Genomic DNA, 136,609 nt, shown 5'->3' with positions numbered 1-136,609 from the left:
TAATAATAATAATAATAATAATAATAATAATAATAATAATAATAATAATTTTTTAGTTGCATTAGTTATAAGAGGCTTGCTTCTATTTCAACTTTTCGTAGAATATGATACAAACCTCCTGAGGATCTGAGCTGTCTTGCCCTCCCTCCTCCCCAGCATCTCTAAATTATTCTTACCGACTTTTGATGCTTTGATTGTTTCCATAGACAATTTTCTAAAAGTTGCTTTCCTTTCTGACCCAGCCAATTTGTCCCTATGCCAGTTTTCCAAGCAAGCCCCTATCTGATTTGGCCTTCTAAAAAATTTCTGCAAAGTCTTCTTTTCTTTCTAACTGTTCCAAGTTTGTTCTTGAGTCTTCTTATTCAAAAGAGGCTTCTATACCTTTTATTATAATAAATTTATAACAAAAAGCAGTTTCTCTTGTTTGAATTTTCTTTTGCTCTATGTTAAAAGGACAATGCATGCTAAGGCAGATAACTAAATTCCTTTTACATACTGGAGATTCATTTAAGCTGGGGTAGAAGACAAAAGTAATAAATATTTTTCAAAACGATTAAAAGTTTTAAAAGTCAATCATGATTAAATTGCTCACAAAGAGAAGGAATTTGTTTTGTTTATTTACAAGCCTCTTTTTCTAAATTTTGGCTCTGAAATATATATGAATACATCACACATATACGCAAATGAATGTAATAAAAGTAAGTTCTTATAGAACGTCATTTAGCACCTTAATCAAACTAAGCCACTTTGAGGCCTCAACAATCCAGAGGAATAAGGCGTGCGTGTGGGTTTTAAAATTTTTATTGCAGTATAACATTGACATAGAAGAACACAGATGTAATAACTATGTGATCTGATGAATTTTCACAAACTTAAAACACTCATATAACCAGCAAAAGGGTTAAGTTTTTATCTTATTTTAAAAGTCTCACTGATGGGCTCTTGAGAAACACCTATGTAGTTGTCCTGCTTTGTTACTGACTTTACGTAAGCATAAGGCTGTCCCTCTAACTCAGTAATATATTCTACATGACTGGATAGTAGGACTGTGGTTTATACCACATATTTTTTCTAACATAGAGGTAGCTAAGTGCCCTGAAATGAGGATACCCTCAGTGGATGAATATGAACTATATCAGACTCAGTCTATTAAACATTAATACACACAAATCTCTGCTCTACATGCTTTTACTTCCTGTTTTATCTTCTACATCACTAACCTTTCCTTCTAAGTCTTTTTGCTGTCACCAACCTCATTGACAAATTATTTAATCAATTATTGACAAAATGCTTAAGTTTCCTAGAACTCAACTCTTCTTCATCTAAACCTCTCTCTGGCTGAGTTCAATTGGTCCCATGGCTTTAAATAACACCTATAAGCTAAAGATGCTTGAGTTATAACCTGTACTACAGCCAATTAATTGCATTTATGGCCCCAATTAATGGCCTTTTTATATCCCTTTCATATCTTGATGTGAGCTGTTGCAAAGTCACATTGCAACAACTCATATCAAGAGGTGGAATCTATTTCCTTACCCAGTGAGTCTGGACTGGCTCTATAACTTTCTTTGGCCAATAGAAGGTTGGGGAATACCAATTGCATTACCAACTTTAAGCCTGTGCTTACTCTTGGAGCCCTCCCTCTATCATATGATCAAACCCAAGGCAGCCCACTAAAGAATGAAAAACCACACAGAACATTACACTAACTGACCATCAAACAACACCCAGAAGCAAAGCCATCTAACCAACTTGCAGCTGACTACTGATGCATGACGTAACTCAGGCAAGACCAAATGAGTCCCTCCAGCTTAATCCAGCTAAATAAACAACCTGCAACAACACAGGATAACAAAATAGCTATTGTTTTAAACTGCTGACTTTTGGTGTGGTTTGTTACACAGCAATAGCTAACTGATATAACAGCTTAGACACATGTATAGACATGTATTCAATACCAATCTACACCTCCATATAGGTATCTCATAGCCATTTAAAAAAACGATACCAAATTTGATGTTTACCCCATCTAAAAACCTCTTCAATGTTTTCCTTTCAAAAAGTGGCCCCCTTATCTGTCCAGTTCTTCAAGCCAAAACTCTAGACAATGCCATTTAATTCTTCCTTTCCTTCACCTTCCACATTCAATCCATCAGAAAATCCTCTTGATTCTAATTTCTAAATTTTTCTTGAATCCATTTAGTTCTGTTCACTCCACTCACATCACTTCTGCCAGTCTAAGCTGCTCATGTCTTATGCCAACAGCACTATAGTGGCCTACTGTCTGATCCCTTCTGAACCTCTCCAAACCTTTTTTTTCACAAAAGCTAGTTTTGGTTTAAAAATCCTAGAAGATCATGTCCGTTACCTGCTTAAACCATTCAAGAACTTCTCATCATGCTTAGAATCAAATCCAAATTGGGTATCATGGCCCATGACCTATTTCCTTTCCTTCTCTGCATCTTTCTTCCTACCACTCTCACTCTTTGACTCACTACATTCCAGCCACATTTGCCCTTTTTTTTTTTTTTTTTTTTTTTTTGAGACAGTCTCACCCTGTCACCCAGGCTGGAGTGCAGTGGTGCAGTCTTGGCTCACTGCAACCTCTGCCTCACGGGTTCCAGCGATTCTCCTGCCTCAGCCACCCTCCTGAGTAGCTGGGACACCAGGAGCACGCCACCATGCCCAGTTAATATTTGTAATTTTGTGTTGAGAGGGGGTTTCACCATTTTGACCAGGCTGGTCTCAAATTCTTGACCTCAGGTGATCCACTCTCCTCAGCCTCCTAAAGTGCTAAGAGTTCAGATGTGAGCCACTGCACCCAGCCCGTGTTTGCTCTCTTGCTTCTCCTGAAATAGCCAAGCTCTTCCTTATCTGAAGGTTTCTGCTCTTGCTCTTTAATCTGCTACAAAAATCTTTTTCCTTGCTTCTTGCTCTTTGCCTGGTGGCTTCCTTTACCTCTTTCCTATCCCAGATTAAGTCTCACCACCTTTCGAAGGTCTTTTCTGGCCACCCTGTCTAAAGTGGTCTTCCTGCCCCACCATTTTTCTCCATTGTCCCATCCTGTTCAGTTCATTGAAAATGTTATGATTGCTGATTCTTGGTGTACTTATTTAACAATATGTGTTTTCTTGCCTGTCTTTTCCACTAGATTCGAGATCCCATAGGGGCAGGATACCATGTCTACTTTGTTCACGTAGCATCATAAGTGCTTTCCACAATTTTGGCCCATGGTAGGCACTCAGTAAACATTAGTTTAATAAACTAATCTAAGTCTTCCAGTAACACTATCAAGTAGATTTTTATCATCCTGGATTTACAAATAAAAAATTTGAAGGCAGGCATTATTTGTATTACTCATACTCAGAGTAGAGAGATAGTATGGTAACCAGGCCAATTTGTCAGAGAAGTAGAGTGGGGACATGAACCCTATAGTTCCTATACAGAGCCCAGTCCTTAATCGCTCAATTCCCATGACTTGAAAAACAAGCAACTGTGCTCTTGTGGGAGGGAGTGTTGCAAAGGGATGTGAAAAACGGAATGCTCCAACCCAGACAGGTGTTTCCCCCTCCTTGAACTCCTGCTGCCACTCCAAGAGTCACATCCTCACCTAATTAAATCCAGATGCAGGAAGGATGGGATAGACAATAATGACTGTTCCTCATACTTTCCACTTAGAAAAGAGGAAAATAGTTTACTGAAGCCTTCAGTGGATATCTAGTTACATTTCATTGACCAGAATTTGCTTCCATTCCAACTACTATCATTTGGAAGGGAGACCAAGATTGTCACTTCTGATTTATGTTCATCACCATTCATCATCACCTGGGCTAGGCTGGTTCCACTCGAATGTATCAAGATTCTGATATCTATGATGGAAGGGAAGAATGGCTATTGATCATACTGGCAATAGCATCTGCCATAGCAATTGAATTACTTTAGATTCTTTTTGTCCCACTTTATTATAGAAAATATGGATGTTATGGATTAAGTCCATGGCCTAAGAAACTTAGAGCTCAATCTGATGACACTGAGTCTTGAAAAAGCTAGTCTACTCTTCTCAGTAATTGATGAACCCACATGTTGTATCCAAATAGTTTCAACCTCCCAGCAATGGATAAATTTATATACCTGGCATAGAATAACAAAACCACACAATATAACAAGGCATTGCCTAATGATAAACCTAAAATTGTCCTGATAGATAAATCCAGCCATGTTTCAAATTCAGCACTTTATAAGCAACCTAAATATGCTAATATCAAAATAAATCACTTTTGGTAAACTTCAGTGTTATCTTGTTGTCTTCCCCATAAAGACAACTTTTATTTTCCATAAAATTCAATATATATATTTCTGTTTTACCAGAAGTCATACAAGAGTTGTTGAAAACTATTTATAGATGAAGAGAGACAAGTTTGACCTTGTAGAGCTGAGCTTTGACTGGAAATTGGGAGACTGGGTTCTAGTCCTAGAACTTCCAAAAATTAGCTGTATGAATTTAGGCAAGTTACTTCATTTCTTCTTTGGTAAAATGTGGAGATTATAAAGATTATATCTGATAACCCAGTTGAAACCATTTGAACCCTATATTAGCAAGGGTGATTGATTCTAGCAGTTACAACAAACAGCCCCCAGATTATAGTGGTTTAACACAATGAAAGTTTATTTCTCACATAACAGTCCAGTTGGATTGATGAGGCATTTTTGCTGTCTTTCCTCCAAGCAGTGCTTCGAGAACCCAGCTCCATTCATCCTATGATGCCACCATCCTCAGCATTTGGCTTCCATGGCTCCTGTAAGAGAAGAGAACATGAAGAACAGAACAGGAGGTTTTTATGGGAGGCACATCAATTTGACCAGATACCTTGCCCAGAACCTTGTCACATGGCCCCTGCCTAAATGTAAATGAGGCTAGTGACTGGGTGTGGTGGCTCATGACTGTAATCTCAGCACTTTGGGAGACTGAGCCAGGAGGATCACTTGAGCCTGTGAGTTCAAGATCAGCCTGGGCAACATAGGGGGACCGTGTCCCTACAAAAAAAAAAAAAAAAAAATTAAAAATAAGCTGGACATAGTGGCACATGCCTGTAGTCTCAGCTACTTGGGAGGCTGAAGTGGGAAGATGGCTTGAGCCAGGATGTTGATGCTGCAGTGAGCCAAGATCATGCTACTGCACTCCAGCCTGAGTGATAAAGTGAGACCCTATCTCAAAGAAAAAACAAAAAATGAGACTGAGTAACGTAGCCTGTGAGACCAGAAAGAAGCATCAGGATTGGTGAATATTAATACCATCTCTACCATAAACATTTTTGGAAATATTTCTTTCTCTAAATTCAAAGTAACTAGGGGGAATATTAATCTCATTCTAAATATTTTATTATGTCACTCCCTATCCTTTGTTTTCAAGCACCCCACACTACTATTGTGTGTAATCACAAGTCAACTGTTTATATTTTTATCTCCAGCTGTTGGCTGGGAGCTCACCAAAAGAGGAAACCTTTGTAATTCATCTTTGTACCCTGAGGGCTTAGCACAGAGGCACCTATTAGACCTAAGAAGGATTGGCGACTCTGGACAAATCAGAAAAGAAGTGTTGTCAACTGTTTTCTCCTGGTGATGATGATGGTGATGGTCAGTGTCCACTTCCAAATATTTATCTTTGGGAGAGCTGGTTTGTAGGGTGAGCACTTGTCTTTTGAGTGTATACTTGGGGGAGGGATGAAATTATGTTTGTTTTATACTCTAGAAAAATTGGATAAAACAGCAAATGTAATTTTACAGAATGATGGAGAGGGCATACTGAGGTGGGAGACAAATAATAGAAGGAGATGTAAAACTGTCAACATCGATCCCCACAGTGATGGGGGATGATGGCAGTAGGAGTAAGTTATGGGAAGATTGTATGTTTGTGAACCTCAGTTCTTCTGCAGCATGAACTGGCAGGACCTTCTCCTTGACCACTTCAGGTGACCTTCTGGAGCCCGTAGGTCTCACCGGGAGAGGGTATCAGGCCACCAAACCAACTGACGTAATAGTTCTTCTTGAGGACAACCTCTAGCTTGCCCTCTATCCCATCCCACAGGCCAAAAATGCCACCCAGCATGCCCTAACCCAGAGTCTACTCCCAAATAAGTGATTCTCCAGGTTGCTAGAACTGAAAGATGCTCACACCCCAGAATTAGAAAACATCCCTGTGGCAATCTCAGGTTCTCAGCAAGCAGACAAGGAATGCACATGTGAGCTTCCTTTATTTCAAGTTAAGGATGCATTTTCGTTTTTAAAAATTCAACAACAATAAACATTGGTTGAAAGCCCAACTTCTAGAGCAGTGCTATTCAACATAGTAGCACTGGCCTGTGTGGCTATACAAATTTAAACTAATCAAAATTCAACAAAATTTAAAATACAGTTCCTCAGTGTCAGTAGCCACATGTTAAGCACTAAATGGCCACATGTGGCTAGTAGTCACCTTATTGGACAAGGCAGCTGTAGTATATTTCTGTCATCACAGAAAGTTATGTTGGATAGCACTGCTCTAGAAACTGTTTCCATGAAGCTGTGTGCCAGCTTTCTAAGTCAAGTTCTGTCGATCTTGTTTGGTAGAAAATATGATAAATGTTTTACAAAATCACAAGAAGACCTTCATTTGGCTGGAATTTAAACATATGCATGCCATTTCTTAAAATATATTCTACATATTTGAAGGGTCAGTGCACCTTGGGCAGCCAAATTTCACATCGACAATATGAACAAAATTTTAGCTTCCTGGAGCTCAGTGATAATTATGGATTATAGGTTAAAAATAAAGTCAGTAACTCCTAACAAGAGCATGAGCAATGTAAGATTTTTTTCCAGGTAACATTAGAAGCAAGAAATAACTGAAAAAGGATATTGCTTATTTTTAAGGGTATTATCTCCAGGTACATATCATTTTAAAGAATAAAATTTTGCGTTACCTTTTTCAAAGCACAGACATTTCTTGTACATGTTAACCTTCTAAGCTGTATAATAAGATATGACATCATTTCTTTCCAAGAAGTTAGTTCACCTAAGAGAAAAGTGAATCAGCTAGGATCCTACTTTATTATTGGTCCAGGAGAAGCAAGGACCCTACCAGACTTCAGGGAAACCATCTGGGCTAGTTATTAGAGCTGTTTATAAAACCCTGGCTCTCCTTCTCTAGGGGTGTGGGAGGACTCACTTCCCCACTCCCTAAAGTAGAAAAAGGCCACATGACTTGACTTGCACAATTAAGCATGAGTAAGAGTAATGAATGTCTCTTCCAGAAGAAGCATTTAAGTACCTGTGCTTGACTCATTCCCCCTTTCATTCTACATTGACAATCATGGAATTCCAAGTTGGAACCTCCATCAGCAGACATCCAGTAGTGAGTATGATGAAGAATGGCTCTGTTAATCTACATTGGGCACATAGAAAGTGGAAGAATAAACTTTTCTTATATTAAGCCATTATGAGCATGAGGATGTTTGTTACTGCAGTATAACATGGCCTTTGCTGACCAACACATCATCCAAATCTAGGTCATATGATACCAAATGACAACATGGTTCTGAGTCTTTTGTTTCTATGAATACAAAGTAAAAAAGCTATATGTGTACAGATCAAGAATCAGATAAAGGTATAGAATCACACTTGACAAAAGCAATCCTAGGGGCCAGGCATGGTGGCTCACACTGGTAATCCCAGCACTTTGGGAGGCCAAGGTAGGTGGATTGCATGAGGTCAGGAGTTCAACACCAGCCTGGACAACATAGTGAAACCCTGTCTCTACTAAAAATATAAAAATTAGTCAGGTGTGGTGGTGGGTGCCTGTAATCCCAGTTATTCGGGAGGCTGAGGCAGGAGAATCACTTGAACCTGGGAAGCGGAGGTTGCATTGAGCTGAGATTGTGCCACTGCACTCCAACCTGGGTGACAGAGCGAGATTCCCTCTCAAAGAAAAAAAAAAAAGCAATCCTAGGTCTGATTTCCTACAGACAATAAACATAGAAAGAAGAAATGGCTTATTCATGTGAGCACAAACAGTAAAGAGGTTTATTTAAACTCTGCTGTGAGCTTGGGCCTCCTTTCCTGCCTGGTTGAATTTTAAAATACCATATAGACTGTGTATACCTATGACGCTTTTCCTACAAGAGCCTTATAATTTTCATTTCTTTCTTTCTTTCTAGATATGCTGCTAAGAGAATTTTTTTTCTTTAAGAGCAAATAAACCAAATAAATCAACATCCAGCTTGCTGAGTCACTTGTTTTCCACTTGAATTTTAACTGCAGGGATCTGAAGACAGCCTGTGTTAGGCAGAGAAAGAAAGAGAGAGAACGAGTCAGGGAGAAGAGAGGGAGAGAGACATAACTGGAGAGTCAGGGAGAAATTCAAAGAGATGGAGAGAAAGACTGATTCTGGAAAGAAAAGATAAATTAAGTTAAATAGAAAAAGCAAAAGTAATCTTTGAAAGGTTTGGTTAAGATATCTATTTTCTTACTCTGTAGTGGGAGCTCTGAATAAATATATTTTAATAAAAACTGCAATGTGATTAAGGTTTGAGTTGGGTGTTAATAGTGGAAAGAGCAAGGTATTTAGAGTGAAAGATCTAACTTTTGTATTTATTTTTCATTTTTTAGTGTTTTTGCTTTTTTAATCCCAGGCCCTCTACCATTGACTATCTGACTTTAACAAAATCAGCTCGCTTTTGTGTCTTGGTTTCCTCATCTATGAAAAGCAAATAGTAAAACTTACTACATAAGTTGGTAGGGAAGATAGAATTCTATAAAATATATTGGATATCTGTGAAACCACCTGACACCAAAAGGGAATAACAAATCCCACTTTTCTCTTCTTTTTTACACCATCTCTTTTTAATTCTACCAGAAAGTTTCTTTCTCTATGAGGCTTCTTGAAGACTAGCTGTATACAGGAAAACTGTAGTTCTAATTCTGCCATTTATTGGAATACTGGGTCAAGGTTTTCCCCTTTCTTATTCTATTTAATCTTCACAATAACCCTATGTGAGTTTATCTTCATTTTACAGAGAAAACAGAGGCTTATAAAGGTTAAAAAAATTTCCCAAATCCACACAGATAGTCTTTTAGTAATCTATTGCCATAATAATATAGTATTGAAATTTCCCCCAAATTCAGCGGCTCACAACAACCATTCTGTGTGACTCATCAACCTGTGGGTCAACTTGGCAGTTCTGCTGGTTGAAGCTGGCCTCAGTAGGGCCCACTCCTGCAACTGTAGTCATCTGGGCTTTGGCAAATTTCTTTAGTCTATAGCCAAAGAGTAATAAGTGAGCAGCAAGAAACTGAGTAATCTCCGACTCCTTTATGAAATAAAATGCTGATCTTGGACCAGCTAACTAACCTTCCAGAACCCCATGCTAAGGCTTTCCTTTGGTCCAGTGCCTTAAACCCATGCAGTCCTGGGGTAGAGAAATGAGGAAGCCCATAATTCTGGCACAAAGGCTGCCTCTCATTCCCAAATCCCCTATCAGACAGTTGAATGATAGGAGGATGGAGCCTGCCAAGGGCACACAGACAGGGCATACAGAATCGTCCAACCTCTCACCAATTCAAGGGCAGGGCAATTAAGATGCAGAACTCACCACAGCTAGAGATGATTTACATTAATGCTTTAGCACAGCAGCATGCCACAATGTGGTCCACTAACCAACAACGTCAGCATCACATGGGAGTTTGTTAGCAATGTTGACTTTTGAACTTCATTCCAGACCCACCAAATCAGAATCTGAGAAGCACAGCTTCAGCAAGAATTGCAACACAATTATACCACTGGAAAAGCATCTGTAGCCAGATTTACTGTATTAGATGAATTGACCCTTCGAGGCCGAGCACCTTGCTGAGTTTCTGACCTCCCACTCAAGCACTCAATACCTTCCATTGTCAGTTGGCCCTGCTCTCTGGGATGAGTGGCTGGTATTTTTGCTTGCTCAGCATGCATTTCCTTCTTTTTTGCCTCATTCTGATTTTTCCTTGGAAGGAGTTTCCTTCCCCACTCCTAGTCAATGTGTGTCAGGTTGGACTTATCATGGCTTCTGGTAATGAATATATGACCCAGGTCTGACCAATAAAAAAAAAAATAGGGATTTTACTGGAACGTTTGGAAAAGTAGCATGTTCTTTTCTGCTGCTAATGGTAATTGGCTGAGTCTATCTGAGAATGAAGTCAACACAGAGACGATGAGAGATAAGTTCCTGATGACATTGTTTGAGCACCTAAATCTAGCCTTGCTTGAAACCATAGATCTGATCCCAGACTGTTGAACTGCATAAGCCAATACATTTCCTTTTATGCCTAAGTTATGGTGGTCTGGTTTCTATAATTTGCAAACAAAATGGTCCTGGTCTGCAAAGCCACCCTATATTGTAAGCTTAATGACCCCACACAATTTTTTGCCCCAACTTCCTGTCTCTCTTCTGTTTCCAGTCACCTGTGACAGTCATTTTCCAGTTTCCAAATTACAAAATTTTTATATCTTATATTTGCTGTCATAATCACAAGTGGGCATTGACCCCAGAGACTTGGGATAGACACTTCACTTCACTTCACTTCACTTCAATAGCATACAATGGGCCTGAAGTGCTGGGTTTTGTCTAGAAGCTCACTACTCACACATATAATATGGGGGAAAGTAACTGCCTGAGGGTTAGAAGTATGGAAATGCAGAAGTGTGAGTTTTGCAACTTTGTTCTTCTTTTTCAAGATTTTTTGGCTATTCTGGGTTTCTTGCATTTCTATATAAATTTTAGAACCATACTGTTTATTTTCCCAAAAACATTTGTGGGTTTTTCAGTAAAGTCTTTGTTTTGTTTGTTCGTTTGGAGATGATGTCTCACTATGTTGCTCAGGCTGGACTTGAACTCCAGAACTCAAGGGATCCTCCCACCTCAGCCTCTTGAGTAGCTGAGATTAAAAGGTGAGCCACTGTGCATAGCTGGGAATTACAATTAATATGATAAGTTTTAAAAATCTAGTTCAAATTAATACCAACTTGATTTTGATAGTACACCAAAACTTTGCTTTGACATAGCTCTATTCTCTCCTCCCTCCTTGGTGCTTTTATTTTCATACAAATTACACGTTTATACATTATAAACTCACCAACGTAGTTTTACAATTATTGCTTTATGTAATTTCAATCAGGTAGGAGAAGAAAAAAATACAAACCAAAATAACACAATAAAGCTGGCTTTTATATTTTTCTTGGTACCTACCTTTACTGATACTCTTTTTTTTTTTTTTTTTAAATGTGGATTTGAGTCACCGTCTAATTCCTCCATTTCAGCTGAGGCACTTCCTTTAGTACTTACAGGGAAGGTCTGCTGGCAACAAATTATTTTAGTTATTGCTGTTTTCCTTCCTTTTGAAGGATAATTTGTTGAATATAGACTTCTTGGTTGAACGTCTTTTTCTTTCAGTATTTTAAATATGAGCAAGTCATCCCACTGCCTCCGTGGTTTCTCATGAGAATCTTAATCTTTTTAAGGATCCCTTGTACATAATGAGCCATTTTTCTCTTTCTGTCTTCGGTATTCTCCCTCCATGCCTTTTAGTTTTGATTGTAATGCACACAGATGTTGCTCTCCTTAAGTTTATCCTACTGGAGTTTGTCGAGCTTCTTGGGTGTCTAGATTAATGTTATTCCTCAAAATTGTGTTAGTTTTGGCCATTACATCTTCACATGTTCTATTTACCCATTTCTCTCATCTCCTTTTGGTTTTCCTTTATGCTTACTTGGTATGCTTGATGATGTCTCACTGGTCTCTGAGGCTGCATTAGTTTTTGTTCATTCTTTTTCCATGTTTCTGAGACTGAATCATCTCAATTGATTTATCTTTGAAATTGCTTGTTCTTTATTCTGCCACCTCCAATATGTTATGGTGCTTCTCTAATGAATTTTTAATTTCAGTTATGATATTTTTCAACTTCAAAATTTTTATTTGATTATTTATAATACCTATTTATCTATTGATATGCTCTATTTTGTGAGACATCTTTCCCATATTTCCCTTTAGTTCACTGGACATGGGCTAGTTCGTTAGTTCTTTAGCACATTTATAAGGGCTGATTTTAAGTCCTTGTCCAGAAATTCCAATGTCTAGGTATCCTCAGGGACAGGTTCTCTTGACTGTTTTTCTCCTGTATATGGGCCACATTTGTTTGTATGTCTTAATATTTAGTTAAGAACTAGACATTTTAAATAATATAATGTGGCAATTCCAGAAATCAGATTTCTACTTTCATCCCACAGCATTTGTTATTGTTGCTATTTGTTACTACTGTTGTTACTATCCCTAGTAACAATTTTTGTCTTAAATTCTATTTTGCCTGATATCCACTTTATTTAATTCTCTTTTGATTATTTGCATGGTATGTATTTGTCATTTTTTTTTCCAATCTATTTGGGGGAGTTTTGTTTGATTGTTTAGTGATTTTGCTGAACTACTTTGGTAAGTCTTCTTTATTGTGTGTGGCCCTGAAATCTCTACTCAGCTAATTTAATGTTCAGCGTATGTTTGGACAGAGATTTCCTTAAATACCTTGCACAAAAAAAGCTCACAGCCTTTGCTGAGAAGTTCTGTGTATGTGTTTTTTGGAATAATCTTTCAATGCTCCACCAGACAGGTTATAAATTTGCCTTAGTCTTTGCTTCCTGATGATGCAGTCTCAGGTTATGGAGAGGTGAGAGAATAGGGCCTTCTCAGATTTGGGGCATGCACCCAGCTTTGTGCATGTGCATGGCTTTCTAGTTTCCCAGGAATATGTCAGAACTTTTCAAAACACCCTATGAACATCCCATTTTCCAGCATTTCCTGTTACGATTTTTGGTCAACTTCTTGTTTGTCCCAGCTGTTATCACTGCCTCAGGCAGCTGCTATGTGAAACATTCGATGCTGATTGTTTTTGACAAATGCTTTGGGGAGATACTGTTTACACTATGTGAGCTCTAAATTACTTCAAATAAAGATAAGCCTCAAGAGTGGTAGTTTTTAGGAAACTTTTTATTTTTTATTTTTACTTTTTTTCTTTCCAACTTTTATTTTAGGTTCGGGGGTACCTGTGTAGGTTTGTTGCATGAGTAAATTGAATGTCATGGGGGTTTGAGGTATGGATTATTTTGTCACCAGGGTAATGAGCATTGTCCCTAATAGGTAATTTTTTGATCCACACCTTCAGGAAACTTTCAGACAAGTTAAATAGTGACAATTCTCTCTGGATGGGACTCTGGGGAGCTCCAAATAGATTCTGCTCCCCTCCCAATGGCATGTAGGTTCCTGGTTTTCAATGTTGCTAGAAAGCTGCAGAAAGGGGAATGACAATAGGGCAAGTGAAATGCCACAAAGTTTCTTATTCTTACCAAAATGCAGACATTTTTCTTGAATAATTGCTCCTCAGATTGTTGCAAGCCTTTGGTTAATTTCTAGATTTCTAAAAAAAAATATTTTAACAATTTTTGCTAGTGTTCTTGTTGCTTTTATGAGGGAACAGATTTTCAGAAATCCTTATTCAACCATCCCCACAGTGGCTCTTTCATAATCATAATTTTATTATTAAAATGTTGGCTCCGACAGACCTCCTGACCAGATGTCAGCTCTCATATCTCATATTTCAATTTTAACCTCAGTATCTTTCCTTAGCATTGCCTAGGAAAACAAATGGGTTAAAATACATTTCAAGGAATCTTTTTTTCTCCACCTTAAAAATCAATGCTGTTTTGGTATACTGAATAAGAAAGGTTGTGGAGTTGCCAAAGCATTATAGGATAGGACATTGAAGAGAGAACTTTGCAGCCCACCCAAACCAGGAGAGCTTGCATAAAAGCTTTTTGAAATAAGTTTGTTAATGCCATTATTTTAAAGAGGAGTAACACATTCACAGGAAAACAATAATGAAGATTGTTTAAATAAAATAAAATCTTTTCGCATTTTGTTCATTATCCTTCCCAGAAGTAACCATCTTTAAATACTTCTGCTTCAAGTTATCTTTGGTGTTTCAAACCTTAATTTTAAATAATATCTTTTTATTTCTTGATATACCAATTTTAAATAATATATAAATGTCCTTCATGAAAAAACTGAGAACATTATCTTATTGGCTCTTTCTCCTTTATTACAACCACTGAACTTTGGTACTTCTATTACTTTTTGGGTTTCTGTTGACTAAAATTATACATCTAACTTTATATATAATTATACCATGAGTAAATTTTATTTTCCTTCTATGAGCTTTATACTGATTCTTTTAATCCTTTACCATATAAAATGAGTAAATTGGGGTGTCTGCATTATAAAATCTCTTTACATTGCCCCTCCTAAGCCCTCTCCTTTACTTCCCACATCTGACAGCTCTCTCACGACTTTTATATGTTAGGCCTGTTTGGTAAATATTAAGTCATTCATTCTGTTTGGTAAATATTAAGATTCTGTTTGGTAAATATGAAGTCATTCATTCTTGGTCTACAGTTTAATTTAAACTTCAAAGATCAAAAAAAGAGCATTTACAGCTTATTATTATATAAATAGTATTTATTGCAGAACCAGGTAGGGTGGTAAACCTTTAAAGAAAAAATATTTCTGTGGCACTAAGTTTTCACACCAAAAAAGAAAAAAAAGTTGAAGATAAAGGACAAATTATAAATCTTTCTTTAAACTCCATCAAAAAATGCTCAAAATTGTGTCCTATAATTGACTTCATATTTGAACCAAAAATATATGATAAAGTGTTTGTTTTTCCTGTCATTATAGGGGCATTTTCTTGTCATTATTGATAGGAGATATCTATGCCATTGTCTGGTTAATACTATAATTAGCTTTTAAACTACACCGTTTGTCAAATAAACTAATTTTACATTGATTTATTACCATACCTGTTTCCTAGCTTTGGTTCTAGGAAAAAAAAATGCTGTCTTAGTTCTAATATTTCCTAAGTTTCTGGTCTTCCTCCTTTGCATAGATTCCTTTGTGAGTTGTATTGTTAAGGTACAATCCTTAGAAAATATTTTTATTTGCAAAAAATGTTCACGGGAGGTAATCGACCTGAGTCCGTCCACATCTAGAAATGTTTTCATTTTGCCCTTCATTCTTTATTAATATTCTGGCTTAATATAGATTTATAGATGGAGATTTATTTTTCTTGCAGTATTTGAAGACCTGTTCCATTGACTCCTACCATCTGGATTTGCTTTGAGAAGTCCAATTTTGTTGTAATTCTTTCTCTTTTGTATGTAACCACCTTTTTCTTCTCTATGAAGCTTCTAAGACCTTCTCTAGGGAAAGTGGGAAAATATGCAAAAAAAGAAGCATACTCATTATGTGGTACTACTTACAGCGAACAATATTTACCTAGACATATTCATGGCTGAGTGACTATTTAACAGTTTTGTTATTGACAGGATGGGGAGAAGAGACAAGGGTGAGATGTAAGAGAGTCTTATTATTAGGAAGTCAACTGATGTCTATTTTATAAATCAAGAATTAACAATGTCTGCATATTATTTGGAAACAAAAAAGAATTTAACCAAAGAAAACACAAATGCCATTGAAAACCATTGCCTCTGGGAAATATAATACAGATGTAGCTATAAGCATACATATAATGTCAACAGGAGAAAATTGCTATGAAGAAAAATAGTGCAGGGTAAAATAATTTTTAAAAATAGAGGTTAGCAACTTTAGCTAGATTGTCAGAGAAGGCTCCTTTGTAAACGTGGCATTTGAGGAGATGAGATATGAGATGATCTGGGGGAGGCTATTTCAGGTAGAAATAATAACTAGTGCAAAAGTCTTGAGGCAGGAGTGCACTTGGTTGTTCAATGGACAGCAAGGAGGTCAATGTGATTGGAATGGAGAGGTGTTGGGAAATGAGTCTGGAGAGGTGGCCAGGAGCATGATCTTGTAGGGTAAAGGAAGGACTTCTAAGTGTGATGGGAGCCACTGAAAGTTTTTGAGAAAGGAAATATGATCAGATTTGTCTTTTATAAGTATCATTGCAGCAGCTATGTAGAGGAGATACAGGCGCTAGGAGACAAATTAAGAGGCTACAGTAATATCCAGAGAGAGATGATGGCGACTTAAACTAAGGTGGTATCTGCGGAGGTGCTGAGAAGTAGTTGGATTTGAAAAGTATTTTGACAGTAGAACAACAAGTGTTATTTATTACGTGTGAATGTAAAAAGTATCCATGAAATAATATAAGATTTTTATCCTCAGGGACTAGGAATGTCAATGCCATTCACTAATATGGAGAACTAAGATGAAGGGAGCCTCTTGAAGTAAAAAAATCTGAAATCTGCTTTGGATATGCTAAGTTAGATGTCCATATTTGCCTTATGTTTCAGCACAGATATTGAGTAGAAAGTTGTACATACATGATGCAGTTCAGGAGAAAAATTAGGGCTGAATATGCAATATAAAAACATCAACACACAGATACTACCCAAGGCCCTGGAAACGGATACAATTACCAGGGAATGATTACGTAGAGAGGAGAAAAGTTCCAAGTCTTCAATACTTGGAGTTGAGAAAACAAAAGCAAAGCCAGCAAAGGAGAGTGAAAATAACAGGCTTGTGAGTATGCTAGTTTGGAAGATGGGACATCATGAGAAAATGTTAATTAAGAATGTAAGAGGAGAAGTAGATTCTTGCAAAGTATGGAATCAACTTATTCATATATATGTTCAGTTTGAGGTGCCTTTCACTCAGCCAGATAAGAATGTTCATTAAGAAGCTAGGAATATGACTTTGAAGCTCACAAGAGTGCGTGAGACTGGCAATAGGAAATTAAAAGTCAAATATAGAAAATGATGGTTAAACTCAAGGGTATGAAATCAGATATTTTGGAGACAACATGTGAAGCAAGAAATAGAACACTGAGTCTCTTGATGTACCATGGTCAGTAGAGAAGCCTGAAAGACCAATCAGAATCCTGCATTTCCTGATGTAGAATTTAGAGTAGGAAGTTTTCAGTACCTATTCTAACTCCATTACCAACTGGCTGCATGGTGTAAGATAATCATGTATTAATAAGGAATTAAAATCATAATTACCATTATGCATACCTCAGAGAGTTGTTGCAAGAATAAAATGAGATCATGTGTGTGACAGTTCTTCACAACATTTTCTATTTCTTTAGCACAGCTATACAAATGAGAGTTATTTAATTTTTTTATCTTTGGCTTAGAGCACAGAAGCTTTCAGGGTGGAGAGTCAGGACAGGTTCCATGGACATATGGAGCTCCCAGGGGGCTTGTGCAGGACTCAAGGAAATGTCCAGCTTAACCTGCTGGGCACAACGATTTTGCTGCTTCAACCCATCTGCTATGGAAAATGAGGAGCCAACAAAAAAGGGAGAAACAGAGGTGAAGGCACCTGATAATGAGAGCGTTAAGAAAGGGAAGGGTAAGTACATGCCATCAGGTGAACCCAAAAGTCAATAAAGATGAAAAGTCCACTGGACATGACCAAGAGATTATTGATGCAATCTGCTGATGTATTAGAATGTGCCTTACCTAGGCTGGTGCCTGTTAGCTGGCAGAAGTGTGATGCCCTTCTCTGCTAGTATCAATAAAATGGCACGAGATATTCTTGCTCCATTCCCAGGTATATCCTGAGTCATTCATTTCAACCCAGCTTAACCCAATCCTCACCTTCAGAGGTCTTTACCCTTGGAATCAATTCTTGTTGAGGACCTCATATGATCTGCCTCAAAACCACTGATCCACATTGACATTCTGTTTTGATCTCTGACTGGTATATTTTGAGAGCATTTTCTGCCCCAATTCTTATTTAAGCTGTTTATTGGATATTGAGGGAGTCTGATGGAGCTGGAGGAGGCTGTACTAAAATATCATGATTATGAGCTTGGCCTCTGGGGTTCAAACCCTAGCTATCCCATTTCTTAGCTGTGTCCTTGGCCAGGTTATTTAACCCCTCTAATCCTCAACTCTCTACTCAATTTTTCCTAGACCCAGTGCCATGCATATGGCAGGTGTTCGATATTGAGTAAAGGAATAAGTTCATACAGATGAAAAAACAAGACCCAGTATGATTGATACATATCTAATTAACAGCTAATGAAAAAATGGCAATCCTCCATATTAAAGCCAAGCTACATGCCATTTCTTAGAGAAATAAAGTTAAAGTCTCATCAAAATGATAGATTTTATTTAGCCAATACTTCATAGTGCTAGATATGACACTCAGTGCTTCATAATTTCCTTGTGAATTTGGTATAATTATTGTCTCCATTTTACCTATGAGATAATTGAGATACAAAGAGATTACAGAACTAATATGATTCCTAAAAGATTTACTCAAGGAATACTGTGACCCCTATCAAATAGCCTTTTTGAAATGTACTAATTTGGACTACCATTTTCTCGGCCTCTCTGTTTCTAATTGTCACAGGGTCTTCCTCCCTACTTGACCACGGGCATGTCTCAGCATTGGGAAGGGTCCTAGGATGCAGTGTAAAAGAAAGTCTGTAATTTTGGTGCATCAAGGAACAAAAGTATGGAAACATCCAGCCTCTGGCTGCTGAACACTCCCCTTCTTCCTTCCCATGATACTGTCTGTAGTAAAGAATAAAGTGTTATTTAATATTCTGAGTGTACAGTCCTATTTTTTCTTAACATGGCAAACCAGAAACAGCAACTAATATTCCTGGTTCTCTTTTTACCTTCCACAAGATATATATCTACCTTAGAGGCTTCAGTGAACAAGAATAGCCTGGATAGTTTAAACCTAGAGCTAAACTACTTGAGGCATTTTAAGGTACTACTACTTCACTATACATAAACGGGGTGGGGGGCTGTGTTAAGGGCTAGAAGAATATATGAAGAGAAGGTGGCAAGCAAACCACGTGGAAAGCAAACCAAGGAATCAAAACAGTTGCTCTATCAAACTGAATATTCTTGTGCAGAACTGCATATTCTTTGCCCTCACCGTGTTTTGAAACAGTGCCATAGAGTGCCAGGCATGTTCCAAAGGAGGACCCTGCAGAGAGGGCTTCTTAGCTGGGCTATCTTTAAACTACTTCCAAGTTGACTTTGGAAAGCTCACACGGGATTTTAGAAAGGTTATTATTATGATTCCTTATAAAATTATAATTATTGAATCAACTATGAATCTTGCACCTACCTTGGAGATACAAGCTAAATACTTTGGACTTAGAGCTACTGCAAACCAGAATACTTTGGGGCATAACGTACCAAAAAAGCTTCCAGAGGCTTGAATTATCATAGTGTAAATATCCATCTAGCAGAGCAGGTAATTTTCTCATCACTTATCCTAAGCATTAGAAATAACCCACAGCAGCTGAACTATTTTGGAGCAAATTTTCCATCACCTTCCTTCCCTGGGTGGTTCAGGCCTTTGCAAACCGTGAGTAACGTGAATCTGCTGGTTCCCTGCTGGCAAAGATGATGAAGTTTTCCTGTTTGCTTTTGTTTTGTTTTAATCATGCCATGAGAAAATCCTAAGGCAAAAAAAAAAAAATATATATATATATATATATATGATATCATTATCATATTCAAAACATATTTAGGGTTATCTGGTCATCCTTAGCAGATTTTTATGTACCCAATATTTATGTTTCTTAAATTAGACTCTTTTACCTTTCCCAGAGCAAGATGAAGAACCTCTCTCAAACAGCATCATTTTCAAAGCAAGCACTAGCAATGGAAAACACCGTCACCACTACCAGCTAATCCTGTAGGGTCACGGTATTTTCTGTAATACCTTGAAATTGTCTGCCTCCCTCTTCTTATCTGTCATTTTTAAAGATGTCAGTGTGGGGTATCAGTAGTTGAAAACTCATAATACCAAGCCAGTCCTTCCCTGTGACTGCTACATAGCTTTTGCCTGCAGGATAAGCCTCCATCACTGACGTAGTTGCTTTTTAACTTTTTTTGTTGTTGTTTAAGTTGGAAAATCCCCCGCCTCCTCCATTCCTTCACAATACTTTCTGCCTGAATGATTTCTAGTCTGAGGGCTATGCACATATTTTGTTTCTCCCTCTGCAGGTTTTTTTTTTTTTTTTTTTTTCTCTTCAAACTTCCGCATGCTGCTTTTTTTTTTTTTTTAAAGTGTCACACTTTGGACAAAATGACTATAAAGGATTTTGCAGTACATTGCATTCAAACCCCTTTCCCTCTATTCCAACTTGCTTTATAATGAAAGTAAGAGCCATAATCAAGATACTTTTGTCGGCAATTAAGTCTCTAAGGACTTTGCAGATTTTCTTCTTTATTGTATGGAAATCTGAAATGTTTAATGAATAAGTAAACAAATTTCAGCAACATGCCTTTTTTAGGAATTTGGCTTTAATAAACATCCAAACACTGTTAATTCTTATGGCATAAACATTAATACGTCAAAAAAGCCTTCAGGTCAGGGAATCTTTAAGAAACAATTATGTCTACTGATTGCGATTAAAGGTATCATTTATTAAATTCTTAACAGCCCGTCTCTTTCTAAACGCAACGCCTTCACAACTCTTCTTCCCTTACACCCACCCCGCTTCCCTCCCTCCGCAATGGAGTGCAATCAAAGGCCGTATTATTGCCTAAGCTTGGCTCTCAGGCCAGCGATGTAGGGGTATGTGTGTGTGTGTGTGTGTGTGTGTGTGTGTGTGTGCGCGCGCGCGCGCGTGTGGTGGGGCAGGGGAGGAGGAGGGTGCAGGGGGAGAGGTTGTACGCCGCTTTTCCGAACCCAGCTCTAAATGGTTTCTCCTAAGCGAGACAAGGATTTTCCATCGCCTAAAAGAGGCCATCAAGTTTTAACATTGCGAGGCACGACTTCTAATCGCATCCTTCCCGGAAAAGTACAAACAGTTCCTCAGACGAGGTCCCCCACCTCCCACGCGCTCCCCAGCCCGCCCTCCCCGCGGAGAGCCCCGCGACAGCCTCCCCAACACCTGTGAATCATCCGGGACGCTGCCACCGCCGAGCGATCCGCGCACCACCCCCTCTCCAGACCCGTGCACGGCCAGGGAGGACAGTTAGGATTGTTGCTTTATAATTATCACTTTTAATCTCTAATATGACCAGCACAAGTAGCCTTTGTCTCCCCGCCCTGATTTGAGCATCCTAGGGGCCCCCGAGGCAGCCTGTACGGGTACCCGGGGTTTGCGCATTGAGTGAACCACCAGATTCGGCAGCGTCCCAGCCGTCCTTGCTCTGAAGCCCCTACCTCCTCCTGGCCGTTTGGACGGTTCCCTTGGGCCGTCCGTGCCTCTGTGGGGTACCCCTAAGACACCCAGCACGAAACCCCAGCGCCGAGTGCAAATTCCACCCAAAGCAGCGTCATCCGTTTTTGCCCTCGGCAAACAACTCAACTTCAAGCCTCGAGTCCTCGCAAACCCACGCTGGCTGGGCTAACTCCGCTTCCCTTCTCCTTCCCCCGACTCCTGCAACAGCTCAGAGAGCCTGGCTCTGACGTACTTCAAAATAACGTGCGCCAGCCTCGCTCCCCGGCTGACCACAGCAACAAGAGCTGCAAGACCTCGACGCTGCTTCGATAACATGAAGCAATCACTCATAAAAATAGCAACCCACGTAGCCTGGCCATATATGGAACTGGCGAGGGTGGACGGGGATGCCCCTCCGGACCCTCTTTGGAGAAAACAAATCGCCGCAGAAATTTCCCCCACCCCTCCCATCACTACCTTTTATCCCCCTCTGCCTTCTCCTCTCCTTAGATGACTCAATCACCGATTCCACTGAACGGGGGTGAGGATGGGGGTGGGGGGAAAATATACACACACACACACACACAAATTATACATATATTATACATGTATTATAAAATATATACACACATACATATATACATTCGCACATATGTACACACACACACCAAAGAACATCAGGAATGCAGTTGCGGGATGAACGCTTTTGCCCGAGACCGAGTGTTAAAATGGAGTCATAAGAGTCGCCCCTTTTGGGTGTTTATAGGAGGTGAAAACAGCGAGGTTTGCAGGGCAGCTCCGGGGAGCCGAGTCAAGCGCGCCGCAGCCCGGGCCCCGCCTCCGCCCCCGCCGGAGCCCCGCCCCCACTTCCTCCCGCCCCTCGCCGGGCGGCTATTAAAAGCTGCTGACGTCAAAACGGACGGCCATCTTTGATGAGGGCAGAGCTCACGTTGCATTGAAGACGAAACCTCGGGGAGGTCAGGCGCTGTCTTTCCTTCCCTCCCTGCTCGGCGGCTCCTCCACACTTGCAACCTGCAGAGGCCCGGAGAACACAACCCTCCCGAGAAGTCCAGGTAAGGAGTCCCCTCCCCAGGTCGTGGTTCTGGCTCGGGATGGCTGCATACCCAGAAGGGACAGCAGCTGGGCATTCCGAGTGGGCTTGGGTAAATACAAGTATTGGTGCACTTAGGGTGCGGTATTCCGTGTGTGCACGTCTGGTGGGGGCTTTATAAAGTGTTTTCGAGGTGAGCTGCTGGGGGAAGGGGAAACGGGAGCCCTGCAAATGGAGCGACGGGGAAGAAGAGCGAGGGTACGTACCGAATAATAACTTACTCTTTTGAAACAGTAGTGGGACCCTCTCTTTCTTCCATTTTGCGATGCAGTTTTCAGAGATATTTAGGCTGTTAGGTTTCCCCCCGTCGTTCTAACCCTATTATTTTGACTGTTGTCGTTAGGGTACTATTATCCAGGGAAGAATTAAGGGGAAGGCAGGGTGTGAGTGCTGGGGAAGCGAAAGGAGAAAGGGGGAGTTCCCGCCCCGGGCAAGCTGAGCTGCTGCAGCGACAGCAGCCTCCATGCCCCGCGGACTTGATTTATGCCGCCTGCTCCACGTCAGCTGCAGGCTGGCGGGAGGCGGGCGGGTTGTGCCGGGTGGGAGGGCTCTGCGGAGGGCTGGCGCGGGTGGGCTGGCTTCGGGGACTGCGGCGGCCCGCGCTCAGCACCCTGGATAGCAATACCGAGGGCTCGCGCGGGCGCCTTCGACCTTTCAGCACCGGGGACAGCAGTCCGGCCGCAGCGCCGCATCTGCCTGCGGCAGAAATGCCTGGCCAGGGCTGGATGTGCGAGGGCTGCAGACCAAATTTGTCTCTCTGAGACCCCGGTCTTACGGAGACCCTTAATAGAGGAGTCATAGTAGGTTAAAAGAAAACAAGAAAGAAATAAATCTTGCTCACAGAGACTCCTTTGCAGACAATTTCCTGTTCCCCTCCTTACCTCCTGCATAGCTTCAACAAAATAATAGTCTACTTGTGGAAATCTGTGTTGCCCTCTGACCCTTATTTTAGGTAGAAAATAAATACATTTTTTAAAAAAATATGCATTTATCCTTCAGCAGGGTACCAAGGTTTTTGTTTGGTTTTGTTTTTTAACACAGAGTAGATCTGTCTACAGATCTTGGGTGAGTGTGAGTACTGTATATACGAAGAAGCCAATGCTATCTGTTTATAGGGATGATACATCTCTATGCTTCCATTTGATAAAAATGTGAGGTTAGCTGAACTAAGCAGAATCAACTTTAAGAATGAATCACTGTTCCTTTTCCTTCTTCCCCCATCCTTGCAATCAGGCATGAACACAAGTATTCATCCACAAAAACACATATCTGAGAAATTTTGCTGGTCCTGTACTGAATAGACTTAATCTCTTTGGCCATGGTTTCTGAATTACTGGAAGTATTTCCTATCAGCACTGGTTATCACGGGCTGATAGCTTTAGATTTTGACAACATTAAGACTGGTCTTCCTCAGGAAAATCGAAGTATGTCCTTCAGGGAAACGCAGGTAAAGAACCACGGTATTAAACTAGAACTGAACTCTGACCTAAAGATCTACTGCAATTTCTCTTATGGCACTGCGGGATTTTACTTTAACCATTTTCTACTCTGAGGTTTGGAGCATCTGAGAAGGCAAAAGTCATCAGGGATATTTCTCTCTGTTTGATATAGATAAAACTGGCATAAAAATGACCAGTGTCAAAATTATGCCATTTCAGTAGTTAGCAAAAAAGAGTAACAGCGTCATTGTAATAATCTATACAACACATTAAAGAAACGCTATCATGATCCCCTTAAAAGACCCCAAATGAGACCTTGGATTGTGTTTAAATAGTCATACCTCCTATCATCTGTATGCTACAGATACTAAAATTTCCTGTCCATATACAGAAGGTGATTTCATTCCCAGCTATTTAATTATTTCCTAGTGTTTTTCTTTTTATAGATGACTATGTGTTTCCATGTATGTATATATTGATCTGTTATTGTGCATGGATGTAAAATTATTTGTGTGGACATTTATATAAGAGTATGTAAATGTATAAGAGAAGTTAATAACTTTGCAATCTGCAGACAAAAATAAACAACTGTGTTTTAGTGGTAGAGGAGAGAAAATATGGGCAGGAATTTTTTAAAAATGCTTTAACTTCATGCTGCATGTCCAGACAGCTGTCTGCGTAGTTGCGTCAAATGAAAAGCCTAATGCTGCCGGAATTGCGTGCTTGGACATTAGTAATTACTGCTGGGTTTGTTTGCTAGTGGAAGACTGGGGAGGAGCAGGGGAAGTAGAGGACTGCAGTGAAGATGTCAAAGGGCGCAGAGCTGAGAGAAAGAAGCAATGTGCACAATTAGAAAGCTAATTTTAGAATAACTTACTGAGAAATTTTTAAAAAATATATCATTGAACCATGAATTTAATATTTATATCATTGACAAGATTCTAGGGGAAAAATTGAGAAATTTCCTATTTTAAGTTTGAATTTTTAAAATCCAGGGCAATGCGGTGAGAAGAGGCAGGAGCAGATGGACATAGGATGAGCCAGGAGTCATTCACACAGACCCTCTGATGCCTGTTTGTTCATCGATATTTACCGCATTACCACCTCAGTGTTCAAATTACAGAATAATTTACAATCCTCTTAACCTCTTCATGGCAAAATCTCCCAAGAATTCACAATTTTATTTTTATTTTGTTAAACACACACAACCACACATGCACAAACACAATGCAAATTACTCCTTAATTAGCTTGCCTAAAGATATTCCTAAGCTCTAAATGTTAACCCTTGAGTGAGGGTTATCAGCTGAGAGACATGTTTCTGCTAGTGACACTTAGAAGCTGCGTAAGCAGTCGGCCTTCAGCATAACACGGAGGTTTGACGATGAGTAGAAATGAGAAAAATAATCTGAGAAAGAGGTTGAGAGAGGAGACATGAAGGAGAAAAATAGAAAATATGCTTTTTAGATAATTCACTATGAATAAACAATGTTTCTCACATTATAGGACTCCTTTACAATTCTATAAAGGAAGGAAAATCCATGTTTTAAGCCTCAGCACTGGATACTTTCTGCAATGTCATCCCTTGTCAGCAAGGACCAACCTGATAGGAAGATATTGATCAATCGGTATTCACCAGATACAGAAATGAATCCCATGGGAGATATAAAATCTCATGGTTTTTGTCTTGACCTCAATAAGTTTAGCATCTAGCAATCTTATTAAAAGCAATAAACAATAAGTTAATAAATAAAACCAGAACCAAATGCAATAAAACATTAGAAGATAAATTATGAGGACATATGTGATTAATTTCCAAGTGAATGTGACCAACAGTAAGTAATGTAAATTCAGGAGGGTAACATCACAGTGGACTGGAACAATCTGAGAGAAGAGGCAGGCCTTGAGATAGCTTTTGGAGGTTTCAGAGAGATGGGAGAGTTCTGCTAAGTTGAAGTCACAACATATGCAGAATATCACGTTAGGCAAGCCCACTCTACAGTTAGCAAACCCTGAAAATGCCCATTCATTTGGGTGGAGTGGGAAGCTTGGAGAGAATAGGCTAGGATGCAGAGTTGGAGCCTTCTGTGAAAGGCTTTGAATGTCAAGCTGAGAATTTGGTACTTTATCCTCTAAAGTTGATTTCTGAGCAGAAGCTGATATAACAAAGTAACCAGGTCCTTTTACTATCCAGAAATCACTATTGACAGAGTGGATTTAATTTGCATTCTTCCAGAAGTAGAGGGGAGCAAATTGGTATCATAAGAGATGGTCAATGAAAAAAAATCAGTCCTTACTGAAGCATCTTTTAAGATCGCTTTTCAGGATACATATACCTACATAGACATGTAATTCCTGCTTGGAAGTTAATCACAAGTTTCAATTTTCCATTATTGACTAAAAGAAATTATGCAAGTTGAGCACTTCCAGGCAGATTGAAAAGAAGGTCAAGAATCTGGTGATGAGATGCCCCAGAAGGTCCCAGAAGGTGCACTTGAATAATAAACATGGTGCTGAACACTCTTCTGCCCTCTGTGAATATTCAGCATTGTCAAGTGCACTGACTGGAGGAATGAAAAAAGTTGTCAGTTCTTCTGGCGTGTTTTGAGCAGCATGACAAATAGAACCAGCCCCAAGTGGCTAAAAATGGGAGGAAAAAGATGGAATGGTAGAATTTTGAAAAACTGTGGTGGGCAGTATATCAAATTTCTTTCCCTGCCTATTTTGCTGACTCTTGCTAGTTACCCTCGCTTCAGGGCTCCCTCGAGGTCTGGATTACACCCATTTCCTTTCTAACCTTGTGGTTACTACTCTCACAGCAGAGCTTCAAAATTCCAAATGCTGACAGAATTGCTAAGCCAAAATAGTCAGTGGGTTCATGTAGAGGAAGAAATGGCAATGGTAGATATAGATTTTACTGCCATTTCATTTCTGGCTATAAAGTATCAAGAGACTATCCTCATCTATTCTTCACTAAAACGCTAGCAGCAGAGACACCACAGGATAACATTTTTATATCCAAGCAGACTACCTAGGGGAAAGTTAGAGGTAGTGACATTTGGTGCTTTAGGAGGTCAGGTTGGTGGTTATTAAACTGAGCCCAGGGAACACACAAACATCAAGTAAGGCAAAGGGAGGAGACATGATGTAGTACTGAGGAAGTAGGACATGATGAGTGGACAAAAACTTAAAAAGAAAAAAAAGTTTTACAAGAGGAAAAAAACTTCATAGAAATTTCTAGAGAATCCCAGCTGCACTCTGAACTCCTGAGAATTGCTATTATTGCCTTAACAATAATACCTACTCTTTCTATGTAATTTTCTTCACAAGGATCTCAAGCACTTCACCCAATATAGAAGTCCAAGAAATTTCTGATTTCTAAATAAATAGTGCAACCCACAGACACATATGTTCAGATATAGTATTAGATCACATTTAGTAAGACATAAATTGATTTAGAATGACAGAGATACCCAAAGCAGTGATTAATCAGAATGGGCTTATGGGGAAGAAGAATGTGACCCTCATTCTAAAAGAGTTTACCTGTACTGGCTCACTGTTTCCTCCTAACAACCTTGTGGTCAGATTACTATTATTATTTCCATTTCACAGATGAGATAACTGAGGCACAGCAAGGGTAAGTAACTTGTCACAGAGCAGAACCAGGGCTTACATGTATTCAGTCTGACTCCAGAGATTTAGCTATGAAGTATATTTTATGCTATCTCTACCTCTTGCATCATCCACATTTTTCATATTGACCAAATAAGGCATAGAGAATGTACATGTCTTTTTCTGCAGTCGTTTCTTCCTCACTTGGGTAGCAAGGCCTGAAGGTAAGGATGCTGGTCAGAGTCAGGAGACCCAGCTCTAGCCCTGAAACAACTGCTTGTAATTTCCTGTTTGGAATCACACAGTCTTTACATTAGTCAGCAAACCACTGTTGAACTTGGTTTCTTTATTGGCAGAATGATAGAAGTAGACTAATGATGTCCAATATCCCTACTATTCAAAAATCAATGAAATCAGTGCTGAAAACCCCAGGCGATGGGTCCTGACCTAGTGACTGATGACCTCAGCTGGCGTCATCTTAATAATGCTTCAGTAACTGATCTGGACCCAATTGGAAGATTAATTACATTCATCGCCTCCCTTAGCCCAATCCTTAGTTTTTTTCCCCCTCAAAATTGCTTGCCTTCATCTTTCTGAAGCCTTCCCAGAGTTAAGAAATCCTGTCTTCTTCCTCAAAGCCCTATTCTGAGTCATCACTGCTTTGGGTTTCTCCTGTCCTTCTCAGATTTGTAGCTATCTGGCACATACTGTCTCCTACAATCTGCCTAAACTTTGTATAATTCTGTTTTCAACCGAATTAACTTTTTAAAAATTTCTTTCTAGACCTCTTTTTGATCATCTCCTGTCTGACTTAGCAATATATTAGCTGCAGTTCCTTCACTCATCCTCTTACTTCCTCTGCCGCTTAGCAAAGAGGAAACAGAAGCTTTTATAGAATCCGTGAGCTGTAAAGTACTTTAAAAGTTACATTCCTATGTGACCTGAATCTCATGATACTGATAGCCAGCTCAAAAACTAATCACATTGGGAGGATGTGGGGTAAAATGACATTACAGGAAAGCTTTAAAAACATGGGACAAGGAGAGAAGGAAGCTTTAAAGCCTGTGAGGTCAGAGGTCAGCAGCTGGTGGTAAAACGTTGATTAATTAAATTCCTAGTCACACATCAAATAAATTCACATGTCCCAGAGGGGGAAAAAAACCCCACGTTCGCCTTGTCACAACGTACTGCAGATTTCAGTATCTTTCCACCAAGGTAAAACACGGTATCACAAGAGGAAATCCTAACTGATTTCCTTATTGTTGACTACAGAGGTTAACTTCAGCAGTGACTGACTTACTGGTAAGAACAAATCTGTATCCCCAAAAGGAGACCGGGGGGGGGGGGGGGGGGAATCCTATTTAAGGATTAGCATTTCCTTTTAAATGCTTAACAATGATTCTAGAGAAATTCAGTCAAATGATGCCTGCCCCCGAATGACGCTGAATAACACCTGTACTGGGTTTATGGCTTGCTTTCTTTGGTTGTGGAAAAATATATTTCATCCTCTTCTTTGCTGTTGTTGATATGGTTCATATTACTCAAAGATGTCTAATTCTCATGTCTTAAATTGGGACTGTTGACACTTTCTGCTGACTTGCCGTGTCTTAATCTTCCAAGGTGGTCCATTTTTACTTAAAGAAAAAGGTTATTTTCCTCCAAAGTGGCAGGTTCTACGAAATGACCATCTGGTCCCAGCTTCCCCATCACTTCCTTTATTCAGATGACATTAGTCACAGATCTGGAATTTGAGAGATGACTTTCCATGCCTGGAACCTTAAATCAGTGGTTTCTGTCCTTTACTGATAACAGCAAGTGAAAAAATGAGAGTCTCTTAGGTGCCCCCCTGAGGCCAGAGTTCAGCCCTACACTCCTGCCTCATTCCTTTTTCAGAGAATTCTCTCAATTGAGCTCTGAAAATCCTGCAAGTTGGATAGAGTTTCCTTTCCATGAAGAGTCTCAGACCACGTTGTTGATCTCCTTTATTTATGTTCATCTTTGGTACAGTTTCAAAGAATAATGACTGGCAAATTCCAAAACAGTGAATGTCTTAAATTTCCCTGCAGTTATTCCGAAGTTGGTCTGGGAGCTAGGTATAGGTAAATCACACTGTGACTTCTCTATCAATAAACAGAAAGTGCACAGAAATAAATGCCAGAAAGCCTGTTGGGAAGAACACTGGCAAACTATTTCAATATGCATTAGCCTTGTTGAGTGAATTTTTTATTTTAATGGGAAAGTCCATTCCTAATTTATGCCAGAGAAATTGCTGAATATATCTACTTTTTCCAATTCCACGATGACTACCCATGTATTCCTTCATCATAAATCAGCTGCTATTATGGCATTCTTCATTAATTAATCCACTGAACAAATATCTGTTGAACACCTGCCATGTACCAGGAAAACATATGCTGGTTCCTGAAGTCAGTGCTGTAAATAAAATCGTCACGTTTCTGCCCTCCATGTGTTATGCTAGATGTCCCCTCTTGAGGTGTCATTATTTTAGAGGGCATGTTTCAATGGGATGCCTTTTAGAATCTAAGACATTAACTCAGTGTAGAAAAGAGCTATGACTCTCTAATCAAAATATATAACCTATTGAAGGTTTCTACTGAGCTGTCAGTGTCTACAGAGAGATTGCTGTCTCATAAACAAATACATATTAAGAACCAGCTTCAACCATCACAGAACTCAGTAAATATCTAAGGTATGTCTTTGTGTGAACTTGTCTCTATTTATATGGCAATCAACTAGGATGTCACTAAAATGTCCCTTAAATACATGACTATCTTCCAGTATCCCAGTCTGTTGGGATCTCTCCCTGTACAGACCACTTTCTGCCACTCATGGGAAGAAGGGGTCAAGCTTTAAGAAACGTGGTACCTCCTGGGCCAGAAATCCTATTCCCAACTCTAAAACTCATGGAGCAATACAAGAATAGGTTGACTAAGAATGGGTCCTTTGGATGAGAGTACTTCCCAATCCAATCCACTTTCCTCCTCTGAAAACTTTCTATCATTAAACAAGGTTTAATGGTAGGATCAAGTGGAATTATATCTTAATTCCCCAAACTCCTACTTCCAGAAATTCACCTCTTACCAATGAGCAATGCTCTTATTTCCCTTGTAAGATTGATCACACTGCTTTGTAATTACCTACTTATGTATTTCTCTTCCTTAATAGACTTTGGAAGTCTTTGAGAGCAAGGGTAGTATTTTAGCTTTCTTTGAATCTTCAGTACCTATAACAGTGCCTGTCACACCCATGTATGCAGGAAATAAGTGAGCGAATGGGGATACCAGCTACCCCTTTGCAGAGAAAAGATTTCTACCACTGTAAGTAATTCTGCTTTTTATTGATCAAATGTTATGATCAGAATAACTCAAGAATTGTTGTGTACCCTTGCACATAGATTCATTCTAAATATTGGAATAAACTTATGTCCCAAGGAATTACTTTGGTTTACCTTAACTAGCTGCCAAACTATGGCAAATGGTGTAATATTTTAATCTGTTATTTTATCACTTATGAGTCAGGAGTTAAAATGCTAACGAAGGACCCGAGGATTCTTAATAAAGGCATTGCTAAAATCAGGTTTATATTCAGAGATTAAAAGCCATTCACTAAGAACAATTTAAGTCAGTTTCATATTTAAAGCCAAGCAATTTAGCGTATATGAAATAGATAGTTAAAATGTTTTACTGTTCACTAGAATGAAAAGGATATTTCACACATCTATTTGAGACATATATTACACTCACCAGTGGGGTAGATTTATGGCTTTGGCCAACTCTTGTCTTCAGGGTCATATATTTGCTGCTGCGCTGTTAGAATTGGCATGGTGGACACAAGTTTTTCAATGTCCATTCCGCTTCCTTAAAAGGGTCCTTCAGAGATACCAATCTCTGGCCTTTCCTCTCAAATAGTCAGTGTCCTCTTGCCTGGGAGAGAATCATAAGCCTGGGCATGATTTGGTAAATCAGTCCCATTTGTCCTTAGGAAAAAACCTTCACCAACTGAGCATTGAATTTTGCGTTTCTTTTTTCCCCATTCCTTCTCTTGAAAACATGGGTTAATTACTCTGCATCCAACTTTCTCCAGAGAAGACTGAAGATATTACCACTTAATGAACACAAGGAAAAAAGTAGCTAACTTCCTAAATGCCTACTGTGTGCTGCACTAGGCACTTGATGTATGTTATTTCATTTAATTTCTATGGCAGCCTTAAAAGAGTTTGGAACACTCGTCTCTGACTGCAAAGTCCGTGGTTGTCCCCACCACCCCATAAATTATCCCCACCATCCCATAAATTATTTAGTTGCACAAAATCCATTGAGAGCCTCTAACAGAAAACACACTGCTGATGCATAGAACATGAGCCAGCCAAATCTAAAAAGCTGAGTCCTCTGAGCTAAATAGCCAGGTGAGATATGGTGGTATAAGTGACCAGAGAAACTATGCGTTCAAACAAGTTCACTGAACAATGGGTGGAGAGTCAGCTGGCTACATGCCAGCTCTGCCACTTCAATTGTATAACCCTGAACAATTTAGCTAATCTGAACTGAGCCTTACTTTCATTTACATTTGTAAAAGGAGAGCAATTGCTGCCATGCATATATATCAAGTGGTTGTCATGAGACCTAAAGGAGCTAATGCTTGTGAAGCAGTTAACCACCACCACTCTGAGAAAGAGGAAGGGACTGTTGTTATGTTCAGTTACCTGCTATTTGCCATACCAGATTTCCAGGGTTCTTTATCATGGGTTACATGAAGGCCATATGCTTCTTTTCCTCTTTATTATGTTGTTTGCTTAAATAAACAAGTCTTGGTATCACATTATTTTTTTAGCTTGATTAGCATGCATAATAAAATGGGGAAATATGTCAACAGCCTTTGATTTTTCTATTTGGGGAAGATTTTAAAATGCCTTTGATTAGCATCTCTGCTTTAGGAATGACCTCATGTTTCTCAGAGTAATGCTTAGATACCCAAAGAGGCCCAGTTGTTATTTAAACACTGGTCCCCTCTTCCTTAACATCTTGGATTTTAAAGATGCTTGAGGAGTTAAAAGAGATGATATGCAATATGTCCCGCTATTCTTTAGCTTTTGAAAAAGAAATTTTCTATAAGCTATTTAGTGAACCATTACTGAAGCTACATCTGTTGGCTTCATTTTATATTCAGCTTTGTGTTAAGGATTTTTGTTAGGGGTGGGGATAGGTTTCTTATTAAATATTGTGTGTGCACATGTGTTTTTGTACGTGCACACAATTCACAAGCAGAGAGATGCAAACCCAGACTCTTTCTTGGAGCCAGCCTTGAATACAAAATTCCTATATGCGTCGTCTCATTGTCAAAACCTTTAGTTTTATTCATAAACCAATAAATATAAAACCTGCACAAGCAAGTTACAAGAATAGCAGATTCTATGCTCCTAGGCTACATTCACAGAATGATTTTTCTTTGAAGTTGGAAAAGGCTTCCAAAACAACCCTATATAAAGCAATGACTTAAAATTCTGCTTTGGGGAGAAACTCTACAGGACAAGAGAGCTTGCTAGGGGAAGATTTTGAAACTCACACTATTTTTTTGAGCTTCTACTATGTGGTAGATATTATGTTAGGCTATTGTTGCTTGTTTTGTATTTAATTTCTACAGCAACCTTTTGAGTGGCAGGTGTTATACTTCACACTTGACTCAGAGAGAATATTGTTTAATCAAGGTCCTTCAATGGATTATAAGGTGCTGATCACAACTCTTCCCCCAACAAACCAGTTCATGCATAAACAGGAGTTAGTGATTAAAATTCTAGGCATTTTGTTAAGCAGAATTGGAGTGGCGGGGGGGGGGGGGGGAAGAAGAAGAAAAGAAAAGATTACAACCAGCACCCAGAGTCAGATTGTCGGACTTCCTTACTCCTTTCTAGTTCTACTTCAAGGTTAGACATTGGGACCTGCTAAAGGAGAAGGGGCTATAGAAATGTGTGCAGTCAGACAGGATAGCTAGAGAACCATATGCCCTTCTCTCTTTTTCCCACCCGTTCCCCCAAGTGACAGAACCTGCTTCCGGAAGCTTGCAAACTAGGGGAGCAAAAAATGCAAGCTTGCTATAGGTAGGCAGATCCCAGAGAAAAAGCCAAGGAGGAGAACTGAGTTATACTTGCTCACTGCTTATTTCCCATCTCACAGAATACTTTAGGGGGGGAAAGTAAAGGAAGGGGTGGAGGGAATATCATCCCAATACTCATCTTCCCAAAGAATGGAGAGTCCCATTTTATGGGACAAAGTAGGAATTGATGAGTCTTTGAGAGGGAGAAAATGGTTCCTTTTCTACACAGTTAATAAGAGAGAGAACTTGAGTTTGAATTTAAGATCTCAAGTGCAATGACCTTCTACAATCAATGAATCTCTAGGACACTTGTTCTCCAACTATGGTGTTTAGCAGCATCAGCATCACCCAGGAGTTTGTTTGAAATGCAATTCCCAGGCCCCACCTAGACCTACTGAATCTGAAACTCTAGGGTGAGACCCAGTAATCTCTGTTTTAATCATCTCCAGGTGATTCTGATGCATGCTCAAGTTTGAGAACCACTGCCCTAGAGATCTTAGTTGTTCCTTCAAACTTTCACATCTATCTCAAACTGAGCCTGTTGCGGATGAGGTGTTTTCACTGTTTTCAACTTTTCAAAAGCTGTGACTGGGTACTTAGCAAGAGAAGAGCTGTCCTGGACCATTGGATAGAAGTCTCCACTTACCCTCTGATTTAGTAATGAAGATGCTAGTGTTCATCCAAGTGAGTTTGAAGGATGAGGAAGGTGAGCATTCACAGAGTGAGGACAAGTATGTGGAGTGGGGGCCAACAGGCTCCTTTATTGTGCTTTGTTTTCTTCAACAATGGCTCAATCCCAGCCCCTAGAATCTTCTCTCCAAAGCTTAAAATCTCATCAAATAATAGGACAGCTCCTTCCCTCCTTCTGCGGTCCTAGCCCGTAGCCTCTGAAGGATACCAAAGAGAAAAAGGTGTCCCCAGTGCAAAGGATAAAGGAGTTTCTATCACTCCTCCTCTGTGCCACCTCCCACACTTCCTGCCCCTATCCATCAGCAATGAGCTACCACAGATGCAGAGAGTCATCCTGGTCTTTTCTGATCATGCCCTGCAATGTCTTGTTTCTGCCCTGGATCATAATACCAATTGCCCTTGGGGAAAGGATCCTGATGTCTTACATTGCCCTTTTTTTCCTGTCCTCCTCTTGCTTAGAATCATGGGTTTGGAGCACCTGCAGAGATTTTTAAATTGTATTTTCAAAAAAATTGCAGATGACCAGGCCCAGAGATAAATTTCACACCAAGGTCACAGGGTGAGCACTGCAGCCAAGGCTCCTGACTCAAGCTTCAGCTCTCCTTCCACTGCCCTTTACTGCCTTACCACATCTGCCTCCATCTCTTCCAAATTTTCTCTCTGGTGCAGGTCCAATTCCCTGGACTTTCCAGATCCCCAATCAGGAAATCTCTCATCTGTTGTCACACTCAGAGGTCTTGGTCTCAAATGGTGGCCCAAACTCTACAAAACAGGATAGGAACATTCTCATAACCCTGAGCTATCAGACAGAACGTCCTCAAAAATTTGGATGTACAGATTGTACCCAAGTCCAAAATGTTTCAAAATCTGAAACTTTTTGAGCACCAATATGACCCTCAAAGGAAATGCCTATTAGAGCATTTCAGATTTCAGATTTTCAGATTTGAGATGCTCAACTGGAAAACATAATGCAAATATTATAAAATCTAAAAATTATCTGAAATGGAAAACACTTCTGCTCCCCAGCATTTTGGATAAGGGATACTCAACCTATACTGCTTACATCTATTCGGGTTTTTCATATTATAGAAACCCAGCTATAAGTGATTTTGGCAACAATTGAGATTTGTTGGCTTAAACAATCTAAGTAAATGTTGAACAGTCAAGCCATGGGAAAAGCAGAGAGGTAGCTGGAATTCAGGAACAACTCAAGCCCAGTGTGCAAGCGTTACCAAAGCTCTCTCTCTCACACAACCTCCTGTCCCTGATTCTTTTTGTACATTGATTCCACTTTCTCTTGTTGAAAAACACTTCCTCCCTCCCCATACCAGAAACATGCACATGCGATTTGTACTCTCTGGGCTTCCACTATGGAAAAGGAACTGCCAATTGTTGTCTGTATCCTCGGTTCAAAACTACCAAGGAAGATCTCTGATTGGCACAGCTTGGACCAAGTGCCCAATCAATTGTAGGTGTGGAGTGGCATGGAGGAATATGATTTCCATGCTGGAACCACACAATTCAGTTGGGAAGAACCAGTTTCAAAGCAGACACAGTAGGCCATCTTTCCTTCTTTTCTCCAAAAGGTTGGGTTGGATAGCACACCGCAGGTAAAATCTCTGCTGCTTTGGAAGAATAAACTACTCACCTCTGAGAACATTAAGGAGACTTCAGAGAAGTGAGGAAGGATGTTTCTTTCACCTTTCTGTGCTCACACTAACCTGGTTCTGCAGGATGTTCCCTCCATGTTACACTTCATTTGCCAAATATAGATTGTGTCCCCACCACAGACGAGGCACAGTTCTAAGCAATGGTAATAAGCAGAGAACAAAGTAGATGAAGTCCTGTTCTCATAGAGCTTACCTTCTAGTAGAGAAAGACAATGCTATGAGTTAAATAATGTAGGACAGAGACATAGAGTGTTACCCCAAGGAGGTAAAAAGATGATTTAGAAAGAGCTATGAGAGAATGCATCTCTGAGAATCAGCATTTAATCAGAGACCAAATCACCTGTGGGCTCAATGATTTTTATGTCCCCTTCCCACTATAACATCAGCAGAACTCTAGCACTTGATCCTTTTATTTACTAACAACAAAAAGAAACTTAACCTTGATGTGAATCATATAGATCTGCTTTCCCATCATTTTCTCATTTATCTCCCAGATTTCATGACCAGGCACACTTACAGCTCAAGGATACAGTGAGAGAAAAGAACTTCATAAAATCCAGACAGTCCACAGTGGCGGAAAATGAGGGATAACTGGTCCTCTGATTCATGTCTTTCCTCCTCTGGCTCATTTTGCCTCCTATCATGACCATATTATGTGCACAGATATAGGGATGAGCTGGGGCACCTATGGCCTGTGTAGGCTAAAGGGCTCAAAGATTAGAGCCAAACCAAGATTCTGTCACAGGATATTAAACTGGGTGGTGAATTCCCATGAAGCCTAAGATTCCTTCCAGACCTACTTAGGTCACATGCCATGTAAGCTTTATGAAAATATATGCAAACCAGGGGAAAAAGATATGAATGTGATTCCTTGACCCAGCCAACCATAATATTTAACTCTGTCACGAATTTTCTTGGACACAGTGAAGGAAGGGAAAGGAAGAATCTCCTTCCTCTGCGTTTACTAACCAAAACCCATCTTTCCATCAGTCACCAAAAAGGCCCAGTGTAAAAGCTGAGTTATCTCTGGTCCATTGAGAAGATAAGCATTAAGGCATGGCATCTAACTGGATAATGGGATGCAGGAACGCATACAGACCCTAGAACTAGACCCTCTTCTAGTTCTTTCTCGAGGTGGAAAAACTGGGCCCAAAGATGCTGTTAGGCTGCAAGATTGTGCCTCTGGACCGGCAAATTTAGTTTCAAGGACATGTTCTCCCTCAACTTGTTCTATTCCCTTTTCCTAGTATCCCAGGAGTCTGCTTTTCCTTCCTTTTTATTTACTTGAGCTTGTTTTCAACTTTGTTTGCCTGCGTGTAGCTTTTTGTGTATTATTGAATTGGAAATTAGTCCTCCACCTCAGGGCTTGAGACTCATATGGGTGGCTCTTTTATGTGCTTTTTCCTCCCAACTCTATTAACAACTTTGGCCCAATGGGTCACACTTGGCTTCTCAGTGAAGCAGGCGAGAGGTCTCCTTAATCATTTTTGAAGTTCCTCTTTTGGATCTGACAGGCTGGTAACTTAAAAGAACCATGTCCTATATAGATAGACTTAAGTTTTATCAGGTCACTTACCAAACAATTGCATTGATTTATTCCACATCTGTTTAATGATCCTCATTTCTTTTTTCCAAATTGTTTACTCACTATGATATAATTTTTTTTTTTTTTTTGAACTTCATGACAGTTCTGGAAAGGAAGACGATACAGAAACCACAGCCATTTTGCAGATATGAAAACTGGGACATAGAAATTTGAATGCCCTGGAAAAGATCACCTACTTATTTGATGACAGAGCCAGTTCAGGGATGAAGGTTGGCCAGATGTCCACTTCCCCAATCTTGCTCTTAATCCATAAATGGAACACTAGTGCTCTATAGGCTTAATACTACCAACAAATTTATTTTATTTGGCCAGTACTGGATTTACAAAGTCATTAATCTGAAGTGCCTTAAGGCGGGGTACTTCCTCTCCAATTTGCCACAAAGCCTACCATTACTTATCTTTATGTGACTGGCCCAAGGGATAAATTTTATTATCCTCCCAGCCCTATAGGCATTTGAGTTTGCTTCCATTGCTTACAAAAGTTATGGAATTTGTCATGGTTTTTATGATCCACCAGAATCAGAAATGACTAGAAGTTTCTTGGGTTCTTTTTACAGCTCTTTCTTATGAATGTCTTCATGAGTTATGTCAGTATTTGGGGAAACACAATTAAACATATAAATTGCACTAAATAGACTATGGCTTTTGATCTGAGTTGAATTCAAGCAGTCTTAGCTTTTTGTTTTTCCCATGGATCCCACTGGCAGTATGGTGAAGATATACGGAAGCCACTTCCAGAGTGATACTTTTTAATGTATCACTAACAATGTTAATTATTTAAAAGTTAATCCCTATTTTTAAATAGGGATTAGCTGGGCATGGTGATGTGCAGCTGTATCCCAACTATTTGAGAGGCCAAGGCAGAAGGATCACTTGAGCCCAAGAGTTCAAGAGTTCAGTGGCCTTGAACTGGACCATGCCACTGCATTCCAGCCTGGGCAACATAGTGAGACCCTGTCTCTCCAGAAATAAAGTAAATTCATTGGCCATGGTGGCATGCACCAGCAGTCCCAGCCACGCAGGTAGGAGAGTTGAGCCCACGAGTTTGAGGTTGCGGTGAGCTATGATCATGTCACTGCACTCCAGCCTGGGCAACAGAGCAAGACCTCATCTCTAAAACATAAACATTAAAAAATAAAAATAAATATGTGGGGACTATATAGGAAACCAATTTTATTAAAATACAGCTATTAAAATATTTTTAGAAAAACCACATTTGTTGTATAACGTGTTTTTTAATTAAAGCATTAAATAACAATATTTAGTGGTAAGTCTAATAACTATCAAAGTGGTAATGAGAATATATGCTATTTTGAGATATCTGCAACAACTGTAAAATGATATGAGGACATCAGTGTCGAGCTCTCCTGCACCTCTGTGGGTGGTGGGATGGAAGAAAGCCAGTCAAGCAGAGGGAGGAGTGGACCCACATGTCATCCAGGTCCAGTGAAACTGACTGAGCCTGAAGAAGTTATTTTTGTTGTATAACAAACCACCCCAAAACTCAGTTGTTTAAAGCAGCAACCATTTCTTATTGTGTATGGGTCTGTGGGCTAATGAGTTAGTTCTTCAGTCAACTGGTAGATTGGCTGGCACCTGCTTGGTGTGTTCACTCCTATGTCTAGTAGTTATTGCCGGCTCTTGGCTAGGGTATCAGGAGCTGGACCACATGTCTCTCATCCAACAGGCTAGCCCTAGTGTTGGCATACAGACATGGTGGGAGTTACAGAGTTTCTCAAAACTGCAAGAGAGAACAAGCCCCAATGTGCAAGCCCTTTCCAAGTCTTTGTTGAGGCTACATTCGCTATTATCTCATTAACCAAAGTAAGTTACATGGCCAAGCACAGAATCATTGTGGAAGAGGGATTATGGATCTTGGGAGGGGAATTATGCCAACTGTATTTACAAAAAATCAACCATAGTTCCCACCAATCTTGGGAGCATAAGTCAGAGAAAGCCCCACCTCTGCCATAGATAGATGGGCTCTGCCCATCCATCCTGGGGCTATACATCTTCCACTAAGTTCCACAAACCAGGAAACTTAGACCTGACTTATTAGTACCCTGTCCCCATAGGCCTTGGAGCCCTCAAGTTTAACTTGGATATCCTTGGTTCAACGGGGCACCTGAACATCTAGTTGCATCTCTCCAAGGTAGCTAAGGAACCATAGCCCCCGGTGTCTGATCAATTCAGAAGGGAAGTCAAAGGGGAAGTTTTCTACTTTGAACATTAAGGATAAGTAAACTTTTCTGGATTCAAACTGGCAGGTTAGGGTGGGAGGGGATCAGCATCTTACTGTTTTATGGTAATGTTGCTTTATCTGTAATTTCACTTGAGCCTGTCTTGGTAAAGACAATTGCATTTAAAGTTTTTTCCCTGTCTCTCCAGAAGTCCCCGCTGTTTAAGCAAATTCTACTTTCTCCTCTAATTACAAGAGCTACCCATAATGTTAGAAACAATTCTCAGCCAGCCCTCTGCCCAATGAGCACTTTGGTAATGGGAACCCAAGGGAGGAAGCAATGGAAAAAAACTCTGAAGGCCTTTCAGCTGTGTTGCTGTGTCATGGAAAACAAGCCAAGCAACTGCATAGAAGCCTCGCAGCAGGTCCCACCAGAGCCTTCTTCTTAGCTATTCCAGGGATTAGCAGGGCACGGCTGACTCACCCAGCTGCCTAGCCAGGCACTTCCAAAGGGCATTCTGATACCTGGCTATACATTTGCTCAATTCACTTCAGATATCAAATAGAAGACCCCTAAAGATGAGGCCCTGGGCAGAACTGTCTGTGTCAGTTCCTGCACCAGTTTCAGTTTACTGAGCCTCCAAAGGAAAATAAATAAATAAATAAACAAACAAACAAACAAACAAATAAAGACTTCTAAATTCTTTAATTGGAATGCTGTCCTAGGTTGAGCCCTCCTAAAAGCAGATCCTTAGTGAAGGACGAGGGTGCACATATTTTATTTGGGTGGTGATCCCAGGAAGCACTGATGGGGGTGTGGAGAATCCAGACAGGGATTCAAAGAAAGCCAATACAGAGGGCACTCATGAGCAGTTTGCCAGTTGCTGGGGCTCAGCCCAGCCAGGGACCTCTCTCAGAGAGAGTGTACAACATGCATGGATTGCCTGACCTGAAAGGCAAGGAAGCCAGAGTATTATGCACCAACTCCCATCCTTCAGTGACTAAGGGCTGTTCCCAGACTGTAAACTTGCACTCAGCCCAGCAGGAGAGCAACTCTACACCTCAGATTGGAGAAAGTCCTAAGGCAATGAGTGTTGCCTCACTCACAGTAGAGGCCCTAGCAGAAGAGGCCCTCAGAATATACAGAAAAGGCGAGTGCCAAGGGTATATGGTGGGCACTAACTGACTGCTACAATTTTGCAAACTGTTATCACCAGACACCCCAAGTATCACAACTGTCTCCAGCTTTGGCACATTGATAACTCGGCCCTTCATTTATTCACTGGGTCTCTAGTGGGTGCCATTCATTTAATATCCATGTGACAGGTACTGAGATAAAGTTTTTTCATACATCATCACATCCGATTCTCAGGACAACATGCAGGATATTATTAGCTTCATTTTATAGCTGAGAAAACCGAGGTACAATGAGGTTAAGTAAATTACCTTAAGTCCCTCAGCTTAAAAATAACAAAGCTGAGATTCCCATCCAGATCCACTTTTAAGCCCAAGCTCCATGCCACAGCAAGCTTCACCCCAATTAGGTGAGAATCTTTTCTCCTGCTGAGAAAAGGCCCAGCCATGTCCAGCCCCCATACCACCATTTCTCTCCTGAATCCTTCTCCTCTTCCTTTCTGGTCTCTCCTGTTCCTTTATCTCTTGTTTTCAGGTTGGCTCCATGGAATTAACTGATGTCCCTTCAGTGTTCCAGATCCCTTCTTGGGGAAGTGGGGTATCCCTCTCATTCTCCAGGCCTCCTTACCCTGGGGAGTGGGATCATGTCTGCACGCTCAAGACATTTTTGAATCTCCGAGTCCTTAAACTCCCTCCACCTCATACCCACCCAGCCACCCATGATCTGGTCTTGTTTCACCCACATATGACAGGTGCTTTGGTGGATCCTACTGCTTCAGCATCCTAGTGGGGAAGGAATCAGGGAACCATTTCTTTGTAGCATCTTGCAGGTTTAGGACTTGTCTCACCTGTGGGTCCCAAGCAAATTAAACTGCTTGATTTGTGCATAAGCATCAGGCCACAATGTAGTCCCTGATTTACTGTGGTTAATATTTTAAAACTAAGATAGCATACAGCAAGGACTAAGAGAAGGAGTAATTAATTCTAGCTTGGCAGCGAGGGAGTAGGAGGGAGGTAGCAGCTCCTGCAGTCTCAGGGGGTCTCCACAGTAATAAACAAAACTGTAGCTTCCAAGTGGCAAAAAATATAAGGGGAATGGGTGGCTGCAGAAGGATACTGTGCAACTCTGTTTTAGAGTCAACATATCCAACTTCATGAGGATCATACTTTTATTTCAAAAATATTATCAATAGGTTGGGTGTGGTGGCTCATGCCTATAATCCCAGCATTTTGAGAGGCCGAGGCAGGCGGATCACATGAGGTCAGGAGTTCAAGACCAGCCTGGCCAACATGGTGAAACCCTGTCTCTACTAAAAATAAAAAATTAGGCATGGTGGTGGGCACCTGTAATCTCAGCTACTCAGGAGGCTGAGGCAGGAGAATTGCTTGAACCCAGGAGGTGAAGGTTGCAGTGAGCCGAGATCGCACCCCCGCACTCCAGCCTGGGCAACAGGGCAAGACTCTGCTTCAAATAATAATAATAATAATATCAATAAAGCGTCAATGCTGACACCATCTCTAGTAGGGGCTCTGAAGCCACTTTCAGTGAGTAGCAGATTCTCTCCACCCATCACAGGCCAAAAACAAAAAATAAAGTTAGACCTAAAAAAATAAAGAATGTGACAGAGGTTATTGATGGAAAATGCCCTGGTATAGATTAGGGAGCATAAATTTTATATGATTGTTCCAAATGGACCATTTAAATGACAAAATCTAAAGTGTTTTATAGAGGGGGCCTCAAGTCATTCAAACCTCATTTTAAATCCCATCTTAGATTCCAACTCCAGATTCTTTTGAACCACTGAACATGCCGTGCCACCTCTGTGGCTTTAGACAATAGTCGAATTTCATGCACACATACATGAAATTCACATAGGTGATATTTCAGGTAATGTAAGTGCTCTGAAGACAAAGTAGGAGGAACAGAGAGAACAAAAGAGATATATTTGGACAGAGTGGGCATTCATCTAAGAATTTTGGCTTTGGAACACAATTGAATTCTTTCTAGGCCCAAGCCTGCAGGTCTTTTTAAAGTACAAAGTAGACTTAATTTGGTGGCTGCAGGCAGGTGTACAAGCAGGGGAGAATTATTTCAAAAAGTCATTAAAAATTTCACATGTTCCCACGCACTAACTGAGCGCTCTATGCATATGAAGTCATTTGCTATTCACTCTGCCAAATGCTGCAGGTAATCTCAACATTTCCACTTACAGATGGGGAAACTGAGGTTCTAAGAAGTTACAAGGAATATGCCCAGAATATGGAATATGACCATGCTAGTCAGTGGGGTGGCCATCCCTGGAACCTGCATGACCTTGGGCCAAAGCTTCTGTGCTACTCCACAATGTCCCATGAGCCCTCCCTAAGTAGAGGAGCAGAGGAGGACAAGACAGGGTAGAAGCCCCCTGATTTCAGGGAGGCAGCAGCAAAAACCCACAGGGGCCTTTTTGGAACCCGTTGTATTCATTAGTTATTGCTGTGTAACACTATTACCATAACCCTAGTGACGTAAAGCAACACACATTTCTTATCTCGCAGTTTCTGGGGATCACAAGCCTGGGCCCAGCACAGCAGGGCTCGCTTCTTAGGGTCTCACGAGGCTGCTGGGCACATTTTCATCTGCAGCTTTCTCCACTTCCAAGCTCATTCAGGTTGTTGCCAGAATTCAGGTCCTTGCATCACCCTGAGGGCCCTGTTTCCTGGCTGGCTGTCATCCAGGAATCATGCTCAGTCCCTTACCACGTGACCCTCTTGGGGCCACTCACAACATGACAGCTGACTTCAAGTCCAGCAGGAGAATCTCTCTCTTCAGTAAGGGCCAGTCCTTCTTTTAAGGGCCTTCATCTGATTAAGTCAGGCCTAACCCAGGTAATCTTCTTTTTTACTTATCTCAAAATCAAGTGATTGGGAGCTGTAATTATGCATGCAGGATCCATTTACGTTTTCCAGATATCATAGCTAATCATAGAATGGCATTCTGTCATGCTCGCAGGTGTCCCCCATGCTCAAGAGAAGGAGATTATAAAGAACTTGGGCACCAGGACACAGAAATGCTGGGGGTCATTTCAGCACGGCACCCTGCGTGCCAGGAAAGCGTGATCCTGCTTCCTTCTGCCATTCTCCATGCCTCTCTCCGAGGCTGCAAGTGTTTCTGCCCTACAGAGAGCCTTGGTCCACATCACACAGCCAGAGGCCTCCCAAACATTTCTTCGTGGCCAGGCCTCTTTCTGAACTGGGTAATTGTGATGTTTACAGATTCATCCACCTGCCTGAGTTGGGGCCTACATGCATTGTTCTGATCTTGATTGCCTCAATCTACAATCATCCCTCCAGAGGAGGCTAGGCTTGCAGAGCCCTGGAAGAGCAGGCAGGGGGCTCTAGAGCATTCAGTCTTTCAGTGTTTGCCATTAGCGACCTGGGGAGTGATGCGAATGGCTTCAATTGCTCCGTGGAGCCAGCAATCACAGCAGGCTTTGGGGGTCCCTGACATGAGCTGGAGAAAAGCCTCTGTGAAGCAGCTGCCAGGCACAGCTGCCAGGGTAATGGAAATGTCCTGCAGCCTCGCTGAGCTTTCACAGAGCCAGCAGGAGTGTAGGGCTGCGTGCCCTGCTCAAGTGAGTCCCAGTGTGAACTGCAGGGCCGACATGGGCTTTCCTGACAAAGCTGTTCTTATGCCGAAGAGAATAGCAGAGGCCTTAGCTGGGAAGGCAGGGATCAGTATGGGAGGGCAGGCTGGGTGTGCTGGGGGGAGTGGGGACAGCATCTGTGATCTGTGATTCACAGGCAACCTAGCAGTGTCCCCTGAGCCTCAGAGTGCATGGGGTGGGCTCCGCACTGCAGCTCCTCATCACCCTCATCATCCTCATCATCTTCGTCATGCACAGTTGCAGCCCACGGGTCCATCAGTACCCCCTCCTCCTTCTTTCTGCCACTCCCCATGTATTTACTGAGCGTCTATTTTATACCTAGTACTGCTCCGGGCACTGAGAAAACAGGGGTAAACATATCAGACAATATTTCCTCTTGGGGTGATTACGTTTTAATGGGAAGGGGCAGACATCAATCAGACAGATGGACAAGAAAAATATCAGATGGGGATGGTGGCTAAGTAAGAGATTGAAATCGGGTGAGGTGGTCATGAGAGACGGGTCAGGGAAGGTGTCTCTAAGGAGGAGATGTTTAAGCTGAAGCCTGATGACAAGAACGGCCGGTCATGAGATGATGTGAACGGGTATTGCAGACAGTTCGTGCCAAGCCTGAGGCAGGGGCAAGGTGGGAGCTTTCAAGACACAGCAATAGGCTGATGCTGTAGGAGGGAAGCGCAGAGGAAAGTGAAGTGTTAGGAGGGAGCCAGATCAGCCAGGGCCTGCTAGCAGGTGGAGGAGACTGGCTTTTGTTCAAAGAGCACTGGCTAGCCCTTGGAATTGTAACAAGGAGATTGATACTATCTGATTTATCTTCCTACAAGATACTCTGGATTGGATTGGAGCGAGGAGACAGCTGTAGCTCCAGAGTATGACTATGGGTGAAGCAACTTAAGCCAGGGAGGCAGCATTCCTTACTAGGGGATCCCTACTGGACAGGAATGGCCAGTGGGTGAGCACCATGGGAGGCTGCTGGAGAACCCTAACTGCTGTCTGCACAGTCTGCGCCTGGAGCAGAAGAGAAGCTGATTCTAAGTCTGTTCCCTAAATGCAGTAGAATGTGTATGCAAGTGACTCAGTGAGGGAGGATTCTCAAGTGAAACCCGTATAAGAAAGTGAGGGGAAAAGAATGGGGCAGGAGAAAGAACCAAGCAAGGATATGGTTGCAGCTGAGACTAGCGTCAACTGATCCCAGAGGAGCCCTGGAGTGTGGATTGCATCATAGTTACTCCTGCCTTGAGACTTGGAGTGCCAGGCTTTGGTAGCCGTGAACTGTCAGTCATTGGCTAGCACAGAGGGGAGGGGTTAAAAACTCCTAGTAGTGGAGGGGGCTCCTGTCTGTCAAGGGCAGGGCTTAGGAGAAGTCACAGGTGTAAACTCTGAGCCATGTCAAGCCTGGCATTTGGGGAACAGGCGCACCTGCCAGTGGAAAGTAACAGGAATCTGGGCAGAGCACCTCCAGCGTCTGTTGTAGTAGCCATGATTTTACTGCGAGAGGAGAGGGAGGATGCCTAGACTAAGAAAGTATCCTGTCCAAGAAAGCACAGGACCCACATTTCTAAAAGTAAATGAGCTAACACAGGAGGCCTGTTACAGGAGGAACCTCTCATTGCCTACAGATGCTCTCCAAATAATCAGCTCCCAGTATGCACTTAAAATAGGAATCAATTTATGGGCGTTCCATTCATCCAGCTTCCCGGGAACAAATTCATTGCATTCTGGAAGGTTATATCTAAATATCCATTTAGCCAGCATAAAAGGAGATTAGGATTAGGTGCACTTAATGAGTACATTAGAATCTTCTACCAAAGGTATCTGATCCTGTTTCTCAGAATAAATGGAGAATAAACACGGCCTATTAGCAAGGAGTGGCTCTTCCTGTCCCCTGCTCTGTCATGCTGGAGAAGAAACCAGTAGCTAAAAAGTAGGGCCGCCTAACAGCTGGTTCTGTGATGGCCACAGCTTTGCTTAGAGGCACTGGCTTTACCATTCAACTTTGTAGCTCTTTGGAATGTAAATCAGTGGTTTCCAGACCTTGCCTGCACATCACAACTCCCTGGGATCTTCTAAAAATCCAGAAGTCCAGGCTGTATCTTGAACCAATTGAATTACAATGTCTGGGAGTACTTTTTAAATAAACTTTTTATTTTGGAATATTTTTAGAGTTACAGAAAAGTTGCAAGGGTGGTATACCTCTCACCCAATTTCCCCCGTTGTTGAAACCTAACATTATCAATGATACATTAGTTACAACCAAGAAACCGACATGAGTACATTACTATTAATCAACCTCCAGACTTTACTTGGATTCCATCAGCTTTTCAATTAATGTTTCTTTTTTGTTCCAGGACCAATCCGGGGCACCACATTGCATTTAATCATCATGTCTCCCCTGTCTTCTTTAGTGTGTGACAGTTTCTCAGTCTTTCTTTGTTGTTCATGGCCTTGACAGTGTTGAGGAGCATTGGCAGGGATCCTGTGGAATGTCATCCAGTCTGGGTTTGTCTATTGTTGTTTTTGTAATGGAACAAGACTAGGGTTGTTAGACTCGGGTTATGGGTTTTTGGAAAGAGTTCAGCTAAGGTAAAGTGGCCTACTCATCATTTCTTGTCAGGGGATACAGTAGATCCATATGACATTACTGGTAATACTACACTTTGTTATTTGGTGAACGTCATATTTGCCAGGTCTTTCCACTGTAAAGTTAGTATTTTTCCCTTTCCCTATTCTAATCTTTGACTGAGTCTAGCTCACCCTAGAAGTATGGCATGTGTAGAGGTGGGTGGAAATCAGTCAGAAATCTCTGAGACACATTTTTATGGCCACCACCCTATCCTCATCTCTTTGCCTTTGTTCCCAATCACTGTTTGCAAACTTTCTCAAATGATCTAGGACTCTACATACCCTCAGTTCCTCTGAGATTGAGACAGCACTTCCTGACTGTTATCTTGGGTAAGTTATTTAGTTTTGTCTGAGCCTCAATTTCCTCTTCTGCAAAATAGGTATTGGTCAAATATCTATTTCTAGGAGTCATTGCCATGATTAAATTAGATCATGCCTATAAGATTTTGACTATGGTGCAAACATTCAACAAATGTTCACTATCAATCGTGTTAATAGTCGTAGTAATAATTGCCTTCATTACTCGGACCTTGTGTATCTGGTATCTAGAGTCACAATAATACACCTCAGTGACATAGAACAGTAAGTTAGAACTTACATTTGGGAAAGAGAGACGTATTATAAAACTAAATCCACCAGGTTTATTTATTATAAAGAAACACTTGGCACTTACTCTATGCCCAGCATTGTTCAAATCATTTTTATAAATATTAACCCATTCCATCTTCATAAAAAGAATTCAAGGTAGGAACTATTATAACTATTTTACCCATTAGGCAACTGAGGCACAGTGAGGTGAAGCAGCTTACCTAAAGGCACACAACCAGTGAGTGCTAAAGCCAAGATTTGAATGTAGACAGTTCGACTTCGGAGCCACACTTGTAACCACTACACGATACTATGTGGTATAAACAAGAAGTTTAAACTGCGTGAGACTATGTGAAAGGTGGCTGGGTCTCATCAGGAGAGGGAACCCAGTGAGAAATAACATCTGCTAAATCTTTTTTTTTTTTTTCTTTTTTTGAAATGGAGTCTTGCTCTGTCACCCAGGCTGGAGTACAATGGTGTGGTCTCAGCTCACAGCAACCTCCACCTCCCAGGTTCAAGCGATTCTCCTGCCTCAGCCTCATGAGTAGCTAGGATTACAGGCATGCACCACCAAGCCCAGTTAATTTTTGTATTTTTAATAGAGGCGGGGTTTCACCGTCTTGGTCAGGCTGATCTCGAACTCCTGACCTCAGGTGATCCACCCACCTCGGTCTCCCTAAGTGCTGAGATTAAGGTGTGAGCCACCATGCCTGGCCATCATCTGTTAAATCTTAAGCAAGCATATGCCAGATGGGAGAGAGGGGCCGGGGTCAGGAAAAGAGAGCTGAGGTGTTTGGAAAGATTGCTAAGGAAACTCCCAGTCTAGTGTGGCATCCTCTACAAAAGCCAGCTGATATTAAGCATTCTCCCCCAAAGCCAACTAATATTAAATTTTCTTTCTGAGAAATATCTCCTTCTCTCTCTCACTGTCTATATCTTGCTCTCTCAATTTCTGAATGTGCCCTTGGGAATTCAGTCCGTCTTGGGTTTTAGGGAGGTTGCAGCTGGCAGGGCGTCTCTTTCAATAACTGGAACTGATCGCTAGCATGAAAGAACCTGGACTACTCAAAGCACATCCTCATGCTGTGTTTTCCACAGTTAAAATCAATCCACCCTCCTTTGCTTTTAGGTCAGGAGTTTCGTAAGGCAAAGGAAGTTTCTGATTGGGAGAATTTAGATTCGCTATTAAATTATATTTGGGGAAAGTGAATGTTCATTTAAAACTTGGGGGTCTAAAAAAAGTTTTGTTTCTGGGGCAGTGTGGGTTTCAAAGTATTGCATTTACAGTTTCACCCTGGGCCTGTGCCCAGATCCAAAGTCTTGCATCAGAATTCAATTACAAACTTCTGGGTGACAGAAATGCTATCTTCATCTCACACACACACGCACACACACACACACACACACACAGAGACAATTCCCACACAATAGGTGCTCAATATGTGTCTTAAATGAATCAACAATTAAATAGACTCATGATGAGGTGCTATGACTTGCTTATTTGTCACTGCATCTATATTTGAAATCCCAAGAGCACATGTAAATCATAAGCTTTGTCCTTTCCCTTGTCTTATCTTGTCCCCATATAAAATTACCTTTCTACTTCCAAAGTTGGCAGGGAAGAAAAGCATCTTAATTCACTTCATGACTGAAATTTTAAACATACCTTTACCGAAGTCTGAGACTTCAAAGCTGTGTGCCCTTCAGCCCAGGTAACTAACGAGTGTCCTCAAGCATTGACGTTATTTAATGGAGCTCATTGGAATTCATTTTATGCCTGAATATGTTGACTCCACTTCTGTCTAAAGCCTGCTGGGAAAACTTGGAATTCCAGTGGCTTCACTGAGAGCGTATTGATTCTAAGCTGAGTCTGAGCTATTTTTCAGCCATTATGTTTCAAAGACAGGGTCTCACATTGAATTTTCCTGGTTTAGAGTAAAAGAGAAAATGGTGTGTGTGTGTGTGTGTGTGTGTGTGCGCGCGCGCATTCGTGTGTGAGCTCATCCTGTGCACATCTGTGCATATACGTGGGGTGGGGAGAGAAGGTGGAGAGAGAGATCAAAGGGGGTTGTCCTGTTCATTGAGAGGGAGGGGAATTTACTTGCAAGGTTCTCTTTATCAATGAAGACAGAATGATTGGCTGAGCCAGGAAGTTTTGACGTTTATCTAAAACATCTTATGCAGAAGAAAGAAAAGAGGCAAGCCACCCTGACAGTGGCAGGGGAATGGGTCCTATTGCTACCTAGCATCCCCGGGGGCTCCATCAGTACCCCAGTCCTCAGCCACAATGCACACACAGCCTCCGTGAAAACTACATGCTTGCTTAAAAAAACTCACTTTCCAGACAAGTCTCCTAAACTTCGCACCAAATTTCTACCTTTTAATTTCACGGTCCCCTTGAAATCCAGAAAGAATAGATGTGCTAAGCGTGGCCCTTTAAGTGGAAAGATACAGACAGAAGAGGAGAATAAATAAATGCCCTGTCACTAATATTCATCCTAAAGACGTATTCACCAACCGCTGGGTACAAAATTCCTGTTAGAGCTCACATCGTCGGGCACAATATTTATTGAGCATTTATTATGTCCAGGCACTGTCCTGCGTGTAGTGGCAATTTGGCATAAAGGTTAACAGCCTGAGACCTAGGGGAAGGTTGTTTGACTTTCCTGTTCCTCCATTCTTCATGTGTAGGAAAAGGGTGCTGGTAATAACATTGTTATGAGCACTAACACCCATAAAGAAAAGTTAGACACTGCTTGGCCTGATATGAATGATTCACAGATGTCAACTATGGTGTTTCTAAGCGCTTAAGATGGCCTCATGCATCCAGTTAAGATCCATAAGACCCAAAAGTTAGAAAAGAACCGACAATTTCTCAATGGAAAATGCAAACATCTTTTTTACTTCTTAAAGGATTTGGGAAGCTGCAGAGAACACCCTAGTTCTTCCCAGAAGGGTCCCCCTGAGCTCTCATAAATCGATGACCAACAACAGAGCGGTCAAGAGGTGCCACCAACAACCACTTGTTCTGATCGGTGATGACATTTAGGGCCAGCCCTATAGCAAACTTTGTTTTTCTTTTTTTGGCTCCTGAAATGAAATGAGATGACAAGATTTTATTTCACCAGTGACATTCTTCCTGTCCTAGCCCACAACTTCATTATTCCCTTTTAGACCAACACAGGCATTAAACTGAAAATCCATTTCAGCTTTGATAGAGGAAAAGGCTAAGAATAGAATCATTGGTTGTTCCTGAGATGCCATATGAAAAATTTAGATTAAGTCAGGCTTCCGTTTTTCCCCTTGGCCTATTTTCTTTTAGTAAAGGATGTGAAGAGATCACCTTCCATGACTGATGTGCCTTCCAAGCATGCTGCATTTCTGCTCTACTTGCTGCCTGCTGCTTACTCATCCTGATAGTCCAACTGTCTCTAAAACTCCTAACATGAAAGAGTGAAAAGAAATCTGACTGCAGGGTATGGAGGGCAGAACTGGGAGAGAGGATGATGACACAAAAGCAAACTTTTGAGACATACTCAGTAGGTCAGTTAGCTTTTGCTTTGTAACAGATGACCCTCAACTTAAAACTTAGAGGCTTCAAACAACATTCATTTATTTAGCTCATGATTCCATAAGTCAGCAGTTTGGGCTGAGTTCAGCTGGACTCCCTTTGTAGTCTGTTGCTGGATCAGCTGGGGTGCTCATTGGTTTAGAGTACCTTAGCTAAGATGATTTCTCTCTATTCCACAGGGTGTATCTCATGATCCATTAGACTAGCCTGGGTTTGTTCACCTAGTGGTTGCATGGATACAAAGAGGGATGGAGAACACTCCAATCTAATCATGTTGAGCCCATGCTCATGAGATAATGAGACCTAAAAAGTTGTTCTCCCTAATTGAATTGCATGGGAATTATCAAATACACATGTGTGCACAGAAGCCAACAAAAAGTATACTTGGCTTTAAGGATAAGGGTACAGGGTGCAGGGAGACCCAGGAGAACCCATAAAATAGTTTGTAGCCAACCCCAACACCTCATGTAATTTAGCTGTTAACATTTCCCCCTTCAGTGCAAATTATTTTATAGCATATTTTTCTGATTATAAAAGTAATTCATGTTAATTGCAGAAAAATAGGCAAAGAGGAATATAACAAGGAAAATGTAATTAACCGTAATCTCATGTGCAGAGGCAATAATTATGAATAATTATTTTATTATACATATGGCATAGCATGACCTTGTTTCTATCTATATTTAAATATCCAATAATACCATTTGCTATGTGCTATGTGTCAGAACGTCTGCTAACTGCTTTATATGTATTAATTCATTTAATCCACAACAACAATCATTTTTGAGATGAGGAAAAATGGGGCACAGAGAGGCTAGACATCTTGCCTGGGATCACACAGCAAGTAAGCAGTAGAGCCAGCAACAAAGTAGTGCAGCCCCACTCCTCAGAGCATTTTTGACCCTTAAAATCTGTACTATTGATCCTCACATCCAATGCTACTGAAACGTCAGTGTGCACTAGAATCCCCTGAAGGGCTTGTTAAAGCAATTTGCTAAGCATCATTTCCAGATATTATGATTCATCTGGTCTGGGGCTTAAGAATGTGCATTTCTAACAGACTCCCAGGTGATGCTGATATTGCAGGTTCATCAGCCACTCTGCAAATAACTCTGGTCACAGCAGTGTCAAGGTATGTACTGTTAATTCTGCTTCACAGATGAAAAAACAGAAGTTCAGAAAGGTTCAATAAATAGGCCGTGGACACACAGCTTGTCAAGTCTAGGTTATATCTGTTTTCCAGTTTACTCTCATGGAAAACAATAAGAGCCAACGTTTACTTCATTTGATAGCTCGTGCCTTTCTTCTGGTGAGGCTATAGTGCTAAGGAGATAGTTCAGAAGTTAAATGCAGCCTCTCTGAGAGCCAGGTTTTGCTGGGAGGTATGTGGATTGCAGCCACTCATATGTTCATTCATTCATTCAATTCCTTGGCAAGGAGCCCCAGCTGGGAAGCCCCATCCATGATGGTTGGTGGTAGAATTCCTGCCCCCAGCAGCTTCCACACACTGATACTGAAGTGACTGTTCCTGACTGAAGGAATGACAGTCTCATCAAGTGATGTATGAACAGAAAAAAAAAATGGCACAGAGATGTTACTTTTTGAAGCTATTGACTGGAACCTGATCCAAAGACCTCTGTGCTATTTTCTAACAGCAAAGAGACTGGTATTATTTTGGCGGGTTCCTTACAAGAAAAAAATAACCCTTCTGTAATGACAGAGCCTCTGTGATGTCTGCCTAGATGGAGTGTAGCTTTTGTAGCCATGTAGAACTAGCTTGGAGCTCTCTGGGTATCCATCCTTCCTGCTCAGTGTGGGCCACAGACAACAGCATCACTGTGCAACCTGATAGAAATGCTGACTCATAAACCCCACCACAGGCTGACTGGACTAGAATCTCTAGATTTGGAGCCCACGAATCTGTGTTTTAATAAGCTCTCTAGGTGATTTTTAGAAGCCCTAGTCTAACAAGAACCCTGCAAAGCTAATTATTTTGCTTCCCAAGGAGAACAGCTAACCCTCTGGAAAGTTAAAACCCTTTAAGTCTAGGGTTATTTTCTTATTTAGGGAACTCAGTTTCTTCAGAAAATTACTTACTTTTTAAACCTATTTTTCAATCAAAGTCCACAAACTATTTTAAAATAGGACTGGTTCTGGTTGTCCAGGACATTTCTGAAAGAACTTGTTGAGTGTAAGTAAGTGGAAGAGGTATGGCATGACTTCATGATTTCCTGTTCAAGAAACTTTAATCACCTTCCATCTGCTTAAACAGAGCCCTCATGATACACATTGTGGGGGACTAAATTTTCTGAGCACATTAGTCAAGCCCTGCAAAAATGATACCCAAATGACCACGAGTAGTCTCCAGGTCCCCTGAAGAAGAAACCTTAAAGTGTTGCCCCAACATTTACCTCTAGTCTTAAACCCTCAGTATCTTAACCCACAGTCTCTAGGATACTAACCCTTAATGGGCAAAGTATTTATAGAATTTTTTTAAATTACTCATTGGACTCTCCAATAAGTATTAACATGCTCAAATTAATTTGAAATGTATTGCCTTAAATAGTCCAAGGAAGATTGGTGCCAAAAAGCTTCGTGAAACAATTAAAAAACATACACAGTTATGCACTATGCATTTTGGTCAATGATGGACAGATGGATGGTCCTATCAGATAAGAATACCAGATTATTACTATACCTTTTCCAAGTTGAGGTATCTTTAGATATACAAATACTTACCATTGTGTTATGGTTACCCACAGTATTCAGTACAGTAACATGCTAAACAGATTTATAGCCTGGGAGCAATAGGCTATACCACATAGCCTAGGTGTAGAGCAGTCTATCCCATTAAGGTTTGCCTAAGGACACACTATGATGTTTACACAATGATGAAATCGCCCAGTGACGCATTTCCTAGAAGGTATCCCCATCGTTAAGTGACACATGACTGTATACTCCAATTTAAGATCCCAGCACCATGTCAAACAAAAATTGTTATAAAAAAGTGTGAGACATGATCCTTGCCCTCACAATTATTTACTTGCTGCTTTCTGCATGGTAGGCACTCAGACTAAAAGGATGCTGGTGGAGTGACTTGTCAAACATGAATGTACACAGTATTTTTGTCTCCAGGAGAATTTGTGCTTCAAGGAGAATTTGAGGACCTATCACAGTTTCCTGGGGGATAGAGATGACATAAAGAGGGCAATGTAGCATGAAGCAAGAAATACTGGGAAGGATACCTGAGAACCACACAGGAGTCCAAAGGGAGCCTTGGCCCAGGCTGCCAGCCTACTCCAGGAGATGCCATTTGTTCAGAATTTTGAAAGCTGGATGGAAGGCTGGAAAAGGGTTGAGGGATGATATTATGGCAAAAGAAAGAGCAGACATTGGACGGATTACAGTAAAAGTAAGTAGGGAAGCGTTTTCATCAGGCATGCTCCTGAGGGAGCAATGATTAATAAGCATGAGATCTGATCCCTTGGAAAATGTTAAACAAACCTGTCCTACCTCCAAAAAGGAACACATAAATCTATTTGAAGGGAGCCATGTTTGCACTTGTGATTAAAGCAGGCTAACCTTTCCTGGGTGGCTTTTGTCTTTCCTTTTTGTTTTTCATGAGATCTTCTGTTTTCATCGTATATCCCCTCAAGGTTCTAGGTAAATGAACTACAGGCCCAGAAAAGCCTGTTTGCCTATCATATGTTCCTCCTAGAAAGTGAATTTATGGAAATTTTGGATATTTGTGCAGCTACAGAAAAGGAAATCTCAAATCGGGGGAGATGGAAAGAACAGGAACCTACAGAGACTTGAGGCACACATTCTCTGTACATTTGTGTTTGACAGGTCACCCCAGCAGCCATGCCAAATCAGGATGAGCAAAGTTCATAAGCTTGCTTTCTTATATGGCCGCCACTACCTTCTAGAACCATCTAGAACTCTACCACCCTCCAGTCAACAGGCCCTATGTGCCCTGGTTTGCTCTTGGGAACATTTTATACATCTGCACATACGGAGACACACACGTGCATACTCGGCAGAGGCAATGCATAATTTCCAGAGTTAGTACTTGACTATCATATGAATGTATCGTGACTATATGTCAGAGATTTATTTACTTCATCCGTTAGAAAACCAGTAGGCAGATCAACTCAGTTCACAGAATATTTGAGGAACAAAGATTTATATGGTCAGTCAGGAAAGGGAGGTTAAGAAAAATTGTTTAATTGGGTTCAAAACTGATTAATGCCCCCCAGGCAATACAACTACAATGCTTGGGATTATCTTTTCTACCAGGCAGATATCATTTGCTTCTTCACCGGATGAAAGTCATGTACTCAGTCTTCTATAAGGTAGTATCTAACTTGTCAGTCTGGTCTCTAATCAAGAGTAAATAACAAAAACTTTTGACGGTGATTGACATGTTTATCACCTTTATTGTAGTGATGATTTCATGGCAGTATACATATGTTAAAATTTAACAGATTGTGAAATAAACCTGTGCATTAGTTGTATGTTCTTTATACTTCAATAAAGCTGTTAGAAAAAAACAGCCCCAACAAGTTACATCCCCCTAAAAAAGTAGATAATCCCCAGGCAATCCTATTAGAAAATGTTCCAATATGATGTAAAAGAATTTTCTCATCTTTTTTTTTTTTAGCTTTCAAGCTTTAGATAATTTTTCTTGACTTTAACTAAAGTAATTGTTCTTTACTCAAAGAGATTTAAGTTTTGGCCACTTACTAAATGTGTAACCTTAGGCAAAACATTTAAACCTTCCTGAGGCTCAGATTCTCCATCTGAAAAAAAAGAAAAGGAGATAATAATAGATCTCTGTTTCATAGGTGTATTACTAGGGTTAAATAAAAACATGCATTTGGGTGCTTAGCACAGCACCTGGTACATATTGAGGACCTAGTAAAGGTTAACTGTTGTTAATTATCATTTCCAAGGAGCAGTGTAGCTGAGGAGCTATGTGAATGAGAGACAATGAGATAAAAAATATCATAGATCAGGGATGAGACCCTAAGGACACTCAGAACTGTGTTCTTGGCCAGGTCACTTGTCTCTACCTTATTTCTGATTCCTCAGCTACAAACTGCGAGGAGTAGATGAGAGCTAAAGCAGGTCCTAATTTTTAGAGTAGGATTCGCCAGGCCTTGGGCTGAATCCTGGTGGAATCCTGGCTTCTTCACATCCAGAATCTCATAAGCTCTTAGGGGCTGTCTGTCCACGATATTGTATCTCAGTGATGAGGACGCTGGATTCGAATCCTGGCTCTGCCACTTACTGGCTGTGGGACTCTAGGCTACTTACTGAACCCCTCTGTGTTGTGGTTTCCTATCTATAAAATGGGGATGATGAAGGCACCCACCTCACATAGAGCTGGTGGGACTTTGATACTGAGTTATCACATACCAGGATCTATACAGTGCTGGGTGGACTCTACATGCTCAGGGATCATCCCTGTTACTATGAGCCCTGTGACTGAGCAGTCGAGCAGCCAATGATCCCATTCAGCATGACTGAGGAGTGCTGGTGGACTTCTCAGAACGATGAGACTTGGAAATGTAATTTTTATATGCAGGACAATTCCCCTTTGCGGTGTCACTCAGCAATAACTCAAAAGGTATATTTAGGGGTACTAATACAAGTTGTCTGGCAGTTATAGATGTAGTTTAATGACATTTAAACATTTTGTGATCTACATGTCACACACACCCTGGGGCTGGAAAAAAGGTGTTAACACCCACAAAGGGGCTGACCAGGAAGTTCTCAGGGTGACCTAGCCAAACCCTTCCACCCTGCTGACTGGCAGAGTTCCCTACGCAGGATGTGCCCTTCTCCTCCCACAGAGCCCACAGATGGCTTACCACCTGCTTTGGGGAAGATGGCTCCTCCCTAGTTCTGGGGCATTGCTCAGCCTGAGCTACAAGATTTATCCCCGGAGGGTTCCTTTAGCAGGCGCTGTGGGTCTCCTATGAGATCCCTTTGTTCCCTTTTACCAGCCCATTGCATAGCTTCTGCATGTTTTGCTGCTAAAGGCAATCTATAATTTTACTCCTACAGAGAGTTGCTTCATCCATACAGAGACCAGAAATGGCCGGGAGTTTTTGTACCTCACAAGTGGCTTTAGCCAATGACTGACTGCTATAGAAGTGTGCAAAGCCCAGCTCTCTGTCCTGGAGGTGAAGCATGCTCTGAGGTGCATTTAAGACTCCAGAGCTCCATGGAGGATGATGCTGATGCTGGCACACCCCCCTTGCTTGACTTCTTCCCCTTTCTTGACCTATCTCCTCCACTCCCTTCCTGATCTTCCCCACCCCGGAGCATTCTCTCAAGAAATTCCCTACACATAGACTCTTAGCTCAGGGTTGGATCTTAGAAGTAGCAAACCCAGGAGGAGCTCCTTTTCCCTGCACTCCCACCTCCCGTAGAGAAGTGCCTCTCTGCAGGTAGCTTATGGAATCCCAAAGGAGGACGGTCCTGCTCTGAAGTTCTTAGAAACACAGTACTTTGGGCAGTTTGCCCCATCCTGAGCTACCTGCTTTGTAAACACTTTGGGAGCAGGAGGAGAAACCAGATGGGAAGACACAGGCCTTGCAGTAAATGGAGAAAAAAGCAATTCAAATCCTCCAAGGAAAAAACAGTTCCCCCAAGGCAAAGTGCTGGAGACACAGACCTACCTCAGTCTGGAAAATTATTTTTTAATGCACTGGGCAGTCTTGAAGCCTCATGGACTTCTTTCAAAACAGATATAGCCTATCTGTGTCTCATTGACCTCAGGGAAAATCTCCCTAGCTTCCCTCTTCAGCTCAGCGGCCATAGAAAAGGGTCTGTGCCTTCAGACTGTTTCTTCATCTGAAGTAAAAAGATTGATGGGACACAATGGGACTCCTGAGCCCAGCCATTTGTGGCTAAGGTACTTGAAATGATATACAGGAATCCCTTCTCCCCAAGCCATCAGGGCAGCCCATAGCCTAGACTTTGGGTAAGAAAAATATCTGAAAATTTGCCTTTTGGAGTTTGCCAAATCCCAGGGTCCAAGTGGGCCCACGGATGCGAACAATGCTTGTGACCGTTAATCTACCAAGTTTCCAAAAGTCTGGATGGTACTACATAGATCCACCGGTGTGGCAAAGCACTTCAAACTTTGCTTAAACGGCCATCAAACGATGCCTGCTCCCCTGGCCACAAGTGACACCCTTGAGTCTTGTCCACCTTCTTGCATGTGTCCTTCCAATGGGCAAATAACTCTTTGAGCTATATAGAGACTAGGTGGGAGGGGGGAATGGGTCGGGGTAAGTTCCTCCAAGTTTCTGGAATAGTCACACACACACACACACACACATTATTTCTTCTGCCAACTAAGGGTTCTGGGGTGGGAATTCACTGTGGTCTGTACACTACCTGGCAATAGGAGATGCAAAATGTAGGGTTTGGGGCCCAAGAAAGCTAATAAAGAGTACAACGTGAATACTGCAGTTACTAATGAAGTATCACTCATTAAAACGATTAGTAGGCAAATCTACCTTTCCTGTGACTTAACACAGGAATCATGTGGGTTAGAAGATTTGTGTCCTCCATTTATTGAATATTTTTCTGTTTTCTTGGACACAATTAAAAATTCTAGCCTCCTTTCCCTTTGTTAATGTGGCTGTGATAACTTTGGGCTTCATTTACTGATTTTACATGGAGCTGTTAAGCACAGAACAGTGAGACTATGATGATTACAAGAATAGAAATAGCCGGGCGCAGTGGCTCACGCCTGTAATCCCAGTACTTGGGGAGGCCAAGGCGGGCGGATCACGAGGTCAGGAGATCGAGACCATCCTGGCTAACACGGTGAAACCCCGTCTCTACTAAAAATACAAAAATTAGCTGGGCCTGTTGGCGGAGACCTGTAATCCCAACTACTTGGGAGGCTGAGGCAGGAGAATGGTGTGAACCTGGGAGGCTGAGCTTGCAGTAAGCCGAGATCGCGCCACTGCACTCCAGCCTGGAGCGAGACGCCATCTCAAAAAAACAAAAACAAAAACAAAACAAAACAAAACAAAAATAGAAATAAATGCATAATACAAAACTTACAAAAATCGATTCTATCACATTCAGAATTGGTAATAAATCAACCTTATGTAAAAAAAAAAAAGAAAACCTTTATTCATAGATAATGCAAGAGTATAAACAATGTTTCAGAGGAAGAACATGTGAAGTAGAACAGATGGATTTAGGCAGACCTGTTACTGGCAAAGCTACAAGCTGCTTGCAGACAGATTAAAGCCATCTTAGAGAGGATGAGCTTTGGGTTGTTTTTCAACACCTAAGTGTTCTATAAATGAGTAAGAGTTAAAATCAGAGTTAGGTGTCTCTAAGAAATAATAATAACTAAGATTTAGGCAAGAATGTACTGGAGCTAGTTTGTTAGTAGTTGAAACCTTCTTCATGTGCATCTTTCCAGTCCATCCACTATGATGAAGTACCGTTAATTAACCTACATATTTTATTTTAAACTTCTTTGAGTCATAAACTAATGGAGAAAGAATGAATTATTCAATAAATGATGTTAAAAAATGAGCTGTTTGGAAAAATACAGAATTAGGGCTTTAATTCTCTCCGTATGTACACTAAAACAGATTTTAGCTGGATTAAAACATTGAATGAAGTATGACCACAGAGAAAACTAGAAAAAAAATGACTTTTTACCTGATTTTGGAATATGCAAATACTTTACTGATAAAATATTGAGGAAATCATGAGTTAAAGGTATACACTGATGAGTCTTTGTAGAAAGCATTTTGGTAATATACCTCAGCTGTCATTAAAACATTTATTTTCTTTGACCTGTAAATCCACTCCTGGGAATCTATTATAAGGAAATAATCCAAGATGTAAATGCAATGTTTGTGTAAATATGTTCATGATTTGTAATATGTGTATTTGTAACATGTGTAAATATGTTCATAGCCTAACTTCTAATGGCAAAAAGAAAGGGAATGGAAAGGAAGGGAAAGGATGGGGAAGGAAGAGGAGAAAGGAAACAAAACAACCCTAAACATCTAGTAATAGGAAATTAGCCAAATAAATCTTAATGTGTTACATGAGGGAACATCATGCAGTCATTAAAAATGTCATTTGAGCAATGTCTCATATATGAAAATTTTCATAATGTAATTAACTATTAAAAACAGGATAATATGTGTATATCTGATTCTTTAAAAATAAATGTATGTATATGCCTGCATACACATGTATATTGATTCTAAATAGTACATTGGCTCCCAATCTTGGCTGCACATTAAAGTCACTAGGGAGCTTTAAATATATTGCATCCTGGGATTCATTCTCAGATTCTGATTGAATTGGTCTGGAGTGTCACCGGGACATCAAGATTTTTTTAAAGCTCCCCAGGAGATTTAAATGGGCCCCTCCAGATTTGAGAACAATGGGCATATGATTTAAAAAAGGAAAAAAAAAAATTCTTCACCGAGAAGACTTGGAGAAAGAATAAATATTCATTTAGCCTTCTGAAGCAAAAAGATGTTCACCTGGCCAGGTGCGGTGGCTCACGCCTGTAATCCCAACACTTTGGGAAGTTGAGGCAGGTAGATCCCTTGAGGTCAGGAGTTTGAGACAATTCAGGCCAACATGGTGAAACCCTGTCTCTACTAAAAGTACAAAGATTAGCCAACATGGACCAGACACGTGGCTCATGCCTGTAATCCCAGCACTTTGGGAGGCTGAGGCGGGCGGATCACCTGAGGTCGGGAGTTCGAGACCAGCCCAACCAACATGGAGAAACCCCGTCTCTACTAAAAATACGAAATTAGCCTGGCATGGTGGTGCATATCTCTAATTCCAGCTACTCAGGAGGCTGAGGCAGGAGAATCGCGTGAACCCAGGAGGCAGAGGTTGTGGTGAGCCGAGATTGCGCCATTGCACTCCATCCAGCCTGGGCAACAAGAGCAAAACTCTATCTCGAAAACAAAACAAAACAAAACAAATTAGCCAGCATGGTGGCATGCACTTGTAGTCCCAGCTACTCAGGAGGCTGAGGCAGGAGAATTGCATAAACCCAGGAGGCAGAGGTTGCAGTGAGCCAAGATCATGCCACTGTACTCCAACCTGGGCAACAGAATGAGACTCTGTCTCAAAAAAAAAAAAAAAAAAAAAGTTCACCTGCTAGCTGCCACCAAATTTCGTAGCATAATGCCCAAGGAAAACCTTACCTGTTTGTATTATTAAGAAAAATTATCCATAACTTGGAAATAAAACAAAATGATGGATGCACATCTTTCATTTGACATACTGGTCATCTAATGGACCCACTCAAGGATTATCCCATTCTCTTTCTTTGACTTACTATTAACTTTTGATCAGGGTCCAGACTCTGTGAAGTTACATATTTGGTAACTTAGAGATTCTTGTGTCATGGAAATTTAAATGATTCCTGTGTGGTAGAAAAAACAACTGCAAAGGTGACACTTTTATTGCTCTGTAAGATATTAACCAGCTTTGTATTTCAGTTAGTAATCTTATTCCAGTATTATGTATGAATTCTCTTTGAACCAGCGTTACCATCTTTTTGAATCTCTCATTAATGAGTTAATAAATCTTCATCACATACTCCTTCTGTATTGTTATGAGACTCATGTTTTTAACTTTTTGAAAGGGTACCTTGAAAACTATCCATGATCAAACACGGATTTAGTGATAGAAGTGAACCTAGAAAACTCATCCTGAGTGGAGACTGATCCAGCAACAACATCTTAGCATTTGACCACAAAATGCTTCCTTCCCTCAATGTTCTCAGAACATGCGCTCTGTGTGGCTTACAAAAATCTCCAGGCCCTTTGCCCACAAGGTCTAATCCAAGTGCCTTTTAAATCCACTCCATGATAAAGACAGGGAATGCCAAACTGAGTAACTGGAGAAGTCAAATTTACACACTAGGGTAGTTACAGTCACAGTAGTTACTTATCTTAAGTAATTAGATATTTGGGTAAATCCAATGTTACCAATCAGTCTTCTGCCATCATTGACTTCCACAATCACTTCAAGGACACTTTATCATCACGTGGAACTCTTCTGCCATCAGCTGGGACTCCTGACACCTCGGCCAGGGTCCTTTTTCTATTTTTTGTTACCCCTCTCTGTGTCAAGTACTTAATGATCTATAAAATTCTAGAATATAAGCTAGTAGCTTTGCTATTTAAAGAAACCCTGCAGTGAATTCACTTCTAGAGCAAATACTTTTCCAGGGAGTTTAACTGATTAGTAGATTGGTATATAGTAGAAAATGTCTTTTCAGAGTGGGATTGTGTTCATACGTCCTGGTTTCTTCAAGGAGGGACATACCAGAACTGCTATGTATACAGAAAGATACAGATATACAGATATAAATGGCAGAGCATGGCAGAATATATATATATATATATGCAGAGGTGATAATAATGATGAAGTCCAGGGTGAATGCCCATATTTCTTGATATGAGATTATCAGATTAATCTGAGGAATAACAATTAGGTTGGCATTTTTGTTTCTGTCACCTCCATAGAAGCAGAATTTACAAGTGAGTCAGCTCCTTCCTGGGAGTTTGCTGGCTTAGGAAATGTCTTTCTTGTTTCCACAGTGGATCCTGTGATACAGAGGAGCAGATGGTGTTTCTTCCAGCATGGTAAATCTTTTCCACAAAGGATGGGAGGATAGAAAGAATTAGGTCCATCAGCGTTCTAATCTCTATGACAGTCTTGTGGGTGAAATTAGATTCTGAGGAACCATTTTAAAGTACCAGCTAATCAGGACTTTTTTTTTTTTTTTTTTTTTTTTTGAGACAGAGTCTCATTCTCTTGCCCAGGCTGGTGTGCTATGATATGATCATAGCTCAGTGCCGCCTCTAACTCCTGGGCTCAAGCCATCCTCCCACTTCAGCCCCCCAAGTGTCTGGGACTGCAGGTGCACACCGCCATGCTGGCTAACTTCTAAGTTTTTTTGTAGAGATGGGTCTTGCCATGTTGCCCAGGTCTCAAGCAGTCCTTCTGCCTTGACCTCCCAAAATGCTAGGATTATAGGCATGAGCCACTGTGCCCAGCCAGAACCCATTCTTATGACGGGACCTGGGTTTGTGTCATCAACACTATACATACACCTTGGCTTTCTTCATAGAGCCAGAGACCTCAGGTTTGGAAGATAATTTGCACATCACCTGATCCAGTGTCCCATCTTATAAATGAATCATGTCCATCAAAGGCTATCAGCTGGTTGGTCAGCCTAACCCAGACTTTGAACAAATCTCTTAGAAAGTTATTCTGTCACTTCCTCCCAGTGCTGACGGTTTTATTCCTTAGAGTCTGTTGCAAATTTTCCTCTGCCAATTTGGCAATTCTCTGTAATTATTTTAGTAGACGTACTTAAAGTAGGTGAAGTTCGTAGGTCTCCTTCCTCATGACATTGAAACTAGATATTATATTTGAGGAAAAAAGCCTCAGAATGGATTCTTCCCTCACTGAAATATTTCTTAGCAAGCAGACACAATAGTTGGAAAACTTGTTCTATCAACACGATGAAGTACCCATTTTCTGTTCACTTGGGCATTCCAGTCAGCATCTTGCATAATATTCTAGTGGCAGGATTCAGGTGACCTTGCAGTCAGATCAGATTAAAACAAACAAACAAACAAAGTAGTTCTTAAAGTGCATTCCATGAACCACCACCAGCAGCAGCATCAGAAAATGAGAATCTTAGAAATGCAAATTGCTAGGCCTTACCCCAGAATCACTACATCATCGGCAATCGGAGTTTTAACAAGCCCTACCGGTGAGAACCGGTCAAGAAACTCCCCTAACCATGACAGAATCAAGAAGCAAATGTAAGCCTTAGGTTAATGGCATACTCATACTCACTACACACGCACACGCGCGCGCGAGCACACACACACACACACACACACACACACACACACACCTGGCTTATATTATGTGGGATGTTAGTACATTTACAGTATTTTTAGCCAATTTTTATATTTTGAACACTCATTCCACCAATAACAAATTATTCCTAACAGTCATGATGTTAATTAGTAAACCTTTCTGTAGATCACAGGCAAAGAGAGTTGAAGCACTAATAGTAGCTATCTCAGGAATGTGAGCTCCTGATATAACTCTTTCAAATGCTAACTGCCTATCCTAGAAGTCTGTATCCCTGCTTAGGGTACCGTCAGTGTTAACTAACCACCTCTTGGGTACAGATTACAACTAATACACATTCATGTCAATGAATTTTAAGTTAAATCACAGTTTAATGGCTAACATTGAACAAGTCTAGTATCTATTCCTTGCAGTAGCTACTGAGTCATGCTCTGTCTTCTTTTTTCCAAGATAAATACCCTCATACCCTCAATCATTTTTAGTATAATGGGATTTCAAAGCCCTTGACCATACTATTCTCCTCTCAGCTTTAAGGTAACTACAAATGAATGAGTATGAACATGTGATTCAGGAAATCACTTGTTCTGTGGACTTCCAGACCCCAGGATAGAGGTACTTACACACACCCTAAATGTTCCACTTCTATTCCCTGAGTCACCACACCCGAGACCTTGCTCAAATTCAGAGTCTCTCTTTGCCAAGCTTCCCTTGCCTATGTTTGCACCCTCTGCATGGGTCAGACATATAGAAACATAGGCAAGAATGTGGGTGTGTGATCCATCCCCTTATCGATAGCAATGAATTCCCCAGTATAGCACATATACCTTCAGTGGCTGGTGAAATTAGCTTAGGAGGATGATAGATGAAGTTTGCATTATACATTTTAGTAATTGTGTATCTACTTTAATGTACATTAAACAAGCATAATTAGCCATAACATTTCTGATTTTATAGGTATTATTACTTAGAATGAGGCTAAGTTTGAAAGGTGCATTAAAATCAATTATTTTAAAAAGACTTAGTGAATTAACCATGTAGTATGCATTTATGCCTAAATTGTGAAAAAAACATAAGAAGCCCAGGGTTTTGGAAAAACTATTCACAAAGATAAAGAGTTCAGGATATGGGGGCCCTGGCCAGAGTTGTCTTCACCATAAGTACTTTTTCTAGGAAAACAGAAATTCTGTCGATCAGCATTATTTAGCTGCCAAACTGTTCATATTTTCTCCAGAAGGCAGTAAAAAAGAACACAAAGTGCCAAAACACAATGAGCTTAGCAACAAACACAAACACCACTGATTCTTTGATAAATACCATATAGCTCATATGCCCGCTTTTAATTCAGGAGAGAAAGCATTCTATACCGAGACTAGCACCCACCAGAGAAGATCTAAGTCAGAAAACAGTAGAGGTTTAGTTTTGCTGTGGAAGGATGATATCATGAAATATAAAAATAGGAATTGTCTGAAATTAACAGTAGGAAAAAGGCTACATTGGCCTTAGTCCTGTTATTTTTATATATTCTAAAAACATTCTCAACTAGCACCGACAAGTCCCTTCCTCTCCACTATTTTGATGTTTGCCATTTCAAGGATACCTTAAGGTGAGCCCTAGATTGGGACTTAAAGATTCAGGCTCTGCATGACTCTGTAGTTTCAAATTACTCCACCTTTCTGAGCTTCCCTTCCTCCTATGACAAATGACACCCAGTAACCCTCAAGTTCTAGCCATTCTGTGATATTTTGAATGTGGAGTCTTGAAATCCAAGTAAGTTCAGTCAGGCTGAGAATATAGAGAATTGCTGTTCTTTTCCCCTCTTTTCCTGATTCAGTGGTTTGTTGATTCCTCTAAGTACATGGCATCCAGTTATCCATATGTGATTAAAAAAAAATAGCTCATAAACAAGTGGAAGTTGTCTTCGGTTGGATTCTGCAGAAGCAGATCCTTAGACAGGGATTCATGTGGTAGTGATTTATTAAGGCAGTGCTGGCAGGAGAAACCAGCAAGGGAGTTTGGAGAAGGACAGTGAGGACAGAAGGAAGCCAAGCCATGGAGCCCTTGCCGGCAGGGTCCCAGCTTTGGCATGATCCTGAGAGAATCTTTGGAATGTACATTACACCTTGTGATTTGTCTCACCTTAAGGCACAGAAGCAGTAGAGTAGCTAGTTTTTTGTACTCCTCTGCCAGTCAGTTATTAGCTAGGGGCCTGCCCTGGGGGTGGGGGGTGGGGGGAGTGGTGGGTCGAAAGCTCTCAGGTACTTGCTGCCACTCTCAGTGGATCAGGCGAAGCAACCCTGGGGTGCTCTTACAAAGAGGATCACAGGCACAGAAACACAGAGATGACCACAAAGAACCCCTAAGGGAACTGAGTAGGTCCCCAGTAACATCAACTGCTGTAGGCAAAACTGTTACTAAGCCTCAATACACACCAGCTTCCTTCCAGGTGTTGGTGTGATCATAGCAGCACAGAAATAGTTTGGTTTTCATGAGAATGGTGGTAGTGGGGTCTTTCTGTTTGGTCTTAGATTCTGTCTGTTCACGCACTCCTGAGAGGAATCATTTTGTTTAGGGTATAACAAGGCTTTCTTTGATTGTGGCCAAGTGTTAGCCCCACAGAAGATTACTCATCTCCCAAGAACCAAGCTGTGTACCTCGGAATACAAACATTTTCATCAGTTCTGTCCTAGGAAGGGGAAGGAAGAGACCCAAATGCAAAGGTTTCTTGCGAGAGCTCCTAGAACCATCCCTTCCGGGCGGTTCTCCTACTCCAGCTTTGGGCTGGATGTGGCTGCACTAACAGTAGCACTCGGTAAATACTGGTTAAATGAATGAACCAGTTACTGTGGTTTGTTTAACTACGAACAGAATCAATGAGACAAGATTGGGGCGTCTCTTCTCTCTCTCCTGGTCAGTGAGGCCGCTGTGCTTTGGCTCCTAAGTAAACAATCAGGAACTGTTGCATAATACAAACCACAGGGCTAAATACCCATTTAGCCACATTTGCAAAACAGACAAAAGAAACATTGGCATTTTCGAAAAAGAGAGATTTAGGCATAATCAGTGTTGGTTGTGGCTGGATGCCCTGTTACAATTAAGAAATGCCAATGCTGGCTGCATTTAAATGCCAGGCCTCCCCAGACCCAGCACCCTAAAATACAAAACCCAAGCAGAGGCCGCTTTTCACGATGCTGTCATTCATCTGGACTAGCCCAGGGAAGGGGCATATCAGGGAAGCCAGAATTCCCTTCTCAGAAGAAACCAGATCAAGACTGTGTCTATTTATATCCAGACATACAGATATAGAATCCCGTTTAGGAATGGTGTGGGGTGGAATGTTCTGAGAAATAGATTAACCAAACTTGAAAGGAATTGGGCTTTAATGCTAGTGCCTCTCCCCAGAGACACTGTGGGAGAGGGTGACAGTTCTGTGGGCTGGTTAAAGTACTTGTGACTTGAGATTGTTCTTCAGCCAAATTCTCCTTTAAGAAGCATATTAATGGTGTTTAACACATACTATGGCATCAAATATTGGAAAGAACATGGTGGGAAGGAAAAGGGACCCCCACCTCAGATCAAGATGGCCTCCTCAATGCTGGGGAACCGTGTTCTTGTGTCTTTGGATGGTTTATCATGAGGTTACCAGAGATTCCCACTGGATCGTTGCAAAGACCTTCATCCCTAAGTCACACTACGCATGGATCCTTCCATTCTGGGGGGCATAAGAAGGACCTGTGGTTGTTGTTGAAAATGCAGATACTAGCCCGACCTCCACAGATTGCTTTCCATAGGTAATGTAACTGGGAATCTGCATGTTAGCAAGCAACTAAAAAAGGTTTTGATGCAAGATCTCGGACCATGCTTCTAAGAGGCCCTGTTGTGAGCCATTGCAACTCATCTGTTATCCAGAAAATGGGTGTAAAATAGATGCAAGATGGTATATCAATTCATTCACAAGACGTGTGTTCATCATATTTGAAATACAATCTTTTGATTTAACTAAGAAATAGTTTAAAACCAGTATTTCCTGCTATGAAAAGAGGAGATTGAATTTCATGCATAGGAATATTAAAAAATATAGTAACGAGGCGCCAAGTCCATTCCATACTGTAGAAAATTTACATCTATGAACACGGCAGATTTAAGAAGTATCCATTCTTAGTGATAGAAATGTAAACAGAAACTTACAACATGTTATCTGCTGAAAGTGCTTTTTGCTCTGGTCCTTAGTTTGCCTTAAGACATGAGCTTTAATTATTTGCAAAGGAAAAAGAATAATTTATCAGTACCATCCAGAGTCTCCAGTACGCAAAATCCTCAGTCTCCTCTTCCTGTCTTATACAACAAGCCTTCACAAACCCTGTTATTTGGGAGAGACAAAACATCGTCAGTGTGCTTTTTCTAATAACTATCTTCTCTTTGTTTTCTGAATCCAAGACTTTATCTCATGGAAGTCGGTCATTTTGTCCACCCTCCAGTGCAGGGCACCATTAGGAGACTCAGAACCAATGGCCCCACAGAGCTTCCAGTCAGCTTGGGAAGTAAATGATGTTGGAAGTCTGTAGGACATGCGAATTGGCAAGGTTAAAATAACATTGCGTGGTGAAGAGTGGAGCACAGGCACAGAGTCACCCCCAAAGTGGGAACTCCGCCTCTCACACCTATCAGCCTAATATGGAGAAAATGTGATTTGGGGCAGCACTTCTCAAACTTACTGCTTGATATGTTGTTCAGTAAGTGATCCAATCCAATAAGACTGGGGTGGAACTTCTAACAAGCTCCCAGGTGAGGCTGATGCTGGTCTGGGGAACACATTTAGAGTACCAAAGGTTTGGGGATTTCTATATAATCCCCCTAGTTTTATATAAAGTTCTTAGTTTGATTCCTATCACATTGCAAGTTCTTGACAAATAACTATTATTATGAAGAGTGTTTTGACAACTAATAGTTATGTGGCATAGAATGTTAGAATAGATGCAGCTGATTTTGTCTAACAGGGAAAGGCTGCTTCAAACCTGGGGCAAATTCTGATGATTCAGAAAATGGAAGGAATCACCTCTCCACCAGTTTCACTGACCCCTTCAATGAGGGGACTTAGGGAGTTGTCTCAGCAGCAGTCACTGTGCTTAACTATTCCCTTAGAATAAGTACTTTCCATCTTACAGTTGCATTCTCTTTAAGAAATTTCATCCAATGAAAATAATAGCGCTAAACCCATTTTTGATCATATTCCCGTGCCATTACAGCTAGGGAAAGATATTATTAGTCTCCAAACAAACCCAAGTACTGGCTCTTTCTGGAGGGCAAGAATAGAAACCCGGAGAAAAAAGGGTGACTACTGTGAACCAAATGAGAGCACATTAACCCATGACTTAGATGCTTCGATGCACTGGTTTGATGTTGTTGCTGTTGTTTTGGTTTGTTTGATGAAGATGAGAGACATAAGGCTAAGAGAAATGAATATTTGATTGGATTGAGTTTGATCAAGGTTGTGCCACATGAATAACATAGTGGAACAGGGTTATGGTAGCAATACTTATCTTCAATACTGATAAAAGCAATAATGCACTATGAAAAGGTAGCAACCATGGACATATAAACAAATGACAACACAGCTGCCAAATGTAAAGAGTAAAAATGGACTGAAACAGAAGAAATTGATGGAGGTAACTCACTGTTGAAGACCTGAACACACCCCTTTCAAAAATCAATAGGTCAAATTGACTTAGGGAATTTCGAGAGCTTGAAAACATAAACCTTCTTTTTCTGCTTGATTTGATGTCAATAGATGGGTAGTTAAGAGTCAAAGACAGAATGGACTTTCTTTTCAGACACAGATTAAACATTCATAGCCATTGGCCATGTGTTAGGGTACAAAGGAAATCTCAACAAATTCCCAAAAGTAAAAATCATATAGACCACTTTCAACATACTGAAAATAAAATTTGAAATTACAAAAAAAAAACCCTCTAATATTTAAATCTTAACATCACATTTTCAAATAACTCTTGCATTAGAGAGGAAATTAAAACTAAAATTTAAAACTATATAGAAATAAATAACAAAGAACATACTATATGCCAAAACCTGTAAGATACAGCCACAGTCACACATAAAGGACAATTTATAGCAGTAAGTATACTATACCCAAAACAAGAAAAATGCCAAGTAAATGAGTCATTTGTCAATTCAAGAAGATATAAAAGGAACAACACAATAACACATCTTAGGAAGAAAAAATAAATAAGAATAAAGGTGGGGGTAGGGGGTGTGGAAGAATCAGTGATTTAAAATATAGGTAGAGATGATAAACAATAGTGAGAACTGGAATTTACTGAGGTGTACCTGTCAAATCACTCTGTATTGTTTTCCAACATGTAAATGAAACTAAAAATAGTCTCCAGGATTTTATTTGTTTTTTTGTTTTTTTGAGACAGAGTCTCCTTCTGTCATCAGGCTGGAGTGCAGTGGTGCGATCTCGGCTCACTGCAAACTCCACCTCCCATCTTCGAGCGATTCTTCTGCCTAAGCCTCCCAAGTACCTGGGACTACAGGTGCATGCCACCACATCCTGCTAATTTTTGTATTTTTAGTAGAAACGGGGTTTCACCATGTTGGCCAGGATGGTCTCTATCTCTTGACCTTGTGATCCACCCGCCTCAGCCTTCCAAAGTGCTGGGATTACAGGCGTGAGCTACTGTGCCCGGCCAGTAGTCTCCAGTTTTTAATTAAAACATGAAATATCCACACACTTTGCTTTGGGAATAAATATGCTTGAAAATATATTTTTTAAATGACCCAAACTCTTGATCTAACATTTAGCCTAATCTTAATAGTTACCGCTAAGCCTGCTTCATAATCTCAAAGTGGGGATAGTAATAGTATGCACACCGTGTGTCACTGAGAGTTTGTGTAAATGTATATATTATATGAAAAGCACTTCAAATAATGCCCAACAAAGAGCAAGCCCTCCGTAACTGTCAGTTAATATGATTATTATTAATAGATAAGGAGAGTTGTCCCGCTTAGTTTATAGAATCCTTTTGTTCTTCTTTAGGCTTTGTTGAACATAGTGAGTTTTCATAAACTTTTGTTGAATTTGAAGGTGTAACTCCACCGGAAAATAGGCAGGGTCTGCAGGAAGAGAAGGATCTATCCTGCAGAAGCTTCATACAAATGATGAACAGTGTGGTGAGACATCAAGATGTAGTTTTCGGCTCTCTGTGATAATTCAGCTGATGGGTGTTGATTTATACGTATTTGTTAGTTTGGTTTATTTATTAAAAGAGGAACCGAAAGAAATAGATATTAGCTCAGGGTACACTTTCCTTACACCTTTCCTGAGACATTCCTGTCCTTTGGCACTTGGACTAATGACCCATGTCCCCAGCATAATAGCCGTGTCTCTATTCACCCTGTATATCAAAAAACGCACACTGCCCTATCCACACTCACCTCTCCTCCTGGGCCCTAAACTCATATTTCAGTTCAGAGTCTTCAGCAGGAAAGCATTTTTACCCTAAGGCACCTAACTAAGTAAGCCCCTTGTCAGGGAAGAACAGTTTTCTGTGGAGTCCACTTGCCCCCCATGTCATGAAGGTTTCAGATAGACTTATGTGTAGCACTAAAGAATAAAGAGCTTTTCAAATTACCCTTGACACTAAAGAATAACTGCAGCCTGCCCACCTTGAAGCAAGTATCTTGACAGTGACAGACCCTCAGATGTTTCCGTTTCTGATGTTAAACATCTGTCTCAGATATTTCTGTCTCTCACCACTGCTACCGGGACTGGGAACATTTGTCCGCAGCTGGTTGCAGAAGTGAGAAATTGTTCTGAGGGCCGCAAGGGCACCCTATAACGTTGCAATCGATCATGTAGATTAAATCTGATTTGCAATCCTAAAACCCTGTAGGAATAGTCGATCAAAGGCAAATTTGTTTCTATATCTTGTATTTTACTTCATGCATTGTTTTAAAATATGTTCCAGAAGTCCGGTGCAGTGGCTCACGCCTGTAATCCCAGCACTTTGGGAGGTCGAGGCAGGTGGATCACTTGAGATCAGGAGTTCGACACCAGCTTGGCCAGCATGGTGAAACCCTGTCTCTACTAAAAATACAAAATTAGCCAGGCGTGGTGTTCATGCCTGTACTCCCAGTTACTTGGGAGGCTGAGGTTGCACTTGAACCCGGGAGGTAGAGGGTGCAGTGAGCCAAGATTGTGCCACCGCACTCCCACCTGGGAGACAGAGCAAGATTCCATCTTAAAAATTAAAAATAATTAAAAATGAAATATGTTCCAGAAAACACCAAACCCACCTTAGAAGCTCCATGAAAAGGGGATTTTACAGACACATATGAACAGAAAAAATATACCGTGTATGTCTATGGGAAATGTATAATGCTCTGAGGATATTAAGATTAATTTTGAAAAGTTTCAGATTTTTTGCTTAATTTTTTTAGGCTAAGAATCTGCAAATATTTTCTGCATAAAGCCGGGTAGTAACTGTTTTCAGCTTTTGGGGGCATATGGTCTTTCCACTCAACTCTGTTGTTGTAGTGTGAAAGGAGCCATTGACAACAGATAAACAAATGGATGTGTGTGTGCTCCAGTAAAACTTTATTTATGGACCCTAAAATTTGAATTTCATGTAATTTTCACATGTCACAAAATTTCTTCTCGGAGTCTTTTAAATCATTTTAAAAATGTAAAAACCATCCTCAGCTCAAGGCCAATACAAAAACAGCTGGATTTGGCCCGTGGGCCCTAACTTCTCCAGAGCCCCTGGTTAATGTAGCCTGCCCCTTGTTTCCCACTCTATATAACTATAGGACTCCAGCTGGGCGCAGTGGCTCATGCCTGTAATCCCAGCACTTTGGGAGGCCGAGGTGAGCAGATCACCCGAGGTCGGGAGTTTGAGACCAGCCTGGCCAACATGGTGAAACCCCATCTCTACTAAAAATACAAAATATTAGCTGGGCGTGGTGGCATGCACCTGTAACCCCAGCTACTTGGGAGTCTGAGGCAACAGAAACGCTTGAACACGGGAGGCGGTTGCAGTGAGCTGAGATCGCGCCACTGCACTCCAGCCAAAGCAAAACTCTGTCTCAAAAAAGAAAGAAAGAAAGAAATGCAGAATCAGTGACCCCATTTCAGACCAACTGAATTAGAATCCCTGAGGGTGGGGCCCAGCAATCCATTTTAACAAGATTTCTGCTTATTCTGACTCTGGGGGAGGTTTCAGAAGCTCTATCCTGGACCACACCTTGAAAAGTGCTGATTTGGGAACACTGAATGCTACCTGGGAGTGTCAGAATAGTTAATCCACGTCAGTTAACATGAATTGAACCCTTACTAGGGGCCAGACCCTTTGCTAATAAGCACTGGTGATTTGAGATAATTTGAGACAGTTAGGCTATTAATAGACTAGGAGGTTGTCTTACATCAGAGCCTCAGGGAATAGTTTTGAGTGGCTTTTCTTCCTAATTTCCTCTGCTTCCTAGTTTCCTCTTTCTACCTGCTCTGCAACACACAAGATGGCAGTTTAATGTGCTAATATGAGGGATGTATTACAGGCTGCCTTGATCATAAATGCCACTTCACTACTGACATCCTTTCAGCTACTGAAATTGCTATTAATAAACATCCTTATGCCTCTTCAGCTGCTGTCTTTTAGAATGCTAACATGCATGAGTTTGGGGTTTATAGGAACAATTTATTAAACACTAGCAATAAACATCCCAACAGAAGATCTGGAGGTGCACTCAGCGCCCACTCTCCAGCCGTTCTTATTAGAAGTGGGGGAATTGCTTTTTCAGCTTTGAAATGCTGTGTGTTTCAGATCCATTGGATTCATCAGCCCTCCTCCCAAATCGCAGACATTATCTCCGGGTTTTAGAGCAGGACAAAGGTGTGGGAGGTCCTGGGGGAACCGTGAAAGTGATGAAACCAAGGGTATCTGCCACATGGCTTCTCCGCCATGGCACCAGCTGCCCATCAGCCAGACCTAGATAGGCTGCTGTCAGCTTGGAGCCAGGGCGCCCTACAGCTGTTCTTCACATGCTGAGAATAATAACTTTGAGAGGAGATTGCCAAGGAAACACAGGAAACTTGAGTATGTGTGTGAGAGACAGAGAGCGAGAGAGAGAGAGAGAAGAGAGAGAGAGAGAAGAGAGAGATCAAGGCAGAGAAACATTCATCAGCAAATAGGCCTGAAGGAGTTGGGACAGAGCAACAGCACTACAGGTCTGAAAGCACGTGGACCCCTGCCTACTGATAAACTGGCCTGTTAAAAGGAAAGGTCAATGGCTTGCTTTGGCTGAAGATAGACGTTTAGACATTTCCCCCCCTCCAAGAACCCAGCAGCAAAATGTAAAGATGGAGCACGCGGCCAGAAGGCACTCTTGTTTGTCTCCTCGTGGTACTCCTGTGAGAGGTGCTGCTTGGAGACTGGAGGCTCAGGCACTCTGCTGGTTTCCCTGGTTTCAAGCTTCCACGGGTGCTCAGCACCACACTAACATGCCTCATGCCCAGCCGTTAGTAGAGGAAAGCTGGTTAACAAATACCGGGTTTGTTCCACTCTTCGCCAAGGGCGTGGGGCTGTCCTGAGTGGGCGAGGCTTTCTGAATATTAAACTCTACATCCTTTTTTACAAACAAGGTTGGCCAGACCTTTTCTGTAATTTATTCCCCTCAACAACCCCATGAGATTGGTATTGTTTGTCCTGTTGAGAAAACTAAAGCTCAGAGATGGCGATAAACTTACCTAGACTCACCCAGCTTCTGAACACCAGGGCCAACAGTCCAGCTAGAGCTGTCTGACGCCAATGCCTTTATCCACCCACTCCACTAAACTATGGTCCACAGTCTACTCAACTTCCCCACAGGTCCACTGCTTTACTCTGGAGGATAGATCCCCCGTCACTTGGGAATAGTGGAGTTTCATTTCTGTGCGTCTTAAGATTCAGGAGTGACTTGGCGTAAATTCCTTCCAGTGTCTGTTTTCTAGATCCTAATTTCTAAAATGGAGACATGGAAATAAAGTCTCATGTATTTAAGTAAAACACAGTGTTCACATCTCTACATCATCTCACAAGCACATGCTCTAGTGGCCAGAACACGCATTTGAAAATTAGCAGGCTCATAGTAAGATGTTCTGTCAGTCATTAAATGACTGCCCATAAAACTAACCTCACATAAACTTACTCCATTATTTGTTTAATGCCAGTGGTAGAATAAGGCAACCCTGAAGCTTTGTTATTTCTTTTTTTACTCTGATTTCATATTTGATGCTTTGCCCAGCAGTCACTGTGTAGAGACCTGTGAAATCTGTTATCTCCAAAGAAGTTTCACTTTAGGATTCCTCCTAAGAGCCCTAAATAGTATGATTTTTTTTTTTCACAAGAGCAATAAATTGGGAAAGTGATATTAATATGTACTAAATTAAAAGCCTAGAAAATTCCATCTTTGTTGAGAAAGCAGTAGAATCGTGGACCTGGGAGGTGAGATGGCAGAGCCTGCTCCCCCAGGATCAGATCCAGGACCTGCCTCTGAGAACTTTTGTTCCCTTGCCTCCCATTGAGTATGTTCCTGAATTTTTTTCATACAGAATTTTCATTTTTTATTTTTCCAAAAAGTGATTGTCATTCTCACGCAAATAATACTAATAATAAACATGGTAGTGTCCCAAGGCCTTAAATCTAATTTCCTTTCCCAGCTTTGGTTTTCAATAGAAGGACAAACACAAATATGTTTTTTGGTTAGGAAATCATGCTCATATGCAATGTTTCTGTTCCATTTTAAGTTTTGTCAGACATTAACTAGTTAGTGTAACACAGGCTGCTATAACAAAACAACCCTCACATTTTCCGTAGCATAATAGAGATACATTGTTTGCTCACATGAGAGTTCAGGTGTTACAGGCCAGGAGTCACTTTCCTCCGTGCAGGGATATAGAGGACCCAAGTTCTTTCTGTCTCATGGTCTCATGGCTTAGCCATTCTTTAAGACTCTGTTTTTCTGGCAGAAAGAGAAAGAGAGGGAGGAGAATACCTGCTTCTGAACTGCCTTAGACTGACAGGGACACACATGGTTCTACTACCACTCATGGACTGTCTCTAGCCACAAAACACCACTTCCTTGCGATGGGAACTAGAAATGTAATTCCTGGCTGCACAGCCGTTTCCCAGAGATCACGCTCTACCATGCAACAGTGAGGATAAAGTGCACAGTTGACCATCTCAGCTACAAGACAAGAGCCCATGCCTTCTTCAAATGTGCTACTCACAGAGAATTTTTCATCCTATCAGATACCTACCCCATTGGGCCCTTTACCCCATTCCCTTCAATGGCCTGGGGACACGACTTCCTCAGAGAGGCCTGTTGCAAACCCATGGGCACCCATGACACCAGACATGACCCCTAATGTAATTATAGTCACCCTGAATCATCTAATTCCCTCTTTTGCTTGCATCTTCCCAATTAGACTGAATTCTGTAAAGGCAGGGAATTTGGCTATCTTGTCCATCACTGTATCTCTAGTACCTGACACTGCCTGGCATATTACAGGTGCTCAATAAATATTGGAGGAGGAAGGAGGAAGGAGGGCTCTCTCTGGAATGGACTCAGTCCTGGTACCCGTCATTTGCACCATGTGGGATTTCAAGAGAGTAGCCAAGAAATGGACTGGTCACCTTTCAGGGCCAAGGACCCATCCTCTTTGGAGTGATAGCAGCTCACCCTCACACAAGCCCTTTTGGCAACCTCTGATGACAACTGAGATAGAGGAAAGATTTTCTGCCTTTGGCTTCCACATGCTTCTAAATACAATGGAATACTATTCAACAACAAAAATGGAATGAACTATTAATACATGTTGCCAAATTGATAAATCTCAAAATAATTATGCTAAGTGAAAGAAGGCAGGCAAAAAGCAGTACCTACTGAGTGATTTTTATTTATATAAAATTGTAGGAAATGCAAACTAATGTATAGTGACAGAAAGTAGATCAGGCCGGGCGCGGTGGCTCACGCCTGTAATCCCAGTACTTTGGGAGGCCAAGGCGGGTGGATCACGAAGTCAGGAGATTGAGACCATACTGGCTAACACGTGAAACCCCGTCTCTACTAAAAATACAAAAAATTAGCCGGGCATGGTGGCGGGCGCCTGTAGACCTGGCTACTCGGGGGGCTGAGGCAGGAGAATGACGTGAACCCGGGAGGCGGAGCTTGCAATGAACTGAGATCGCGACACTGCACTCCAGCCTGGGCGACAGAGCGAGACTCCGTCTCAAAAACAAACAAAACAAAAAAAAGAAAAGAAAAAGAAAGAAAAGAAAATAGATCAGCAGTTTTCTGGGCATATACATGTGGGATAGGGCAGGGACCACTGGGTGGGTAGGAAATTTGGGGGAATAATGGCTACGTTCATTGTTTTGATTGCAGTCATGGTTTCCTGGGTGTATACATATGGCAAAACTTCTCAAGTTGTACACTTCAAATATGTGGGGTGGCCTGTATATCTGTTATACCTTAATAGAGCTATTTAAATAAATAAATAAATGTGACGATAAAAGTGCACTAACCCCAAACCACACCCCTCCAACCTCATCATTCCCAACCCTTGGGTAGTTTGTCTCCTTAGAAATATTTCATAGGTAGATAGGTGTCTATCTCCATGGTAGAATTGGCAAGTATGTATTTGTGGCACCTTTCAGAGAAATAGCGCAATTCTCTTAACCCCTGTCTGAGTATGGCTTTCAGATCAGAAAACTGAGTCATGTGGACTGAATATGGGCCATTTAGATTTTCTGGTCTTTGCACACACCTACGTGAACATATATAAGCTCTCATATTTTCAAATCTACTTCTTTCCAGGTCCAGGGCCAAACCCATCACTGACCCCCCAGCCCAGGCGCCCAGCCACTCCCCACCGCTACCATGGCCGAAGACGCAGACATGCGCAACGAGCTGGAGGAGATGCAGCGAAGGGCTGACCAGCTGGCTGATGAGGTAAGGAGTGGAGACCTAGGAAGGGAGGCAAAAGATGAAGGCCTGAGTGGTTTGTCTTTTTCAGGTTCAGGTAAGGAAAGGCTTTCTTTCAATGTCTCAATTTCTTTTAGAAAAAGTAGTATGACTTTGATTTTCTATACACCTAAGCCTTCTGTGGTCCGGAAGGAGTTGATTACAAAACCTGTATACAAATTATTGCCTTAGCCGTAACTCTCAATTTCTAGAAATCTTGAGAAGTCAAGGTTCTCTAAGAAAAGAAAGCAATGTCTTTGGGTGCCTTACATTCAGTGCTATGCTGGAGAAGGTTCAGTTCTAAGTACAGATTGTTAACATTTTCAGGAACTTTGTAAGCTGGTTGCTAAATGCAGCCATTATTAAAATCGAATCATATAAACTGACAATTAGATAGATTATATTAAAATCAAAAGTAATAAACACTCAAACCTCATCACTTCCTAATTATTTTGCCACATTTTACTATTATCCAGGATCTTGAGATCCATCCATTGTATCTGTAGGGTGGAAATAAGGTACAATAATGTGTCACCATGTATCTTTCCAACTTCATGATCAGTAATATGAAGTTGTAGCTTAAAATCAGGCAGAACTGAGCACAGTGGCTCCCACTTGTGATCTCAGCTACTTGGGAGGCTGAGGCAGGAGGATCGCATAGGCCAAGAGTTCATGACCAGCCTGAGCAACATAGAGAGACTCCCATCTCTAAAAATATTTGAAAATTTAAAAATCAGACAGAGTAAAAGTAATTATAACCAAAGAATCTGCAAATACTGCAGATCAGGACTTGACTTACTGTTTTGCTGATTGCCTAGACTTTAAAAAGTGGAGAAAATATTAATAATGCAGATTAAATTTAGAAGTATGTATGTCTGCAGCCATTATACTATGAATAACACAAAAAGAGGAAATCTTCCAGTGTTTGAAAGTTATGATTCTCTAAGGCAAAGAAATCCCTTTTGTCATTCACAAATGAAGAAATTTCCAACACATGTCTTCATCGTTTCATTTTCTTCTTACTCATTAACATAAATGAAAATATCCAACCAACATTCATGTCAGAACTACTCTGGTTCGTCACATGGTTAGATACAAGAGTTCAGCAAAAATCAATAAAAGCTTTCTGTGAGAATCAATTGGCTGTGTGGAATTTACAATAAAGAGAGTATTGTATGTTTTATTATTATTTATAAATGTTGTGCTATTCATCCCTTATATCAGTAAAATAATAACCTTGAATACATGTATGTGTTCGTATATTTTTCCCAGAGAGCCAGTAGTTAAACCTTTACCAGCAGACTGCTGCTTGCAGCCATTCTGTTTCAAAAAGCAGCCAGCTGACAGGTCTTCCAGAGAAGTTAACATCCTTCAGGTTCCTGCAGAATCTTGTTCAAAATAAGTTTGTCACTTAAAAGCAAAGCTTTGAGAAATCATACTGGTTGTTGGATTCTAGTCGTTTCAAAAGAACTGAGAAAAAAAATGACAACGCCGTGCCCGGGGGACCGTTGCAGAGCTCAGACTTTCCGTCTCATTTTTTTCTTATCTAAGGATGAAGATAATTTTTATAGCTGTCTCCTATAGGCTAGTCATTTCAAACATGCTTGATTTTTTTCACCCTAAGGCGACAACTTAATTTGTATTGATAAGAACTTCCAATTGTGTTTCTAGGAGCTTTGTAAGAAACTTGATGTTGTATTCATCTCGATTCATGAAAAATTATGTTCGTGTTTAAAATTTAATATTCCTGGCCCAGGGAGGCCAAATTAATCCTCTGAATATTTGAGATAATTTTTCATGCATTCTGAGCATGCAAAATTATCTTCTCCAGATTACTTTGTCTTTGATATCAAGATCAGCTTCATATGGTTTTGATTTTATGAAGATAAGCTTTAATGTAATTGCTTTAGGGAATTTGATCATGTAAAAAGCCTGATAGGAAAGAGTTTGAAAACGTAATGACATTTTGTGTTTCACTTGCCAACTGAAAAGAATATGTGATAGAGACCCTTTGTGTTTCTCAAGTAAATACAGTATTTCTGGCTTTCCAAGACCTCTGGATCCTGCACTCATAAAGCTTATGTTTGTTTGTTTGTTTTTTTAATCTTAGTCGCTGGAAAGCACCCGTCGTATGCTGCAACTGGTTGAAGAGGTAAGAAGTGACAGTATTTTAAGATAAATAAACAAATCCCTTATGCTGATATATCCTTTCCTACTTGCTATTATGTTTCCTTAGGTCATGATCCCGTAGATTCCAGTGTGAATGTAGCCTATCAGAAAGGCTCAGAATGAGGGAGATGCTGTATTTAAGTTGCCAGATAGCCATGAAGGCACCTTCACCCTCCCTCCCAGTCCAAGCCACCTCTGTAGTCTGGGAAGCAGAGACGAATAGAATCTCCAAGTCAGTGCTCTCAAGAAATCACAAAAGATTGTATCACTTTAAGCAAATCAGAGCAATTTTTAATATGCAAAGGAATTATCTACGTAAAATATTATTTGTAATTATTTTGGTGCCTATAAATTACATCTAATCTTGAGATTCTGTTCTAACTTTAGCCACATATATGACTTTTTAAAATATGTAATGCATATAGGCATATCATTTTAAGAAATTGTTCTATTTAAGGTTAAGCACTAAAATTTATGAAAAAAATAGGAAAGGCCTTTAAGAAAGGGAAATATCAAGTCCAATAATATAAATACAGAAGCTTTTTTATATTCCTGCCTGGATTAAGCATCCATTTGCGAGGCAGGATTAATGAATCCCAAACTATTTTTAAATGGGTAAAATGGGGCAGACAGTAATAATGGAATCAAAAGGGCACTTGGAATCATAAACCTCACTCATTCCAATTTGGTAGTGCAGCAGTCGGCCAGCAGAATAAATGGATTAATTGAACTTGCCCGAAGGGAGAGATGAAGTGGAAAAAGAATGGGTTGGACTATATTTATCTTAACCTAATAAAACAAGCCTAATAGTTTTTATTCAGTGAGATGCTATTTTAGCTGTGCTTTGAAACTGCTTATCTGTGTATAGATTCATGTGTGATTATCATTTTTAGAGATCTTGGGCTTCCTCTGGCAGAATGATTAAATGAGCCTACTCCCCTCATGCAACAACATGAAAGGGAAGAAAAGATCAATTTTACAAAGGGTAAAAGGAAAGGCAGCCGCCTCTCACACTCTAGGAGGCAATGTCTTCCTTCTCTTATTTCTGTGACTTCAGCTTCTCACCTAGGAATGAGATATGGCTAAATGTGAATTGCCACTGGAGGAGTGGGAAGGAGGTGGCAAGCATGCACTCCCTAGGAAGCTGGGGCAGTGGGCGGGGCAGGGGGTGGGAGAGTAGGGCATACATAACAAAATCTGTTATCCCTCAAAATGATAATTCGAGCCTGCAATGTGGCACAAATGGGCCACACGGGAAGGCAGCCCTAGCAAAGCAAGCCCTCAGCACAGGGAAGCAGCGTTCTGTCTAAGCGAATAGCAATGTTTTATCTGCACTGTCCTGGGAACGCTTCCGCTCATGCAGAAATACTTGACAAAGAAGGAGGTAGATATTCCAAATCTAGGAGTGCAGGCAAGGCTCTTAGCATGGACTTACTCTCTCTCAAGTTTTCAGATGGAAAAAAATGAAAGAAGCACATCTTAGTGATATGCCTACATGAGCTCTGATGTTAACCTGAAGGGAGCCCAGAAGTCAACTGAGATATTTATTTGATTGTGTATTATTACATTATCATAATACATCCTTATGACTTTCAACCATAGCCTCCGATCTCATTTTTCTTTTTTTGCTTACGTGTGTGCACATCTGATGGAAGTTTCTGAAATAGCAGAACTATCACTAATTTGCCTGCCTGTGCAATGTTGAAATGCTGCCTAGACCGTGGAAAGGAGCAGAACAAATGAATCAGAACGCACACCTTGAACTGATCCCTTATACATCAAGGGTCTGAGACATGGTCACTTTTCATGTATCTTCTTAAACTGCAAACCATGTCGGCCAGTCTTCAAAAATGAGTATCTGCTCTAATTTATTCTAGGGGAAAATCTCTCAAAAGCTTATTGGTTGAAGTAGGATTCTTGAATCGTATGTTTTTCTTTCTCCTAAAGCAGTTTTCAATCAAGCATGAAGCTACATCTTAGAACAAGGAGCAAAAGAAATGGAAGCTATCTCCTGCCTCTAATAAATGAGAGGAGGTTATTAGACTTTCCATGCTTAGGAAATTGTGAGCGAAGTGTTATTAGAGTAGATTGATTTGCTCTTACTTCCTCCTGGGTTATTTTATATTTGTGGTCAAACATCCTGATGTCTAGGACATTGGTTATTTAGATGATATTCTGCTTTTCAATCAAAAAGGGTGTTCTCTAAAGAGAATCTGTATTAAATATTCATCAAGGGCAGAAATCATTTGGAAAACCTGAGGATTGAAGTACCAGGATCTTACTCATGATCCCAAGGTTTGACAGTGCCATATAATTTGAACTGAGCTGAATCCTTATTGAAATTCAGTCTCAAAGACAGGAAAGGTTACTAAACTTGTGAAGTCTCCCTAAGGCAAACAATCTCACTCTCAGTGGAATATACAACTTTACACCATCCTTAATAGACTCCAGGGTGTAGCCGTGGTTAGGAGTGGGGCCTTGCTTTTTAATAGTCATCATTATCAGCATTTCAAGGGTAATGTAAAACTACACAGAGGTGAGTGGAGAAAGTTCAGAAAAAATGAATGCCATAGATAGTTGAAAAGGTTAGAAATCAGGTAGCACTTTGTTCTAAGCCTGGAGTTAGGAACTCTCTTTTGGTGAATGCATTTCAACAAATATTCACAGAATGCCTAACTCTGGGGATAAGGAAGGAAGATGTAAATTGCTATCTTGCTGGGAAACAGATATGTAAGTAGCTCTGCAAATTCAAGGCCATATTTGCCTTAGGTGCATAGGGGAGGGAACAACTAATTCTGGTAAGAGACTCATTAAGGTATCCTCAAGGAGGGAATATTTCATTCCAGGAAAAAAGTTAACTCTGCTAATGCTAAATGCAGGAAATGGAGTCTGCACATCAATGCCTTGGGCTATGTAAACTAAGCCCAGGAAAAGCCCCACAGCCTTAGGGCAGGCCAATTCAGAGGCACCACATAGCTTTCATGGAGTGGTTATTGCACAACCAATATTTCATGAATGTTTTAGCATCCTTCTTTTTATGCCAACTTATCTTTCAAGACACTTTGGCCATGTGAAGAGAATAAGCATTCTAAAGCGGTGTATGCCAGACTTCCCACTAAAAATGAAAAAATTCAGGTTGGGGGGTCCTTTTCAGACATGCAGATATGAGGTCTTTTGGAGAGAGTGCCTGGAGTGTTCTAGTTTTAGTTCAAATGTTTTGGACTTAGGGGAAAGCATCTCAGAATGGCAAAAGAAAGATTCCAAACATTCTATAAAGATTGTCTTAGTTCATCTGGAAAATTTCTTTTAAAAATTAAAATAGATAAATAAAAGAGAAAAGAAAGAAATGGAAAAGAAAAAGTAATCCTTCATATCTCCAACTCCCCTGTTTTTAGGTAGGCGATTTTCCCAGCAATCTCAAACAGAAACTAAGAATTGAGCTAAGATAAAAACGGAACCACCTCCTCACACTCCTAGCTACTAAAACATAATACTATTTAAGGAATAAGAGAAAGTAATATTCTGCCTCCCTGAAATCATGTCTCTATCCCTGCCCATCTCCTTAAGCTTCTAGCTCCCCCCTAAAGCAACCTAGTTATTTTGATAGAAGCTGTCAGCAAAACAGCGGAGCCAAACGCAAGTTCTAACATGTACCAAGCTGACATGTGCCAGGTACTGTGCTTGGAGCTATCATTGTCATCATCATCAAATGTGCATTATCTAATTTAATCCTTGTTAGCTTCCTTCTACTAGTACTTTAATCTCTGTTTTACCGTAGAGGAACTTCAGGTACGCAGTGGTTAAGTAGCTTGCTTGAGACACCCAGGTATAAATGGCAGAGATGAAGTTAAAACCCAGGTTTACCTGATTTCAGAGTATAAATTCTTACACATCACACTTAACTTCTCTACCACCAGCATCTCTTACAATCATTATTTTTCTTTGAGAATTCCACAAAAAAACAAAAGGATCTAAGGAAACAAAGCAGCTCATTCTAAGTGGATTGAGATTCTACTCAATGTCTTGCTTTCTGAACTCATGGAGATGTCAGCTTCCCATAGAGGTGAACCTTGAGAGGCTGGACCCTCTGAGGCTCATCTTACCCTCATAACTACTGTGAGAAATTATGAGGAAAGAGTTACTGTCCCCATTTGACAGCTGAGACACAGAAGAGGTCACTTTAGAGCACTAGCGTTATGAAGATAAGTCTAGAATTCAGAAGTAATGACTCCCAGATCTGGTTCTGCCCACCTGACCAAATTGTCTCACACACAAAGGAACACATTTGAGAAGTCATTTATTCATCTGCCCATTATCCTTAGTGCCTAGGGCAGAGTAGAGGCTCAATAAACACTAAGAAAGAAAGAAGGAAGGAAGGAAGGAAGGAAGGAAGGAAGGAAGGAAGGAAGGAGGGAGGGAGGGAGAGAGGGAGGGAAGGAAGGAAAGAAGGAAGGAAGGAGGGAGGGAGGGAGGGAAGGAAGGAAGGAAAGAAGGAAAGAAGGAAGGAAGGAAGGAGGGAGGGAAGGACAGAAGGAAGAAAGGAGGGAAGGAAAGAAGGAAGGAAGGAGGGAAGGAAAGAAGGAAGGAAGGAGGGAAGGAAGGAAGGAAGGAAGGAGGAGGGGGGAAGGAAAAAAGGAGCCTATGAGTGATTAACCAACCTATGGACCACTCAATCTTCTCAATCTTACTTGGCATCCCTATCCTTATCTTAAACATGAAGAAACATTCTGGAAGGTCAGATGTCTCTTCCATCGTCTCATGACTGGTTGCTGGCTGAGCTAAGAGGACCACCCAGTGTTCCTGACTCCCACATCAGTGCTCTCTGCTTCTGTTCTCCCAAATTAGGGCAACCTAAAAAACTCTTGCTCCCTCAAATTAATTCTGTGAATCATTCTAGTGTTAAAACATTCAGCACCAAATTGGACAAATGTGAAATTGTACTTCCAGGGCTCCACATAAAAATAAATGGGTATAATAGAATACCAAGAAAGTGTAAGCAGATGAGAGCTGGACTGACCAAACTAAAATTACTCACCTTTTTCCCATCCACTGTCCCCAGTAGAATGGAGCAAAGATTTCATGTGTGGCTTGATTGGGCCCTCGAGGAGAAAGTGCTCTCCGTGATGTCTCTGCCCTCAGCAGAACCTGCATTGTCACATCCCTATGCCTGAATAGCCATCTGCCTTTTATAATTTCATCTCACAAAAAATGGATAAGGAATGCAGAAAAGAGCAAAGAAATCATTAAAACACAGGCTAGTACAGACAAAAACCTATTTACAACCCATGTAAAGAAAATATTTTGAAATGTCTTTTGTGGTCTAGAACCTTGCTACTCAATGTATGTCCATGAACCAGCTCCAAGTGTCAGGGAGCTTGTTAGAAATGAAAAGCCCAGGCTCTACCCTAGCCCTACTGAATCAGAATCTACATTTTACAAGATGATTCATGTGCAGAGGATTCATATGCACATTCCAGTTTGAAAAGTAGTGGTCTAGAAGCTTCAAACACTTGATAATGATGATATTTTTAGTTTGCCTAGATAGCCTGCTATAGATGCATTTTCTGAATATATTTATTTTAGAAACACTTATTTTAGAAACACTCCACTCTGGCACATTCCACATATTAATTTGTTTAATGCACATACCACCTCAGTGAGATATTAACTACTGTCACTGCTGTCTTACAAAGGAGAGAACGTCGGAGGCACAGAACAATCAGGACGCTTGCCTGAGGCCCCACAGTTAGGGAATGAAATCACCAGCCTTCCAGCCCAGAGTCTGGCTTCAGAGTCTGTGCTGTCAAAGACTCCTGAGGCCATCCTGGGCCAGCCCGGTCCACACTACATCCTGACTTTGCCACTAAAGCCTATCAAAGTGTGCTCAAAGGCAAGGTAGGCTTTTGTGTCCTGGAGATTTAACTGCACACATTCTCTAAAATGGTGAGTTTCTAAAAGCTCACAGAAATCATTTTCAGTACTTTATTTTTCAGAAGCACTATTGAAATTTAATTGTTAAAATACTATTTTTTTTAAAGCCCTTTGTTGGCCTCCACTAGCATCTCTCTCTTTCTTTCTTAGTTCAAAGTACATCAGTGGAAAATAAGCCCCATGAGAGAGGTCCTAGCTTAGAATTTCTTCTGGAGGTACCATGAGCTTTACTTGAAAAACCAATTCATCCAAACTGTAAGCAATGTCATTTTATACCCATTAACAGTCGCCCTGTACAATGGAAGGCATTAACTGATTAGGCTTTCTAGAAATGAGGATTCTTAAGTATTAGTGATACAGATATCTTTGTTCCTTCTCTCCTGCCCACCAACTCCCACTCCCTTCCTGCGCATGGTTCGGGTGGCATTTGGTTTATTTGAACAGTAAGGAGATGAGGGGTGCCTTTGAAAGACTTCTCCTGCACAAAAGATCTTCTGTAAAGCTTGTAAAGGAATTATTTTCTCACGCTAGATTATTAGGCAGAATGTTAGATTTCAGAATTAAGAGCCCTTATTTCTCATCTCAAACCCATTCTAAATACTGCAGACCATCTCTATGGAGAGAGAAAATAGGAGAGTGAGTTTCCTTTTGAGCTGTGTTTCCCAACCTTTGCGAAGCCATATTCTCTTCTGATGAACCTAAAAACCTCAACCCCCAAGATTCTTGCACATCTTCCCATGGGGCGTCCCTCCCCAATTTCACTGATGAAGACTTTCTGATACATGGTACCAAAGAAGAAAATTTAGACTAGAAGATTTCCAAAGGTTTGCTTTCTGTGATTGGTGTTATAAAAACTGTAGACATGTTTATTTCCAAACATAAAATTACAGTATAACATGAAGTATGTGTATTCCGATTTCATGCAGGCCTCACCCCAGCCCTACCCCCATGGAGACGGTGCTCCATTTCCTCATTCTGCCTAAAGCATCACTGGTAGATCAAGTCCACAGGTGCCCATTCTTCTACCCCTCCGTAACCCCTCAGGGCTCTTGTCATACTTCCTCCCTTTTTTCTTTTGGTCCTTCTTCATTTTCCATTTCTAGGGCTCATAGTCCCCTTACTGATTTCTCTTTCTCTCTTTTCTCTCTCTAACTTCTTTTCAACTTTGCTACCATTATTGGAATGTAGAGTAAAGATGCTGGTATCAGGACTTTGGTTATGTTGGATGAACAAGGAGGTAAGTTCAGATTTCTTCAGTAAGAACAATTCCTCTTCTGAATAATGTGCATTTTAAAATTATTTGTGCATACACAGGTGGTCGTTTTGACATGTGTTACACACGTACATGAATGTGAGGGTTCTAAATTTTTCATCTTGCTTTTTACTTTCTCTGTTGAAAAGATTGGTAAATGTATGGAAATATTGAGACCTTCTTCATGAGTGAATCAATGATACTACTATCTCTGTTATATACGTTGGGGTAACAGAATTTTGAAAGCAAAAGCCATGGTTTGTTTTTTCTTAAATGATAGTATTTTGGACAGTGTAAGAATTTTCTTATTATCCTTGCCCCTAAACTTTCCCTATAAATTTGGTTTTCTTCTAGTAATACATAGATAGAATGAGCGTATGCCATATCATGTTGTCTACTTCTTTTGACCATCCCAACTCAGTATCTAGTAGTTTTGATTTCCAAATCACTATGGGTATTTCTTAAATACCTGGGAGCTGTTTTTCACAGAATATAACCTGAGGGGAATTATCTGGAAAATAGAACATTGAACCAATTGAAATATTCGGCCTGTTTTAAAGATTATTACAGAAATGCCAGAAGCAAGGAAAATCAGAGAGCCGGCCTTTTAATATAGCATCTCTATACCTAATGTGGAAACTAAAAAGGGTAATACCATCATTTTTCTTTGTCTCAATGTATCTAGCCCTATGGTGAGATTGTACATAATTCTGGCCACAAGTCAGTTACCTGATTCCATTCTGAATTCTTATCATAATAAACAGATTTCTGCCAAGTTTTTTCTTTTTATTCATATTTTGCAAAAGCATTAGAAAATGTTTTGACTTTTTTTTTAATGGCAGAGATAAAAATGTACAATGTATTCACAACATAGGAAACCGTAAATAAACTCTAAGCATAAATCTCAAGCTGTGGGGAGGAGCATGCCTAACAGATAACAGATAGAAGGCACTTCTCCTAAAATTCAGAGAGCCCCCTTGCATATCAAAGAAAAGGGCAGCAACCTAAAGGAAAAATGGGTGTAAGATAAGACGTCATCACAGATGTATGAAACCATGCTCTAATCACCAACAAGGACAAGATACCACTTTTTAGAGCAGACTGGCATAAATTTAAAAAATTGATAATAACCAGTGTTGTGAATATGTTGGGAAACAGAAACTTTTATTCCGCAGCTGGGCACTGTAGCCTGATACAAATGTCTTGAAGAATAATTTGATACTGTCTTCACATTTTAAAGTGCACCCGTCTTTGACCAAGACACTCCACTCCTAGAATTTTACAGTGCAGATATACATTTACAGTTATATGAATAAGAATGCATGTGGCTTACTCATAATAATGTAAGACTAGAAACAACTTAAATATCTGTCGGTGGGGAGATCAACCCAATTAATTGTGGTACAGCCATAAAAGAATTGTTCTGCCAGCAATATAATACATGAGGTAAATCTTTATTTACTGACTTCTGTGGAGTTGGGGTGGGAGCAGGAAGGGATTGGAGGAAGATGTATCATTTGGAGTCCCCTGGGGAGCAAATACCAGGAAGCAATTAGAAGCAAAAGAGATTTACTGGGGAAATGTTTGTGATAGGTCAAGGGGAGAGGGGGCGGGAGCAGGCAGAGACAGCCTTCAGACTATGAAGCAAGTCTGACGCCTATAAAAGTAGATGGCAAAGGAAGGAGAATTGGGTGGGAAGACCTTCATACTGCAGTGCTGCTCTGAGAGGCCCTCAGCCAGGTCGATGGGGAGCCCAAGAGCAAAGATTGCTGATTAGAGGAGCCTTGTGTTGGGCAGAAATGTTCTAGCACCAGTAGCCAGTAGCCCCATTGTGCTCAGCCATTGGCTTGAAGCATCCCAGGAAGAGCCTGGCCTCAATTTAAACACTGTAGCAGACTGCTTAGGTGCGCAGCTGGAGGCGTCTGGCTGTCATATAAAGACTTTTAGTCTTATATTATTTATTTATATTAAACTTTTTCAATAAATATATACCAATTGATCCAAGAAAATGGAGAAAAAGTTTGAAAAAAGTTGAATATAAACCCCAACGTTTTTCCTTCGATTTTCACGATACAAATTGTCAAAAGTTGTACACAAATAACAAAGTCTACTAGAGTTCCATGTTGAAGGTATTGCAATGGCAATGGAAGTCTTCAGAACTCCCCAACTGGGTTTTTTATTATTATGTGACTTGTTGGCTGGATCTGTGTAACAATGTCCCAGGCTTTGAAACTCAGGATGCAGCAAGTCTTTGCTTTTAAAAAAAATAACTAAACAACATGTGTCCAAAAGAAGAGTGGTACCTGATTTCCAGTGCAAAATTTAAACATATACACTCAAATAATTAGCAGTTTCACCTTATTTATTTTTTAAGTTAATAATTTGTAACTTGATGGGGGTGGAAAAAGAGACATTGCAATGGAGGGTACACTTAGGAAAGATTTAGGATAGAGCCTTTTTCTCCTGAACAACAAAGCACTGACATAAAGACATAGAAAATAATATATACAAACCTGGAATCAAAAAGAGAAAACATGAATAACAGGCTTACAAGAGTGATAAATTGCATTGTACTTTGATGAAGAAAATCTAGAGATAATTTGCTGAAATCTTCATAAAAATGCAAAAGTATACATTCTTTAGCAAAAATGATCTCCAGAATCAGCTTTGTATTATTCTCTGAGAAACAAAGCAGAATAGAATGTCTGTTTGACAGATTTCCCCATGAGACACTTAATGTTCTTGGCTAAGACATTTCAATTATGGCCATACCACAGTAAATGCTGAATTCCTTAGTTAAACAAGGATAGACTGGGTTTAACCAGATGTGTGGTGAGTAGATAGATACTGATAAGAAACATGCAACTGTAACACCCCCAAAAGTGGGTGGTTTCTGGCCAGTCTTAAATGGTACACATTTCATTTATAGTATAATAGGAGCTTAGGACCTTTTTTTTTTTTTTTTTTTTAATTAGGTGGTAGGGACCCAGAAGGACCTTTCTGATTGACAGATGAGCATGTCAACAGCTATCTTCATTGCCATTATAAGTGCATTTTAATTTTGCCTTTACTTGTTTAGATCAGTAACTGCTTCGAAGTTTCTCTTCAGTTATCCTCTACTAATTTTGTTTATGTGTGAGCACCAAAAGTGTTGACTATTTCTACCTCACAGCAGCACGGGAGCCTCAAGAAACAGCCATCCTTCTAAAGAACCATCCCAACCATTGTTGGATCAGGCCAGGCCATTCCAGGTTGTCCCGTTAAATGATTGACTAGGAAATTTCCTATGGGATTCTTGCTTTATGCCCAGGTATCAGGAGACACCAAGCAGCACTGAGCATGACAACCGACCCTGGAAATGTACTGAGCCCCGGGACTTTTATTCCTCTAGAAAATCTGTCACCAAGAGAAGTCTTCAAATGACCTTGGCACTAATGTGGGCTTTTACCTCCATAACTTTTGTTCCTTTTGCTGGTCTTTGCTGAGTTGTATGTCTGCTTTGATGCTGAAGATGTGACTTGGGAAAATCTCCTGGGACCAACTCCAAACTCAACAGTGAAATATTTGACTACTGTCTGACAGAAGAAAGACAATGTAAATCCCTGTCCAGAGAGTCACCTATCTTAAAAGGTTCATGACACTACAAGGTGGCATTTTAAAAACCATCTCTGTAGCTAAAGTTCACTCACCAATATCTGTTATGAATGACTTAGTCATGATAGCCGCGTATAGCTGTTTAAATTTAAATACATTTCTGTATGTTCATATATGCTAAGAAAAATGAAATTCATAGAGGCAGCATCTTGTAACTGAACATACTCATGAAGGCTGCACACTAGATTAATAGTATTAATGCTTACTATTCTTCTACTGATTTTTACCAAATTGAGAATTCTAAGGGCCCCAAGTTGGCTTACTTAGGAGAGATTAGTAGAAATTTTGTTTTCACCAGTCATTAGAAAAATATTAATGGAAAACATTAATATTGATCATTGAGCATCCTGTCATTGGTGAATGTATCACAAATAACTGGTGATCCAACATCATGGCAAAAGAAAGCCCATGCTCTGGCCCCAATATATAGTGTCACCTCCTAGAAGACGCCCTCCCTACTCAAAATGTTATTTTCCTCCCAGCCCCCAAGAATAAACAGAAACCAGTCAGAAAACAAGCTTAGGGAGATCAAAAGCAGTCAACACTGGATGATGTGTTGCATCAGCCTCAGAGATCTGCTGTCCATCCCAGAATGAGATGCTGTTAAGCATTTCCTGAAAAGCATCTTCACAGAAATCACTGAAGTGCCGTGAAGTCCCAATATGCCAAACATCGCCACAAACATAACTCAGTACACTCTAAAAATTAATATTATTGCTAGAATTTCTGCAACAAAATGATTCCACAATATTTTTTAAATTAAAGGTTTGACTTAGAATTCATATGTAAATATATATTCAACTGATATTGGTAGTTATAAAATAGTGTCCTAAATCAACTATTTTCTGAACAGTTTTCTGAATCAAATTCAGCTTCAGTTTTCTCTTTTATTCAAACCTTTGCCAAATTAAGCTGGTGACCGATGGCAGAGCCCAGCTTTCTGAAATATGGATTTAGACTTGCCTGTTTGTTTTTCCCTTTTGATATCAATTATCTAATTCATAGGTCCAATACCTGTGCACCAATTCACATATATATGTTACCTCCTAATCTCTGGAAGCACAGTGGATGGGTCCCTGCTATCTCGTCAGAGAGTAAATATTTTGACCAAAAAAAAAAAAAAAAATTATCAACTTGCTTTGTAACTTAGGAGAAACTCCTCAAGAAGGACAGATAACTGCATATGTGTCCTCACGCCATAATCTATGCTTATTTCAGCTGTCATTAGCTGGGGGCAGCATCTCTCCTTCTGAGCCCAGATGCCTCCTCCAATCCATCTCAAGCCTGCACTCCCAGAGGCCCTTAGCGATTACTTGATTGGAATTTGGCATCCCTATTGTCTGTACATATAATGGTTCTTCATCTGATGAGGAGTTCCTTTCCCTCCCTGCCCCAGTCCCTCCACTTGAATATTTACCTTGATCTACAGACTAATTTATTACATTCTTAAAAGAAAACTGGAGTGAAATCCTTAGAAAAGAAAAACATCTTCTTGATTTACATATGTATAAATATATATATATATTTCACCCTTTTAAAAAAATTTTTTAATTGTAATTTTTACTTTTGGGATGGAGTTTCACTCTTGTTGCCCAAGCTGGGGTGCAATGGCGCAATCTCAGCTCAGTGCAACCTCCATCTCCCAGATTCAAGCAATTCTCCTGCCTCAGCCTCCCAAGTAGCTGGGATTACAGGTGCACGCCACCACGCCCAGCAATTTTTTTGTATTTTTAGTAGAAACAGGGTTTTATCATGTTAGCCAGGCTGGTCTCAAACTCCTGACCTCTGGTGATCTGCCCACCTTGGCCTCCCAAAGTGCTGGGATCACAGGCGTGAGCCACCATGCCCGGCCATATTTAGCCCTTTTAAGGATTTTTTTTTTTAAAAGCCATTGCTGTGCCTGTATTTATTCAGCAAAAGTTCTCCTGCACTACCTTATTATCTCCTCCAGGTATTCAATGCTAGATAAACAATGAAGTTTTGTTTTCACCTGTCATTTCAAAAGCATAGGAGAAATAGCAGATTCCTCATGAATTGAATTCTGTTCTTTAGCCTCACAAAAGAAAACACAGTGGGCTTTTATTTTCCAAATTCACAATCTGGCAGTTTGGGTCACTAGTGAATGCATCTTGGTTTTTTTGGAAGCACAATTTCCACTGTATAACTTAATGTGAAATTGTGTTTAAGTTATGATATATGCCCTTAGGCTGGAAATATACTTATCAGTTGTATTCTAGGCATGCCTTTATTCCAGGAGGCATAGGCATGCATGCATGAAAATACAGATGAAAAGAGGAATGGAAATGTAATTAGGTTTTGTAATTAGACAGCCGACACATCCATTGCTGCCTTCCTTTAATGGTCTTTTAAAAGCTGTTTTAAAAATCCTTTCATTGAACTTGTAGTTATCTCAATTTGGTGACACAATTCAAAAAAATTAATAAGTTGGTGTATGTAACCCTGGCAACCTAGAAGTATGATTCATTCTGATGACTATTGATCTATGTCTGAGATACACTACGGTCAGCTATGCTGGCAGCAGGGATATCATACTGTCCTATGTTCCAATTCATCATCCTACTTCCAAAGAGACATTCATTCTCCCTGCTCCCTGCCTGGGCTTGGAGCATGCCCCCCATTATAGGCTTGGAAATCAGGGGGCAGAGAAGTGAAATGCCTTCCAAAACATTCATAACAAATTAAGTCATAGGATGAGAGAGGAATTGCAATGTTCCAGGACTTACAATGTTGCTGTGTGGATGTTACTCTTTTTTTTTTTAACAGCTTTTATGAATTACATATGCACAATCAAGTGCAGACCATGGCTCCCTCTGGCTAGACAACCACTGCTAGGGGAAGAAAAGAGAGCCATACACATTGCTTATGATTGCTGCTGCTGCTATTGTCTCCAAAGAAGAAAATGGATTCTATTTTCTACCCTTATCTGGTTGAGGATGCTTAAAAACCAAAAGATGGAGATATTTTAAAGTTGAAGCAGATACTTTCTCTAGTAGCATTGAATTGGAATGCGTAAAATATAAACTAACACCTTGTTTTTTCCTCCTGGGTTTCACTGGTGCGTGAGTAAGTGAATATGCTGTGCTGTTTTCCTGGACACTCGTAATCAAACAGGCCTTCAACCCCATCCCATCGTGTTTGAATTACAAACTATTTTGAGCATCTTGTTTGTTTCCTTCCACCCATACCTGTGTAGGGCAGCGGTGGCAGTCTTCAACAATGCATCCTCTTGGACAATGCATTGTAATATCTCTCTTTCAAATTCTGTTTCACATAGTCATTTCTCATGTTCTGTTGGAGACCCCCAAAAAATTCATTCCACACTGTCATCCCTTTGTCCTAACCAGAACAACTCGATCGTGTCGAAGAAGGCATGAACCATATCAACCAAGACATGAAGGAGGCTGAGAAAAATTTAAAAGATTTAGGGAAATGCTGTGGCCTTTTCATATGTCCTTGTAACAAGTAGGTACTGGGTACCAGCTCTAATCTGTGGCGTCCAGTTTTCTTTCTTTCTTTTTTTTTTTTTCTTTTTTAATGTCAAAGTGAATGTCTGAAGTTTTGTCTTTTTTTTCTTTGTCCTTTTCCATCTGCTTCATTCTGTGGGGATAAAATACTTGTGTTTAATCAGAACAACTGGAACGCATTGAGGAAGGGATGGACCAAATCAATAAGGACATGAAAGAAGCAGAAAAGAATTTGACGGACCTAGGAAAATTCTGCGGGCTTTGTGTGTGTCCCTGTAACAAGTAGGTGCTGCCTGCCTGCCTGAAGCTTTGGTTTCCCAAGGCCCATCTCCAAGCCTTGACAAGCTCATTCCTGCCAAGCTCATAGGCAGGATGAGCATGTGGCATGCAGAACAGATCAATACCGTCTCCAATGCATTCATCTCATAGCATAGATGATATTAGCAGGAGTTACTGTTGATGCATTAAAAATCAGGCATACTACAGTGAAAGCTTCACTGTCAGCAACTTTTATTGATGAACGTTTCAACATTTTCCAGAAAGTGTACCTTGAGACAGAGGCTAGCCTCAAGAAAGAGGCCCCCAGGGAACTTCCTTTTCCCCAACCCCAAGAGTCAAAATTGCAGGTTTAGAAAAGGCTGTGGGTAAGTTTGGAAGATGAGAAACGCATGTGTGAAGGTTTGATTTTTTCCAAAATAAAAGAGACAGGTAATTTGGCCTAGGGAAGCATTCTATAAATTAGAGAATATGACAGAGATTCTCCCTTTCTACTGCCCACCAGTTGCCAAATTTGGTCAATAGATGCTGCTGCTGTACCCAACACAGAGGCAATGAGCTCTTCAGCAAGAAGTGTTCAAGCCTTACTCAAATTGGACCCATCCCTCCCAAATTTCTCTCCTTGGAAGATCTACCCGTACACTGGCTGAAATGTTGAAATGTGTAGATTTTGCATGCACAACATCACAAAACATTCAACTGTTCTCAAGGTTCTGCAACGCTTTTTTGGAATGTAGCAGAAATGTGACATGTGGTTATAAAGGTTTGCAACGGAAGGAACCTAATACTGAGGGTTCTGGAAGATTGTCTCATTTGACTAGTGGTGGAAAAAGAAATGCATGAGTGGATTGTCCAACATGCATTTGGAAAATTAGACTCCTTATCCAATCTCCCTCACCCCTCCCACATCCCCCTTTTAAAAGAAGACTTTTTCCTAAAAGCTCTCCTGATCCTAGCTTTTAGAATAGAAATTGATGTCATTTTTAGCAGATTATATGACCATTCACATCCTTTAAACTTTGAGGCTGATTTAAAATATCCCACTTCCTATTTAGGAGGGGGAGGGGCTCAAATCGCAAAAAAAATAAAAATGATTTGCTTTTTAAAGAATGATCTACAGTAAAGCCTGATTAACTGGAATCTAGCTAACTGGAAACCTCAGCTGCATGCTCTTGCTCTTTTCCATTTTTAGCAAAAAAGAAACAAAGAGAAAACCTCACATCGGAAATGTAAAATGGTTTTACTTCCAGGGTAGTTTGAATTGTCTTGCTTAGTCTGCATCCTCCTGCAACTTCCACATCTATGAGGACCAAACAATAAGAGTAGATCTTCACAGAAAAGGCCATCAAGCAATCAATATAAATGATAACGAAGGAAAGATTCAATCAGGTCTTCTACCTTAAGACTTTCAGGCAGGAAAGTGGCTCAGGAGTCTAGGAAAGATATTCACTCATCCCCCAGGAAACAAAACTTTCCTCCTTGGCCCCACTGTTCATTAAGAAAGTCATATAATTCATCAAAAAAAAAAAAAACTTCATTACCAGGCATTCCAGTTAGTCAAGATTTGACTGTATATTCCTTTCCGTGGCAACTTGCCCCCAGGTGAGATTTCCATCCATTTCGTGATAAATTCCAACAGATACATTTTCCCCCCTTCATCAACTGTGTGTGAAGAAAGGGTGGAGGCAGGTTCCCCTGGGATGGATTCTAATGTTCTAATGAAATGATGGCTCCTACGAATTCCACGTTTGAGTGATCACTAATTTCCTTAATGCACAAGAGACCCTAAACTAAGCTTCAAAGCTTGACTGAGGTGTTCCCTATTGTGTGTAAATAATGCTTTAAAAACCATGTGTCACAACGCAGTGGCTGGTGGTGCCCTGGACTCTCTGAGGGCTTCGCCCTGTCTCGGCATGTTTCAAGGGACTATGGTAGATGTACGGCAGTGATGTGAGTCTATGTGCAGCATTGTGGGTGCAGTGGTTTGCCTTCTTTCAGAAACGCATACTTCCCACTCATTTGACTTTGCCAAAGATGGTATAGCAGACATTTGACATAGCAGAAAACATCACGAAGTCCATATAACTTCTTTTAATCTGAGGAGGGAGGAGATGGGGAGTTGGAAAAATAACAATTAAAAAAGCCAGACTCTAAGCCCTATTAAATTTAGTTTGGGGATCTTGTTTCATTGAATGGGTCCATGGCCCTTTGGTGCAATAAATTTTGACTGCACTAAGGCCTGCGGCTTGATTGTGGGAGTTGCTGAAATTCCATTGGTACAATTTTCCAGTTTGTCTCTAGGGTTGCTTGGTCCCCAGTCTGCAAGTATTAGAGCCAGTTTTAATAGATGGCTGTGGTCCTCTGGTGAAAGAAGAAAATAAAATGTTAAATTCTGGTGTCTTACACAAGAAAATGTGAAAATGGGACCAAAGAATGTCTCTTGTTTTTGGACTAAAAAGCATGTGGTTTCTACTATGTAAAGAACCTAAAAACATCTTTGATTGCCTTTAATGACAACACCCACCAAAATATGCTGCACATGTTTCTATTGGGCACAATAGGTATGCCTGGATTTTAAGTTTTTCTCCAAGGCAGCTCAATGCAATATAGCCCATGGAGACCATACCAGCATTAAACCACTCTCCTCCATTACAATGCCAGGATAGTTTAAAGTAGGAGTTTGTAAGCACTCTCCACCCTGCCCCTCAGCCCAACAAAGAAGCTACCGAACCTGCGTTTCAAATCCTCATGAAGGCTATTACTGTCCTGCTAGTGCCTTTTTCGAGAATGGTCAACTTCTGGAGTAGTTTGGCTTAAATGAGAATGCTTCACTTTTTTACTCATGCCTGTAGCTGGTGCATGAAGAAGACATAGAGGGGTTTCCCTTTTCGGTGCTAGATGGCTTGTTCTCTCTTCTATTTTCCTGCATTCATTTCACTATGCTTCTTTTACTTTTTGTCTCTGTGGACAAAGGTTTGTACATCAACTCTGGATGTATGGTGACTGTTTGGAAGTACCGATATATTATCTAATTCAAATCACTCTAGAGGCAATGCAAAGACCATCACTCTTGGCCAACCACCAATCCTTTATGTCCTTCATGGAGATTTGGAAATGTTAGTTCCACATGTGTTGGGAAAATATATATATATATTTCACAGGGATCTTTGCATGATGGTTTGTAAAAACTTAGTTGAGGATGTTTTCTTGATGACAGTGTGTTGCTGTGGTGTGATGTGCACACTCTACTTGGCAGTCTTGTTTTGTGTCTGTCTGCCAGTATGTTTTTCTGTGTGTTTTGTGTCTTCAAATATAACCACATCACTAAAATAGAACTAAATGTCCTCCAGCTACCTTAGTCCTTGTCCGAAATCCAAACTAAACCACGAAACAAACCAAAACAAGAACAACCTTGTGGGCAAAGATTGCAGTCCATTGCAATGGACTCGATTGGAAGGGAAATGTTGAGTAGCTGAGGCATGGTGGTGGCCAACTGTTTGGGTCTGGATTATGATATATCGGTATTCTCTAATGCCTCGACTTAAAACTCATTCGCTTGGTTCGATTCTTCTCTTGAAGAAGTGACAATTGTTGAGAGCTTGCTCCTCTACCCCTGTGCCTTGTCACTCACCCTCTCTTTTGCATAGGCTTAAATCAAGTGATGCTTACAAAAAAGCCTGGGGCAATAATCAGGACGGAGTGGTGGCCAGCCAGCCTGCTCGTGTAGTGGACGAACGGGAGCAGATGGCCATCAGTGGCGGCTTCATCCGCAGGTGAGCCTCATGCAGCATGCACTGTAGCGGTTCTCTGTTGTCAAGTACAAACAACTCCAAAACTGAATGGTTTTCTGAAAAACAATCATTTTATTGCTCATTAATCTACATGCCGGTTGAGTGTTCTTTTCTAAGCCTTCCCTGGACCTTGCCTGGGTGGGGTGATCCAAGATGGCCCCATTCACTTGTCTGGTGGTTGGCTGGGGCTGTTGGTGGGGCATATCCGTTCTTCTCCATGTGGCCTCTTCAGCAAGAGAGCCCAGGTTCCTTACATGGTGGTAGCAGCATTCCAAGGGGGCAAGCCTCAGTGCACTTATCAAACCTTTGCTTGCTTAACTTGTATTTGCCAGTTTCATTAGACAAAGCAAGTCACATGACCACATCCAGACTCAATGTGGCAGTAGGCGCAAGTCACATTCCATGAGTTTAATTGAATAGAGCTTATAAAAGAGACTACTTACAGAAGGGTGGGCAGGACTAATAACAAGGAATGGTGAAGCACTTCTGAACTAGCAATAGCAGGAAGCTGTTACCACCATAGTCCTGGGGGACAGGAGAAGGAATGATTATCAGAACCCAGCAATAGTTACAACTGTGGGCAAGAAACTATCAGTAGAGAAATACAGCCACTACCAAAGCTAACAGGGAGTGAAAGAGGGAAATAAATGCTTAACCCCTCACTCCTCTTGCCCTGCAGTTTCATTGGCCATTAGCCAAAGCCTACTGAAAGCCAGAGGGTAAGAGAAACTGGGTGATATAGTCATGAGGTCAGCTCCTGAGAGCACAGAGCAAAGAAGGTCCAAGAATGGATTTCGAGTGAAAATAGAGAATAATTAGCTTCTTATTGATGATTTATTTTGAAACCTAGAATCAAAAGACAACTTAAATATCTATTTTAAAAAGTTCAAATTATGACTCAGGGGCATTTCCTTAAAAACAAAAAAACAAAAACTCAAGTTACACACATCAGCCAATTCAGAACTCATCTCTCCGTTTGCTTCCAGGGAAGGTAGACCAAGGGTTCTTAAGCCTGGCTGTACATTAGAATCACCAGGGGAGACTTTTTTCTTTTAATAGCAATATTTGGGCCATTCCACACCAATTGAACCAGAATCTCTTGAAGTGAGACACAAGCACCTGTGGCCCATTAAATCTCCTCAGGTGATTCTGATATGCACTCAGGGCCAAGCACCATCGAACTAGAAGTATCTCTTAGCTGTTGATGACCATTTAAATAAACTTCTTCCCTACAGGAAAGAGCTAGAAAGTTCTCCTTTAATTTTTTAATTTTCTCTGGCCTGGGCTGCCTTTGAAACCGTAATGAGCCAGTCTACATTGGGAGTCACCATGGGGGAAGGATTTTAACCCTTCTGAATATATTTTAACTCAATACCATATATACTAGGGAAATTCTGAAATAAGTACCTCCTTAACTTTCAAGTTGGACTGTGAAAAAATGTAATGTGTGTTGTGAGTCAGCTCCTTCCTCCCATTCCCACTTCACTCAACCTGAAACAATACTCTTTTGTCACAGTTTTTGACTCTGAAATCACCGATGCACCATGCCACTAAGAAACCTATGGTATTAACATATGAGCAAATAAAAATCATCTTGAACAAGTATCTCTCCTTGGAGTTCCTGGGAGCAAGCAGGGTTAAGGGGCAGACTGTAATTATCATTACTCTTACCATTGGTGTGAATCTCAAGTGTGAAAAGAGATGAGCACAGAGACTGTGACTTAGCACAATAAGCTTTTTATTGTATTCTTAATTTGAGTCTTAGAAATTTTGAGACTTAATTTGAGTTTAGAAATATTAAGAATATTCTTAGAAATAAGAATACCATTTCTGTCTAATTCCATCTTCGTGCTCTGACCTAAAGTCTTTTCAAACAAAATGTTTTCGTTCTTAAATAATAAAAATTGAAATAAACACATGAAGGGGAAATGACATAATGGAAGGAGTGAGAAAGTAGATAAATTAATCTATTTAATATACCTTCTTTAAGAATAGAAATTCAAGGGTTCAAAATGCAATTTTAAACTTTTTTTTTATTTTTAATGTATGAAAGCTAAAATGTGTTTTTGTACTGGATGGAGATTAAAGGTAGATAAAGTTGACATGCAGAGGACTACAGGTTTCCAGTATGATTTGGGTCCTTGGTATTCAGTATGTTTTCCACCCTCTGTCTTTTAAAACTTGCTCTTTGGATCCCAGGGTAACAAATGATGCCCGAGAAAATGAAATGGATGAAAACCTGGAGCAGGTGAGCGGCATCATCGGGAACCTCCGTCACATGGCCCTGGATATGGGCAATGAGATCGATACACAGAATCGCCAGATCGACAGGATCATGGAGAAGGTGAGCACGTCGCTACTACGAGTTACTTCTGAAATGACCATCAGGAAGTGTGAAGGGCATAACAAGATCCTCAAAACACAACCTTGGATTCAGGCTCACTGATAGCTAGAAATGTTTTTCATTTTCCAAGAGAAAAATATAGGACTCAGCAACAGAATTGGAGTGAAAATAAGAGGGTCAAATTTAATTCAGCAAATATTCTCAAAGGCTCCTGTCAGCCAGGCATTGTGCTAGGCACTGTGGGCCACATACACATGAGAAAGACACCACCCCTACTGCAAAGAAATTCACAGCCTATGGGAGGCAGCAAGCCTCCAGATGAATTTTCTATCACTCAAAATATAATTCAGTAAGAGATCCACAGATAAAATGCTAAAAACAAGGTTAGATAAGGAAAGATCTCAAGAGGCAAAGTTCGGGAAAATCTCAGAATAAGTTGACTTTGAATTGAATCTTGAAGGATGGTTAGTATTAATAGCTTGTCAAGTGGAGGTGGTGAAGGGATAGAATCAGAAAATGGGGGAAGAATGGTCAGTTTAGCCAGGACATGATTATGAGCTTTGTTTTTATAAATGCCAAAGCTTTAATGATAATTCAAAAATATCCAGGTTCCATTTCCAGTTTAACAGTTCACATACCCAGAACTAAAAATAGGGAATTTTATATGATGAAATTGAGTTTACACAAGGACACCAGACTTGGCTCTAGGATCCACCATGTCAACGTGGGCCATAAGAAAGACTGGAGGGAGTAGACTGGGAAGGGGTGTGTGTGGGGGCTTAAAATTAGAAGAGATTGGAAAGAAACACTGGAAAGTTCCTATAAAGAGACCTAGGGCACCAAAACCTGATATTCTACAACACAGAACTCCAACATAATTTATATTTCCATGTTTCATGCCCTTTCCTCAATCAGTAGGGTCTTGAATATTGATTACAAACTCTTATGTCCAAATGCTAAAAGGGAGAAATAGAGGCATTATAGATTTAATGATAATTGTACATCTTTAATCTACTCCATGTGGATAACTTATGTTGTGTGTTTATTCCCTGGGAGATGTTGAAGTTCTTTGTCTGATATCCTGAATTTTCTTAACATAATTCATTCCATTTTGGTGAGCAGAGAAGGATACTTTTAAGACTTTTAGAATCATAAACCTAAATAGTAGTTTCTTGGTATGCAAGTAGCCTCCAATGACTTGAAAAAGGAATAAATAGGCATAAAGGGAACACTTTGTCCTGTTGTGTTGTACATACTCCATGTTAAAAATATCTGATTGCATATTTTACCTGATCGATATGAGCTATGCAAACTTTAGTGCTGATTGGCAAAATACTTGTGCTTTGCTTACTTTTGCAAGTAATGGCATGCTTATCATTGTTAAGAAGGCTTTCACATGATAAAGCTTTTAATGCTGTGTAAATCAATAGATATTAGAATAATATTGAGAGTTTCAAAACTCACTAGAGCCAACACAAGCTGACCTAACCCATTACGGCCCAGAATAATGAACTAAGAAATCATTGCTGAGCTGCCCTCCAACAGAAACGATTTGAAAAAAAACAGGAAGTATTCATTTTCTATTAATGGACCCACTTTACTTGCAGATGCAGCTAGATAATGCATCAAAGCCAATTAGGGTTCCAGAAGGAGAGTCTTTACTAATAGAAGGGTCAAACTTTTATTGACAGAGTTGAACTTTAAGCAAGAAAATGTGTTCCTGGAAAGGCAAGTGGCATCTTGATTCTGCCACTTTGCATTTCTAGTTCTCATCTTTAAGGAGGTTTTCTTCTAGGCCCAGTGTACTATAAAGACAGAGACATATACAGTTACAAGGTTTAATCAGAAGCCAGGCAGGTGGGATGGGTAATGACTATTTCAATTTGTATCATTCCTCGAGTGTGGAATCATTGAAGTGGGTGAAGGGTCTAATTGCCTTTGAATAATTAGTTTCCAGTCAACACTTTAAATAGCCCCCTTTTTTCAGAATCAAAATCCACACATGATTTAAATAGAGCCCGCTTCAACCCAGCATTGCCCCAAATGATCATGTCTCATGAACTGCACAATTATTAATAGATTTCCACCTTTTCATTGAAGTTCTCATTTCTGATAACAGGAAACAGTATGCAGAAGTGTCCTGCATATCTAAGATGTAATTACAATCACACTGTAGGGGTAAGGAGAGTCTTGTGATGTTTCTATCATAGTCTCTCCTGACTCCAACAGCAACCTTTACCCAGCTCTATCAATCATGTTCTTTTCTCATCACTTGGATCAATAGTGAAGTTTTGGGAGTCCTTAACAATGAGATTTTCAATACATCCTCATGAATTGTCAAGAAATTACTTTATTTAAAAATCTCATTTTCCACTTAAGGGTACTTATATATAAATATATGTATTATGTATATATTTATTAATATATATATTTATATATAGATATATAAATAACCAATCTTATATATAAATAAATAACTATATATAAATAACCATATATATAAATAAACAACCATATATAGATATACCTTCTAAGGCTAAAACATAATTTTTTCAGAAAACTTACTGAATTGGAAGCAAACCCACATCAGAGGGTTTATGGGAACTGTTGCTAAGAAAATACCTTAGCAATGTTCAAACTTTGATTTAAGGTTATCAGTGGTAAGTTAGGCATGCAGTCCCAGCTACTCCAGAGGCTGAGGCGGGAGAATTCCTTGAGCCCAGGAGTTCCAGGCTGCAGTGAGCTATGATCGTGCCACTGCACTCACACCCCAGCCTGGGCAACAGAGCAAGATCCCATCTCTAATAAGCAAATATATAAATAAAAATAAAGTTGTCAGTGGTAGATGACAGGCACACGTTGGAATACAGTGAGGCTGACGCTTTAGCAGTCCTCACGTTCTTCTGTCAGTGAGAAAACACAGCATTTGAGAGCTAAGACTTTGAGTTCTAATAGGGTTTTGCCATTCACCAGCTCTGTGACCTGGTTGCCTCACCTGAAGGATAGTAAGAGAACCATTCAGACCTAGGATCAGAACAGGCTGGAAGTCTGAGCTGGGTCCTAAAAGTTACCTGGCATGGTCTGAAGTTGAGATTCCCAGAGTATTCAGAAGATGGGCTAAATAGCTCCTTCTCACCTTTTACTGGCTCTCTGGTGGTCATCCTGGCCTTCTCACAAGGACAAACATGTAACATATGTTGCACTCCAGCAAATTTAGAATTTTCTAAATTGAAACATAAGAACTGGAATGGGACAGCCATCATAAATAAAGTCCTACAGCATATAAGTAGGGTGATCATAGGAGCATTCTCCAAATACCAGGAAAACATCTGCAAGGAGATTCCAGACTTTTTTTTTTTTCTAAAAGGAGCTAATTCTTTTATATAATAAAGGGGCAGTACTTTCTGTGTCAAATATTGCATGGGGTGGAATTTTCATATGCTTCAGAAGTAAGTTAGGTGGAAATCACAGATGCTCATTGAACATAAGTCTGTTTCAGCTCCTCCCTCATCGTGGTACACAGAAATACAAAGCTCCTCCCACATCCTTTGATGATATCCAGAGTAACCTCAAATATCCCCAAGTGAAGGCTCCTTAGTGCATTCTTGTACAGGAGATCCTAGAATGTTTGTGCTCAGAAATGCCATCATTTTTAAATGAATTATTTTTCTCATTTGAGCTTTTCAAAGCGTTTAGTCTGGCAAAATAATAATTCAATCTACAGGAATATTTCACATTGCTCTGATCCTGTAATTTTCCTTTGCACTGAAGTGTCATTATTTCTGATACCATTTGTAGCTGGAAGGGGAGGGCTTAAGAACCAAGTAAAATTGGAGAGATTATCCATTTTCCAGTTGAGAAACCTAAGGCCAAAAATATGAGTCTGCAGTTCAAAACACTCAAAATCAATGCCCTATCTTACTATGTAAATGCCGATTTTAAAAGACAAATCTCAATTATCCAAACAGATGACAGAGAACCATTGCCAGGTAATTCCAAGTTATGCTTAATGTAGAAATATGTTTATTTTAACTTTGCAAATTTCTATTTGAACGTGGATAATTCTAATGTCCTGAGAATTCACAATATGAACTGAATACAGAAGACTCAGCTCAGTAGAAATAGGGAAGTACAGCACTGCAATAGGTACAAAGTTGGTAATCACTGAGTGATACTGGTTGAGAGAAAAACAGTTCGGATTCCCCACACTGCCTGGCAGCCGCCTCCTCTTCTTCCCAGGCTGTAGAAGGATAGACAGCATTACCAGTCAGGGAAGGACAAAAGAACAGTCTCAACAGAATCGTTGTCTTCACCTCTGCTTGCTGATGCATTTTTCTCGGGGGTGATGGGAATCATTCATTTTCTGGAGTTTAAAGATTTATGCTGGTAGCAGCCCTTGGTTACATGCTGCATATACTACACACGTAACCCAAGCAGTAAAGAGATCAACCAAGAGATTAAAGCCAGTCAGTTACAAAATCATGGTAAATGTGCACCTGTTAAAGACAAGACAGTTAGGAAACTCATAGAAATGAGTCTTCAGAAATGCACTTAAAAACTATTAAGCATCTCAGAAGCAAGCCCAAGTTTTCACACAGTAACAATAATTGCAAGATAAACTAATGAGCCCTTCATTTTGCAAAACATTATTCCAAGCACATTATGTGTATAAACTCATTTGATCTCGACAAATTGAATAGTAAGTCATGAATAGTGTAGATTCTGACTCCAGGTTGCTAGCATTCAGACTCTGGTTTCTCCATTTATTAGTACTAAGACTTCAGACAAATTTTCCAGATCCTTTCTGCCTGCTTTTCTCATTTGGAAAAGGGAGCTAATAATAGTACACACTTTATAGTTGATGTTGTTAATCTTGATGTTGTCAAAGTTTAACGAGTGGAACAAAGTACAGTTGACCCTTGAACAACATGGGGATTTAGGGTGTCAACCCCCATGCAGCTGAAAATTTTTGACTCCCCAAAATTTAACTACTAATAGCCTACTGTTGACCAGAAGTCTTAATGACATAAAAAGTCCATTGACATCTATGTTTTATGTATTATTTACTGTATTCTTATGATAAAGTAAGCTGGATAAAAGAAAATGTTATTAAGAAAATCATAAGGAAGATAAAATACATTTATAATACTACACTGTATTTATTGATACCATTAGTTTATACAATTTGTTTACAAGAAGAATCATCGGTCTGAAATCTTCAGAACATATTAAGCAATTCAACTTTTCCTTGAAATGTTGTGACTTTTTTTTGCTTTTTGGTAGCACTGCTAGCATCACTGGTGGCACTCTGTATGGATGCCATGATGTTATTCAAGGTTTACCGTATTGGGCTAAACATGATTTTTTAAAAATGTGAAACTGCAAGAGATCACTTTTTACTGCACTATGCAATTTACTGGAGAGATGATGAGGAGGATTAGCATCACAGAGCATTTTAAATGGATGTTCACAACACTTGAGTTCACCACAATAGCAGGAGGTGGCTATGACATTATTAGAGTAGTACAGTATGGACTACAGTTAATTTTATACGATTATGATTTAATACTGCATCTTTACATTTCTCTCAACTGCAAATAGTCCCATGCATAGTCTATGTTTGTTTAAGTCTCATAAATTTTAACTTTTCATAGTAGATTTGTATGTATTTTAGGGTAGTAAATAATAGACTAGACTAGTATCTACATATATTTTATGCATTCATGACGTGGCTAATATTTTCTTAATTTTCTTAATATTTCTAAGTAACACATTCATCTCCAAGTTTGCCTTAATTGTTGCAAATCTCCAAAGGATTTTCCAATATATTTATTGAAAAAAATCCTGGCCAGGCACAATGGCACATGCCTATAACCTCAGCATTTTGGGAGGCTGAAGAGAGAGGACTGGTTGAGCCCAGGAGTTTGAGACCAGCCTGGGCAGCATAGTGAGACTTCATCTATACAAAAAATAGAAAAATTAGCCAGACATAGTGGCATGCACCTGTGGTGTTAGCTATTTAGGAGGCTGAGGTGGGAGGATCACTTGAGCCCAGGCAGTCGAGGGTGCAGTGAGCCATGATCATACCACTACTCTCCAGCCTGGGCATCAGAGTGAGACCCTGTGTCAAAGAAAGAAAGAAAGAAGGAAAGAGAGAGAGAGAGAGAAAGAGAGAGAGAGAGAGAGAAAGAAAGAGAGAGAGAGAGAGGGAGGGAGGGAGGAAAGAAAGAGAGAAAGAAATAAATCCATGTAAAAGTGGATCCACACCGTTCAAGCCCATGAGGTCCAAGGGTCCACTGTACATGCTCATGCTCATTAGCAATATTTTTTATCATCCAGGTTGGAGAAAGCTGAGCCCCAAGATGTGATTTGTTCAAAGGGACGCTGCTAATAAATTAGCCATGGTTTCAATCCTACTGTATAAGAAATGTAATTCAACTTGGTCCAACAGATGTGAATGCCTACCATAGAAGTCATTGAGTGTCTTTCCAGGATAGAAAGATAAATCATATATAAGCCTCTGCTCTCTGGTAGGGAAAATTATTGAAAATGAAAATTAAGCTTCTACCATCACGTTCAAGTAGAGCCATAGCTGTCGTTCTGAGAAGACAAAAGAAAGGATGGCCCATGCTGACCAAGGAGGTTTTTAGTGGTGTCCCCCAAGAGGAAGTATTGGACCTGGACCCAGAAGGGTGAATGGATTTTTAAGGGGTAACCTGAGTTCTGTTTCTTTTCCCCCTTTTCTAGGCTGATTCCAACAAAACCAGAATTGATGAGGCCAACCAACGTGCAACAAAGATGCTGGGAAGTGGTTAAATGTGCCCACCTGTGTTCTCCTCTGAATGCTATCGGGCAAGATAGCTCCTTCATGCTTTTCTCATGGTATTATCTAGTAGGTCTGCACACATAACACACATCAGTCCACCCCCATTGTGAATGTTGTCCTGTGTCATCTGTCAGCTTCCCAACAATACTTTGTGTCTTTTGTTCTCTCTGGGTCTCTTTCTTTCCAAAGGTTGTATATAGTGGTCATTTTGTGGCTCTAACTCCTTGATGTCTTGAGTTTCATTTTTCCTTTTCTCTCCTCAGTGGCATTTGCTGAATAACAACAATTTAGGAATGCTCAATGTGCTGTTGATTCTTTCAATCCACAGTATTGTTCTTGTAAAACTGTGACATTCCACAGAGCTACTGCCACAGTCCTTTGAGTGTCAGGCTCTGAATCTCTCAAAATGTGCCGTCTTCGGTTCCTCATGGCTGTTATCTGTCTTTATGATTTCATGATTAGACAATGTGGAATTACATAACAGGCATTGCACTAAAAGTGATGTGATTTATGCATTTATGCATGAGAACTAAATAGATTTTTAGATTCCTACTTAAACAAAAACTTTCCATGACAGTAGCATACTGATGAGACAACACACACACACATAAAACAACAGCAACAACAACAGAACAACAACAAAGCATGCTCAGTATTGAGACACTGTCAAGATTAAGTTATACCAGCAAAAGTGCAGTAGTGTCACTTTTTTCCTGTCAATATATAGAGACTTCTAAATCATAATCATCCTTTTTTTAAAAAAAAGAATTTTAAAAAAGATGGATTTGACACACTCACCATTTAATCATTTCCAGCAAAATATATGTTTGGCTGAAATTATGTCAAATGGATGTAATATAGGGTTTGTTTGCTGCTTTTGATGGCTACGTTTTGGAGAAAGCAATCTTGCTGTGAAACAGTGTGGATGTAAATTTTATAAGGCTGACTCTTACTAACCACCATTTCCCCTGTGGTTTGTTATCGGTACAATTCTTTGTTGCTTAATCTAGAGCTATGCACACCAAATTGCTGAGATGTTTAGTAGCTGATAAAGAAACCTTTTAAAAAATAATATAAATGAATGAAATATAAACTGTGAGATAAATATCATTATAGCATGTAATATTAAATTCCTCCTGTCTCCTCTGTCAGTTTGTGACGTGATTGACATTTTGTAGCTAGTTTAAAATTATTAAAAATTATAGACTCCAGATGATCTGCTTTAATTTCTTCATGGACTCGCCTGATTTTGCACTCACATGAGAAGAGAAAGCCTGGCTACCCTATCCCAGCTACTAAAAATCAGTTCTGTGTGCCGAGGACAGTGTGGGGGAAAAGATAAGATTTAAGCATGATTCCAGTGGCAACAGACAGCTTGGCTTGGTTCTCATAACCTGCTCTAGAATTACCTTGTGAATTCAGCGTTGACTAAGGAAGAAAATGTAGTTATCCAGAAGACATAGAAAAAAAATTATGGGAAAAATATCTATGGAACCCAGGCATGGCCCTACACAGGTTCAGGTATATCTGGTGTCTATCAACTCCAATCTTCCATCCTTTCCACAAAATCTCCACCATCTAAAATTGAGGTCTTCACTACCACACCACCACCGACTCCCTGTTTTTTTTAAACAGCTTTACTGACTCACTATGAAATTCACCCATTTAAATATATAATTAAATTTTTTTGTATATTCACAGAGATATGCAATCTAATTTTAGAACACCTTTATCACTGCCGCCAAAATATCCCATACCTATTAGCAATCACTCCCATCTCACTTCTCCCAGCCCTAGGGAACTACTGGTTTCCTAGTTATCTCTATAGATTTGCCTATACATTTCATATAAATGGCATCATACAATGTGTGGTCCTCGGGAACTGGCTTCTTTCACTTAGCATGATGTTTTCAAGGTTCCTCCATGTTGTATCACAGATCAGTACTTCATTCTTTTATTGCCAAATAATATTCTATTGTATGCATAGATACTATTTTGTTTATTCATCAGATTAAGAATATTTGCATTGTTTCTGCTTTTTGACTTATTTATTTATGTATTTATTTATTTATTGAGACAGAATCTTGCTGTGTCGCTCAGGCTGGAGTGCAGTGGCATGATCTTGGCTCACTACAACCTCTGCCTCCCGGTTCAAGCGATTCTCCTTCCTCAGCCTCCCAAGTAGCTGGGATTACAGGCGCCTGTCACCATACCCAGCTATTTTTTTTTTTTTTTTTTTTTTTTTTGTATTTTTAGTAGACATGGTTTCACTATGTTGGCCAGGCTGGTCTTAAACTCCTGCCCTCAGGTGATCCACCTGCTTTGGCCTCCCAATGTGCTAGGATTACAGGCATGAACCACCGTGCCCGGCCGCTTTTTGACTATTACGAATAACGCTGCTATGAACGTTGATGTAAAAGTTTTGTGTAGACGTAAGATTTTTTATTCACTTGCCCCACAGTTTTACCAACATCATTGCCTGTCCCACCACAACCACCACTAACACCTCCACCACCATCACCTCCACCACCATCACCTCCACCATCACTATCCCTACTCCTACTAACACCACCACTGCCTCAATTACCACCACCTTACCTTTTCCACTGGCTCTACCACCTCCACACCATCTTAACCAGCATGCCCATTACCTCCACCCTTATTACCATTATAATCACCATCATCACCTCCATCGCCACCGCCACTCCCACTGCCACCATCACTACCACCACCTGACCACCGCCATCTCTTCTGCCAACATCATCATCATCACTTCCGTCACCCCTGCCACCTCCTCCACCTCTCTCTACATCCCCATAGTAGCAATGCAGATACATTCATCCTCGTTGCCTTGGTTGACTGTCAGATAATTTTACCCATAAAAGCATCTCTGGAGGTTTGGTGAGAACAATTAAGGAGCAAGAACAGTGATGACAGTAAATACGTGTAGTTCTTTAACTTTTTCCCAAGCCTGAGAACAGGCTCTGTAAGTAGCCAGAGGCTTTTGTAAGTTATTGTAAGGAACAGTAGTAACAACAAACTTATTCCTTAAAATGAAGGTAGTAGAAAGGATGCTAGAAGATGGGAAAGGTGAATAAATTTACTGCACATGTCAAAGCTGCCAAGAGGTCAAATACGGGCTACATTTGAAAATTCTGTTCCAGACTCCATCTGTTCTTAGCCAGATGAGTGAGTGCATTTCCACATCGTTTGAGTAATTAAAACCTTTCACTGGATACACGAAAAGTAAGTGTTTGGACGAAGGGAGGCAGGATGGTGCACTTCCGGGTTCTTCTTCACCACCAACTCTTCCCATGTGTGCAAGAATGCAGCTGACGGCCGGGAAGGTGCAGATTAATCAGGCATGCACCAGGTGATGTCAATCCGAGGAGACCAAGATTTACCTGGTGGCACCTGCGGAGCGCCCCCCCCCCCCTCCCCCGACATGCCCGTGACCCGCCTATTGCCCTTCCACTCCTAGAAAAGTCGCTCCCAGCAGATGCGCCGGGGGCGGGCTTTCTCAGCCCCCACTCTTGTCGGGACTGTATTAGAAACTCCACCCCCCCCCCCCCCCCCCCCCAGCTCCAGTCCCTGAAGCTAGATGACCAAAGAATAAATTTGCAGTTTTGCTTTTAGCCTTGCCTACTCGCTGGTTCTTTTGTGCCCACTCTGGTGGTCTTAGAAAAACAAATCAGTAAGATGCAGACATTTTGCTTTAAGGCCTGTCACATGATTCTTTCTGAAGCATATTTCTTTTGATGATTGAGATTATCCAACCACAGCTTGTATGCAGTCATCTCCATTAGGCTAAAGGGAGACCTATGCCCCAGGGATGAATCAGCTCTGGGTAATGCGCTAACTCAGAAAGTACATTAGAAATGAAATGATTAGGGCAATGTGGATCACTGTGAAAACTCAATCTTCTACCTCCCTTGTACTTGGCACTGGTAGAGGACCCTTCTACAAAAGACCAGAAGGGGAAGGGTGGCCTCAGATCCCAGTAACAGAGTCCTTTTCTCTTGTCGGACTCTCATTTCTATTTCTGTTACCCTTCTTCCACATCCTCCTACAGCCACTGCTTTCACCAACTTTCCCCAATCTCTGTGTCACTAATTCATTAATAAATTGATGATTGCATTGAACAGGAAAAGAAAGGAAAGAATATTCATATTTTGTGATCATCTTTCTAGTACATGCCAGACACTGTGCTAAGTGCTTCATTTATGTTGACTCATTAAACTCTTTTAAAAAAAGAGCTTGGCAATTTGGCAAAACCAGCATTATTAGCCCCGTTTTTCAGATGAAGAAACTGATAGTTTATTTGAGCAAGCTTTCTCAGCTAATAAGTGATATGGGTGTGATTTAAGCCAGATGTGTGTGACTTTGAAGTTTTAGAGAGTCCTGGAATATGCATTTCAGGAATGCACCTCTGTCAATTCAGCCAGCCAAGAAACTCCTGGAGACATTTGGTTCAACAAGGAGAAGCAAAGAAAGATGGACTAGATGTCATAGCAGAAGGTCCTGGTGAACCTACCTTTCATTCACTCATTCATTCAAGAAATATTTATTGAGCTTCCATTGTATACCAAGCCTTATTCTGCATATTGGAAAAACAGCAATAGGAGAAACAAAAAGCAAACAGACAAAGCAGGGAAAATTCCTTGCATTAACTGAACTTACACTCAATCTACAGAGAGAGAGATTAACAATGTATAAAGTGTATGGAATGGTAAATGTTGTAGAGAAATGCAACACAATGAATGGGGTGCAGAGCATAAGAGGTAGGAGAGAGGGTGTATCTTAGTCCACTTGTGCTGCTATAACCAAATACCATAGACTGGGTAATTCATAAATAAAAGAAATTTATTTCTCGCAGTTCTGAAGACTGTGAAGTCCAAGATTGAGGTACCAGCATTGGACGTCTGGTAAGGGCTGCTCTCTGTGCTTCAAAGATGGTGCCTTGTTGCTGCATTCTCTGGAGGGGACAAACTCTGTGTCCTCACATGGAAGAAGGTAGAAGGACATAAGGGACTAAGCTAGTTCTCTCCAGCCCTGTTAAAAAGCACTAGTTCATTGATGAGAGTGAAGCTCTCATGACTTAATCACTCCCCAAAAGCCCCCATTCTTAATACCATCACAATGGGGTTTAAGTTTCAACACAACTTTTGGAGGGGACACATTCAATTCATAGCTAGGTGTTACTGTAAAATAGAATGATCAGGAAGGACTTCACCAATAAAGTGAAGTTTAGTCAGGGAATTCTTCAAGATTTAGAGTAATTAAAATAGGTCCAGAGTGACCCACTGGAGAAGCAGAGGCTGAAAGTGATGAAATGAAAGTACAAATTGCCTCTATCTTTTTATTTAATGATAGTGGAGTACTTCCTCTGCAACTCAGTACTCATGTGAAGTATTTCCTACATATGCTAGAATAAAGTTCCAAACCCTTGGCCCGGTGAGCAAGGAAGCAAGTTCAGATAATGAGACAAGTGGTATGCAAGGAATGAATGTCGAGTCAAATTTTCTTAGAAGAGTAGAAGGTGTTGACCTCATGGTCCAAGATTTAGGTCTTCATACAATCATCCACTTACTAATTTACCTTCAAACATGTTTGCTGTGTACCTACCTCAGGTTATTTAAGTTTTGGAAACTCAAGTCTGTCTCTTAGAATGTAGGAAATAAGAAAACCAAGGAAAAGTGAACCATTATCAAGGCATTTAACTGTGGTACCCGCAGCTCTCCCCGGATGAGTTGCCAACACTCTCAGTTGTCTCACTGTTCTGGAGGAGCAATCCCAAGCAGAATGCCTCCAGCTAGTGTTCACCACCCACCATTACACAATCCTTGGCTCCTCTAGCCTCTTGCCACAACACAGCTTCAAGACCATTCTATTCAGGGGGTTGACTGCCTTGAGTTTATGATCCTATCTCCATAAAGAAATCAGAAAAATTTGGCCCATAATCCTCCTACCAGACCCTTCTGATGCCTTGCCCACATCCTCCAAGCACACACTTCTGTTCATAAAAGGCTGTTGTCAGTGAAGAATCATGTAATTCTCTGCATTGAGGAAGGGATAGCCAGAACACTGAAGTTTTAATGGCCTTGCAAGCAGTCATCAAAAATGGATGAGGATGGATGAGTGGATACCTCAGCTTCTTTGACCCTAGGTTGGGATAACTCCAAGGTGTGTGTTCTGCATTGTCTCCCAGAGTTCCCCAGCTGAATCAATGTCTAATTGCTCATGTGATAACTCACCTGATAATTATCAATCGCTTTACTGGCTATCTGCTTTTCTGTCTCTTTCCCACCTTTCCTACTTCTTTTTCTTTTTTTTTTTCTGGAATCTCTTCTCAAATAAACTACTTGCCCAAAAAACCTTGTCTCAGGGTCTGCTTCAGAGAGTCCCACTAAGACAACACCTTCACAAGATTCATGTCAGCTCCGAAGCATCTCCCCCAAAACACTGCTGTAGAGAAATGTGCTGCCTTCCATCTGCTTCACAGCACTTTTTGGATCCATCCTGATTCAGTGAAATGCCCCTCAGCATTCTTTGGTGCTGAGCAAGAAGCTGCATGCAAAGCAATACCAAAATGATTGCCTACACCTACTGCCCTTCACCATGAAATTTAGCCTTTGTCCTCAGGTATCACTACACCCTCTCCAAACAAGGGTTGGAGAAATGAAAGTTAATAGTAACAGGCAATGTGCCGCCTCCCACAAACTTGCACACTAAAGGGTAGCATAGACATGCTCTGGAAAGAGAATTCAATCAGGAGTCTTGATTAAGACTTCCCTGAGTTTTAGTCTATGGATAAGTAAAAGGGACATCATGATGCTTGCCTTACCGATTCCACAAGGTGGTTGGGAATATCAATGGGGATAATGTTCATTAAATTGCCTTGTAAATCTTCCATACCACTAAGATGATGATTAAGGTGAAAGGAAACACAATCAGCACCATCAGGGTCAGAAAAAGGCCTCTATTGCTACTTTTAATTAGAAAATTCACTCATCACATGTATGTGCATAGGTTGTACTCACTGGACTTCATCTTAGGCTTAGGTAAATTAATTTCACATCAAACGTGTTTCATACCTTTCTTGAGTCTACCACTAAACTGCCCAAGTATCTCCATGTTCCCAATTGTAGCAGTAGGGGTACTGAATTTTTCACCATTAAAACTCAGTCTCTGACCATTACCCAAAAGTCATCAAGGTCAAGGGCATTAATACTGTTTTCTCTATTGTTCCTGTCCAGAAAACAGGAATAATTCCCCAAATGTTACTATGAGCCCAAACGACTTTTACACTCTACAGTTCTATCTTCCTGTTACCTATTGTTATCATTTTTGCCAGCACTGTTAATGATAATAAGGGAAGCCAGGCAAAAAATTCAAGGAATATGGTGGAGGCGATGAACTTCTGTTATCAGTTAGCTGCTACTAGGTAACAAACTGCCCCAAAACATAGTGTCTTAAAACAATAAATATTTATTTAGCTTGCAATTCTGCAGTTTGGCATTTGAGGATAAGCTTGACTGGCAGTTCTTCTGGTCTCTGCTGGACTCCTCATGTAATTGTTGTCAGCTACAGCCCACTGGGTAGTTCAGCTTCTGGGAGTTGGCCAGCTATTGGCTGAGGCTCCTTCTCTACAAAGTCTCTCATTCTTCAGCAGGGAGCCAAGGTTTGTTCTCATGACAAAGTCAGGAGTCCAAGAAAGAGATTGGAAGCATGCAAGTTATCTTGAGGGCTAAGCTTTTCACCTCTGACACGTCCTGTTGGCCAAAACAAGTCACGAGACCCTTCCAGATCCAAGAAACAGAGAAATATGCTCTGCCTCTTGTTAAAAAATTCTTCAGTCACATTGCAAAGAGTGTGCATACGGAGAGTGGTGAATAGTATGCCTGTCTTTGCAATCAATCTACTACAACCTCAAAGAGGTATATGGAATTCTTCTCTCCTCTTTGACCCTAGACTCTTATGAAAACAAAAAGTTAAGGTGAACTCTCAGTGTGTCTTAGAGTGAGCACATGCCAATATTCTTCCCCTTTAGTGGTATTCAAAAGAAAAATCACGGGGCTCAGTGGTCCAGCAGCCCAAAGGAGGATTTGAGAACCATGAGCAGAGTGATTGTAGGTAGGGCTGAGGGTGGCTGCTGACAGCCTGTTGATAAGACTGACCTTAATCCTGAAACAGCAAAACTAATCCCTCCTATTCAAAGTAACAGGGTTTCAGCCACATTATTAACCCCTAAATACCCAGAATTTGAAAGAAAACATTTCAAAATGTACAAATAAAACTGGATCCTCAATTAGCACTTGACAAATATCCTTATTCTGGACACTTCTGTGGTTTTTTTTTTTTTTCCTTTCTATCTTTTATTTGTTGCTATTTTGTGGGAATTTGCACTGAAATTTTGGGAGGAAAGGGGTCTTTCTTTTATTTTCCTTTCCTCCCCACCTTTTCTGTACAAAAATACAGTGTTCTCTTTACTAAGGGTACAAAAAGGACTGATTACTCAGGGTTGAAAAAGAAATTATGTGTGTCAGAGACAGCTTAAGTATACACAAGATGTATCCTGGGTGTCTGGGGGTGTAGGGGTGTGGGAGGTGGCTGCTATCTTCCGAGGAACTGTTGTACTTCTTTAAATGAACCGTGACAACCGCCAGTTTAGGAAAGATGAGGCAAGTGCTAATGGTGTGTGTTTTTAAACATCCAGAGGCTGTGGAGATAGAAAGCCCTAGAGACCTAAATCTGTACTTTCATTTGTTATTAAAGGCAAAACTCCAAACCAGACCAAACAGACTCTCCAAGGGGCTAGAGCTTTTATACCGCTCCACTAAAAATTCACTTTGTTTTCCACACGGATTGATTTGACCATGACAACGGCCCATTTAAATTTCTACTCTCAGAGCTTTCACTTATGTACATTAAATGCAAATTGCCTGCTCAGCAATGAGAATAATTAGCTGTTCTTCAGTCAAGATATCTCTTCTAACAAATCAACATAATTTGATTCCAAAGCAATGATTTCAAACCAAGAAGAAACTTTGGAGTACCTTGGAAGTGCTTTTTCCAAGTTAGGAGATGTTACAGGATGCTGCCTTAGAAAACAAAACCTGACATAGAGGAATAAGTCTAAGTAGTTTTTTGGCAGTGTGACTCCAGGGAGCAGGAATGAGAGATGAAAAAGTGAATGGTGAAAAAACTCATTGGAAAATCAATGGAGGCATGCATTATGGAGTTAGCCAGCCAATGCTACAGCCACCTGCACGTTTGATTCTATGGGACAGCTGAGAAGCTTATGTAATGCATATTAGGACCATCTGCCTGGGACAAGAAAGGGAGCTGCATTTGCCCCTCAATTCCCAACTCCTTCTGGTCAAGGATTGCCACACTTTGTTTTCCACAACTATCGATTTGACTGTGACAATGGCCCATGTAAATTTCTACTCTCAGAACCTTCATTTATATACCTTAAAGATTACCACAGGTCAGGGTGTTTACTTCCCTGTTCTGGGTTGTGTGCATGGATGACAATGGGTTATTTATAAGGATGTCCTGCACCAGAGGACTAGAGAAATTCCAAGGCAGAAGAGAGAGGTGGGGCTGCAGTGGGGACAATCAGCTCACACGTCTGTAAGGCTGGTTAGACCCTGTATGAAACTGATTGCCACTGCTGTGGGTGGAATAAGAGACGGCGACAAGAAAATTAGAAGATGTGTTTAAGAAGCATCTACTGTGGGAGGGAAATGAGGGAGAGACCACGCAAGCAGGGCACCTACCCAGGGCACTGCATCCCGTTGTTCAGGTTGCATACAGTAACAGCAGCTCCACATTCGCCTGTTCCATATATAGGGTTTCATTGGAGAGTTTGTTTGAAAGCACTTTCACTGTTAGAAGAGGCCAAAAAAAAAAAAAAAAAAAAAAAGAGAGGGCGAGAAAGAAATCTTTAAAAGTCTCTGTTCTAGAATAATTTAGAGGACAAACAGGATGAACTCAAGACTAGATGGAAAAGCTAAATATATAAATATTCTAAGTATTGGTAGTGGATCTAAGGTTTTGGATGACAGATAATAACATGAAGAAAGGTGTTTTTTGGTTGATGTTTGATTTTGTTTCTTTTAATCCTAAAGACCCAGAGGCAATGAACCAGATAGTTTAGCATGAAGAGGAAGACAAGGAAAAGGAACACCAAAGAAAATAGAGTCAAGCAATTTTGACAAAACGGTAACACAGAAGAGAATGAGGAGAACTGACATTACTAGTTAAAAAGGAACAAGAGTTTGAGATCAATCTGGCCAACATGGTAAAAACCTGTCTCTACAAAAGATAAAAAGCTTATCTGGGTGTTGTGGTGCATGCCTATAGCCCCAGCTCCTCAGGAGGCTGAGACAGGAAGGAGAATCACTTGAACCCAGGAGGCAGAGGTTCCAGTGAGCCAAGATGGCACCACTGCACTCCAGCCTGGGCATCAGAGCAAGACTCTGTCTCAAAGAAAAAAAAAAAGTATTTAAAAAGGAACTACAGAAAAAAATACAAAAAGAAGCTTTTAAATAACAATGGTTTCTGAAGGATTGGAGGACAGGGGCTGTTTACGAACTCAGTTCTCCCTTGCCTCTTCAGGCTATTTCTAGTTCGTCTTCCCGAAATAACCTGTTCCTTGGTTGCCCTCTCTTCCTTTATTCTCACAGCCATCACCAAGGTGCCCTTGAATACACCCTCCTACACCACAAAGCTGTTCTCATCCTGGGTCTCAGCTCATCCAACACTGCTCCAAAGTTCAGCAATCTTAAACTCCATATATGTCATTCTTTAACCAAAATAGTCATACCTCCACTCTCTTATGTTCTTTCTTATGTCTCTGCACTTGCCCTTCAAACTAATCTAAACTTCTAGTGTCTGTTTCTAAGTTTTCTCTCAATGAGCCCAATTTCCAATCCTGCCAAGAGCTCCAGTGTGTGACAGCCTCAACTCTTGGATCAACATCTTTCATGTTCTGCTCTTCAATCCTGGACTATAAATTCCAAACTCCAGATCAATAGAATTCTCTGCCTGACCCCTCCTTAGGCCTGGGGTCCTTAGGAACACAGGAAAATCCTGGACTGGTACCACGGAAAATGTATGATCCCATTGAAGTTCTCATGCCCAGCAAGTGGCAGTGTAAATTGGTATAACCACTTTAGAAAACCATTTGGCTGTAAGTCTTAAAGCTATATGCATACACTGACTTGGCAATTCTATTCTTAAGTATCTATTTAACAGAAATACAGTGGTCCTTTTGTATAGGCAAGGAATTAGTTCCAGGACCTCTGCTTCTACCCAAATCTGTGTACACTCAAGTCTTAAAGTCAGTCCTGTGAAACCTGAGTATAGAAAAAGTCAGCCTTTTGTATCCTTGAGTTTTGCATCATATGAACACTGTATTTTCCATCCCCATTTGGTAGAAAATAATCCACATGTAAGTGAATCTGTGCAGTTCAAACCCAAGTTGTTCAAGGGTCAACTGTATATAGTTTTGTTCACGCAAAGACAGGTACTAGAATGTTTGTAGCTCAAACTGGCATTTATCCACATGTCCATCAAGAATAGAATGAAGAAATAAATTTTGGCTGTTTTAACATAGAACACCTACAGTAATGAGAATAAGTAAACTACAGTTACATGCTAAAGCAACATACATAAGTCTTATTAGCTCAATATAGAATGGAAGAAGCCAAATACAAAAGAGAGCATATAGTTTGATTCCATGTGTATAAAGTTCAGAAACAGGATAAATGAGTCCACAGTGTTAGAAGCTAGAATACTGGTAATCTTCGGGGGAAATAGTCAGTGACTAAAGACACAAGGGAAGCTTCTGCAGTGCTAGTAATATCCTGCTTCTTGATATAGCTGCTGGTTACATGGATGTGTTCAGTTAGTGAAAGTTTACTGATCTGTGTATATGTTAGAGGTGGACTTTTCTGTATGTATATCTCAACAAGGAAGTTCAAAATAGTTACCAAAATGACAAAAATATATATATATATAGTCTCCAACTTCATCTGGCTCTCCCTTCAGTTCCAGGGGACTTCCAAACACAAAAGAGCCCTTCCTATCCCACCCTTTTCCTTTCCTCTCTCATAGCATGACTTTTCATTGCACTTAAAAGAAAACACAAGGTGCCGGGCGTGGTGGCTCACGCCTCTAATCCCAGCACTTTGGGAGGCCAAGGCAGGCGGATCACCTGAGGTCGGGAGTTCAAGACCAGCCTGGCCAACATGGTGAAACCCGTCTCTACTAAAATACGAAAATTAGCTGGGCATGGTGGTGGGTGCCTGTAATCCCAGCTACTCAGGGGCTGAGGCAGGAGAATCGCTTGAACCCAGGAGGCAGAGGTAGCAGTGGGCCGAGATCATACCACTGCACTCCAGCCTGGGCAACAGAACCAGACTCTGAAATAAATAAATAAATAAATAAATAAATAAATAAATAAATAAATAAAATAAAAGATTTTTTAAAAAGAAAAGATTTTTAAAAAAGAAAAAACAGAAGTTACCAGGAGGGGCATAGGTTACGTAATTCCTTCCCAATGTGAAAAATGCTCCCTGGAGTAGTACAGCACCATGGTCTACAATCATAAGGCATAAACCACTTTCGTTTCCTGTCCCTCCAGTTTCAGAATGTCCCTTCCCATCTATGCTGTACTGCCTTCCTGTATCAGTAAGGCTCTTAGAATTACTGGGTAATGTAACAGGACTTTAATAACAGCAACTATTTATAAAGGTGTGGGCAGGTTTAGAGAAACCAAGGAGGATAGTGAAGTCCCTTGGGACTAGCAACAGTGGGGCCCTTCCCATCCCTAGTCCCAAAGAGGCAAGGAAAGGGAGCAGTTTCCCTGAATCTTTTTTCCATGGAGAGGACACCATCTGGCTGAAGCTGTGGCCTTTGGTGAAGGGATGGAGCCAACCTAAGGCAAAGTGGAGAGAGAAAACTGAAAATAAATACCAGTCTCCCTACTCTCCTACCGTCTGATTTCTTGCCTTTGTGATGACTCCCAAGGGCCAAAGCCTACCAGAAGCTAGCAGATGGGAGTCAGTAATGAGGTCCACACAAATTGGCACTTCCAAGACCCAGAACATGGTGGAAAAGGGTAGAGTGTTGGTTTAGAGGAATGAGTGAGGGCTTCAAACACATTCCCTCTCCATAGGTATCTTTATCCAGTCACACTGACTCTACTGAGGCTGTTGTAGCTGCATGAAACAGTCTTACTAAACGTGCCTCAAGCAAAAGGAAGCTTGTGGTGAAGGTCACACAGAAGAACTGAAATTAGAGAGTCATGGAGTCTTCTCTTCCTCTTGCTTAACGGCAATGTGGTACTTCCACTTCTGTTTGTCTTTATGTTCTCACTGCTTTGGCTACCTCATAATGTTGGCTAAAGAGAACCAACCATGTTTTCTCCATTTACTTTTTTCATCCCAACCTTTCAGCTTCTGCTTTCATTGCTTTCTCCCTCATTCTTGAGGTGTTTTCTACTGAAATTCTCACAGAAAAGAATCCAGTTAGTTCCCCACTTAGGTTCACAACAGGCAACATCATAGGTTGCTGAGCAGCCTGTGATTGGATTGGCTGAGCTCAGTCATGTGCTCACCTTTGGTCCAAGGAGCTATTGATGGAGAAGTTGGTCATGTGACACAAAACATGGCTACCTAAATAGCAGGAGCTGTAGTTGGGAGAATGGGCTCAGTGGGTGAGTACCTGTTGATGTCTACATAATCGTCTTAAATCACTAGTGTTTAAAATATTTCCTTTTTGGTTTAGATGCTCTTAAAACAGAGACTGAGATACGTTCTTGGATTCAGGTAGTTTATTTAAGAGGTGATCTCAGGGAGCTGGAGTAAGAGATCTTTTAAGAAAGAAAGGCCACTGTAAGCATTGTTGTCAAGGTCACCACTCTGGGCAATGGGGCTTAATTCCATGGGACCTCTGAGAAGTGTACAGAATGCCTCTCAGAACTGGCACCCAAAAGATGGGTGGCAGGAGCATTTATTCATCAGCTCTCATCCCTGTACCTAAAGGATTATTTCTAGAGGTACTAATTTCCCCCACACTGCCACGCTTGCATCCACGGGGTCAAGCAAACTCTCGTAGATGCCCATGGCATTGACGAAGCCCTGCGACAAAAAGGAAAACCCAAGGTACACACTAAAGGCAAGATGCTTCCTGATTGAAGTGAGTTAAAGCCTGTACAGAATTGTCTACTCTTCTATGGCTAAAATTAGAGCTAAGGCCAAGAGACCATGGATAGTTCTAATATCATGCAGTAGTTGATAACCATTGTTGTTTTCATTTCTTGACTCTCAATTTTCCTGTCCATTCTCTACAATCTATCTTCCATCCTTCTTCACCTTTATGAAACCCTCACTCAGGTCACCGTAAAACTCATCATACTTTCTGGTCACAAAACAAACAAATAAAATATTTCAATCTTCAGCTACTCCAGTCTCCCTGGGATATTTGATATTGTTAACCTCAACTCAAAAAAACTTTTTTGTCTATTTTTGCAAAACCGCTTTCCCCTGGGTTTTCTCTGACTGCTTTTTGTCGATCTCCTTCGGTTTCTCTTCTTCTGCACATATTTTAGGTGTCTGCATTTCCCTAAGATACTAAATTGGGTTTGCTTCTCAAAGTACACAAACGCAACCTTGCCTATAATAGCTTCAGCGACTACCTTTATGCAAATGATTCCCAAACCTAGATGCCTGCTGCAGGCTCCTCTTCTGAGGCCCAAAACCATATTTCTGCCTGCCTACTAAACACCTCCTTCTAGCTCACCCACAGGCACTTCAAACTCATCATGAACCACAATGACATGCTCACCACCGCCCCCTTCTAAACTTCTCTGCCTTGGGACTGAAGCCAGGAACCACCCCCTCATTAAATCAGTCACCATGTCTTGTCTATGCCACCTCCAAATATCTCCTCTGCCCCCTCTTTTCCCATGGCCATATCTGGGAGAGCACAGACTCAGTATGAGCCTACCCAGTTCCTGCTTGGGTCTTGCCTCACCCTCTATACCACTCCCAGAGCATGGTTAAAAAACCATCAGTCCGATCATTTTATGCCTCTTCAATCCTCCAATAGTTACCTTTAAGATGTGAAAATTCTAGCACTGCGTACGAAGCTATTCCTGATCCAGTGGCTGCCAAAAATTAGGACTCATCCATTACTATTGCTCTCCAATTGACTAAGATACTTGCAGTTATCTAAAAGGATGTGCTTCTCCCACCCCACCTTGGCAAATACCTGCTCATCTTTGGGACTTTATTCAGGCAGCTGAAGTCTTCAACTTCCCAAGCAGATTTAAACACCCTCATTTCAGTCTTCCCAGAGCACGCTATGCAATCTTCAAGTATAATATTCATTATATATTGCTTTGCACTTTTTTCCATTATATTTGTCTCTTTGATGACACTGTAAACTTGTCTCTGTTACTAATGCTTCATAACAAGTAATCATGCAATCTCAGTGGACTACAACAATAAATACTAATGTCTCACACTTCTTCAGTATATATCTGAGCTCGGCTCAGCTAAGCAGTTCTTGTCTCTGCTGGAATCATTTATGCACCTATGGCTCAGCTGAGTCTCTGTCTAGGCTGGGCTGGGTTTGGGCAGCTTAGCTGGGGTTTGCTCTGCTCCATTCATCTCTCATCCTTGAAGGCAGTGATTTTTGTCTCATTCCTCGTAGTGTTGAATTGTTGAATCAAAGAGCCCCATGAGATAGCTAGTTAACACTGTATATATTAAACAGAAAATTCTAAGTTAAATTGTGTCCCCCACATTTTCCAAACTCTTCCCTCATCCATGCCTACGAAAGCAGAATACCCTCTCACTCATCTTCATAGATACTATTTTTTTGCTATTTCATATAAGACTTCCATGTTTCTTGCAACCTCCCAGCAGAACATTCAAATACCAGGTGGTATTTTTATCCACAGGGTAACAATGACTTGTTTGCCTTGTGTGAAGCTATTTGAAAAAAAGACAGTTGGGTGGTTTAAAATATGCCTCCAAATTAGTCAACACTACCTTCAAAAGGTGAGGCCAAATTCTCTTCCCCTCAAGTATGAGCTTAGTGACTCACTTCTGTGGACTAGAATAAGGCAGAGGTGACAATGTGTAATCTCTGAGACTAGGTTATCAAAGGCCTTTTGGCTTCCTCCTTTCTTTCTCTTGGATCAGTTGCACTGGAAGAAGTCAGCTGTTATGTAAAGCAAGTACTCAAGCAACCCTGTAAGGAGGTCTGTGTGGCAAGGAACTCAGGCCTTCACCCAATAGCCATGTGATCTGCTTCTAGGAAGCAGATCTTCCAGCCCCTTTTGAAGATGGCAGCCCCAACCAACATATTGACTGCAGTCTCATCAGAGACCCTGAGCCAAAACCACCCAGCTATGCTGTTCTTGCATCCTGATTCTCAGAAACTTTGTGAGATGACAAATGTTTGTTGTTTGGGGCTGCTAAGTTTGGGGATAATTTGTACGTAGCAATAGATGACTATTTCAGCCACTTTGTGAACAAGCTATTAAACCCTCCCCTAAAGCCCAGCTTTCATAATTACAACATTACAGTGGCTTCTGAACAGCACAAAGAGTAGAAAATAGACTGTCACCACCACCTCCTTGTTAGAATCCCTCTACCTGGTGTCTAAAAAAACAACAAAACAATTACCTACCTTCATTTGAGGCTAATAAAAAAAAGTCAGATTTTAGGAGGGAATGTCAAAATTGACTGCAAATGTTGACCAGGATTTCTGTGTTGAGCAGCTAATTTGTAAAGGAAGAATTGAAAAGACTCCAGATCGTCCCTTTGACTGAAGCCCAATCTTTAATTTTCAAATTCTATGTTCAGCCGCTACCTCATCAGAGAAACCAGATTATTAGAACACTAACCTGACATCTAGTTTATTGAAATGTCACTTGGTCTGTGCTCTGCACCTTGGCCCTAAGAAATAAAACACTTAAGGCCAAATCCTGGTCTAGCCCGAGGGTGATAATGAGGGAAATCATGTGGCTCCTAAAAATAATGACAAAAGGGAGCAGCATCAGAGGTGGTGAGTCACTGTTGTTTGGGAGGCAGGAGAAGGAGAGCAGAGAGAGGAGGAGATTATAAAAAAAGCTGAGCAGAAAATAAACATGGGTGCTGCAGACATGAAACTGAAGGGAGCACCCCAGGCCCCTGCCCCAAAAAGTTCTAGAGCAGGCCGAGCTGGAGGGCTGGACAATCAGGGAGAAAGCCGCTCACTCCTGGCTCAGCCTGGGGAGCTGCCACCTACTCATATATGGTGATTTTTCGGGTTCCCAGATCTCTCCTTTAACCACTGGACAGTAGCATCTACGTCCCCATCATGGCAGAAAACAAATACAGAAAAGACACTTTTACCTGGCATGATGCCAAGCCTGGGAGCTAGGAAAATGAATAGGGCCCCAGGGATTTAAAATTTAACAGGGAGATTGACCTAGGAAGAGTCATATACAAAAGAATGGAGCAAAAGCAATGACAGAGGATCGCATAAGGAATTATGGGAGACAGAGGAGGGCTGTCTATTCAGACCCAAGCCTGGAGGTGGTGAGAGGAGAAATCTGGGAGGCTAACTGGAGGAGGCAGCATATGAGCTACAGAGAATTATGCTGATGAAATATGTGTTGTGGGAGAGAGCGGGGGCCCCGAGTAATTCCAGGAAGAGGTAAATCACAACCGTATTAGATTCCTATGGCTGCTGTAACAAATTCCCACAAAGCAGGTGGCTTAAAATAAAAGACATTTAGTCTCTCACTGTTCTAGATGCCAGAAATCTGAAATTAAGCTGCTGATAGAGTCACACTCCCTAAAGAAGCTAGGGTCTGGGGGATAATCCATTCTTGCCTCTTCCCACTCAGGCAGCTGCCAGCAGTCCCTGACTTGTGGCCGTACCATTCCAATCTCTGTCTCCCTCTTCCCCTCACCTCTTCTGTGTATCAACTTACCCACTGCCTCTGTCTTTTTTTGTTGTTGTCTTCTTTTGTTTTGAGACAGAGTCTCACTCTGTTTCCCAGGCTGGAGTGCAGTAGCATGATCTCTCCCAGCTCACTGCAACATCTACCTCCCGGGTTCAAGCGATTCTCATGCCTCAGCCTCCCAAGTAGCTGGGATTACAGGTGTGCACTACCACGTTCAGCTCATTTTTGTATTGTTAGTAGAGACTGGGTTTTGCCATGTTGACCAGGCTGGTCTTGAACTCCTGACCTCAATTGATCCGCCCACCTTAGCCTCCCAAAATGCTGGCATTAGTGCGGTGAGCCACTGTGTCCGGCACTTCGTCTATTTTATAAGCACATTAGGATTGCGTTTAGGGCCCAGATAATCCAAGAACATCTCTCCATCTCAAGATCATTTACAATACATCTTAAAGGACCCCCTTTTCTTGCGAAGTAACATTAACAGTTTCCATGGATTGAGACCTGGTATCTTGTGGTGGCCATTATTCAGCATGCTAGAACAAGCTAAGACACAGCCATGCAGATGCCCTGGTGAGCGTACATTTTGACATTTCTCAAGCTTAAGTAGAGGTGAGAGATGAGGTGGGCAAACTACCAGAACATAAAGAATCTTACAAACCAGGATGGGGAATTTGGACTTTATCTGGAGGGCAATAGAGCATCCTTAAAGATTTTAAGTGAGAGTAAAGGGGCCAGCCTCTCTTGACTGGAGATTCCCCTGGCTGGAGTGTGGGGTAGGGCAGGAGAGGGCGAACCCAGAAGCAGGACATTCGATCTTACACTGGGAGTTGTCTTTAGAAGACCACGAATAAAATACAGGTGTATGGACCTGGAGGGAAAGAGGGTCAAGGACCTCCTTGGAGTCACCAGGTCAGATTTTGTCAGCAAGTGACATCACTGTGGGTTCTGGAACAGAGAGATTAAGGTCCTGAACGCACCTTACAAGTGTACAAATAGCGCCTAGAATATGTGTGTGATACATGCTTGCCAAATAAAAGAGAAGCAAGAAAAGCACGTTTTACAGAGACTGTGAGAATCAGAGGGGAAATGGGGGAAAGTCAGGAGGGGTTCCCTGGCCTACAACGTCCTCATGAAGGCACCTGTGCCAATGGGAGCCACTTCACCCCCACCCCCGAACAACCCACATTGGTGACTGATAGCAGGCCACTGAAGGCTGCCCCCTTGACTCACGGTGGCACAGCTCTGCTGCTGTTCTTGTTCCAGAGCTCCCTGTGGGGTCAGGCTGAGGCTACAACTGAGTCCATATCCTCATTTTTCTCCTGCCTCTGCCCTGTCTTGCTTTCCTCACCCCATTTCAGATGACGTGAGAGCTTCTGAGAGCGCTCCCTAAATAAATCACTTGCACAAGAACTTCCCATCTCAAGCTCTGCTCTAGGAAACCTGACCTAAGACAGCCTCCATTTATGGTAATGTGGCTCTTGGGACAGTCTCAGCTAAGAGATAGACAGCAAGCAGAGGCTCAAACCACTTGTCAACAAGTTCCAGGAAAACACTTAATTCCACACATGCTAAAGTGAGGGGAGAAGGTTTTATCAACAAAATTGATATTCAAGAAGTAGATTCCAAAAATCAGATGGTCTGCACTAAGTAGAGTGTTTATTTCCCCAGAACTGGTTTCTAATTAAAGACTATTCCTTTGGCACTTATATCACTCTTCTTTGTATTGAAAACTTATGCTTTTGTTACACATTTTGTTTTCACTGATTAAATTCTCAAGTCTTTATGGATGAGGCTTCACGTTGGGTTTCTTTATTTCCCCATAATGCTTATCACAATACCTGGCATTCAGAAAGGATTCGATACAGGCTCAAAGCTCACACCCTCTTGATTTTATAGACTTTACAGAGCATTTCACATACTCAAAGCGTGGACCATGGACCGGTAGCGTCAGCATCCTTCAACTTGGTAGAAATGCAGAATTTCAGCCTCCACACCAGATCTACTAAGTGAGAATCTCTGAGGTGGAGCCCAGCAGTCTGTGTTGTAACAAGATCTCTGGGTAATGTTATGAGCAGTAAAGTTTGAAAACCACTGACATTTATGATGCCTTTCAACTTGTTGGGAGACGAATTGATTGGAGAAAGGATAGCCAAAAAAATAGGACAGCGGCCAGGTGCGGTAGCTCACGCCTATAATCCCAGCACTTTGGGAGACCAAGGCGGTCAGATCATAGGTCAGGAGATCGAGACCATCCTGGCTAACACGGTGAAACCCTGTCTCTACTAAAAATACAAAAAATTAGCTGGAAGTGGTGGGATGTGCCTGTAGTCCCAGCTACTCAGGAGGCTGAGGCAGGAGAATCACTGGAACCTGGGAGGCAGAGGTTGCAGTGAGCCGAGATCGTGCCACTGCACTACTGCCTGGGTGACAGAGCAAGACTCTGTCTCAAAAAAAAAAAAAAAAGGACACCAACAGGAACGGAATCTACCCTCAACAAACATGTCTCCAACATGTCTCCTACCATGCACATGACATGGGTGTGTCAGGTTAGGCTTCAGGTGCCCCACCCCATTACTAGGACTCAGACCCCAAGTTCAACATTGATTGGATTGGACAAACTGTTTATCTCCTTCAGCTTCTGTTTTCTCATCACTGAATGAAAACAACCTTACTACTTACTGATTCACAGTGGCTAAATAAATTATGATATAGCCATACAAAGGAATACAATGCAACCTTAAAAATAAGGTAGGCTTATATCCACTGTTACAAAAAGATGCTCAACTTCTATTTTTATATAATGCAAGATTCTGAGGGGTAAATTGTGTGTGTGTTGGGTGAAAAATAAAGGACTAAAAAATTGTTTAAATAAGTTCTCATTACATATATACGTATATTATACATTATACACAAATACTGCAAATACATCACATATATGTGTATATGAGAGTGAAGTTAAAGGAATCATGCCAGGCATGGTGGCTCACGCCTATAGTCCCAGACTTTGGGAGGCTGAGGTGAGAGAAGCACTTGAGCCCTGGAGTTCAAGACCAGCCTGGGCAACATAGTGAGACCTCATCTCTACAAAAAAAACAAAAAATTAGCCAGGCATGGTGGTGTGCACCTGTAGTTCTAGCTACTCAGGAGACTGAGGTGGGAGGATCACTTGAGCCCAGGAGGTTGAGGTTGCAGTGAGCTGTGATTGCACCACTGCACTCCAGTTTAAGTGACAGGGTCAAAAAAAAAAAAAAAAGAAAAAAGAAAAAAGAAAAGAAAAAAAAAGGAATCACTAACATATTCACACGAACACTTATTGCATGTATGTTATTTGTGTGAATGCATGTACAGATATAAGGATTCTCCACTTTTAACCTCATATATGATACATTTGCAGAGCACTGACAATATGCTGAGCTCTGGGCAAGGTGCTGGGAATATCAGTGAAAGTAAGAAAATCACAATCTTGTTTAAGAGGAACTTACATTCTAACTAGGAAGGCAGCCAACAAAGAGGCAAATAAATAATAGGAGAATTACAGATTGTCATTAATGTTATGAAAGAAATCATCTAGAGGGTGTGATTGCAACTTGGGGGGTTCATTAGGTAGAGGACAGAGAAGCTTTCCAGGAGGAGGTAATGTTTAAGCAAAGATTGAAGCAGGAAAATCAGTCAGTGATCAGCAGTGCTGGGGAAAGGGCACTGCAAGTGGAGGGAGCAGCATGGGCAAAGGCTCAGAAATGGGAGGGAAGTTACCTTGCTGAGGGAAAAAAGCAGGTCAGTGGAATAGGAGCCTAGGAAGAGGCTGGGGCAGTGTAGTGAGTTCGGCTAAGGAAGCACACCATGTGAGCCTTGAGAACTGCTAAGTATTGGCTTTGTTTTGTTTTGTTTTGTTTCGTTTCGTTTCGTTTTACAGAATCTTGCTCTGTTGCCCAGGCTGGAGTGCAGTGGCGTGATCTCGGCTCACTGAAACCTCCACCCCCCTGGGTTCAAGCAATTCTCCTGACTCAACCTCCCACGTAGCTGGCATTGGGGGCCACCACCATGCCCGGCTAATTTTTGCATTTTTAGTAGAGATGGGGTTTCACCATTTTGGCCAATCTGGTCTTGAACTTTTGACCTCAAGTGATCTGCCCACCTCAGCCTCCCACAATGCCGTGATTACAAGCGTGAGCCACTGAGCCTGGCCTAAGTATTGGCTTTTATTCTAAGAGGAAGGAGAACCCAGCAAAGGGTTTATCCAGCAGACTGACACCATCTGATTTATGTTTCTAAAAGATTCCCAGGTTGCTGAGTGGGCAAAGTCTTGCAGGAAATTGTGAAGGAAAAAAGACGTTACAGAAACCCAGGTGAAATATGGCACAGCTGTCAGGGTGGCAGCCATGGAGTTAGAGCGAAGTGGGCAAGCTTGGGAATTACATGGGAGATAAAGTCAGAGTTGTTCTTTTTTTTTTTTTTTTTTTTTTTTTTGAGAGTCTTGCTCTGTCCCCCTAGCTGGAGTGCAGTGGCATGATCACTGCAGCCTCCGCCTCCCAGATTTAAGCAATTCTTATGCCTCATCTTCTTGAGCAGCTGGAATTACAGGGATGCACCATGACCCCCGGCTAATTTGTGTAATTTTAGTAGAGACGGGGTTTCACCATGTTGCCCAGGTTGGTCTCGAACTCCTGGCCTCAAGTGATCTGCCTGCCTCAGCCTCCCAAAGTGCGGGGATTACAGGAGTGAGCCACGGTGCCCAGCCCTAAAACCAGAATTTGACAATGAAATGGAAGGTAAAGTATTGGTCTCGGAGTCCTTTGGCTGTGAGTTGCTCTTAGACTGTTCTTACCTGGGACAAATGGAACAACTCAGCCCTGCCCCAATCCCTCTCATTCTCCAGCAGGATGGCCTGGGCACTTGCTCATGGCTGCAGCAGAGGAGCAAACCCCACCGCAAAAGAGCAAGCTTTTTCTCAAGCCTTTGCTTGGGGCACAGCTGCCGACATCCCATTGGCCAAGGCAAATCACACAGATGATATCAGAACCAAAGGGCAAGGAAATAGGCTCCACCTCTTGATGAGTGGAGCTGCAGAGGCTCCTGACTAAGTGCAAGGACACAGGAAGGGCTGAGGAATGAGGAGACAGTGCTTTTCAAAGAACTAGGAGCTCTCTACTAACAGCCAGGGGCAGGAGACCACAGAGGGTAGCACAGTTGTGGAATGTTGAAAATGATAAGTATCTGTCACTGACATCAGTCAGTTTAGGATTTGTCAATGAAGTGATAAGTGCTAGGCCATGAAATGCCCCAGAGCCCTAGGATAAGCCAAAATTAGGGATTCTCTGCTCTTTGGGTAGTTTGTGTTATCACAACAAAACAAACTGCAGGTGAGCCGAGAGTGACCTGCGAGTGCTTTCATTGTCCCTTTAGCTGCCCTCAAATGCAATGATAAGTGCTTCCCATTAATTAGTTACTTGGTGCCTCCCCTGGTTGGGATTTTTCTGGGCCCCAAGCTGGTTTGCTGCCCCCGAGAAGACCATAAGAATTTCCCTAGAGAAACAAAATTCCTGCTACTGTCTCCACACAAACCATTCCTACAGTCAGGTGGGGGAGGGGGGTGATGTGGTCATGCTGGTAGTGCTGGTGATGATGTGTTTTCACTCTGTTTGTTTCTCATCAGCTGTAGGGCCCTTGATGACATCAGTCATCATTTTTAACTTTATTTGGGACATGAAGGGATAAGCCTCTCCCTAATTTCTAGAAACATAAATAGCAAGGAAACAGAATATTAAACAAACAAGGGCTTTTAACAGAAGGTCTGCAGATGTTGCATGGTTCTCTCTATCACTGCAGATCTGTGGCCTGTCTCCGGGATGGGGCAAAAAGCCTTGGGGCATCTTACTCAAGAGCAGCAAACAAAAGTCAAGGTCTGGCAACCCCATCTGCTTCCCTCAAGAAGGAAATACTACAAAATAGTAATGTCACGGCCCCTGATAATGCAGTTTCCCACGGGTCTCTGACTTAACCAACATGTCCTTTTACACATAAACTTGGAATTGTGATGGAGGCGGGTAGACAGCTGGACACACTGCCGATGTTGGCACGTGGTACAAATGAAAAGGTACCATCTGTGCTACTGCTGAAAGATGATGATGCATAGATGTGACTTTTTAAATGTTCCATCTGGATATAATTAAATTGCCTCCTTAAAATAAAAAATCCATATTTGATATGTATCCTTTATTGTAATGATCTCCGTATATCCTTCATTATTTTTATAGGATTCACTTCATGAAAAGTATGACATGAAATATTAAAACCTAAAAACAAAGGTCTCTGGGGAGATGATTGTGGTGTTACTGTTTCTCTGGCTGACTTGTTCTTGATTTTCTTATGACTTCAAAAACAATTACAATATGCAGAATTCCATAATATCCTCCTGAAAAAATACCCTGACTGGAAAACTGGATAGAGAGATAGAAAGAGAAAGTCTATTATCTATGCATAGGAGGAAGACAGGACGTGAATTTGCCAGAATATCCGGTTGCCTACATTTCTAAACCAAGAAAAGCTGCAATTAATTTTCTTCCCTAAAAACCATGTTGGTTCCAAAGAACATACTGAGAATAATAATAAGGGTAATTATAATCAGAACTTGAATTCAGAGTGACTTGTTTCTGAAGCATTAAAAGCATAAGAGGGAACAAAATACACGGAGGGGACTCTTAACAGGCCTCTCTCCAGGTACAATTATAGATTTCAAATCTGTTGTTATCTTACCATGGCAACCTTCATACTTAATTTCACAAATATTGAACTTTTGTCATCCTATTTCTTTGGGGGAGTCCTCCAACTACTGCTTTCACTGAATTCATGTCATTGCCTTCAATACTTAACATTTCTCCAAGTACACACTGTGAGCTCACATCCCCAGACCAAAAACAACAGCAAAGACTAGGAAGAATTCGGCTGTGTCCTCGGCAAAAGCACTTAGATGTGTTCTTTTTGGCTGATGAGAACCAACAACAGAACATAACTCCAAAGGTTGTCAAGTTTAAAAGCAAAACTTTGGTCTTCAATATTAATAAATAGTCATTAAGTATCTACTGTGTGTTGAAAGCTACAGGAAATACAAAGGTTAAAATAAGCCATATTGTTCCATCTCACAACATTTATAATATAGAAGGAGAATTAGATCCAAATCACTATAAATCAGTTCCCAGTGTGTGATATCCCCAAACCAGCAGCATCACCTGGGATCCTATGAGAAATGCAGATTCTCAGGCTCCACCCCATAGACTTTCTAAATCAAGGTCTCTGGGAGTGGGGCACAGCAATCTGTGTTTTCAAAATTCATCCAGGTGATTCTGGTACTCTCCAAATTTTGAGAATCGCTGCTATGAAGCAATATAACACAAATGTCATAAGACAGACACAAAATGCTTGAAGTAAAAGGAAAACAACATCCATTTTGGAAAGAGGGTGTCCTGGAATGACAATATTTCCATAAGCTTTGTGAGTTCACTAAGGAATTGAAATGTAGGAAGTGGAAGGAGTAAGAGAACATTCTGGATGAGTGAAACATGAGCCAAGCAGCAGAGTTAAGAAAGTAGAAGGCAAATGGAAGGGTCTAGACTGACTAGCATGTAAAGAGTCAGAGATCAAGGTCAGAAGATAGGTTGGGGTCTCAAGAGCCAGGCTGAGGAGGGAGTTATCTAGCTCAGTGGACAATCATATGTTATTCAGGTTTTCAATTTGAGGAGTAACAAGATTAGAGCAGGGCTCTTGGACTATTCATCTCAAGGTTTCCATAGAATAACCTGGAAAAGCGGAAGATACACAAGGGTGGGGGCACAACTGAGTTGACAGTTGCAATAGTTTGGGTAGGTAATAATGAAAGTCCCTGCTAGGGAGTTTGCAGGGGAAATACAAAAATGAGGAAAGTAATTGGAGATGCTTTGAAGGACTACATTAGTAGGGTTTAGTAACTGATTCAATATTAAAAGGGAAAGAATGGGAAAATCAACACCTTCATTAGCAACAAGAGATTAGCCATGTCATAAACCAAAGAAGAAGGAGATCAGGAAAAATTGGTTTTGGGGAGATTTGTTTAGGACCCAGTTGATGGTCTGTGGTATGGTGTATACCACAGCTAGAATATAGGCATAGAGTTTATAGTAATAATATCTGTAAAATTTGGCCACATAGGCTATGCCCGGTTCTGAGCTAGATACATGACCCCTGTGTATCTTGTAAACCTTATACTGACTTTACAAGCAAGGCATTATTATACTCTTTTTTTTTTTCTTTAAGAGACAAGGTCTTGCTCTGACTCCCCGGATGGAGTGCAATGGCACAATCATAGCTCACTATAACCTCAAACTCCTGGGCTCAAGCAATTCACCCACCTCAGCCTCCTGAGTAGCTAGGACTATAGTCCTGTGCTACCATGCCCAGCTAATCTTTTTATTTTTTGTAGAGATGAGGTCTCACTATGTTACTCACGCTGGTCTCTAATTGCTGGCCTCAAGTGATCTTTGCAACTCAGCCTCCCAAAATGCTAAGATTATAGGCATGAGCCAAAATACCCGGGCTGGTACCTATTTGTATTAGTTAAATTTGATTCTGTTGCATAAAATAAGAAGTTCAAAGGAAGAATGGCTTAAACACACAGGGCTTATTCTACTACAAAAAGAAATCAGGAGGTTAGCAAGTTTCTTCTAATGCCCTGCTTCAGCATCCTCCACTGGTGAATTTCACCCTCAAGGGTACTTCGTGATTCAAGATTGCTGCTAAAGTGCCAGCCATCAAGGAGATGATAGCTGTGAATATGGGAATGGGGGCTTGTTGAGAAAAGGAGTATAAAAGAATAAGAGGTTGAAATAAAGAACCTTGGAGAATGAGCACAAGGAAGGGTCTGGAAAATGCACCGAAAAGAGACAAAGAGGAAACTTCCGGTAGCATGTCCACAAAAGGCAAGGAAACACAAAGTTTCAGAATGAAAAAAAGGTTGGTAAGTGGTGTCTAATGGTAAAGTCCATGGCAACTGAAAAATACATGTTGGATTGAAGAATGTGAGGTCCTTAGTGACCTTTAAAGGAAGAGCATCATTTACATTTTCTATGGCAGTGGATCTCAGAGTTAAGGAAATGTTTGGTGGTGAAGTAGTGAAACATTGATTCCTCTTCCATGAAGTTTTGTGATAGAGGGAAAGAAAGAAATGGTAGTAAGGCTTAAGTTTAGCAGTATTGAGGTAATGTTTTCATAGATTAGAAAACCTGAGTACAATTTCCCTTTATGATGTCAAGTCTCTCATGAGACTAGATTTAAATCACTTGAGTGTATGGGCTGGGACAGCCAAGTGCATCTTCCATGATGAGCAGTTCCAGTCCAGTATCTCCCAGGGAAAGTGAACCAAGTGTTGGCTGATACTATATCATAATAAAGGGCTGACATTACACATTTTGAAGGCTGTCTGGTAAGCTTAATTAATTCATTTTTGTTTTTCCCTCCCAAAGCTAGATGGAAACTCATCCAACTCTGGCGTGGGTTCTTGAAGAAAAATTATATTGCAAAAGTGAGGATGTTTCATGGCCTTCTGCACTCCCCCAAGGGCAGCAAAGGCTCTCTGGGTGCTTTGCAAAGCTTCAGAATCTGAAATGTCAGGGCCGTGGATCCATTTCAGCAAAAATAAATATCAGATTACAATACATTGTTTTTGCAGCTGACTGAGGCTTTGGTGTAGCGGATATTTCATTCTGCAGTTGCAAATTGAGAGAGAAGTTGCTGGCAGGGCAAAGTATGGTGTTTGCATCATTTCTTTATGAAGCCATTTTCTCCCCTCAAGCGGTGCATTCCCAGAGGATTTTTTTCCCCCCTCCACAAATGCCTGGTGTTTTTGCAGTGCTCAGCATGCATGACTTGCTTTGAAAGCTGTTAAAAATAAAGACAGATAGTTGGACCAGTTCTCTTGGTACCTTTCATTCTTTTCTCCATAAATTTTTGCCCCCTCCCTCCTACCCTCTGCCTTAGGTCCCTCCCTGGAAACCCTTGTACTATAAAATTATGATAGAATGGCAGATACTGAAACCATAGCATGCCTTGTATTTCTAATTTTCTAACCTGAAACTAGTGAGCCATAACACCCTGGAAGCTTAAAGCTGCCGGAGGCAAATCCAACTCTTCTAACTTTAAAATAGCAACACATCTTTTACCATTTTAGCTATTTTGAGGTAGATTTTCATGCACATGCATGCTGATTGAAATTAAATGCATTTTATTTTTATCCTTTTTTTTTTCCTTCTGGGGAGATAGCAGACTTGGGGGCACTTGTTTTCTACCTCTTAGAGAATAAATTTGAATACCTAAAGTAGGTATTAAGCTACCTAACAGTAAGTTTTCTACATATATCAATGAAAACCAGTCCAGAAATAGACCCACGCAAATATAGTCAGCTTATCTTTGACAAAGATTCAAAGACAATTCAGTAGAGAAAGGATCTTCAACAAATGGTCCTAGGACCTAGATAAGGACATTGCACCTTTCACAAAAATTAACTCAAAATGGATCACAGACCTAAACATAAAGTGTAAAACTATAAAAATTCTACAAGAAAACCTAGGAGAAAATCTATATGATGTGGATTAGGAGATGAGTTTTTAGATATAATGCCAAAAGCACAATCTATGAGAGAAAAAAAAGTTATGTCAGATTTTGTTAAAATTAAAAACTTATCTGCAAAGACACTGTTAAAAAAATGAAAGAATGGAAGAAAATAATTGCAA

At 40.8% G+C, this 136,609-nt stretch overlaps 2 protein-coding genes across 9 annotated transcripts; both read left to right on the top strand.

Annotated features, from left to right (window-relative positions):
* Nucleotides 1-22,156: 22,156 nt before the first annotated feature.
* On the top strand, nucleotides 22,157-109,091 carry SNAP25 (synaptosome associated protein 25). 8 transcript variants are annotated; one of them, XM_023217859.2, is made up of 10 exons: nucleotides 22,157-22,304; nucleotides 30,000-30,102; nucleotides 30,579-30,730; nucleotides 78,004-78,138; nucleotides 80,261-80,302; nucleotides 87,439-87,487; nucleotides 94,806-94,923; nucleotides 98,565-98,690; nucleotides 100,908-101,052; nucleotides 107,800-109,091. In XM_023217859.2, exons 4-10 carry the CDS (start codon nucleotides 78,067-78,069, stop codon nucleotides 107,866-107,868), a joined length of 621 nt encoding a protein of 206 aa, XP_023073627.1. In that variant the 5' UTR covers nucleotides 22,157-22,304; nucleotides 30,000-30,102; nucleotides 30,579-30,730; nucleotides 78,004-78,066; the 3' UTR covers nucleotides 107,869-109,091. The 8 variants fall into 8 exon arrangements, with proteins under 8 accessions (XP_023073627.1, XP_023073632.1, XP_023073631.1 ...); XM_023217865.1 differs by lacking the exon at nucleotides 94,806-94,923 and adding an exon at nucleotides 94,522-94,639 and having other exon boundaries at nucleotides 22,219-22,304; XM_023217864.2 differs by lacking the exons at nucleotides 30,000-30,102; nucleotides 30,579-30,730 and adding an exon at nucleotides 62,841-62,885.
* LOC111546501 lies at nucleotides 22,344-23,103 on the top strand. Its single transcript, XM_023217956.1, has 2 exons — nucleotides 22,344-22,384; nucleotides 22,686-23,103. Exons 1-2 carry the CDS (start codon nucleotides 22,344-22,346, stop codon nucleotides 23,101-23,103), a joined length of 459 nt encoding a protein of 152 aa, XP_023073724.1.
* Nucleotides 109,092-136,609: the final 27,518 nt, after the last annotated feature.

Source organism: Piliocolobus tephrosceles, chromosome 20 (assembly GCF_002776525.5).
Source record: "Piliocolobus tephrosceles isolate RC106 chromosome 20, ASM277652v3, whole genome shotgun sequence".
Lineage (NCBI taxonomy): Eukaryota > Metazoa > Chordata > Mammalia > Primates > Cercopithecidae > Piliocolobus > Piliocolobus tephrosceles.
The sequence above is the reverse complement of the archived record's forward strand: the minus strand, read 5'-3'. Positions and strand labels throughout refer to the sequence as shown.

Bases quoted from the DNA above. Each gene is read 5' to 3' on its own strand.
- LOC111546501 (XM_023217956.1), top strand. From the start codon at position 22,344: ATGGCTGCATACCCAGAAGGGACAGCAGCTGGGCATTCCGA. The intron at 22,385-22,685 runs GTGGGCTTGGGT...TGTTGTCGTTAG, and splicing joins ACAGCAGCTGGGCATTCCGA to GGTACTATTATCCAGGGAAG.
- SNAP25 (XM_023217858.2), top strand. From the start codon at position 78,067: ATGGCCGAAGACGCAGACATGCGCAACGAGCTGGAGGAGATGCAGCGA. The intron at 87,488-94,805 runs GTAAGTTCAGAT...GTGTTTAATCAG, and splicing joins TATGTTGGATGAACAAGGAG to AACAACTGGAACGCATTGAG. The intron at 94,924-98,564 runs GTAGGTGCTGCC...TCTTTTGCATAG, and splicing joins TGTGTGTGTCCCTGTAACAA to GCTTAAATCAAGTGATGCTT.